General features: G+C 38.7%; 8 protein-coding genes across 10 annotated transcripts in view; 3 read left to right on the top strand and 5 right to left on the bottom strand.

The window, feature by feature from the left end:
• The window catches only part of LOC140951521 (ubiquitin carboxyl-terminal hydrolase 32-like), a 34,553-nt gene extending 29,173 nt beyond the window's left edge, over positions 1 to 5,380 (bottom strand). For all 3 annotated transcript variants that reach the window (XM_073400782.1, XM_073400783.1, XM_073400784.1), the window contains exons 1-7: positions 5,164 to 5,380; positions 4,915 to 5,042; positions 4,712 to 4,817; positions 4,474 to 4,589; positions 2,627 to 2,792; positions 1,922 to 2,053; positions 1,041 to 1,148 (exon numbers count right to left, since the gene is read on the bottom strand). In XM_073400782.1, coding sequence (XP_073256883.1) covers positions 1,041 to 1,148; positions 1,922 to 2,053; positions 2,627 to 2,792; positions 4,474 to 4,589; positions 4,712 to 4,817; positions 4,915 to 5,042; positions 5,164 to 5,221 — 814 coding nt within the window. In that variant the 5' untranslated portion in view covers positions 5,222 to 5,380. The remainder of the gene's footprint in view (positions 1 to 1,040; positions 1,149 to 1,921; positions 2,054 to 2,626; positions 2,793 to 4,473; positions 4,590 to 4,711; positions 4,818 to 4,914; positions 5,043 to 5,163) is intronic.
• A 3,235-nt stretch (positions 5,381 to 8,615) lies between these two features.
• Positions 8,616 to 24,389, bottom strand: LOC140951896 (uncharacterized). Its single transcript, XM_073401270.1, has 15 exons — positions 24,371 to 24,389; positions 23,503 to 23,621; positions 22,574 to 22,636; positions 21,270 to 21,425; positions 20,238 to 20,358; positions 18,684 to 18,868; positions 17,068 to 17,286; positions 16,085 to 16,252; positions 15,166 to 15,345; positions 14,614 to 14,757; positions 13,821 to 14,077; positions 12,071 to 12,335; positions 11,642 to 11,782; positions 10,367 to 10,632; positions 8,616 to 8,801 (listed from the first exon to the last, which is right to left on the bottom strand). Exons 2-15 carry the CDS (start codon positions 23,579 to 23,581, stop codon positions 8,718 to 8,720), a joined length of 2,328 nt encoding a protein of 775 aa, XP_073257371.1. The 5' UTR covers positions 23,582 to 23,621; positions 24,371 to 24,389; the 3' UTR covers positions 8,616 to 8,717.
• A 29,026-nt stretch (positions 24,390 to 53,415) lies between these two features.
• LOC140951740 (uncharacterized) lies at positions 53,416 to 63,154 on the bottom strand. The gene is made up of 13 exons (XM_073401066.1): positions 62,995 to 63,154; positions 62,773 to 62,884; positions 62,189 to 62,282; positions 60,924 to 60,978; positions 60,353 to 60,493; positions 59,463 to 59,540; positions 59,130 to 59,212; positions 58,092 to 58,193; positions 57,246 to 57,391; positions 56,414 to 56,585; positions 55,985 to 56,097; positions 54,662 to 54,746; positions 53,416 to 54,507 (listed from the first exon to the last, which is right to left on the bottom strand). The coding sequence occupies exons 1-13, from the start codon at positions 63,104 to 63,106 to the stop codon at positions 54,439 to 54,441; spliced, it is 1,362 nt and encodes a 453-aa protein (XP_073257167.1). The 5' UTR covers positions 63,107 to 63,154; the 3' UTR covers positions 53,416 to 54,438.
• Positions 63,155 to 66,554: 3,400 nt separating this feature from the next.
• On the top strand, positions 66,555 to 71,117 carry LOC140952453 (uncharacterized). The gene is made up of 7 exons (XM_073401878.1): positions 66,555 to 66,630; positions 66,932 to 66,993; positions 67,347 to 67,480; positions 68,841 to 69,356; positions 70,196 to 70,304; positions 70,431 to 70,504; positions 70,917 to 71,117. The coding sequence occupies exons 2-7, from the start codon at positions 66,939 to 66,941 to the stop codon at positions 71,115 to 71,117; spliced, it is 1,089 nt and encodes a 362-aa protein (XP_073257979.1). The 5' UTR covers positions 66,555 to 66,630; positions 66,932 to 66,938.
• Positions 71,118 to 78,805: 7,688 nt separating this feature from the next.
• On the bottom strand, positions 78,806 to 83,393 carry LOC140952155 (peptidyl-tRNA hydrolase 2, mitochondrial-like). Its single transcript, XM_073401582.1, has 6 exons — positions 83,193 to 83,393; positions 81,189 to 81,284; positions 80,418 to 80,471; positions 80,241 to 80,308; positions 79,600 to 79,712; positions 78,806 to 79,449 (listed from the first exon to the last, which is right to left on the bottom strand). Exons 1-6 carry the CDS (start codon positions 83,334 to 83,336, stop codon positions 79,400 to 79,402), a joined length of 525 nt encoding a protein of 174 aa, XP_073257683.1. The 5' UTR covers positions 83,337 to 83,393; the 3' UTR covers positions 78,806 to 79,399.
• A 145-nt stretch (positions 83,394 to 83,538) lies between these two features.
• On the top strand, positions 83,539 to 95,980 carry LOC140951791 (anaphase-promoting complex subunit 7-like). The gene is made up of 21 exons (XM_073401140.1): positions 83,539 to 83,705; positions 84,890 to 85,024; positions 86,005 to 86,076; positions 86,201 to 86,284; positions 86,901 to 86,983; positions 87,134 to 87,166; positions 87,793 to 87,897; positions 88,121 to 88,173; positions 88,541 to 88,575; positions 89,440 to 89,532; positions 90,206 to 90,300; positions 90,799 to 90,913; positions 91,195 to 91,240; positions 91,537 to 91,632; positions 92,151 to 92,251; positions 92,444 to 92,488; positions 93,385 to 93,497; positions 93,641 to 93,757; positions 94,583 to 94,712; positions 95,178 to 95,228; positions 95,528 to 95,980. Exons 1-21 carry the CDS (start codon positions 83,637 to 83,639, stop codon positions 95,534 to 95,536), a joined length of 1,680 nt encoding a protein of 559 aa, XP_073257241.1. The 5' UTR covers positions 83,539 to 83,636; the 3' UTR covers positions 95,537 to 95,980.
• A 6,179-nt stretch (positions 95,981 to 102,159) lies between these two features.
• Positions 102,160 to 124,017, top strand: LOC140952847 (uncharacterized). Its single transcript, XM_073402300.1, has 4 exons — positions 102,160 to 102,284; positions 121,171 to 121,288; positions 122,850 to 122,978; positions 123,346 to 124,017. The coding sequence occupies exons 2-4, from the start codon at positions 121,184 to 121,186 to the stop codon at positions 123,490 to 123,492; spliced, it is 381 nt and encodes a 126-aa protein (XP_073258401.1). The 5' UTR covers positions 102,160 to 102,284; positions 121,171 to 121,183; the 3' UTR covers positions 123,493 to 124,017.
• A 3,345-nt stretch (positions 124,018 to 127,362) lies between these two features.
• The window catches only part of LOC140952266 (tubulin-specific chaperone E-like), an 18,296-nt gene continuing 2,354 nt past the window's right edge, over positions 127,363 to 143,304 (bottom strand). Inside the window, exons 3-17 of the mRNA XM_073401698.1 lie at positions 143,015 to 143,206; positions 142,327 to 142,415; positions 139,744 to 139,843; positions 138,981 to 139,083; positions 138,821 to 138,894; positions 138,546 to 138,662; positions 137,394 to 137,458; positions 136,697 to 136,767; positions 135,274 to 135,349; positions 134,905 to 134,978; positions 134,297 to 134,453; positions 132,847 to 132,915; positions 130,783 to 130,842; positions 129,425 to 129,516; positions 127,363 to 128,694 (exon numbers count right to left, since the gene is read on the bottom strand). Of these exons, the coding sequence (XP_073257799.1) occupies positions 128,605 to 128,694; positions 129,425 to 129,516; positions 130,783 to 130,842; positions 132,847 to 132,915; positions 134,297 to 134,453; positions 134,905 to 134,978; positions 135,274 to 135,349; positions 136,697 to 136,767; positions 137,394 to 137,458; positions 138,546 to 138,662; positions 138,821 to 138,894; positions 138,981 to 139,083; positions 139,744 to 139,843; positions 142,327 to 142,415; positions 143,015 to 143,206 (1,429 nt within the window). The 3' untranslated portion in view covers positions 127,363 to 128,604. The remainder of the gene's footprint in view (positions 128,695 to 129,424; positions 129,517 to 130,782; positions 130,843 to 132,846; positions 132,916 to 134,296; positions 134,454 to 134,904; positions 134,979 to 135,273; positions 135,350 to 136,696; positions 136,768 to 137,393; positions 137,459 to 138,545; positions 138,663 to 138,820; positions 138,895 to 138,980; positions 139,084 to 139,743; positions 139,844 to 142,326; positions 142,416 to 143,014; positions 143,207 to 143,304) is intronic.

The following is a 143,304-nucleotide window of genomic DNA, read 5'->3' as shown; positions in this document are numbered from 1 at the left end:
AACAGCATCATGACAGTAGTTAATCCTTGTTCTAAAATCATAAGAGTAGAATCTTATTGATGTCCCAGAAAAAATAAAGGGTTAAGGATAAGCAATACAAAAATTAATTGAACTGAAAGCTGGTTGGTTAGGGTACTTATTATACATCAGGGATGTAGCCGAAGAAACGTTTTATTAGTCAAGATGGCTTTTTCAGTCAACTACCCCTTCAAAATTACCCCTTGTTTTTGTTTCTCAGAGTAATTTCAGCTAGTGGTACGCTTTATTTTAGCTGGTAAAAAAAAGGCTATTTCCAAGTTCCAAAAACTCTCACTTTCAAAATAAGGCTAACTGAAAACCCTTTCTTGTGAAAATGAAGGGTTTTTTGCATGAAAATAAAAATATCATTTTCATATCAATGGTTTCCCGCTTAGCCTCACTTTGGATCAGAAGCTTGGGGCATCTCAGAAATGGCCTATTAGCCAGTGGCCATCTCCTGGAGACATTCCTTAATGTTATGCACGTACAGCCCAATAGGTGAACAAATTGTTGGTTTTTAATTGAGTTAGTCCATTGATGTCAGTTTTGCTTGATTTGTCGATATTAAGTGCTTTGTAAGGAAGAACCAGCAGCAGCATTTAATAAGCTAATCAACCAGTGAGTCATTGGTAGTATTCTGTAGAATACACAATGCATTCAGCAGAGTTGAGCAGTTAATGCATTGGTTTCTCAGTAAGTGGTGTTCAGTGGTGGGATTGATCACATCACCATTTCTTGTTGCTTATTTGTGCTCAGTCATTAGTGTGCTGAGGTTTATACCATTCTCACAAATATAAGTACCCTGGTGCGCCATAGTCACTTAGCCCAGTTGTCGGTGTGTGGGTTTGTGTTTGTCCTTAAATGATCGTTCACAGCTGTCATAAAGTGGCAATCCTTTTGTGGTGGTGTATGTCCGTCTAAGGCTTTAGGATACATGTGATAGTTCAGAGGTGCCTGTCTGTTTATATATTTTTGTATAATGTTAGACAGTATAAAGTGCTATGGAAAGAAACTTTACTCACATTTTTGCCTTTCAGCATTGGATCCCCTGCAGCACTTAGAGATCCCACAAGCTAACTCACGGAAATCTATGTGACCATCACAGTTTTCATCAAAGGCTTTAAAGAGACCTGTAGATTAATGGCAAGTAAATAAACAAACCTACTAAAAATGGTAGTTTCAAAGGATCAAACCTTAGCAAGAAGTGAACAGGAATATCGAAAGGATGAATACATAGAGGATATTACACAGTGCCACGAAGATGTGAATTTTATTTTCGAGCGGCAAAACAACGTAAAATATTGTTTTTGCCACAAGAAAATAAAATTCATACCTTCAACCCGCCGTGTAATTTTTATTAACTTTGTAACTTTTTATTACATACACAAAAAGACATTGATAAAATAATAGAGGGAAATTCCCGAAATTATGTCATTGATAAACTCACGTGTGAGATTATGGAAAATATACCACTCGGGCCCAGGATGTAGTTTTTATGAATTTTATGAGTGGCATATTTTCTAGTAAAACACTTGTGTCTATATAATAAATAAATGTACAGGTTAAAAAAACTTTATGTATTACCAAAACACCCAGTGTAGGACATTACTCTCAGAGCACCTAATGTCCAATGGCTGACCTTGAATTCTAGTTTTTTTAACACAAAATGTCATAAAGTTTTCCTTGGCTTTTATTGAGAAAAAAGAGCAGGAAACAAGACCGATTTTTTCAGCCTCATTATTTAATACCCAGAACACCAAGGCTGAACCAAGGTGAACCAAGGCTGAAAGAACTATACTGTTTTGGTAAAGACTGCAGTTACTCATGAACACTGTTGCACATTATAAAGGTCAATGTAAGACTCAAATTTACCAACTTTAACAGACAGCAGTACATTACATACCTGGACAGAGACACTTTGGTATAGGTGGTGACACAAGTGGAGTGAACGTCTCCAGGTCAAATTTGCCAGTTTTTGTCCCAGACTTCAACGTCCAGTACCTCTTTTCAAGTTCCATGACATCTATTTCTTGTACTACAGCACCCAAATAAAAAACACAATGATTAAATTACAAGTTTCTATCATTAGAACTTTACCTTGTCCTGAGCACAATTCATTTCAAAAAGGACATTTTTTTAACCCATTTGCTCCCGGGATTTTTGCCGAAGAATGAACACATAATACCTTTTGTAAGCGATCACGACCACTTCTTGGGGTGATGGTTTTAGAATTCTTTTATAGTTTTTATCCCCCTGTAGGCGGCCACTTGAGGCATGTTTTACAAGACACCATGAAATTACATATTGTAAATTTGTGTATTCTATTCAATGATTATTCTCCTACATAAATTGTGGTTTGAATCTCGTAAGTGACCACAAAATCTTTGCAGTTTGGGTGGTCACATGACTTTGTGGTCACTTACGGAATTCAAACCACAGGAGTCTCTTCCAACAAGATGTCCACACCCATCAACACAATATACAAATATAATACAATATACAAATTCCCCCCACTACAATTTAAGAAACGTATAGGGACAACAAATGAGAATCTGAATTTTGATATTAGGATTTACAGGGGTAGATAGCCAATTTCAAAAGGACTTACAGTGAGTGACACTGGCAAGTGTTTGGTAAAAGGTTGGTGTTTCACTACTGTCTGTCAGCTGAATGCTGCAGCCATTACTGATAATCAGTAACCACCTTGTTACTGTGGTCACATCAGGGTTTCTCAGCAACCAACTGGAAAAGTCCTCAAATGACAGTCGATCACACTGAAAAATATAATGCGGACAGTAATATGTCAGGTATAGGTCAAAATGAAACTCAGGTTAAAATGGTTTCAACCTAGATTGATTCTCGGTTTCCTTTGTTTACTAACTATTTACTAGGAGACAAAGGAAACTGAGAATCAAACTAAGTTGCAACCTTTTTAACTGTGGAAGTCGTCTGCCTCGCCGATTGCAGAGCGGTGCTCCCCCCTTTACGCAATATGTCTACTTCCTGTGTTTTTACTTAACCCTATATTTTAATTGTAGCTAAGGAACCTCGACATTAACCTATGATAAATCCATAGTAATACAGTGAAACCTCTATTAAGCGGACAGCCTCTATTAAGTGGACACTAAGCCGGGTCTCGAAATTAATGTGTTTTATTTCCCTTTATAACGAACCCCTATTCAGCGGACACCTCTATTAAGCCGATGCGGACACTAAAATAAGTTGCATTTGGCTAATTTCTATTGTCAAAAACCTCTACTTAGCGGACACCGGACTGGATTGAAAATAGTAGTATTGGATTACGTCCTTGAAATACGTACTGAAGTCAATTAATGTTTTTGGATTTACAAACAAATTAAAGTTGGTACTGAAAGGTAATGAACTTGAACTTTGGATAGCTTCTTTAACAACATGCAACTTTATCACAGTACAGAGTAACTGTTGAATGTTGATCGTTAATAAACGTTGTACAATTTTTACAACCTCTATTAAACGTGCACCCTCTTGAATGCTTCCATGGGTAACACTAATACATTTATGAAAATGAACATGATCTTTGCAGTAGAATGGATAAGCTATAGAGTTCATATCTTTATTTGCAGTTCAAATGATGATTCATTTCATATATTTCAATTCACTAATAAGTTTGTTCCTTGATTCAAACATAAGAACATCACACTTCATGACAGCCTTTGACAGGGAAACATTGGAAGTGTTTCAAAGATTTTAGTGGGATTTGAACATCACTCGCACATTTACAAGAGTTATAACTGTAGGAACTAACCAAAGTAACATATGTAAATGCACAGTAGAGGGCTTCGAACCCACAGTGCTCATGTGCAACAGAATCAACTTCCCTTTTCCCGGTCACACACTGTAATTTGTCCTCACATTTTTTAAACTTTATAACAAACCAATATTATTTTCAATTCCCCAGAAAGTTCAAAGCATGAGGATCTTCTACACAATCTTTCTGTGCAAAACTATATATGCGAGTAACTGCTATGCTTGTATTGAAATTATGGCTAAGCATACCATACAAGGAAACCACAGTTTCTATTGGCGCGTTACATGTGCAAGAAAACAAGTCTATTAGAAAATTGTAAGTCTTATATAAGCTTCAGCTAAGTATTTCCAAGTATATATGCTTCAGTGCGTTTTAAAACTCACAACAAAACGTTAAATTGATGACTTCACTTTTTCGAAATAACTTAATGCTACTGAGGGAAAATTCCTGGTTTTGAATGAAAATATAAGTCTCAAACGCAAAATGTAAAACTTAGCTGGAGATCAATTCTACGCTAAAAGCATTAACCCAAGAATAAACATGGTTACAATGGAGTTAATACGAAATATAAAGTCACGTATTTGAGAGACAGTTGCGTAGAACAAAAGGACAGCTAAGGAGATTATGATTGCCAGTTAATGTTGAAAACAAGAGAAACAAGGTATTACCTCGTAGAAGCAATCGATCACTGCTTGAGGAATATTACCACCATCACAAGCTAGAATAAGACTCTCCATGCTATCTTTGTACACGAATACTCCGTCAGAATAAATATTGAAAATAACTAGGAAAAAAACAAGAATCATAAAATGAAAAAGTAAGATTACATTTGTCAGTGGATTATCTCACAAGACAAAGTGAATCATGATTAATTCAAGCCCTGAAGGTCTCGGAAACCAAACTTACATTTTATCTTTTCTTCACGAGTTCCCCGAGTTAAAAGTACAAGACCACACAGCAAATCCCGAAATGTTATTCCCTTGTTTGTGCCACCAAATCCTGAGTAAATTAGCTGAAAGACAACCGAGATTGTTGTTGGGATCAACTACACAAGGCAAAGAGATGAACCGAAGCAATCACACAGCTTACAACGCACTACTTTTCCTTACCTCAGCGACTTTGCTCGGAACACCATCACCAACTACTTCTCGGGCAAAAACCGTCTGGGGCATGAATCCACTCACACCACAACACCGCTTGAACGCCAGCCGTAGGCGTTGCATTTCATCATCAGTAACTGAAACAATTCCCAAACAAACAAAGGGAAAAATCAGCTGGAATAAACACCGAAAACTTATTCTGTTGACCTGATCGACAGACGGAACAGGTCTTTCAATCGTGACCAGCTGAATACCTACCTCGTTTTGTCGCTTCCTCATAGGAGAGGAAGCACAGTTTTGACTCCCTTAGACCCATAATTGACTAGTCTGGTAGTTCCTACATATTGTGGAGGCTGTCGTTGTCCCGATAAAAATTATTAGCGATAAACATTGCACCTTGCAATGTCTTGATCTTAGGCAAAACACACCTTCCTTGATTCCTGCTCGTGACGTTCTCAACTCTGAAGCCTCGTTTCGACGTTTCGCTGTTTCCCTTTTCGCTTGCATTGTGGGTAACAACGGTGCGCGGGAAATGACGCTACAGGTTTTCGAAATTCGGTTTCCTTGGTAATTAATGAACACGATAAAACATACTCTGCTTATTTCTTTTTTATGTTCGATTTCTATCGTAAGATTGTTTTATTTATTTATTCTGTATTTATTTTTATTATTTTATTTTTCAAATTACTTATTTTCTGACACGTAGATGTCTGGCGAGCTAAGTATCGTCAAGAGAGGATAAAGCTATCCTCTCTTGGTATTGTACTTTTCCAATTACGGAAGACTGAAATTTTCCAAGCACCTAATTGACTATCAGCTGCGAGTAAAATTCCATTATATTTTTTTCTCTTGTTTTAGCTAGTATGAACAGCTTTTTCGGTCTCTGACGTATTTTTGGACTTGGTGAAACAAAGGCATTGCGTTCGCAAATGTATTTCGTTATCAACCGCTAGACTACCTGATCGGGAAATAGTCATGCATGATTAGCGAAAGTGAAATCAATGTCTCGTTTGATTATCTTTGATATTGTTGCTCAAGCAAATACAGTATAGCGCCCTTGACGCAAACAGTGCTTTCGAAACAAAACATGCCAAGTGAGAGGATGCTTTTATCCTCTCTTGATTCCAGACGAAGATGAGGAAATAATCAGAACCTATAGAACCAGAGTAGCAGTGAAACGAAATTTTGCCAAATTCAGCTACTGGAAAATGGCTGTCAGATGAAGCAAAACACAGAAAGTAATGGCCCTAAACAATGAAGGAAGGCTTAATCAACACAACAAATACAAACGACGGCACGCTGATGGACAAGTCTGAGATCAATTCTTAATTACAATTAGGACCGCATGCACGTTCGTAGAAAAACGAAAAGGAAGTCGTCGTCGTGTGCTTACGTCTTCAATTAATACATAAAACGAGGGAGTGAATTATAAATTTCTCGCCATAATCGTGCAGCCAGGCGCGTATCGTAAATTCGCATGTGCGTACTTTTAAAAATGTCCAAGACTAATACAACGAAGCAAAAAAAAAACCAGGAAAGAAATAACCCAGAAAGGAAATATTAGCGACAGTCTTAAAAGACAATGAGATTGGTTGACTAAATTTGATGAGAGGGCTGAAAAGGCTGGAAAATCGCGAGTGGGATGAGTGTTGCATCATTCAAGAGAGAACTTTATACGCATTATTTTTTTATCAGTCGCGAGATGAAGAGGCCCAGTTTTGAAAGGATCATCTGCGACAGCAGCAAGTCTAGCGTCGGAAAGGATCTAGAATTGTGTTACCTATCGTAACACAAACTTCACCAATTGTCAATGAAGAGAAGGCTAACCAGCGCGTGGCAGGCATTTGAAGGAGAAGGCAAGGTGAAAGTTTTTTTGAAAAGCGTTCTGCGCCACGCACCCTATCAGGAAGCTAACTAATTGATGCTCTAGTACTCAATAGTATTTTAAAGTACCAAAAAGAAAAGAAATAAAAAAGGGAATATAATTAAGAAACGCATGTGGAGACGATTATTTCAAGAGGGAGAAGGGTGACTCTTAAAAAACTTTGCGTGACCCTATTAGCTAAGTAGGGAAAAGGACGAGGGCCATACACACAGTCCCAAAGACTCTTACTATAGTGGCCACTCTCATCAAGGACTCCCTTAGTATTCTGTCGGATAAATAGAACTGTCCAATCCACTTACAAATTACTGAATGGAATAAGCAATTTTTTTATCAAAGGACTTTTGATCAACGCCCTGCCTTTCTCTATTGTTCAAAAAGGTTGAGAAATACTACTGAGTTAAATACGAAAAACGTCAGCTGTGCCTAGACGTTTGCGTGCAGCATTATTTGGAACACAAGCAGTTTTAAACCGTGGTGACTCCTACAGCACTACGAAGGCTACCAGTCGGGAAAAAGTTACACAAGGGAGCTAAAGCAGAGGCGTTTTTAGAAGGGGGGCATTTTCCTTTTAAAAAGTCTTGACGGAACTAAATTCATATTTTGAAAAATCTTAAGTCTTAGAAAGACGATTTGGTTGTAAAAAGGGTAAATTCACTGCCCAAGAAAGCAAAAAGCGCACTTCCGGTAGATATGCGTCGCATTGACATGCGTCTTTGCATAAGCTACTACCTTGATGACCGGGCGTTGGCGGAAAACTTTATCCTCTCACTTCATCCCAAGTTCTAGCATTACTAAATGAACAACAAGGAGCTCCAAAATGTTACAGTTCCCCGCCCCTATTTAGAGCTGCCACAGGGCAAAGAACTTCCTATCATAGAACTGTTAACGGATCATGTGCTGGCGAATCAAAACCGATTCTAAATAAAATCGGTGTCAGGTTTGTAAATGGGTCCAAGTTTTAGAGAAACTATTTATAGGTGATAAATAGTCCACAGTCTCGCCCGCTGAGACACCTCTCACTGAGACCATGGCCAACCAATTAAAAAACTGTCCACTAAGTCGCCCGAAACAAATCGGTCACCAGGTGATAAGTATATATTAAGTGGTAAAATGCAATGCTGGCACCCCTCCCTTGGCGCTTGTGTAGCGCTCCACACACGCCTTGTACTGGCTTTTCTTCCCTCTCCCAAAAAATGCCCGAAATACACTTATTCCGCAGGCTACATAAAATTCCGCCGTGGCTTTGGGTTATATGATTGGACGAAACGTTTCCTTGTGTTATCCAGTCGTAATTTAGCTGAAAAGGTTTGTTGATTAGAGACATAATAGAAGAGAAAAATCATCAAACGCATCTGTTTGAGTTTCAGGAATGATTTTCTCAGACAATGCGCGCATTCAACAGTAACGTACCATTTAAGCCATAAGATCAAAGTTAATTTTCATTTGTTTTCCCTATTTTTTTCTATTGAAGTAGTGGGGAGAAGTTGATAACATATCAAATAAATATAACTTTTGAGAGCATGTCGTTGGCTAATGACCAATGTACTTTACAAAGCTCTGATATTACAGGGAAAAAATTGATATTGATCACTCTTAGGGTTTAAGGGGATAAACGGTATATATACAGGTATTACATGACTAGCCTGTGGCGGGCGTTGAAAGGGGAGGGAGGAGAAGAGAAACGGGAGAGGGGATTTGAGAAGGAAGGAAAGCTCCCCCCCCCCCCTCCCCAACTCCCCTTCCATTTTTTGCGCCTGCCATGCAGGCTATAAATGACCACCACACCGTTCTTGTCTCGTGATTCAAGCTTTGTCAGGAGCCTGTAATCGGCTACTGGTTTTTATTTATTATAGCTTTTCTTCGTTACATAAAGACAATGGTTATTTCAGACACGCTGTTTTGTCACCGCGTTGCTTTGACGAACGCTTCAGCATGGTCCCTCAACAAGTTTTACATCATCCAATGCAATGTCGCCCTGCGCATTAACTCCACGAGTACCCTCAAATATGAGCTGCAACAGAATATAAGCAAATGGAAAGTATATTCTAAAAGAGCGATAATAATAGAAGCCAGAGAAAATAGCCCACATTTCGCGTCGCTACCACTGGTTTTCCTGCGAAATGACGTCTGAGAAACGAACGCAGAAATTCCATACTGATGAGGCATCACTACCCAGATCTAGGTAGTGCTTCTGATTGGTCGTGTCGCGGGAGAAATTTGCTTCAGCCAATCAGAAGCACTACCCTGGTCTGGGTACTGAATGACGCGTCATCAGTATGGAATTTCTGTGCTCGTTTCTTAGACGTCATTTAGCAGGGAAACCAGTGGTGGCGTCGCGAAATGTCGGCTGTTTTCTCAATCAAGGTATATCTGTTACGAGCCGATTTCCTTGAAAACTCCATTCAAACCCTTCTAATTTTCTGGGTGTCGACCCAAAAAAATTTAGAAGGGTTTGTATGGAGTTTTCTAAGCATAACCGGGCTACGATCTCAGAGACAATTTGCCCCGAAATGCTCATTTTTGGCAAGTAGGCCTCTTGGACATTGTTCTTTCACAATATCCTGACAAATCCCATGTTTTCAGAAATTTCATTTGTATGACGTCACACTTTAGTACTCTATTGGACTGAGCCTAAATGTGTCGCGCAATTGTTTCTGGGATAGTTGCTTGGGACGCCGGTCAGTTATTGGTCAATATTTTTTTTTCATGTGTCTGGTAACAGTCCCACAATTCTTTGTGAAAGTTAACTCTGCAGAGTTTCCTTCTAGTTTCTAAATTTGCGAATTAAGGCCAATAGGATAGTGGGATTTAGTCTATAGCCTTCTAAGATAGCTGCCAATGCAAATAAGTCCCTTGGTCTTATTAGAAGATCAATGAAACCATGCAGCGCAGAGGGTAACGAGACAGCTTATATGACACTGGTTAGACCTACGCTTGAATATGCATCCTCTTCGTGGAATCCTTACCCTGACACTGACATAAAGCGTCTTGAGCAAATTCAGAAGAAAGCGGTTTGCTTTTTATGCAACGACTATGACATTGCAACAAGTACTTCTAGCCTTGTTAAGCCCTTGGGCTGGGATACTCTCGAACACGGGCGTTTGTTCAACCAATCAGTGCTTATTTATAAGTTTCATAATAATTTAGTAAACTGTCAAACTCCTAGTCCATGTATGTTAAATCTACCAACAAAATCAAGTCTACTAGATTTCACCAACTTACCTATTGCCAAGGCGAACGTCTCAGCTTTCAATTATTCATTTTTCCCAAGGGTTATTAGAGTCTGGAGTCTGCTTCCTTATGGAGTTACGTCATCTTCTACATTAAGCTGTTTTAGGCAGTCTGCTTTGCCTGCCATTAGATCACTTAAGGTGCCTTCACATCTGCACAGGCTGTAACCGCTGATCTCTATCTTTTTTGGGACTATTTATTCTATGTTCTAAGTTCTAAGTTCTAAGGTTGCAAATACAGGCAAAAAATGGTAATGGTATGGGCTACGGTATGTGTTAGCTTCAGCAAAACTCCTTCTCTCAAAAATGCAGAGTTAAACCCGCCCGAATCTGGAAACGTTCTTACCTTGAAAGGCTTGTTGCGCTTGTGTTTCTTCACATTAACCCCTTTGTATTGCCAGTTATTTCCTCTGTTGCCTACTTTTCTAAAAAGCTCCCATCGTCTACCTTTTTTTCCTCTTGTAATAAAAACACGGAATGATCCCATTCCATTACCATACATATGAAACCAGAATTGAAGGCATTTCGGCGTGTCACCAGGAAACTGTTTGCTTATCAGCTCGCCTCGATGGCCGCTTAGCTGATTGGCGGCGTTCAAGTAAATGTAACTTCCTAGAAATGGTATCATAAAGGCAAATCAAAATAGGCTTTAATTTGAACAAATAAGAGGATTTGGTCCCCATGTGCAGAGTATAGCAAGTAAAGAATAGGTAGATTTATCATTTTGTGAAAGACAACGCAACGTCAAATAAGAACGCGAAAAAGGGCGAAAAGGATTGAACGTGACTTCTCAGTACTCAATTTGCCGATCCTCTCTTTGCAATTCACCGCTGTCAAACGAGAGAAATTTTTGCAAACGCTAAGAAAATTATTCAAAGTTAAGGTTGTTACTATAATTGTTCAAAGCCTGAAATTTTACTGTCGATATGCTGTTAATTTCAGAACTAAAAAATTGCTTTAAATGTTCAGATTACAGTGTATCTAAAAACTGAAACTGGTGTTACGATCGGGGCAACTTTGCCAGCGTTTTCAACGAAACCAAGCTCAATATTTTCATAAAAATGAAAAGACGGTTATAATAACAATCACTTTAAACATCCTTGCCCATGTTTGTTCTTGCTGGTTGACTGAATTCTAGAGAATAAAACAAGAAAACTGACGCCTTGGAATTTTTCTACCATTGGTCAAAACGGGTTTTAGTTGTTATTAAGTCACCACTTACGGCCAGTTTTTTTGGCAGAGAGTCTACACATTGACTCTTGTTAAACCTCTCTACAACGGCCACTTTCCTCTGTCCCAAAGGTGGCCGTTGTGGAGAGGTTCAACTGCATTGGATCAATTTAGGTTTCTGAGAAACTGCCCACCTACCCCTCCCCTAAGTTAACATTAACACTTACTTATCACTTAGGGCCAAATGATGGCCTAGGGGAGGGGTAGGTGGGCAGTTTCCCAGAAACCTAAATCCGTTAAATCTACCTAACAGAGAAAACCCCCAACTACACTAATGTCGGCGACGCGAACGACTTCGTTCATGCTAAAAACTTTCCCGGAAAGAAGTCAGTGGTAGCAAGGTAAAATATTTGGAAATGTTGCTATTAGAACCTAGTGCCCTCTTCTTTACCTTGACCGCTAGTATGGTCGTTGGCGGGTCCCGTGTTAGAAGAAAGAGTAGCCCCCTTGTTCAGCTGCCAGTCATAATTGTTACTGGGACGGTTAGTCCAGTCGCACATACTACTACCTTCGAAGTCACAGGAATCTAGAACTGAAATAGTAACATCTTTTATAAAATTCTTCTTTTACACACAACTCTCCATTAACTCAAAGCGCGTCAATGAACTCACATATTGATATCTCAACAAACACTGTGGAAATACGCACATAAGAACCACTGATTTTTGGTGGCCCTCTCAAGATCGTCGGGAGAATTGGTCTTGGCCCCAAGCCTCCTCCATTTACCCACATAGCGCCTTAGGGGCCTAAGAAGGAGGATTAGGCTCTTGGTCATTTGGCTAAAATCAACCAATCGCGAATAACAGAGAAAATTATTTACCTACAGATGATGTTGTCGGGAGTAATGTTGATGTGGGCGTTTGTGTAGTTGTCGGTTGTTTTGTTGTTGTGGGAGCTTGTGTAGTTGTTGGTTGTTTTGTTGTTGTGGGAGCTTGTGTAGTTGTTGGTTGTTTTGTTGTTGTAGGCGCCTGTGTAGTTGTTGGTTGTTGGGTTGCTTGTGTAGGCTCAGGACACTTCTTAAATGCTATGTCATCGACAGAAATGTCGCCTCTGAAGTCTCCACCACGTTCACCTTCGAAATAAACCTGAAAAAAAAAAGAAGAAAAATTTACTGTCTTAAACTATCTCATTGACCATATCACTACTCTGAGTTCTGGATCATTTTTCATTTCAAACTTACGTTTGAACGTAACTTGTAAAAGAAATACAAACTACGAAACAACCCTAGGTGCTGCATGCGATCATGATCATCATTCCGCGTCAGAATCATCATCATTATCGCTATCACCACTGACGAAATCTGTATCTCATCATCATAAACATCACCGCTGTCACTGAAAAATTTTGATGGGATCATATGTCAAAACAAACTAACTGTTTTGTTTTTCATTTGACATGATAAACAGAGAGCTCTATAGTGCGTCCGACAGATCGTCCAGTGTGCGTTCACGCAATTAAACGGTAGACGCATTTTTCACGTGAACGGATTATGTGTATTGAGGATAAAAAACTACCATAGTCAAAATAAGTATCATCATTTTCGTTATGATTATAAGGCAATGTCGACATTATAGCAGGTAGCTCTTGCGCTGGCACAAAACCATACAGTGATAACGAATAGTTCACACATAAGAACAATGAACAGTGTGAACAGGTATGGACTGGAATCTACTAAGACGGAAGTAAATATTCAGAAATGAGGACTGGGATTTAGTTTTCCAAACCCTCTCGGCCAACTGCTCCGGCACGATGATCAATGTGTGTGAACGACTTGCTTCAGCTCTGTGTTGTTGCGGTTCATACTATACCGGATATAGCGATTCCCGTATGACCTTTAAATAAAAAAGCGCGAACAGAACAGAAACAACAAACAAACGGAAATAGAGCGATTTGATTGGTTTATTTACCGGATACAAACGCGCTTGGCTTTTAATTGGTTAAGCGAACGCTTGGGTGAAAAAACTTCACGCCCGAGAACTTTCTCGAAATCAATCGATACTTCACTTTGACGCCATACTGCAACACGATTGGCCAATCGGACAATGCCTTCTCCATACTAGGGAGTCTATGTTTTCATGTTTTCATCCACTGGCTGATAACAAATAACGAGCACTTACCGATACCATTTTTCAAGGTCATACGAAAATCGCTCTAGCTTTTTGTGAAGGCACGAAAGGAAGTGTATATGGTGTGAACATAGCCCTAACACTTTAAGCCCCAATATCCACATGTAAATTCTCGAAACTGATCTCCATTCGTTTACTTTAAGAATTAGTTGAGAGAATTTGATAAAAAATCATGGCATTTTCTCATTGATGATCATTTTATTAATTTTCATAACTTTACCTCTTAACAATGTATGGATATCTTTAGGGGAAAATTTGTGTTGGCCACTACTGGGACTTAAAGGGCGGAAGTCATTATATAAGTTTCTGGGAAACTGCCCACCTACCCCTCCCTTAAGCCAACATTTTGCCTTAAGTGAGAAGTGAGTGTTGATGTTGGCTTAAGGGAGGGGTAGGTGGACAGTTTCCCGGAAACGTATAAAATAACGATGACAATTTCTCTACCTTATACTGTGAGTCTTCTTTGATCTCCACACTGGCTTGGATCCATTGATTTCCCTGTTCACCTTTCTTTTCCCAAACAGTGCTCATTGTGCCATCACTGAACTGCAACTTGACCCTAAGTGCACCGATTCCTGACCCAAGCATATGGTACCAGAATGTAAGGCTTCGACATGATTCCACAGGAAGGTCCTGACTGTAAAAGCAATTCGTTTGCCCTTGCTGGGCGGGCGATGAAGCCTCGAAATACATATAATTTCCTGATAGTGGTGATAAAAGAACAGTGGTACCATGTTTTATTTTTACGTAATATATAATGGCCATAAGATAAATTTAAATGTTATTGTTGCTTTTTGTATGTAGCCTGCATGGCAGGCGTTCGAAAAGGAAGGGGGAATAGGGAATTCGAGCGCGCGAGAACGTGAAGGGCACCCTCGCGTACACGCGAGCTTTATTTTCCCCTTGGAACGTCTGCCACGCATGTTAAGCTTTAGATGCTCATTGTTAAACCATTGCTATAGATACAAGTAGAGTTGAAGGGTAAAATATGAGAAATTCGTAAACGGCAGATTGTAGGTTAGCTAGAGTATATTCTACACCTTCTCCTCTTTCCAGCCTGTTTTCAAATCATAGATGACTTCATGAGCAAAAATGCCAAGCGCTAGCTCGAAAGCAACCAAAAGTGCTTAAAATAAATAAACTTGACTGATGGGAAATCAATTCACAGCGTGACTAACGCAGTGCTTTCTAGTCCATTCTTCCATGCGATATTAGGAGACGACTTGAGTTAAGTTACCTGAGCCGGAAGTATGGTCACCATTGGGTCCTGTGCCTGAACTTCCGGTTGGGCCACTGTGATAATACCAGAGAGGGTAAGTACTTGGATTACATATAGTCCAGTGGCACAATCCACCTGCCTCAAACTCACAATCTAAAGGACCTGCCGAATGAAATCACAAATGCACTGGGAGGACATATGAATAGGCCGCAGCTTTATGGTGTTCTAACGTAGCAAAGAGTCTCTGTTCTTTTGCATGTGCTATTCATTTGAAGAACTTTCAGCAAAAGAAAGGCTCATTCTGAAACCGGCTTCAAGAACGAGTCAGAACGACCTAACCATCAAGACGTAGTTAATAGATAAAAATCGATATCGGAAATCACGCGTATCATCGATATTAATCATCTTATTCCGCCGACTAATATCGATTGATATGGGAAATCGGTAGAAAACGAAATTACAGAAAAAATAATTTATCGATTATTATCGATAAACAAAATCGATAACCGTAATCTTGCAGACTAAATGCAAACGTACTATATAACAACAACAAGAAGACCCATGTCTTACCCAATCCGCATCGCTGCATGACACATTGACCGACTTGCTGACTTTGGCCTTCACAGTCCTTCCCATTATTCTTGGGTTCTGGATCATCACATTTTCTCGTCCTTTTATATGTTCCTGTGTCACATGTCACGCTACAGGAAGACCACGAAGACCACCTTCCCCAGTGTCCATCTAATGGTGCTACGATGCATTCAAACACCAAATTTATTATTCATTCACTATTAATTATTTACTTTTACGCTTAGCTGGCGACTGATGATTGGCTTTTACTTTTGACTGTTAGTAGCTTGCGTGAGAACGGCTAACTAAGGGCAAGGACGAAGATAAGACAAACTTAAAGCAAGGGGCACACATACAGTACCTCACCAGTACCCCACGCATGCGCACTGATGATAACATCATTGATAATTATAACTCTAATGATGATGATGATGATGATGATGATGATTGAGAATGGTAAAAAGGGTTATGCTTACTAGATCCACCAGGATAAAAACCTTTGTTTTGTAAATTCGCCCTTATCACATGCACGTATACGTAAAACAAGATAATAACGGCTTGCAAAGCGCGACCAAATTTTCATAGAATCTGCAATAGATTAGAGTGCCCTTGTGATCAGTCAAACCATCAAACAATGAAACTTATTATCACTTTCCAGCACTCTGAAAGTGTACTGCTTGATTTCGCTCAGTCCGAACCTGTCCCAAACCGATAAAATGAAACACTGAAGTTTTTTTAATTGCAATAACAACATCAAAATACCAGAATACCAGAACAGCATAACACGCTCGATATTCGATATTCCTCTATTGAATTGTGTTTGTGTGTTTTTGGCTTTAATTAATTTTTTTTGAGTTTTGTTTTATGAATTTTTAGCTTGATTTTTATTCAATGAGAAGAACTAAGCGTATTTAGTTACCATAGCACTTTTCATCCGGGCACTTTTCAGTCTTAGTTTCAACACCATAATAGTCGGCCCCGGGGCAGTTGGCAAGGTCATGTGACGCGCAAAAGCGTTGACGACTATGATAGCATTGACTATCGCACGGACCGAACTCTGTCCAACCGCTCCAACCACCGCTGGGACCTGAGAATGAGAGCAACTCACGTGACGATTATCTTACAAAACTATGCTCAATGACTGATAGCATCAGACATTCTGAATTTTTCTACATAAGTCTTAAAGTTTAATTTGCCTGTTGTTCTCTTGATCTGAAACACTACAGCCAGAAAACTCCCAGTGCAGTTTCTTTTGACAGGTTACTCCATAGGATTTCATCCATAAACTCAAAAGTTAGAACCACATTCTAAATAAACAGTAAGGATTTCGGAAAAGTACTGCCAAAGAGGTTTAAGACGGAATCCACCAGGACATTGCGAGTAATTTTGATTTTCAGTGGACAAAAATCTTGAACCAGAATAATAGAAAGAACATTGCATTGTTTCTTAGATTTTTTAAGGGCTAAAGATGTAATAAATCATCTGTAGTACACCAAAAAAAATTTCTTATGGGAAACCCAGAAAATGAATGTCAAACTTCACAAAATTACGTCTTACACAAAATTTTAGATTTTTACCTGTATAATCACAATTCTTGTGAAATTTGACATTTATTTTCTCGGACTTGCATAAGAAATTTTCTTTGGTGTTACTACAGATTGAAAAATGTAAAAACGAATGCAATATTCTTTCAATTATTCTGGTACAAAATTTTTGTCCACTGAAAATTAAAACTATTCAATTTCCTGATGGATTCCATCGTAATTTCACTTGAATGGTAACAACAACATAGGACTCCACAGACTCAAAGGTTGTTACCACGTACTAAAATAAACACTACCGTGTTAAAAGCTGTCAGACTGAAGTTTCATATGACTTGGAGTGAAACTCAATTGATATTACCTGAACAGTCGTACAACGCATTAAGCTGCGCAATGTCTGTTTTGCTGAAACCGTTCCGCTGACCAAGCTGTTGGTCAGGGTTGCCGAGAGCTTGAATCGTTGGTTGATTATTCGTTGAAAAGCTGGTTTTCCCATAATGCATTATGCTGCCTGTATCATAAACTTCACTTAAGTAGTCAATTTCTTGGAGATTGTACTTGTCGAAATTGTGTTCTTTACCTGAAAGACAATTTGTTGAGGTTAGAGAGTTTCGATGGATCTGAATACTACCTTCCCATGACAACAAACATCTATCATCTGTGTCCTATCACGACATAAAGTTGGTGTCAACTGGAAAAAAGTCTTTTAATCGGAATAGTATCCTTATTTGACCCCCTATCTCTGTCAACTCGACGTCTGGGATATCGAGTTAAAAGAGGGCAAGTGCCTTAATCCTTTAAACCCTAAGATCAAAATTAAAATTCTCATTTGTCGCCTCTATTCATTCACTACAGAAGTAGCGGGGAGAAGTTGATAAAATATCAGGCAAATATCTTGTGTGATCATGTCCTTAATTCTTATGACCACTTTGTTGTACAAAGCATTGATTTTACAAGGAGAAATTTGATGCTGATCACACTTATAAAGGTTTAAGCTGCGTTTACACTTGGTACCCAGGCACGGTGCCCGAGTACGGTACTCGCTGAGCACTAACGTGAACACACCCTTTTTTCGAGTACCCACTCTAGAATTCGGGCACGGTGCGGCCGGTTTGTACTCGGACACAATGGGGAGCTTAAGCAACGAGGACGGCGAAAAAGCAATAGGTTTATATTAGCAAAACAACAACTAAGCATCTGCATGGTGCTTTTTTGTACATTTCTTAGCCGTCGTTGCACGACTACAACGTGAAAGTGCCTCATTTCACGTTTTGTCGAGAACGGGAACACAAGACAACAACTTTCTTTTTCTTTTCTTGAACTTTGATAAAGTCAGGACTTTAGAATTCAACTCAAAAAAAAAAATTGCCAACATTTGACGAATGAAACCAGATGGAATAAGCGCGATAAAGTTTGAGGCAGCGCGAATTCACTTTTTAAGTGACGTTTTCGTAGGCGTCGCCGTCGCCTTTGCTTAAGCTCCCTAATAGTGGGCACCGGGTCCCTGTGTGCACACCGTTTAATGTTAGTTCTGGGGTATGTACTTCACTGCTTTGCACTCCTACTATGGCCATGTTTCAAAATGGCGTCTGATAGGATGAAATGGAGTACTTATGTAGACTGTCACATATCGGGTACTCAAGGTGTGAACACAACACCATTTTGTGCGTGGGTACCCAGGCACTGGTTCCCGGGAACAACGTGAGGACAGCACCCCGATTTAGTAACCAACCGCCGTTGCACTGAAAACAAGGTTTTGGTCGGGGTGCTTTTTCTCGCAAGTTGACTAATCTGGTTGTGACAATATAACATCGACCCAGGGGGGGTTTTGTGTCTAGCGGTTTTATTGAAAACAAGGGTTTGTGGGGGTTGCTCAGTCTCGCAGGCTCACAAAACCTTCCTTAGGTCGATCTTATCAGTTTATATTTGCCCACAAATCTGGTTTCAGTCGATCTTATCAAGTGTTTTTCTCGTTACCAGGCTGAATATTCTCCCACATTATTTCGACGTACTGGTCACGATCATAGCGTGACTGCTCGTGCCAGAAACCAGCGGCGTGCATCATTTCATGCATGATGACACCCTGATGGTTACAGCCGTTTCCTAGGGAAATATCCTGGGACCCAGTCTTCCAATAATGTACTCCGACTGAAGAGTAGCACCTGGAGTGGAGATGAAGCAAAGAAAATGTCACCTTCATGAACTATTTCAATTTACAATCCAGACCTTGAGATAAGGAGGGCCCGGTCATCCAGACCCTGAGATGGGGAGGGAGGAGGGGTGGTATTCAAAAACGTGTTTTAGGCTTGGTCTATAAATAAGGGGGAGCGCCCCCCCCCCCCCCCCCCGGGCCCCTCCCCTGGATCCGCCACTGTATTTTGCTACAAGTAACAGGAAGCAAACTCATGCTTGGAATGAAACGTCTACACCAGAAAGAAATAAAGACTGTGAATTTGCGTTTGTTACGATGTGTGATTATGAACTTTGTCAAGAATCGATATCAGCTTGTAGGCCAAATTATTTTAAGGAAACAATGTGCATTCCGTAAAAAATTTGACTGAAACTCGGCTCAGCCTTCTGGTTCTCTCTGGTTTTCAAGCAAAGAACGAATCGATTTCCTACCATGCTTGTTTAAAGTACCAAGAGTGTTCGGATCTCAAGTTCGGATCATATTAGGTTTCTGAGAAACTGCCCACCTACCCCTCCCCTAAGCCAACATTTTGCCCGAAGTGTGAAGTAAGTGTTATGTTAGCTTAGGGGTGGCACAGAATGGACACGTCAGTCATTTGCTAGCTCAAAGTAAACTTACTGGCGCCGCGATTGTAAGACAAAGTAAGTAACTTATTTGACAATACATATAAAAAGAAAAGAAAGGGCAAAGAAGGGAGTATTGACAGAATTGGACATGAATAGACCTTATTCACGATACCCGCCATCTTTGCACGCGCTTAGGACTGATGGGATAGAAGTGATGTCACGTGGTTTCTCCGGGGGCAAACATGTGATAAATTTTTCCAATACAAGAAATCGCGGTCGAATTTGTTTTTTCTCCACAACAGAAAATGAACAACTTTTTACGTTAAAGACGATATGGCAAATTATGGGTGGAAGTGACCATTTTTACTTTTTTGGATACAGCAGCGACCGTAGATGTCCTCGCAGCAAGCTGTAATGACGTTAATTTTGTCGAAACTCAAACCGTACATTTTTCATGACTATTAACTTGTCGTTTTGTGTTTAGAGAATAAATAAAGTCGACCGTGATCTCACGCATTGGCAAATTTCATCTTTTGTTTGTTCCCTGAAATACCACGTAACATTGGCGGTTTTGGTCAAGCAGGCTCATACCTACACTCCCCTAAGCTAACATTAACACTTACTTCTCAGTTAGGGCAAAATGATAGGTTAGGGGAGGGGTAGGTGGGTAGTTTCCCAGAAACCTAAATTGCTACACTGGATAGTGGTTTGTCCGTTGGATAGCGCTATACAACTTTAGAACACCTGAGGCCAAGCAATACTGGTTATACACACCCCGATTTCTTCACAAAGGTTACCCATCTCTCTTCATTTTCACGAGGCTTCCATGTAATACAGGTATGTTGAGCGAACTGATCAACTGCAGCTTGGATTGTTGAACCATATCCCTCATTCACTGTAATCGGAGAAAAATATTGAAAAACAACTCCAATGAACAAACTAACGGACACATTGATAATGATAATAAAGAGAAAAAAGTAACGAGTTTGCTTTGGAGTGATGTTATATAGCATCATGCGAAGCCTACCACTCCCCACAACGGTAAGACGTTTGTGGCGTTCAAACAGTCAAATTAACTGTCTCTTCATCTATCACAAAATAACGCGATTTTTTTTATATTGGCAAATGGCGATGGTAGTTCCCCAGTTTCGCTCATCTGGGAAGCTGGCTGTTTTGTTCGTGGGGTAGGAGCGAAAGCCGAGAGGAAAATGAGGCCCTCAATTGCGCAACTCTCCAGTTAAAACTGCTAGCTACTCAGGCTAGTTTAGCGATTAAAACACTTGTTGACCTGACCTGAGATAAGGCTCTATTTTCATTTCGCTTTGAAAAAAACATTCCGGCGGGTAAGGCGAAACGAAAACCAATTTTAGCGATAGCCGTTAGAGAGAATGTATAAGAACAGCTAAAATTGGGCCTGATCTCAGGTTATTCTTGACCGCGACTTTGGGATTTGGTGGTCTTGGCTGTCTCCTCGTTGGAGAGGACTCTGGGGAGAGGGGAATCTTCTCGCCGCGCACTTTCCATTTTTTAAAATTCTAATTGAAATACCAGCGGGAACCTCTGTAGCCTGTTCCAGGCTCCGAGATAGTTGGGTCCGCTGAATTGAGAAATCACGAACACGAAAATCCCCGATCATATCCTCATATTTGCGCGCACCTTTCACTTACGCTTCATCCCTACCATATGACAGCCTGGAACAGGTTAAAACCACTATACTAGGAGAGAAAGAGCAATAACTGGCACGCAAGTTACACTAAGCATTACTCAAGACTCTCTCGTAGCAAAAATTTTAAGAAAACGAATTACCAAGTTGGCTGTCGATCACGTAAGGAATTATCTTCTTCTTCCAAATGTAGTGTCTGCGTCTTCTCGCATTTCTCCTTTGTCGTAAATCATCATCACTTGGCCTGTCTTTATCCAGAAGAATGTCGCCCTCGTATAGTCCTGGCTCAACATCCACGACTTCGAAATATTAAGATATCATAAATTATTAACGTTTATTTCATGATACCTCATTGGATACGAGGTGGTAAATAACCGACGAGGCGCGAAGAGCGGAATTGGTTATAACCAATCTTGTATCCAAAAAGGGTGAATATAACAGTTGTTTTGTTAAATTGTCGACCTTTCCTTTCAAAAAATTCTATTTAATTTTATAAAACGTCTACTGTAATTGTTAAGGATTCATGTAGTCGGCCAGTACGAGCTCGCATCACCGTCGCACCCATTTTCCATATACGGTCATGATCATCCTTTGGCATAATGGCCGTTTGTATACTAGAGACGTTGAAGTTTACTAAGATAGACGTTAAAGTCGTCCTGTCTAGTATAAAAACGGTAAATAAGGCAGAGGTATTTAACATCTGACAACTTTAACGTCGTGTTTTAAGTGCGTCGTTCAGAGGCACTCAACTGATGACTTTAACGACTCAGACGTTTAATGCGTCTAGTATAAAAACGGGACACCGTAAACAGGGATGCACGCGCATTTATGCCCAACTCGTCCAGAAACGGACTTGGTAGAGTCAGTGTTTTGTCTCTTTTCAAAGAAAATGTTTTTTTTTTCACTGTTTTGTCTAATTTTACGCGTCCCGTTTCTACGCCAGTCGATTTTAACCTTTGCAGATGATTAAAATGGCCATTGGCTGCTAACCGAGCCGTGACCAGTACATGTAAACCAATGAGAAAGCAGGAAAATCTTATTCTCATTCACTAATTTATTGTTAATTATCATGGTGATGATGACACAAAGATATTACTGCAATTTACAAAAAATTATGTTTTATAATTATAAAATCACCAAAATATACAGCTTTTAAAAACTAGTTTACGCATGCGGTGCTAATGCAAAAGCCATCTTGCAGATCTCGATTTTTACTTTCCCGTGAAAACGATTTAGTTACACAGGCACAATCATAAGTTAGAATCCAAATTTTCCCTTCCCTTAAGTACACTAACGTCGACGTTGATTTTTATTGGACACAAAGATTTTATGCTTACGTTTGTGCGGATACACTCACCAGTGTGAAAAAAGCCTTGAATCAATATTTGACATTTTGCTCGTGCGAACAACAGCATCTGAGTCAGTAATGTAAAATGCATTGATTTACCTTCATTGATCTTGTCAATAATTTCCGTTGCTGAAAGGGTGGGATCATCTTGAACGGTCAGAGCTTTAATACAGAAAAAAACCAAAATCATAAGCACATGTCCTATTTTTATATACATTTCAGTCTACTCTTTTAAAGGACACCTCTCTAAGACAGACACTTCGGTAAAACGGACACCTATATAGAGTCGGTCCCTGCCTTTTTTTACTCCTTTTAGTTTACTGTCTATAAAACGGACACCTAGAGTTGGTCCCTGCCTTTTTAATCCCTCATTTTCGACTCTCTATAAGACGAACATCACTCTTAGATAAGACGGACAGTTAGTGCGGGTTCCAAACTGAAAGGACAATGATAGGACGTACACATAACATAGGATCAATCATAGTTAGGCAAACAGAACTTGTAGAAATACAGTGAAGATGGTTTAGGCCCCGTCAATACTAATCCGGACAATAGGGAGCTTAAGCAATGACCACGGCGACGACAACGAAAACGGCAAAAAAAACCAATTGGCAAAACAACAACTTTGCACGTGTATCACGCTTTTTTGTACATTTCTTTGCCGAGAGAGAACTTCTTCCTTTTGCAGTTGTTCAAAAGGTGGATAGCGCTATCCGGTGGATAAATCTCTATCCAGTCGATAACGCAATTGGTTTCCCAAATACATATCCGCTGGATGGTGATTTATCCGGTGGATAACGCTATCCACCGGATAAATCTCCATGCATCCAGCGCATAGAGCAATTGGTTTCCCTAATAATGCCTATCCGCTAGGTAGTGATTTATCCGTTGGATAGCGGTTTCCAAAGTTTGAACAACCCGGGCTGATGTACAAACTAACTAATGCAGATGATTTCTTTTCGTTCTCTTCTTTTTTTTTATGCAAACAAATACAAAAAGACGATATTATTTAAAGTGAGATACTATACCTGACTGTTGCTTGGAAATAGGAGTTCCATGAGTTGATTGAATAAGGAACATCGAAAAGAATACGAATGACATCAGCATTTTGAAGGACTTCCTTGTGCTCTTTCCACTTCGACTTCACCTAAATGAGATCAACATAACGCATGCGTTGGTTTATACAAATCCTTTAAAGTAAAAACATATGACATTTCGCATGTTTGTTGATACAGTGTAGCATAATATAACAAAGAAGTGTTTCTTGTAATATGAATCTTTCTTATTTGTAAAGCTTGCTCTAATGTAAATAGAAGAATTAAAGTCATACACTTTTCTTGAAACACTTTCAATCGGTGCAAAACTTCAATAACTCGAAACATTCTCGAGTCAGGTTGCATAAAGCAACTTAAACTTAATTAAGTAAGAATTTTTCTCCATCTATCCTCTTTGTTCCGGATTTATTTTCCTAATCTTTCTTCATTTTTTCCGATGTCATTTTTTGCACCACAAACCACTGACAATGCGTGAACTAGTAACGTGAAACGTCAACATTACAAAGCATTACAACATCTCTACAAAAATGAGATTCAACAATGGAGTTTCCATTCGAGAAGGATTTGTTGGAGTTTTAACCGTGCGATAATTCGTTCGTATATAGGCGGATTAAGGATATAGGGAATACGAATAAAGCCTTGACTAAAACATAAACTGGAAAATCTTCACAGGATCTTTCGCTGCAAATATTAACTTGCTTTATGCGACCTTTGCATGATTTCTACACAACCTTTTCAGGTAAAAATGTCAGTTAAACCTGGGTGTTTAAAGAACAATATTAATAAAAAAAACTTCTTTAGACATAAACAAGTGTTCGAGACCGATCTCAATACCACTTACGTTTTTTGGCAGTCAGGGTATTTCGAAAAAGGGGCTCTGACAATGGTTCCACAGTCTAGCTCCGTAACTTGGTAATAAAATAATATTTTATGAAACTTTGTCGCGTCAAAAGCTTAATTGTTTTCAGCCTTAACACGTCGAAAGCCTTAATATTTCGCAAGCGATGTTAGAGTGTCAATTAAGACAAACATAGTGGCTTGCTCATTACTACAGTCTTAAAGAACAAGTGCTTCCTTCTCACGATGTTAAGTGTATACTGTGTAAATGTTCCATGTTGTTACTTTATAATTCTGTTTTTCAGTCACTTTATTTTGTTTTGGTATTGTTTACTATGAGCTTACTTTACAAATATAATATGCATGCATTTCACCCCCCCGGGGGGGAGTACACCCTAATATAAGGCATATACGTATGTGCCACCCTAAAGGGTATGGTTTTTGGGCCTATTTGCTCTGAAAATGGGTATACACTTTGCACATTTTGGTCTGAAATCGGGTATGGTTTTCGAGAGAACTACGGGAGCATATGAACGTAGTTATCATTTTAATTCAAAATGAATAAGACGAAATAGAAATAATAATAATGATCTCACGGAAAAATAAGGGACAGTGAACAGTCTAGTCTGAAAAAGGGTGTTGAAAATGACATTTTTTTGGTCTGAAATAGGGTCAGGATTTGGAGAACCGGGCGGCACATCCCCACCAAGAATTCTCAGGAGTACACCCCCCTCCCGGGCATTTCACCTACTGCCCTTAAACACTCTCACCGTAACCAGGAGACAAGGCTAGTGCTATCGGCGACTTTTGAAAAAATGTCTATTGTTCGATGGAATATTTTAACGGTACACAACCTGTGAAATAAGTGTGATAGCGAAAAGAACAGTGAAATAATGACTAAAACATTATTGTAATAATAACGATTAGCAGAAAAATATAGCGTTTTATTGTCACATCCGCCTAAAGGGTAAATGCCCTCTATATATTCAATTATGATAAGACAGTCCATCTCGACGCATTCGAGAAAAAAATGGTCCGAACTCGTGGCGAAACAAAGAAGGTCATGCCGCATTCGTAAGGGTACACTGACAATTAAAAAGATCTGTTTCAGCCTTAAAGCGTCAATTCAGCCTTGCAGGCCAAACTCTGATTCAGCCCCTCTTGGAGCCATTTGAGTACAATTTAAACACTAAAAGCAGGTAAAAGCATCTCCGCATCAGGGAACGAGATTGGTTCGCTGGTGGTGACGTGTTAACGGCGCATGCGGGAATATAAGTTGACGCCGGTCCTTTCATGACTTTTGTTCTCTACTGTCAGTAGACTCAGGAACAAATGTCGATTTTTTTTTTCGTGAAACGGTGACCAACAGCAAAAAAGCGACCACCGCGCACAAACCAGATTCAACAACGACCCCCGCACCTCAATAAACATTCAACAACCCCTTTGGGCACTCATCCGCACCACCTGACACGCAAAAGACTGAAATTCAGGCCAAATGTCGAACTTACTATGTGACGAATCTTATGCTAATTAGGAAAATGTATTGTTCTCTTTTGTGTTCTCTTTATTGTTTGTCCTATGTAAAGTTCGACGTTCGACCCTGACCTAAGGTGATAAGATATATAAATTCATGGAATTTATACATTTATTTAAGCAAAAGACCACAGTTTCTAGACCTTTCTATGGGTTTACCGGCGTGATAACCCACTCGGGATGTTGGGAGAACACGAAAAAAGCTTGTAAATCACGAGCCGCAAGCTTTTCGTCATTTCCATGGTCTTTAGCTCTCATAGACCATAGCTCTTGACCAATCAGAACGCTCGCACTATCTTAGTTGTTTTATAAACATTTATAAATCATGAAGCATTTATGCCACATATCCACGTTACAGCCAAATTAACCGAAAAACGTGTTTAGCATTATGATATGAACAATGACTAACGAACCGACAATCGTATACATTTCTACCAAATTCAATAAGTGGCATAGAGAACTAACTGCAACGATTTAAATGAGCTATATATGCGTTGGAGTCCGTTAGACCGAATTACCAGCACGAAATAAAGAAATAATGCAAATTTTCAAACCAAGTGATAATTGTTCTTTATAGGTTTCTTTCTCGCAATGTCATTTAACAAATCAGATCATAGAAATGACGTCATAAAATGTTCAAAACTCAAGTTAAACCAAAGGACCACCGGCGAGTGGTTTCACTTGAAAGTTTTGAACATTTTATGGCGTCATTTCTATGGTCTATGAGAGTGTAGACCATGGAAAATTGTGGTCGATTTGTTTTTTACAATAACATTTCTTTTTAGTTTCCTGCATAGTTTCTCGGAAAATCACGCGTGACATGTTACGTCATTTCCATGGTCTACTTAACAATTAGTCGCCGAAGGCGACTTGAATATCGGCGAGTAGTCACCGAGACGAAGTCGAGGTGACTATTCGCCGATAATCACGTCGCCTTCGGCGACTAATTGTTTTAGTATAATTACATTGACGATTACTCGAGGAAACAAAATTGTTGATCAATTTCCGACTGCGAAACTTAAAAAAATCTGGCTGCCATTTTGAAAACTGTTAGCCTTCAATGTTATAATCACTGCGTGGTGATTATAGCGGGATAAAGCGAAGCTGCTAGCCAATCATAGCGCTCTATTTTCGATAATCATCAATGTAATTATACTAAACTCTCATAGACCATAGCTCTCGACCAATCAGCGCGCGAAGATTCGCTCAGTTATTGTAAAATGTACTTTTTCCCTCACGCGTCCGGCATTGAAGATATCAGAGCATTTTTTGGACATCGCTGGGGCATAATTGTCGATTGGACTAAACCATGAAATAAAAGTCAAAACAATCTATAAAAACAACAGCAAAAAACTAGCTACAAATAGCAAATTATAGCTACTAAAAAGGAAACGGAAATTTCCAAACACTTAGCGAACAATTCTTGCAACGACCACTTAGACAAACAGCAGCGAGGGAAAGCCGGATCTTGTTGTAGATCAGGATCAGCAATACAAAATAACACTTAAAATTGAAGGTAAGGCTGATTGGACGGCTAACGGACCGTTCATTATTTATCGCCGGAGGGGCGGGGAGAGGATTTGAGGCTAAACAAGGTGGAATTTAGCCGATCCCCCCTTTGAATGTTACTTCACTGAAGTGATCCCCCCTAATAAAATTTGATGACTTTTGCCATCCCCCTTTCCCCCAATGTCTTGATTTTCCAAGCAAATTTGAGTGGTCCCCCTCTGAATCCTTCCAAAGTTTTCAGTGATCCCCCCTTTTGGTTTCTCAGTTACGACTGATCCCTCCTTTTGTTCTCCTAAAAATCAATTGATCCGCCCCCCAAATTCTCCCCCCCCCCCCCCCAGGCGATAAATAATGACCGGTCACTAAGGGTTACAAATTTATTTGCCAAATATTTCGACCAGACAAAACTTGTCTTCATCAGAGGCTAGAATAGCTAAGTTTCCAAACACTAACTGTTGTTTTTCCTAAGTACAACTGGACAAAACAAATCAAATTGCAGTCGAACCTGAGAACAGAGCTAAATTTCCACTACAGAGGCCCGAATGAATGAATGAATGAATCAGCTAGCCGACGCGGAAAAAAGTGGCCCTTTAATTATAAAAGGACACTGAAAGGAGCTGTGTCACGAAATTTAACACACTTTAAACACTAAGAACAGCCACCAAACTCGGAAAGAAACATAAAAATAACTTCTCCGCAAAACATGAAAAGAAGGTATAAATAACACAGCGAATACAAAAAAAGGGAACGAATGGAAAAACTTCAAGAAGATTGAAGCGGATTCCAATTGTCGTTTTGAAAAATTTGTGAACCTGACAGTTGTTCAAAATTCTTTTTTGTGGTTTGCAACGTTTGACTCATGTATAGCTTGGGACGCATATTTGTTTGACAAGAAGCTGTGATTCACGAATAATTTCTTAAGTTAGGCATAGCAAATGCAGGCGTGCAATTGGCATTATTAACAAGAAATTAAGAATGAATTAGAAAAACGGGGCACAGCCCTTTAAAGGTTTGACTGTTAGTCATTGACGGTATAACTCTTACCTGAAGAGAAGTCTTGTTCCACACCAACTGTTAGTAAGTTCTGCCTGCGTAGGTCGAAGGGAAAACAAAGAATACTTCCAAAGAAAAGAGGATCAAAGCTGAGCGCTGGGTGGACTAAACAAATACAGAAATCACTGTCAGTACGTGGACAAAGGGTACTAATGAACAAGTGAAAAACTTGCAAACAGGTGTCTTGCAAACAGAAATGGTAACATTCAAAAGTTCATTGTGGAAAACAAAACAAAAAGAGCACGGAAAGCATGTAAACCAGAGAAAAATAGCAGCATGCTTAGATCCGTATATCATTTACAGTTGAACCTCGTCTTACGGACACCCCCTTAATTCGGCCACCTCGTTATTACGGACAATTTTCCTTGTCCCTAGAGAAAGCACGCCCTCTCATTTTCACTAAATTCTACCCGCTTAATACAGACATTTTTATGGCCCCTCAGTGTCCTTATTTACGAGGTTTGACTGTTAGTACTTGTGAAGATTACTGACTTACCTGTGTGAGACTAACTGAGGCAGTTTGGAATCGTTCTGGTGATTAGTCTATATTGTTTGGTACATCATTTCGCTCAAAGGATCCTCAGCCTTTCTACGCTATAGAATTATATTCTCATCTAAGACCCTTACAATGGCCAGTTAGAGATAGGGCTGCTGTGTTTATTTATGTTTTAGTTAGATCCTGTTCATTCAATAGAACAGTCTTTGCCGCAGAAGGTTACTGTGTATCTAGCTGTTGGGCGTGCTGAATAGATCCACGCTATCCTTTTGTTGAATTGCTTACGAAGAAACTGACTTTGCATCAAATCAAAATTTTTGAAATTTACGACGAAGATAATTCAAATTTCAATTATATCAATTCTGAAGTTCTTGTTTATCAAGTTGTTCAAGTTTATTTTAGAATTAAAATGAAAATTTACATTTTAGAAGTATAAATTTGTTTGTTAAAATCTCGGCTGTTCCTTCGAATATTGCGAAATATTTTACGCCAGGTAACACCAGTTTAATTACCTTGAAAATATTTCCATTTAATGCAAGAATTGACCCATATTTTCGTTATCTACAACTGTTCAATGAGCAATTTTGAATGAAAGATTAAGAACTAAATTGCACGTAAAGGCAAATAACTGCATCGAGATACATTCTTTAGTGACAATGAACCTAAAGCCTTTCTCTGGAACAACAAGAAAACTGAAATGCCAATAACGCAAACTACTGATGCGAAACACCAGAAGGAAAACGTGATTCTTATAAAGAAAAAAAAGGGTCATTGTGCTGCGTACTGATCGACTCTTCCTAACAGAGACAACTTTTGGACGGGCACTAAGTGTTCGTCTAAGAGTGATGTCCAGCTTGTAGAGAGTCAAATAAAGGGAGTAAAAAAGGGCAGAGACCAAATCTAGGTGTCCGTTTTAGCGAGGCATCCGTCTTCATAATAGAGAGTCGTCTATATTGGAAAACTTACTTTGTGATTTCATGCCACTCAAATTAAAATCGCTGGCTAACGTTAACTTTAACTACGTATCCTTCCCTGGCTGTTCCTGTGTTATAAGCCTTGCATTAAATTAACATCTCAATACAGCGTACCGTTTTTCTACATTTCTGCCAAAACGAAAAAAATCTTAAGGCACCTACTTCAGGCATATGACACCCTCTGTTCCCATTCTTGATTCTCAGTTGCCTCGTATTTCTAGATCTAAATTTTCCTCTGTCAAGCCGGCTTGAAACCACTGGAAACATCTTCTCTGAAAAAAAAAAAGAAACAAACAAATTGCGTTTGGAACAATCAGCATGTACGACTCTTAGACCCGACTAGTTCAATCGATAAAAGCCGATATCGGAAAACCGTTCGATAAATCGATAACTATCGATAATTCAAATTTAAACGTTATCGATTTTATCGATCAATCGATAGAAATCGATACTCACAACCATCGCTACTCTTTTAAGGTATTGAATTTATCGATTTATCGTTTTCATTAAGGTGTTTCGATACAGTTTTTCAGAGGCCATACCGATATTTTTCAATCGCCTTAGTACGCACGTCTTTCCCGAGTACACCATAACCTCAGTTCTCCGATGTCGTTTTCACATGATTTTATTAAGATTGATTCACTGCAACACCTTGAAATTTCAAGACAAACCTATCCTACGAACCGGTCAAAAATCTGCGTTACAACATTTACTGTTTTGATGTTATGCTAATTTTTCCAAAATAATGCGCACTATACATACCTCCATGACTAGTACATTTTATGTTGAATTTATCGCATCTTTTGAAAGTAAAACATTGACAATACTCACCCTGAAATGTACTAGTCATGGATATATGTATTGTCCGCATTAATTTGGAAAAATTAGCATAACGTCAAAACAGTGAATGTTGTAACGCAGATTTTTGACCGGTTCGTAGCATAAGTTTGTCTTGAAATTTTAAGGCGTTGCAGTGAATCAATCTTAATGAAAGTTTCAGACATTTTTATATACATTATGAAGATTATGCAAAGAGATTTTAAAAAAAATTCGTTCGAGTCGTTTCAGAGATATACAAGAAAGCGCTAAAAGTCCAAATTCTGAATGAAGTTGCACTTATACAGGTGGTGAGGAAACGGGTTAGATTTTAAGATCGCATGAAGGAAAGTACACCAAAATTTCCTAGCATATAAATATGATATTAAGTATCATTCTTACGCTACTTAAGAATAATTTGAGTCATTTATAACGTTTTTATTAAATAACCTATCACGGCTATTGAAAATTTAAGGTTTAATATATATTTTCGTTTTAGTTGAATTCAAACATACAGAATTTTTTGCTTCTTACAGAGATTGTTTGCTAAACACCAAACTTTAAGTTCGTAGTGTTGGATTTTCAGTAGCAGGTCTAGATCACACAAAATTCGGCTTTTATCAATTTCAAAGTTTTTTGTTTATTGTTGTCATAGTAATATCGATTTTACTTAAAAGTACATTTTCGCAAATTTCAATCTATAGCCAATTACTGGTGAAATTTTTATAGCGATCGGACAAGGAAAAAATCACTTTTAAGGCGATTGAAAAATATCGGTATGGCCTTTGAAAAACTGTATCGAAGCACCTTAAGGACCGTGTATTGTTGACACTTTTAAATGAAAATACCGGTTCTTCCGAGAAGGCGTTTAAAAAACAAGCTGTGTTTTTGCCGATGCGTTTAATAAGGGGCTTACATCTGTTTTATCTGGGCGTCTTAAGACCTTCTCGCTCGCTCAATAATTCTAATGTCTATTTTATTGGCATTTTCACATATGTTTTCTGCACTTTTAAATGTCGAGTTCCTCTCACATTTATATCAGTTATTTTTGGTACATTACTTCTGTTTTGGTTTAGCTGCGGAGTTCATCATGTACTTTGTTGTCATTATTTATTGGAACTCTGCTATGCAATATGATTTTTGCTGCAGGAAGGGTTTTTCTAATAAAATGTCTACTGGAGATTATGTCTAGAATTGTAACTACAATGTAGTTTCGGTACTTGAAATGACAGCTACAGTGGAACCTCGATTTAACGAACCTCTATATAACAAAGTCCGCGGTCTAACGAACGATATTCTTCGCCCCAGTAATGGTAAGATATATGAAAAAAGAACCTCGATATGACGAAACCTCTACATAGCGAACATATTTTGTCAGTCCCTTGGCCCTTCGTTGTATCGCGTCCACTATAATACCGTCGTACAATGTCTAACGGTGTTTAACTTGAATAGTTTCCAAGTAAAATGCAAGAAGAAGTTATTACGTTTTGTTTCTCCGCTGAATCATGTTAAGTATAATACCGATCATGTTACGTATTTGTTCAATATTTTATTTGTGAAATAAGTCTTTAAACTTATCCTACGAGAGTAACTTATTGTTAGACTGGTTTTCGGGAAGTTCTGATGCTTCGCTGCCCTTAAATACGTGGAAACGTATTGGGCCGATAAATTTGATAAGTTCGATAAAATCGATAACAATACTTTAAAAATCGATAATTATCGACTACTCACAAAGTATCCCTTTATCGATTTTTATCGATTTCCGCTACAATTAACTAATTTTTATCGATTTTATCAATTGTTATCGATTATCGGTTTTATCGATTGAACTTGTCAGGTCTTAGAGCGCTTTCCAAAAGTCAGAACTGGCAGGCCGGACCCTTTCGTTTACTTCAACGAGTAAAATCAATACCCTTTCATATACCTGAAGCCTGAAAAAGATACCCCTTTCGGGCGGAGCCTCCCTGTATAGGCCATCATAGGGAGTAACCCCCGAGGTCACATTGTATACATTTCACCCTAAAACAACAATGCCATTTGAATTTTAGTTTTGGGCTTGAATTGGTATTGCCTGCGGCAAAAAGAACGTCTCTACCGCAGGATGTATGCGGCGAGGATGAACGTGTAAAGGTGAATCCAATGACTTCTCCTCCATACGAATGCATTTGTTTTCTGACGATTGAAAATAGCAGTGGTGGTGTTTTTATGGAAGTGGATTCAATATCCATCCTCCTAACGCAAATTTTACTGCCATTGTCACAGCCGGCCACTGAACCTATGATGCAGAATACGGTTGGGCTTCCAAGATCACAGTTAGCTTCCCCGGAGAGGCACCGATTTATGTTCAGTGGATACAACCTGTATGCAGCACCCCAGTATGTGACGTCCGGAAATCCAGACTACGACTATGGCCTCAAACTTCTTCCCAGAACTGGTACCCCTGACAAGGGCTTCGGTTGGTCGGTGATCGTTGACGATGAAGAACTAAACGACCGCATTGTAACCAACTGTGGTTACCCAGGTAATAAACCCCCTGGAACCATGGGGATCACAGGTGGAAAGATCAGCAGCTACACAGCCAACAGGATATCTTACATGAATGATACGATGGGTGGACAAAGAGGGAGCCCTGTGTACACGTGGTATGGTGGCTACTGGACCGTGATTGGCGTTTACAGCTATGGAGGTTGTCCTAACTCTGATACACAAATTACCACCGAGATGATTTGCCGTTTGCTGAAATTCATGAATTTGCTCGAAATAAAATCGCTGAGATCTTTGGCATTCCCCAATGTTTATCTTCGCTGCAATGGCGCTGGAGTGACATCACATACGGGACCCGGAGGTCAACAACAACGGGTTCAGAGTGATCGGAGATGGTAAATTTCACTGTAACCTTACTATATATGAACAGTCTAGAGCATAATTGTAGGGAAGCGTTACATTTGTAAACAAAGTCCTACAGAACAACATTAATTGTTATTTACAATTTTCATAACATTTACGTCCCAAAACCATCCCATGTAAAATGTAATATGTAACGCCTTAGACATAAAACACAGCTGTGTCTTTTAAGTGAAAACTTATTATTGCTTGCCTTCCATTTCGATTCTGTTATTCAAAAGGAACATCTGTCTTTCAGATCTCCTCAGAATATTAGTGTGTGATGACATGGTTGCCGTACGACTTCATTGTTTCCTAATATCAAAAATTCTTTGGTACATGTATATTCACAAAAGTTGAACATGTTTTATTGGAAGAATTTTTTTTCAAGAACTGGAAATTCAACAGCAAGCTGATGAAGGGTTTCCTGTAAAATTACTCCATTCTGTACTTTACATTAGGACAAATTCATGTAATTAGTGGGTGAAAGGATGCCTGTGATGGGAGGTTGGAGGCCATTATCAGGACAAATTGTCAATTCAATTAGTCAGAGAAAGTGTACATTTGAGTGGTAAGCTTACATATGTTGAGAACTGAGAAACTGTTTTGCTGTACGCTCGCTAATCACACAAGTACGAATTTGAAAAAGTTTTTGAGTTGAAAACTCGAAAAAATTACTTTATTTACCCATTTCCTCGTCGGCTGAAACTTGGAAGATCTTTACAAACATGCAGAGTCAATTTTTTTTGCTTAAGCTGACATTTTAAGCGAAAAAAAATTCCGTATTTTGGAAAGCATCTTATTTGCAAGAACTGATTACGAGTACAAAACTTCTTGTACAACACTTTGGGAATGGTAAGAAGTTCTCTTTTAATCAGTGAGTAAACAAAGAGCTTTGCTTTTTTCATTGGGAAAGTTATTTTATGAAAGCAATAGAAAACCTTTTTTACCATGTACGTATAGCCTGATCATATAAACACTCTAGGGGTTGGGAGAATTATCGACAGTTGCAAACCCTCAACTTCGTCTCCGGCGGGTTTGCATAACTGTCTAGATTTCTCCCAACACCCTCTCGTGTTTATATCAGGGTATGCAAACACGGAAAACGTTTTCTATTGTTTGACTAGCGCACATTAGCAACATCTTAACTAGCGTTTATGTTTTTAAATGATAAATGACACAGACTGAGGCGATTGTTAAAATATACTCATAGAATCGAAAAAGTTCATTTCACCTTCCGTTGACTAAAGTGAGAAGGAATTGTAAACTGGAACGTATAGATTATATGCTAAATCGCGTGGCTTTCGTCAGTCGAAAGTGAGTGCATCTATGACGGATGGAATTCTTCTGTCACCTGACCGTCCTTTGGTCACGTGACTGCCATATAACGATGCACTCACTTTTCAGGTTTTTAAAGGACACTTAAGTGAGGCTGAAAGAACAGTAAGTACCAACTAAAAGAACTGGAAAGGCTAAACAATTGTAACGTCTCATAGAAGCTAGGAGAAAGGAAGAAGGATTAGCGCGAAGGATTAGGAGCAAGGATCAACGCAGTTGGTTAGTACGCGGCCTTCTGTGCGGAGGGTTTCGAGTTCGATTCCCAGGTGTGACCTCAAATCCTTCTTTCGACCTTTTTCCTTTCCGTGTAGCTTTAAGTAGCTATAAATACCGGTTAAACGGAGCACGATGGCTTTTTCTTAAAATCATGCACAGATGGCTTTTAATAGGCACTAAAAATAAATACCCCCGACTCTAAAAATACTCAAGATCGCCCATCCTTTTCTTGCGGTCTCCATTATGTGTAAGGGCCCTCACTGGGTGACCAATGCTAAGCAACGCCGGGAGTAGGTTTGAAAATTTAACCTGATGTTCTGAACTGGACTCGATCTTTACCGCAGTTGAGTTACTTTTGACTAATATCAAACAAAAACTATAATTCTCTGATACGATATCAATGATTTGGCAAAGACTGCCTTCTCATCTTAAATCCATTTTACAGTGCGCTAGGATCAAAGATGGTTTTTTCATGCAAATGTCAACAGAAAGAATGATCTAGCGGGTGAAGGGTTCATTACCTCACGATTGGAAAAGTGTCAAAATGTCGAGATTTCACGGTTCTATGACTCGTACAGAAAATTGACCATTGATTAGAGCTAACAAGCAGCATAACTTTCATTTGACTGCTAGTTGCGTCAAAGAGAACAATACCTCGCAGTTTCCGTGGTAAGTACGCTGCTTCCTTTTCAGTTACATAATCAATTACTTCTATTTTCTAGAGTTTATCTTAGTGTTCGTGGCTGAAGCAGCAGTCGGTTAATTGGTGATTAGGCTAGTGTTCTGAGCTCGTCTTTCACATAGCCATAGGATAAGTTCGAGTTTTCGGTCCCAGAAGCTCATATGTAAGTTGCGTTTGCGTTTGCGTTTGCTGATGATTCTCGTCCCTGCAAGCGATTGTCTACAGCATAAGTTTGGGGCTAACTGCTTGAACGGCAGAAATCTTAATGTGAGAACAGTTGAGGTTCAACTTGATTCTGTAGCCGATACTAAACTACTTGGCATAAAGATAGACAACTGTTTTAAACAACCGTATCGAATATAGGAAAGCGACGTGGCCTTTTGAAAAGAACAGATAAATTTCTGTGATTGAAAGCTGAGAACTTTGTTTTACAACTCACTTATCCAGCTAATACTTGACTACGGGGGTTATTGTCTGGGGGACATGAAGCAAACAAGCCGCACGTCCAAGACGTAATCAATTTACAGAAACGATGCGCCAACAAAGCATATCTCTTTAATAGAAGCTCAGGATGGAACAAGAGGCAACCTTATATTCTAATCCACTACCCCGCTCAAACGAATATAAAACATTTATCATGTAATACGCAACCACATTTAGGGTGTGTCAACACGAGCCGTGGGCGACACTCTTTATTATGCCTTCATCAACAAAATGGATGGGAATGATACAACAACTGCAGAATGAAAACTCGGAAATGTAAAAAATACAGCAAGAAAACCACCCTAGAAAACGATCTAAACTATGCTCGTACAATAATGATACCTTAAACGTGCTAAACCTTTCATATAGCAGCATGCAAAACGGATACGTCTAAGAGAAACTGATAATCCCTGAAAGCTCATTTTTAGTTCCCTCTGAAACACCTGGAGAATATAATTCTCACAGAGCCACAGCCTAAAAACGCTTAGCTGCTATGTTGCATCAGGAAGGCCAAACATGCTAAACAGGGGTTCAAACAGTATCTGAAAGCTTATTTTTAGTTCGCTCTCAAACACCTGGAGAATTAGAATTCTCACAGAGCCACAGCCTAAAAAGGCTAAGCTGCTCTGCTGAATCAGGAAGGCCAAACTGTTTTACTTAATGCTTGACATTGACAATCATCAATGTTTCCTTTAGGATTAGTTTTGTTTGTAAAATTAAAGGCTGGTCATCACCATCTTCTCTCAACAACACTAAAATGCATTCAAGGAAGTTCTTAACAATTATACCATTTATTATTGATCACAAGTTATGAATAACTTCAATTACCTTTAAATCATGGCATAAGAAAAAAAAAATCGATTTCAATTGAAGCACAAATTCTCATCCTTACACTTAAAAAAAAAAAACAAATCCAAACAAAAACAAAAACAAATACAGGCATTTCAAATTGAGATTCGAGTCACTGCAAAAACACAAACAAGATAGTCTAAACATCAATCCTAAAACTCACAACCACCTCAGTGGATTTGACCAAAGCTCAAAAGTGCAATTACTTTGTCGACTTAAAATCTCTGATTCATGTGGTTACACTCCTCATACCCTTAAAAACAAACAGATTTAATCAGTGTAAAATTAAAGAAAGCTTTAATGTGTAAATCAATTTTCTGGTTTATGGTCTTTATGAAATCTTACCCACTTTTACAGACATTTGATAGCCACTGGCTTTGGCAAAATGAAATGGCAAGTCGTTCTGTAAACATATACTTGGGACTTTTCGGCCTAGCGATATGATTGTTTCCACGAAGGAAGTTTATTCCTACAAAACACCTGCGTCATTCGGGTCCATTTCCAGTTCAGGGAACATGAATGACGTGTCTTTTTCTAAACTGATTATGCGAATGTGACGTCTGGTCTAAAATTCTAAATCCTGCCGTTCATCGTCAGTTAATTCATTTCCAAACTATTTTAATGATAACAGTTTTTTGAAAAAATCATAAACGATGTCTTTTTCTTAAAATCATGCACACTCTATCATGTAAACGTGATCAAATTAAAATGAGAGATCATATGGACAGGTGTTTCACTGTAGGACACAGAATGCGGAATTCACTGGAAACTCAAAAGTGGTCGACAGGGAGATTTTGATTAGTAATTCACTGGAGGTACAATCATTCAAGTGTAGCGAGGATCGTTAAATGCTATCTCACTTGGGGATTAAAATCAACATTCATTAATATAACTGGCGCTACCGGTCATTAAAGAAGCCATCAAGGGGAATGAAAAGTAAGGATATGATAATTTGGGCCTGTTATGTCTTCCGCTTTATATTGACTCAGAGGACTTATATGTTATCTTTGTCATTAGTGAGTCAGGAAAACACAATGGCCAACACGGAATATATAAATTCCAAGAATATTTTTGTCTGGAAACTCCATATATAAAATAGTAGACCACTGACAGTCAGTAAAGTTCAGCTCAGTTCTTCGTCACCATTTAAACGCGCAGTCTATTCGCTATTAGCCCGGCAGCCGGGTAAATCCTTCGATACAGAACAGGTAAGAACCAGAACTCTATCTAGAAGACGTTTTTTTTTATATAAACATGTCAGTATCTCGTAGTTTCTGATCTGACTCGTCTTAGCAAACTTTAAAGAGTTACTACTGGCTGAATTTATTCATATTGGATTGAAGTTTACTTTCTAACTTGAGTAATGCATAATGTTGGGGGAAGTTGTATCTCTTAGCTTTATCATTAATAGTCTGACACCCCTTAACTTGTGACGAGTAGATAGCAGACACTTCTTCAGAGTATTACACTCTTATTGTAATGCCATGGTGTTCTAAACTCCTAAGTGCGATTTTTAAAGCAACAGAAACACTAGGTGGCGCGCCCGTGATTCTGTGAGTTAGACACCAAGGTATTATGAAATCACTTGCGCAATAACTGGAAAATTAAGGGGTTTACAAGCTACAAAAGCTATATGTGTGACTTAGAGTGTTTTTTAATAGGAGATTTTTCTTGTAGGAGACCCTCCGCCAGTTATATTTTTCGGCATTTATTAGAAAAGAGGGGGACATTGGGGGGGTCTGAACACCGCAACACCGCAAAAAATTTTGCCGAACACCGCATCACCGCAAGAAAAGTCGGTGGATCACCGTCACCACAATATCTATTTTCAGTCTGATGATTTTAGCGTCAGTACAAGATAAAGCTTTCAAGATTTTGCCTTTGACCTTAAGAAAATCTCTGAAACAACACATAACGAGGCCAAAGCTGTAGTTACTCTGCCTATGCCTCTCGATCTTGGTTGTTACGTACACTTTGACTCTAGAATCCTAGAAGATCTATGAACTTGAGCGAAAAAATAACCGCTGCCTCGTGCTACAAGAATATTTCCGGAGAGTCGCTTGTCCTGAAATTAATTAACATTGTCACAGTAAAATACTCCCAGTCTCATTTCTTGAATATTTAAGTTTCAGGCTTTGAAACCTTTTAACTGTGGGTACTCAGGCAAAAGACCGTATGCATGATGACGTAACACGCCCGAAAGGCAGTATGGTAGTTGCAGTCACGCTCAAATCCAAGATGGCGGCCAGTTGTGCTAGTAGTGGGGGAAATAGGAAAAGTACGTAGTATTTGACGTATCTGAAGGCTCAAACAAATACCCCGAGCCGCTACTTGACCGCCCGGCCACACCAGAACACTTGTCAGCATTTCTGCCATTTAAATCTCCTCTTCGGGGAAATACAACGCCATATTGGATTCGTGCGTGACTACAACTACCACAATGCACGTTCAAGCCGCAAAAGAATACACCTTACCCCTCCCCCTTATCCCTCCCCCCTAGTCTGCCGCGGCCCGTTCACGGGCTTGATATCAATGGCTATTTGACCCATTTGAGAAAGTAGACAAAAATAGGTCAAAATTAATAGTGATCCAAACAGCGTCTTAAAGGTCCCAGAAGATCGAACGACCTTGGAGTGGGTTTAGACAGATATCAGATTGACCTCCGTACGACCTTATACAGTTAAGACTAGCTACGATATTCAGATACAGAGACAATGCGTGTTACTTACCAAATGCATTCTACAAACTTCGCGAGTCTCTTTTCCTCCTTATTTATGGAGCATCGAAATTTGTTTTTCCACCTATAGTATTCTCCACCTTTGCCCTCCTCGTAAAAAAAAGCTACGCAATGAACTACGCATTCAGGATCGACAGGATCAGCTGCGTCAGTCGCAAGGTTTTCGCTCATCTTGCCTGACGGACGTACATGTGGCGATGAAAAACAGGCTTAGGATTGGTGACGGGCAGCGTATTTGATATTAACTAGAGAGTATTAGAGGACCCTTAGAGTGTATTTTATTTCAAATCAAACATGATGGAGGCTAAATTTAGCACTGACAAGCTTCAAAATGGAAACTGCGACACCGCAGATAACTTCGTTTCACCGAACACCGCAGACTTTAAGACGCAAACATCGCACACCGTGAGGTTTAAGAACACCGCAACACCGCAAGCTGAGATTTTATTCACCGCAACACCGCAAGCTGAGATTTTATTCACCGCAACACCGCATGAAAAAATGCCCAACACCGCAACACCGCAAATCCCCAATGTCCCCCTCAGTAAAAGATTTGTTTTCTCGTTACAACTAAAACACGCGTGGCAAAATTCTCATTTCCGGCACTTTTAGTACGTCCTAGAAATTGGAAAGCACAGTAAGTAACCGTTTATTCGGAAGAAGGCTTTTCTTTTCCTTTTTAATATTTATTTAGAACAATACTGTTGCGATCCGTTCGCGGAGAATCTCTGCTAATGCGTTTACATTTCGAAAACAATAGTTTTGTGGTCTCGCGTTCTCCTCGCGCGCGTCCTTTTGCTTTTAATCACCTGGAAACTTTGGTTTTACGTGGTAGTTACAAAGAATCGTTTCGGCGCGGCCCGCACAATGTAAATAAATTTGAGTAAAGTGGCCGAGTTTTCTGAAGTTGCTCTCTTTGAAAATTTTTAAAATAGAATCGAAGATGTATTTACTGTGAGGTTCCGGTTATCGTTTGGGGACAGATGTACAGTACCGCAAATGATCCCCAACCGCAAATGATCCCGAGACCGCAAATGATCCCCAAAATGGACCGCAAATGATCCTCGACCGCAAGTGATCCGTAAAGTCGACCGCAAATGATCCCGTGAAAACTTGAGGAATGGAATGGATTTTATGGGACTGATTACAAAAAAGGACTGATTATAAAAAAGAAACCTTTTTCTCTCGCCTTTTAAAGAAAAAGGAAAGGAGGACGCTACATCTCAGGTCAATTTATACAAGGCGAAAAAAAAAAATGGAATAAATCTGAAAAGGTATGGTATTAACCGTATACTTCTTCCTTTGTCGATTGCTTCAATTTTCTTTCTCAAACTCATTAATAATTCATTAAGAAAATACAAAGGAAATTAATGTTTAATGAGTGTTTGGAAATCGGATGAAACACTGCTTAGTATTTGCATCCTTAATTTCTCCTTCAAAAATGATTTTGTTTGAGAAGAAATATCAAACATTCGACACAGTGTTTCATCACCAGATGAAACACCTCGAAGTTCGTCAAAAATACTCCGCTGCGCGTCGTATTTTCAACTCTCTTCTCGGTGTTTCATCTGAAACACTGCATCTCATGTTTGATATATTACTTCAAGAATGTTTCGTCTTTTGAAGAATTTAAGACAGGCGGGACGTTACGCAGAAAAAACTCTATTATTTTAACGCCTAGAAACTCAACTTTTCTACTGAGGAATACAAAGCCGGGCACCCTCTACATGACAAGAGCTTTATTGACTTCACTGATCTTTTTGAAAGCGTGAAATTAATCAGCCAGAATATTTCATTTTGATTTTCCTCTGAAGTGTTAATTTTACGTGATAAACAGTAAGACATTTGTTCGTAACCTAGGTCAAGACATGATTTAACATAAACGCAAGTCAAAATGCCCCCGAACTTATCAATGTCCACAGGTTTCGGTTTATTTCGAAATAGCAACTTTCTTACAGCTCATGAACGTGTTGTGAATAGTTATATTGGCGCTCGTATGTATATTCATTTGTTGTGCTTTTCTGAAGACAGTTACCAGGAATCTACACCTGGTAATGAGAAACGCAAAGCCAGGTAAGCGATAGTTATCGCGTGACAAAACATCGTAGGAAACCGTCACATTCACGGACTAAAAGAAAATCGCTTATGATTATTCGGATCCAGGAGGCACTTTGGAGAAAATTAAACAACCTAAAACCCTTATTTAGCGGCAATGAAGAGCACTGCATTTCAAAAGAGTTCAAAGGAAATGCTCTTGCATCAAAGGGTAAATCATGTCGACCAGAAACAACAATAACCGCAGAGAATGCGTGTCATGACCTTTCAGTATGAAATAAGCGGTAAAAACCACATTTGCTCAGTCAAAACGTTTTCTTCAGAGGTATAATCTACCCGCCAGTGCCGGAAAAAAGTCAGTGGAACAAGCAGCATTTTACCATGAGGTAAAAGTCGTGTGTTGCCTATCGACTTCGTTTTTACACTTGAATGATTTTTTCATTTAGTTTTTATTCATATATTTATTTGAAAAGTAAAATTTAGCTTTTAATCTGACTTATTGTAATAATATCGACAGGATGATCCGCTAACTTGAGTCCAAGTCATTCCTATTTTTCTTTCGGGATCATTTGCGGTCGAATTTGGGGATCACTTGCGGTCGAGGATCATTTGCGGTCCATTTTGGGGATCATTTGCGGTCTCGGTATCATTTGCGGTTGGGGATCATTTGCGGTACTGTACAGGGACAAAAGCATATTTTGATTGTGTTAATTGCTCCTGTCGGATGAAATGTCACATGAATTAGCAAGATGACGTGCGAGTAATAAGTTCCAGGGGTTTCCCATGGTTTCCGATCTTCGGTCCTGCACTATGTTGTCAACACTTCCTTTGTTTTATATTGCGCAATCGGTCAATTCAGATGACCGTCGTACACGTATCCAAGGCTTGCGGGTCATCATGATGGCTTTTAATAGGCACTAAAAATAAATACCCCCGACTCTAAAAATACTCAAGATCGCCCATCCTTTTCTTGCGGTCTCCATTATGTGTAAGGGCCCTCACTGGGTGACCAATGCTAAGCAACGCCGGGAGTAGGTTTGAAAATTTAACCTGATGTTCTGAACTGGACTCGATCTTTACCGCAGTTGAGTTACTTTTGACTAATATCAAACAAAAACTGTAATTCTCTGATACGATATCAATGATTTGGCAAAGGCTGCCTTCTCATCTTAAATCCATTTTACAGTGCGCTAGGATCAAAGATGGTTTTTTCATGCAAATGTCAACAGAAAGAATGATCTAGCGGGTGAAGGGTTCATTACCTCACGATTGGAAAAGTGTCAAAATGTCGAGATTTCACGGTTCTATGACTCGTACAGAAAATTGACCATTGATTAGAGCTAACAAGCAGCATAACTTTCATTTGACTGCTAGTTGCGTCAAAGAGAACAATACCTCGCAGTTTCCGTGGTAAGTACGCTGCTTCCTTTTCAGTTACATAATCAAATACTTCTATTTTCTAAAGTGTATCTCAGTGTTCGTGGCTGAAGCAGCAGTCGGTTAATTGGTGATAAGGCTAGTGCTCTGAGCTCGTCTTTCACATAGCCATAGGGTAAGTTCGAGTTTTCGGTCCCAGAAGCTCATATGTAAGTTGCGTTTGCGTTTGCGTTTGCTGATGATTCTCGTCCCTGCAAGCGATTGTCTACAGCATAAGTTTGGGGCTAACTGCTTGAACGGCAGAAATCTTAATGTGAGAACAGTTGAGGTTCAACTTGATTCTGTAGCCGATACTAAACTACTTGGCATAAAGATAGACAACTGTTTTAAACAACCGTATCGAATATAGGAAAGCGACGTGGCCTTTTGAAAAGAACAGATAAATTTCTGTGATTGAAAGCTGAGAACTTTGTTTTACAACTCACTTATCCAGCTAATACTTGACTACGGGGGTTATTGTCTGGGGGACATGAAGCAAACAAGCCGCACGTCCAAGACGTAATCAATTTACAGAAACGATGCGCCAACAAAGCATATCTCTTTAATAGAAGCTCAGGATGGAACAAGAGGCAACCTTATATTCTAATCCACTACCCCGCTCAAACGAATATAAAACATTTATCATGTAATACGCAACCACATTTAGGGTGTGTCAACACGAGCCGTGGGCGACACTCTTTATTATGCCTTCATCAACAAAATGGATGGGAATGATACAACAACTGCAGAATGAAAACTCGGAAATGTAAAAAATACAGCAAGAAAACCACCCTAGAAAACGATCTAAACTATGCTCGTACAATAATGATACCTTAAACGCGCTAAACCTTTCATATAGCAGCATGCAAAACGGCTACGTCTAAGAGAAACTGATAACCCCTAGTCACTGGGTATTTAATTTTGTAGGCCTAGCTACGGTGGTAAGACGTGAATGAATATAAATGACAACAACTCAAATATATAAAGCCTACCGCTAATGAAGGAATTATAACAGCATACCATGTAACACTCCAAAGAAAGGGTTTCATAACCCATAATAAATACAGTTGTAAAGGTTTTTCTGAATAAGCAAAGCATATCTTTCGGAATGAAAGCTGATGTAACAAGAAGCAACCTTCTAAAGGTTTTTCTGAATAAAAAAAGCATATCTTTTTCTGATGAAACGAGAGTCAACCTTGTAAAAATTTTTCTTAATATAATAAACAAAACATATCTTCCCAACAGAAGCTGATCTAGAGCGATTTTACTTAACCCGTGAATTAGGTAGTAACATACCGCGCACTAGTATTATGCACTAATTCCATTGCCTTCCTTTGTTTACTTGTGGCTATTTTGCACTTGTTATTAGTATCTGTTTCTTGGGTCAAGTAAAATCACTCTTAACGGAAGCAACCTCGTAAGGGTTTTTCTGGATAAAAAAAGCATATCTTTCCAACTTTTCACACGTACTTTCTATTATTTGTTGATCATGGGCGCGGTTTCTGTCACTCCCACCTCGAAAGCCATTGGCTTTAACAAACCAAATGACGTGAAAAGTCACATATAAATTTCACGCTGAAACAGCGCACTGCCATTTGTCTTTCAGCACCAAGCTAGAGATGGCGCTGGCTGCAGTAAAAGGTTCGTCTCTTCCTGAGAGTGTATGTGGAAAGGATGAACGTGTGAGAGTGGATCCAATGACTTCTCCTCCATACAAATGGATCTGTTTTCTGTCGATAGAAAGTGCCAATGGTACGCACTACGTTGCAAGTGGATTCAAGATCCACCTTCCCGGCGTAAATCGTACTGCCATAGTCACAAGCGGCCACTGCACCTACATAGAAGGAGCGTACGCTGCAAAGATCACAGTGTATTCCCCCGGACAGGCAGCAACTGACGTTGGTCCTAACGACCTGTTTGCAGCACCCGAGTATATAAACTCCAGCAGCCCAGACCACGACTATGGCCTCATACTTCTTCCAGGACCTGGTACCTCTGACGATGGCTTCGGTTGGTCGGCTATCGTCGCAGATGAAGAACTGAATGACCGCATTGTAACCAACTGTGGGTATCCAGGTGACAAGCCACGAGGAACCATGTGGATCACAGGGGGAAAGATCAGCAGCTCCACGGCCAACAGGATATTTTACATGAACGATACGATGGGTGGACAAAGTGGGAGCCCTGTGTACACGTGGTATGATGGCTACTGGACCGTGATTGGCGTTCACAGCTATGGCGGTTGTCCTAACTCTGCTCCACGATTTACAACCCAGATGATTTACCGTTTTCTGGAATTCATGAATTCCCTGAAGGTAAAATCACTGAGATCGTTTGCATTCCCCAATGTTTATGTTCGGTGCGATGGCTCTGGAGTAACAGAAGTTATGCCATCCGGAGGTGGAACAGTGAACTGTCAAAATAAACCACCAGGCTCATATGAGAAATTTTACATCTGTCCCGTAGAAGTGACTCCCTCTTTGGCTCCTGTAAGTCACTGCAAAGTGGAGATAAGAAGTACAAACTTCGACAACATTTTCATTCGCTTGGACAGCCAAGGAATGAGCCAAACGGAAGCAGCAGGAGGAGGCGTGGTGAATTGTCAGTATACTGCAGGCACCTTTGAAAGATTCTACCTCCAAGAGGGCAATGGTTGGTACTCATTTCGAAGCGTTCAATTCCCCCATTGCTACATCCGCTTGGAAGCGTTATACGTTGATTCACATTCAGCGAGTGGTGGAGGTACAGTCAACTGCCAGTGGTATGATACGTCCTCGCCACCAGGATCATATGAAAAGTTTTACGTGGAGGAACACTGAACTCAGACAGTAATGGCCGTGCCATATTTGTTAAAGCTATTCTGCGAACTTAAGCATCGGAGTGATTAACGTTGGCGTAATCCTTTGTTAATACCCTCAGAAAACCTATAATTATACTTTTCATTTGTAACGGTACTGTATATGTTTACTGATTTTTAGAAACTGTAAGAATAGGTTATGTATTCCCATGGACATTATCAACATTGTAACTAGAGAGTAGTTTTTAATGATACATGACAACATAGGCTAACATGGATATACAGTTTTCCACGTAGTATTGTCTTCATTGGATTTTCGGCAAAACGTACCCGGTCTGAATTATTTTCTATTCAGTTTTATGTTTTGCATTGGTATCCTGTAAGTTGTAGTCAGAAACATCACTGGTTTAACCTTACACGTATGTTATGACTTTAACAGTTAACGTTTCATATGGTTGTGTAGATTGTCAGTATTTAACCTTAAATCATTTCAAAAGGGTTGATTCCGTGATAGACACATAGTATATTCTTAAACTGTCCGTTTATTTTATCCCCAAAAGTTTTGATTGACTATGTCTGCAATTCTAGTCTGGCTGGAATGTCATAGCTTAAATAGTTTTTAGCCTTTAAAATTGTTATATTTGTAGTTTAGTTTAAGCATTTGCAGTTCTTTACGATCCCTATACAGGGTATACAGAGAATTTAAAAAAGCCAACGGTAGCTCTGCAAAGTACAACGATAAAGTACAACAGTAAGACTAAAGGTATGGCCTTAGCTTTTTTTAATCATTTATTTTCATCATTATTAACTCAGTAAAAACTGTTAAATCTAATCGACTTTTTGTGCTGTCGATTCTGACGTTGGATGATCGATTTTAGTAAGTTATCGAACTCTTTCTTTTCGTGATTCTTTAAATTCTATTTTGTTGTCAAATTGGTTCAGGGCTTTTTAAGGGCACTTAAAGGAGGCTGTTGTTAGTGTCACTTGCTAAGTCTACCAGGGTTCCCACCGATTTTTGGATCCAAAATTCAAGACTTTTTCCAGACTTTTTTCCAAAACAATAATGTTTTTTTTTTTTCCAGACTCTAGGTTATCAAATACGTGATCAATATATAGAGGCCTTAAAAGACGCAGGAACAAACCTTTTTTCATGGTGCGCTGCAAACATACGGACGAGCTTGAATAAGATTTGACCAAAACGTAAAAAATTTCACCTCTAAAGCAGTTGTTGTAGTTTTGAAAAAACTCTCAAGACTTTTTGCCATTTTTCCAGACTTTATCTCTATTTTCTAGACTTTTTCCAGGTCTGGAAACTTGCTGGGCAAATTTCAAACTTTCTTCAAGAATTCAAGACTCTGTACGAACCCTGTATACGCAACAAAGTTCAAACAACTGTGATGCCTTATACATGTTATAGAAGCTGATGTAAAAGCAAGTAACTTTGTAAAGGTTTTTCTGAATAAACAAAATACTGTTGAAATCAAGGATTAGGTTCTAGTTACTCAATGTGACTTCAGCTGGCCCCGAAAAGGGGCCTTCTTAGTAATAGGCTACAGGGATATGCCGCTGCATGAATGAGTTCGCATTTTCACCACTGGATTAACTATAATAGGGTTGCATTTTCAAGGGATTTACTAGAACGGGTTCGCATATTTTCGGGATTTTGGGGGTAAGAAAATACTGATAAGTAGGGATTTAAAAATGGGAAGATTCGTGGTTAAAAAGCTGTTTGGATGACCTAGTTCAAATGACATGGTCTGCGCGTACCAGGGTCAAAACAGCAGTTTTCAACAACTTAAAAAAGGGACGGGGGGGGGGGGGGGGAATGTGTGGCGAAAGTAATTTCGCGTTTACATTTGATTTGACATCCATTCTAATTGAATGAAAAGCCTCGTGCCACTTTTTAGACTTGCTGGCTCCCGTTTCCCACGCTTGGTGTACATAACATTGATTTAAGATGTTCTTTGATTGGTTGGAAAATCTCGTGCCATATAGACTTCCGTTTCTCCGGCTTGCATGGAGCCCGCTACGTGTAACTGCTCCCGCTCAGTTCTCATTGGTTCATGAATTTGATTGTCTCCGTATTTCATGATTCGCCAAAGAAAATAGGTTATTTTTTTGATTTTACAACCTTTATCTAACATTCTGAGGTGTAATTCAAATATAGAACAACACAGTATAAGCAACTTAATTTTGATGCAACGAAAGAGCGATATGAAGTACCCCTGTACCCAAACGTTTGGCTCTTCTCACGGCTGGAAGACCACTTTTTCGGTAGTCTAGCCGTATTACTTGCTTTAAAACATCCCAATTATTTCTTAATTTAAGGGGAACTTGACATGTCATTTTGGAACTGCATGGTTTAAAAACAAAGCTGCAAAAAAAAAAAACTGTTCAAATTGAAAATTTCTAAAAGACAAGTTACTTAAAATCAAAGCAACAAAGTACAAGACATCATACTTGCACCATTACCGCCATCAATGTTCTTTCTATTACTTCTGTCGAGGCTTAGAAGTTTTGTCCAATGGGAGGAAGGACTTATCTCAGATCGCTTATATTTTGCGCTTGGATCTTTTGCCTTGACTTCGCAGAGGTTCAGTCCAGTCTACAGAGGGAAGAGGAATAACAGACATGATGAGATCTTTCACTAGTCGATCGACTAGTGAAAGTCCCCCACAAAATATTTCGTAGACATAAGCTGATGGACACAAACTTTTAACGACGTAAAATTTTATGTTTAGGAAAGCTTGTTTCTGGAAATACCCACTGTGTGTAAGTGAATGTTATTACAAGATGTTGTTGTTGTTGTTGTTTTCAATGTGGGTCGCGTCCTTGCAGACTGTTCGTCCTTGCAAATGACTTAATGGCTATTGTAATTACCAGGGCCCTTTCTTCAATGGCCAAGCAGCAGACTGTGTGCCCCGAGTTTTACTCAAGCTAACAACACAATGAGCGACCTTTTGTTGGAAAACGAAAATAACCACTAGGGAAGACGAGCAAGAGTCGCAAATTGTGTGAATTCTTCTTAGGGTCAATGTATACTCCTAAGGCAATATCGTTGCCATAGAAAAATAAAGAAAAAGGAAATTGCAAAAAGCAAAATAGGAATAGATTGTGCACGCTCACTAAAATCAGGAATACGTTCTGATGAAAGAATTAAGACAAAAACATCTTTAGAGTTTCCAGTTTACCTTGTCTCATCTCAACGATGTCAAAATGAAATTGTATTATGTTACTCTGCATGCAAGGGTGTGTTCAGGATTATCAAAATATCAAAACTTAACTTGCATGGCTGATTAATTCCTATATGCCCTCTTTTGCCTTTTGTTTATGATTTTCTGTATGACAACGTTTTTGCATATGTAGTTATAATTGGTGTATGGTATTTTAAGAACAAGCGGTGTTGATGTATCAGAAATAGAACGAGTGAGCGCGGCGAACGAGTGAGACTTCAGATGCAAACACGAGACCATAACTGGATACGTAAATAAAAGTTCAACTCAAGCTAACTTGTTTTCCCTTCCTACCTCGTTTTCCAACTCTCTACGATTTTCTTCCGTGCAATGAAATATACGAAGCTATTCTGTTCATATTGCCGGACTGTTCTTCACTTTTCTACGCTGAGAAAAAATCTCCTTTTAATATGTGGACTCAACAAATTTCCTTGTTGTTAACAACAAGAAGCAACTCGCGAAGCTAGGGTGCTGCAAGTGCCGGAAAAAGGCGGGAAATTTGGCGCGAAACTCACGCACCGCTGTGGCTTTTGATTGGACCTACCCGTGAAAAACATCTTTCGCTCCCATAATTGGCTAGAACTCATTTGATTTTTAAAAAAAGGTGAAAGAGTTCAAAGTGATTTTTAAAAGACAAAATAGCCGAATTTTTTACTAAAGCTGAACAGAAGAAATGCAAGAATACGTAAAAAATATTGTCGATGGGCGTCACCTACTTTTTGAGCCGTATCTGCGAGAAAGAAACATCTGTGCATATTCTGCAACCGAGCCCGGAAACTAAAGAAAGTCTAAGAACTTTGAAATATATGGAATAAATAATAAAATAAGTGTTGAATGCGGCTTTCGTACATGACATGAAGAAGCATACAGATCGAGGAGGCTGTTCATATCATATTCAGTCACATTTAATAAGAGGTAAATATCTAGTTTAAAGAGTTTTCTTACAATCTTACCTCAATGTGTCTAGCTATAACCAAGCCGGTGGCCATTGTCAGACTTTTCAGCCACCTACCTTGCTTTCTCGCAGATTCTGAACGCTAGCTCTTCGTCAACCATCATATTACAGCGTAACTTCGCCACTTTCTTCTTCTTGTCTTCTTGCACTTCTTCTTGTCGGATTAGCTCAGTCGGTAGAAGTCACTCATCCAACTCCATATTAACAGCGTTCTTCACGTTTTTGTTGATGTTGTTGTTGTTGCGAAATGTTTTTTTTCGCTTAGTTAGGGGCCTTTACTGGCCATTTTCTGGTATCTAGCAACTTGCCTTTCCTGAAAACTTTCCTTAACTCCGCTACAAGTAGACGTGTTTTCTTTTCTTCGATTCTCTTTTGCATCTCAGTTCTCGGCTTCGTTTGTACTCATTTCGTTAGTGGCTTGTCCTAAGTCATGCGGGTTTCGCTTTGTAATGATAGCATGGAAAATGAAAATGCAGGAGGTAATTTTTACGAAAGTGGTAAGAAATGGAGCCGGGTCACCTCAATCAAGAGCCATAATGGGCTCTTGCCTTAATCCATTGTTCGTAGTCTGCCTCACACATTTTTGTTTTGGTTCGTGTGGAGAGCTAAAACTGATGAAACGCAACATGTTGTGGTTCAATTTTATCCTTGGTGTGTATTTTATTTCCCTTTGTTTTGGGGTATGTCAATCATGTATGATAATGAGTTAAAAATTGTAGCCAAGGATAAAATTGAACCACAACACATACACAATCGAATCCCGCTTTACGGACACCCGCGCTTAATACGGACACCTCTTTACTACGGATAATTTTCGTTGTTCCTGGGGAAAGGAAGCCATTACATGTAAATTTTCCCTAGAATTCACCCAGCTAATACGGACACTTTCTATCTGTTCTATGGCTCCCTCAATGTCCGTATAAACGGTGTTTGATTGTATTAAGAAGAAGGTTTGTAGAAATTGACAAAAGATGGGTTCACGGAGCATCTGCTTTTCTGCTTCAATCCGACACTAATCAGGGGCAATCTCGGCCGCAGCATGTCTTACCCACAAACTTTTCAGAAATCCCAATCCTTTACTCTTTTTATGAACTGTCATTTAACTTCAAACGATAGTAAGTAGGGGAGACTGGTTAGGAAAGCCGGCAAACATCAAAGTTGAAAACAATGGTGCTGTGGGTTATATTGGAAGCTGCCTGACCGTGCACAATCCTTTGTGACTGAATAAATTAATGCAATGTTTCTATTGGTCAGTAAGTTCAAAATGATAGGAATGCTATTGAACGTTGTGCACGGTCAGGTCCAACAAAGCCAACAAATACCTATAACAAAGGGTTTCCCAACCATTCCACTTAATTAACTATGTTCCAACCAACAACAAACTGTCAAACAAGTAAGAACCCCGCCAAGGTTCGAAAACATCCAAGTTACTTACAAGAATAGTGAAGTGTGTGTTTTAACGGAAGCAGTTGTGAGAACTGTACATTTTCAGTCGCGAACATCTCCTTTGTTTTCAGTGAAGATCTGCTCTTTTCTGGCAAGATTACCTCGGTGAACGCAAACACGTTTGACTCAGCGATAGTATAGATGTCTCCCACCCAGAAGACCAGGTTTCTGGATGAACTCTCCTCCAAATAAGTCTAACATCAGGCGACAGACGATGGCTTCGAAATGACACTAAACTCACTCAACACCACACTGCGCACAAGTACATTGAACCTAGGCCTCAGTTATTCAAAAGGTGGATATCTCTATCCAGTGGATAGCGCAATTGGCTTCCCTAGTACTTATCCGCTAGACAGTGATTTATCCGGTGGATAGCGTCATTTAGTTTGAACTGGGGCCAGAAGGCTAGCCTCAATTCTTTTCGGTCCGTGATAAGGCTAACTAAGGGCCTTTTACACGGAGGTAGGGGACCCCAGGTAGGAGAGGTAACCCATTTAGGTGGGGTAACTGGTCTGTCCATAATATCTCTCACTTTAATTTGATCAAGTTTACGTGATAGGTGGGGTGACCATATGAAAGATTATTTGGACAGGCTGGTTACCCCACCTAAGAGGTTTAACTCGCCTACATGGTGTCCCCAACCTCCATGTAAACAGGGCCGAACCGCTAAAAGTAACCTGCTAAATTTTTACCCATATAGGGAAATTCTAACTACAGGAGCCTTTATAACTGAATTATTTATAGACGACTTTTAATACAGATACGCAACTGAGTCATAACAAAAATGCAAAGAAGATCAGCCTCGCAGTCATGTCACAGTTGGTGAGAATAATTCAATACTTAGTCTTCAGCTATTCCATTCGCCGGCAATTGCAAAATAAGATCGACCTAGCGGAGGTTTTGTGAGTCCGCGAGACTGAGCAAACCCCACAAACCCTTGTTTTCACTAAAACCGCTGGACACAAAACCTCCCCTGGGTCGTTGTTACATTGTCACAACCCCATTCGCCACTTTAGAAACGAGAAGGAAATTAGGCCGAGTTAACTTTCGCAAAGACTTCTGGGACTATTATGGGGACAGGGCAAACAAATTGGCTAATAGCTGGATGGCGCGTTCCCAATAACGACCCCAGAAGTCTTTGCGAAAGGTAACTCGGCCAAGTTGAATTCTCGTTTTTAAGGTGGCGAATTCAAAGTTAAACAAACTCTTTAAACTATTCGACCCTGTATTTCCCGTGAGGCTGAATTCAAATTCCTTCCCTAACCTTTCAGTCAGGTATTAAGGTCCTTGCAGGTGATTAAATCCGTGCGTACAATTCAACCACATTCCTTCTGAATAATTACGAGTAAAAGAAGTAAAATGAAAACCTGAAATAACATAGCCCGACTTATAACGATTTTTCCAGTCCCTTTTGCACCGAGTCATTTTAAAATTTCACTTCGCCAATTACATTTCAAGATTCAAGATTCATGAATTCATTGAATCAAGCATTATTTGAGCTTCTTGCTTAGTTAGGAAAGGCAAATCCAAAGCTACTGGATAAAAATTAAATTATGACAGGAAAGAACAAAAATAGTGTTTAATTATAAAGAATTTTATTTCAATTTGGATATCCGTCTAAAATAACATAGTATTTTCTTAAATTAGATGGCGTTTCCCCACGTTCTTACTAATGTTATTAGAGAGGTTAAGCATCACGTTTACGTCAAACGGCAAACGCGAATTTGTACCACGTGACCAAGTCTCATCTTTACTTATCGTTTACTGTTCATTATTTCAACACATAAATTAGTAGTTTCACGCAATTTTTTATCCATAAGAATTGTTTTGAGCTGTTTTTATCTGCTCATTTTCTTTTTGAGAAATTCTCAACTAATCTTAATTAAATTTATGCGTGCTTCTATTGTTTTCAAAGCTTTAAATAGTCTTTCGTAAAGTTATATAACAGACTTGATATTACCTTTCAGTAAAGTACATAACATCGATACGCGTGGAGCCAGGCGGAACTTAAAACTTCCGAAAGCCAACACTAACTCCGGCAAACGTACTTTTGCCTTCCTCGCTTCAAGTGAATGGAACTAGCTACCGGATAGTGATAAACCTTCAACGCCTCTTTCCTCGTTCAAAAGAAGTTATTTGAAGACAGCCTTCTCCAATCTCAAGGAAGGTTGATTTTTTATATATTTACTCGTACTTCATGTCCATAATTAGTCATTCTTACGTAGAGGCGCCTCTGTTGTATTCCCTTATTGATCAACTTTTATATTATTTATATTATGTATATAAATAAATATATTTTTTTATTGGCATGATTTTTTATCCTTCATTAGTATTGAAATCTGTATAAATTAGTACTGAAATCTTCATGTCGAAGATAGTCAATAAAGTTGTTGTTATAGTATTAGATTATAAGTGTTATTATTGTAATTATTTCCTTTTCTTTCCTTTTTTAATTTAAAGGGGCCCAGATAAAGAATTACTTGTGTAATTCTGGTTTCACCTTGGCTAAATAAAGTCTTGTTGTTGTTGAATCTGACGTTTGCCGTTTGCAGTATACGTGATGCTTTAACTCTCTATTTATACATGAACGAAGGACGAGATTCAGAACTTGACGCTGTCAAAGTCATGTGATCCAACACTTTGCTGGAGATATTCCCGGTAAAGTCGCTCCTGTGATTGAAAATACAAAAGCCACATCAAAAGCTGCCTCTCTTTTCTTTTCAATGAAATTTAAAAAAAATGGATGGATGGAAGGAAGGATAAACGAATGAATGAATGAACAGAAAATAAATTACAAAACAAAGTGATATGGGGATAAGTATACCTTGTGTCCCTTAACGTATCCTTGAACGTACGATCTCTGTTCTAAAAGAAGTTTTTTCTGTTTTCTTGTCAGAGTGGGTCTTAATCTGGAGGACAAGAGAGACACATCAAAAAAAGTACTCCCGGTCTTCTTGTATAAAAAGCAAGCCAGCTATCGTCCCCACTGTCTGAAAGCCACGCGTAAAGCTTGGAACGGGCCGTGTTGTGAAGGCGGCTAACGGCTACTAAAACACAAACTGGCGCTTTTTACAATAATTTATTTTTTAGAATTGTACATACCGTCTAACACTCTTACTTCCAACTATTTCTTCCAGAGACAAGGTTAATAAAATCACGGGGAAAGAGTGTGCGGGCAGACGACAGACAGTCTTTTAAATCAGGGCTGTCATTAACGGCTGGGAGCCGTGGGTTTCCCCCAGCTACTATGAACGTGACTCCGCGCTACTTTTATGAGAAATAGAAGAAAAGGAGAACCAGAAGAGATCCTTAGCTGTTTGATCCCCCACCTACTTGTCGTATTTACCCAGCAACTTGAAATCTCAGTGACAGCCCTGATGGTAATACATCTATTTCAGTTTCAGATAATGGAGCTTTGTTTGCAACGTCAATATACCTTTCTGGGAAACTGCCCACCTACTCCTTCCCTAAGCCAACATTTTGCCCTAAGTGAGAAGTAAGGTTTAATGTTGGCTTAGGGGAGGGGTAGGTCGGCAGTTTCCCAGAAACGTATAATGATCCGAAACTTCCTACTAATCCGCTTTCAAATTTAAACCTGAACGAATTACCCACTGTGAGCCAGTTAACCTTAGTGCTAGCAGTCTTGATAGACTTTGGGATGGATGTGTTCATAATTCACCAGTACAGAGAGTAAATCCGCGTTTTGTCTAAATAAACAGTAGCCTCCTACGCAAGGGTTTTTCGGGGAGCTCGTATTTCGTCCCTCCCCTTAAAACGCCTACGTGGGAGGCCAAATAAACAGTGCCCTAAGAAAACAGCCGATATTTTTCGACGCCACCACTGGTTTCCCCGCGAAATGACGTCTAAGAAACGAGCGCAGAAATTCCATACTGATGAGGTGTCACTACTCAGATCTGGGTAGTGCTGATTGGTCAAGCCGCGAGGGAAATGTGCTTCAACCAATCGGAAGCACTACCCGGATCTGGGTAGTAACACGTCATCAGTATGGCATTTCAGCAGTCGTTCCTCAGACGTCATTTTACGGGAAAAACCGTGGTGGCGTCGTGAAATGTCGGCTGTTTTCTCAGGCTAAATAAACAGTACAATGTATAATTATGGGACAAAACATGAATGGCCAGATGTTTACCTTGAGAATAGTTTTGCAACAATTAAAAGTACAAAGGAAAACACTAGCATTCCAATAAGGGCGTGGTTATGGTACTGTGTAGGAATAGACATCCACATCTTCTCAACAGGCGCCTAGCAATGCAAAATAGAGAAAAGTTAGACAAATGAAATATTAAACAAGGCATCAATTCAAATAAAATTTATTCGCTCCCCTCTTTAATCTTCCCACTGACATTTTGCTCAGTGGCGTCGGTTTTGAGGGATGCCCTAATTAATCTTTAAAGATATCATTAACAAATGAAGCCCCCAAAATATCATCAGTGCTAGCACGCCAACAAGGTTTAACAGTGCATTTAATTATCGGTCACGCCAAAGAATTATCGACCTCAGATGCACGAGTTCAGAACACACTTTAACATTGTCTAGTTGAAAATAATATTGCCCTTACCGTATAAACATGGAGTTTTTCTGAAACATTTTTCCCAACAAAATTGTCCAAGGTTCCTTTAGCACTGCTGCTGGCAAGAAAGTTGACCAACAAGACAAAAGGAAGAAGGATACCCAAGAAACCAAAAAACAGGCCTCTGATTCTTGCACGCAGATTATGTGAACATGCCTCTCTGAAAAAAAAAAACAAACAAAAGTAAAAACCAACATCACGCTTTCAGAAAACAGAACTTGACAAGTTGTTCCACCATGATAGCCTGCAGTGGCGGTCCAGATAAGGGGGGGGCCGGTCATCCAGGCCCTGAGATAAGGGGGGGGCAGTCTCAAAAAAATTTTTTTCTGCCCTTCGGGCCTCAGTTTGGTCTAAAAATAGGGAGGGCAGTCTGGAATCTGGTCAATGAGCACTGATTGATCGTTGTAGTTATTCTATTTTTTCAGCTGTTAATGACGGACAAAATTTGACAAAAGGTCACAGAGATAAAATTAATGCAAACTCCATGAATCTACCAAAAAACATCAAGAGCCATACATGTAATGTGAAAACATTCATTATTTGTGGATTACAGACCTCTTTACATTAAGCATTTAAGTTTTGCTGTTGATCATTCACAGAACTCAAAACAACTTTTCGAACAACTTTAGATGTGGAACCCCATGACTACCACATTAATTGAGAAAACATTGATTCACTTCATCAGCATGGAATTTGTGAGGCTGAATAACAGACCTCTCTCCTGTGAAACACCTTCAGTAACAAGGAATAGGGGGTGGTGGCTGTATTGAGGCTACCACCATGGTGAATACAGTGATAAAGTACGTTATATACTACTCACGAATCATTCTTTAGCTTTTCATCCACCAAGTCAGCAATTTTCTCACAGTCCTTTTCAAGCGTGTTAAGAGTATTTTGTATTGTCTGGTTAATTGTTTTCTCAATCTCCTTGCACACCTCTTCAATTTGATTAGCACATCTTGCAGGCTGTAAAGAAAAATTCTTTCAACATAGATATTCTGTGTGTATTACAGTGCTATTGTAACATCCCTGACAGAATAGTACCGTACTGTACCTTAATGTGAAATTTGAGGCCTAAAAGGTCTTATAAAAAAGACTACAATGTAGACAACCTGACTGTTCATGGTCCCATATTTTTTTGTAAGATTGTTGAGATTGAGCGCTCACTGATATACAGTTGGCCATTTTGGTTTCAAATGCACTAAGGGGACAGGCCACGGGGTTTATAGCCCTGGGTGGGAGAGTGCTTCTTGCCTTCCCACAAACCATCCCCACCCTGCCAAGTACATTTGATATTCATTTTTAGCCTAGACTCGATACATTTGAAGTGTAAAAGTCGGTGCACGATTCCAACAATCCTATGAAAAAATAAAGGGGCCATAAACAGACAAGATTAGAGTGTGGGATAGTCAAGTAGTACATGTACAGTAGAACCTCAATATAACGAACCTTTATAAAACGAAAACTTCGATAAAACGAATGATTTTCTTTACCCAGTAATACTGTAAGATATAATATGGAAAAGGACCTCGATATAACAAAACTTCATTATAACTATAGTGAACAAATTTCGCCAGTCCCTTGGCTCTTCATTATATTTCGAGGTTCCACTGCAGTACAGTGTGTGGCAACACACTAGTGAGTGCTGTTTATTCACTTTACATACCTTGTCCAGCAGTGTTGGAATAAAAATAGTTGGCATTTCAAATCCTGCTTTATTGAGTCCTGGTCTTTTACAGAGTTCCTGGGTTATCTGCATCAAAACTTTCTAAAAAACAGCAAAATGATGGGTTCAGCATTAATTCTTCAGAGCATTAATTTTGTGACATTTGAGAGATTTAGCGGCATTTTTATGGCAAGTGGCAGACTCAAGTTGAGAATTTCTCTAAATAGAAAATGATCAGATAAAAACATTGTGAGACTACTATGAAGTAAAGAACAGCTAAAGGCAAGTGAATGGAAAAACTTGGTCACTTGGCAAAAAGTCACGTTTGCCATTTGCAGTAAACATGACTCTATATCTCTTCATTATCACATGGGATTAAATTTTATTAATTTACTTTTGCTTGAAGTTTTATCAAACCAAGGGTCAGTTGAATAAGAAATAACATTTCGTACACTTTTAAGTAGACGTAACACGTAATTGTGCTCAAAACTACAAAAAAAAATACAAACAAATACAAGTCTTACATGTACTACACTGTGTACCAATGTAAATGGTATTTGAGTGTGCATTTGTTGACTACAAGGGTTTTTTGTTTTCATTCTATGCTCTACTTCTGGATGTATTAATAATTCCAATAGATGAGCAAAGGAGTCTACAGGGAGATGAAACTTCTACCATGATAACAATGGATTTTTAATGTTTTGTCACTAGAGTGTGGTTATTGTAATTAATGTTTCCACAGTCCAGCAACTGTGCTATTATAGCCTTCCATAAACTGTTCACAGTCCCCTGTTTTCCCGTAACACTGCAGAGATCAAGCACCTTTGCCTCTGCATTACTGACAGGCAGCCATCTTGGATCCAAATTTTATCACTACACACCCATCCCCTGGCTGGACTTGGAACATTTTGAAACAAAGATGGCTGCACATAATACAAAGTGCTCAATCCCAACAATCTTACGGACTGGCAACAGTCTTGCCTTTGATAAACTGTGTGGTCTAACTCATTGAAGAAGTATTCAATTACAAAAATGTACCTGTCTGTCACTTTCATGCCCTGCTGAATCAGCTTTGCTCAGAAAAAACCTGATTCGGTCAGCGTGTCTCTCATTTAGTTTCTCTGCATGGAAGAATGAACAAAAAGGGTCAGAAGTCAACTACAAATAAATAGACATCACTATTATCGTCCGAAGATATTGATGCAATAATGAAATATTACAATATTCAAATTCTAATCTGAACTGTATGGTGTTTAATTCCATGGACCAGACACCAGTTGCTCAAAAGGTAGATAACGCTATCCTCTGAATAAATCTATCCAGACAATTGATTTCACTATAATACCTATCTCTTGAAAAAGCTACACTTACCAACTAAATTTAGAGTCCGTTTACACAGTGCTTGTCCAATAGGATCAAAGAAGACAAAGATAAGATCAGCCAGATTACCTGGAAATAAAACAGATGACTATTAATTAAAGGTATAACATTACCTAGTAGTAATTTCAAAGTACAGATGATCATTTTGGTTAATTTTCACTACCTTTTCCCTTAAGAATGTATTGACATGGTTAGGAGAAAATTGATGTTGGTCACTCTTGGCTTAGCCCCTGTTTACATGGAGGCAGGGGACCCCAAGTAGGTGAGGTAATGTGCCTACCGTGTGGCACAAAACTTTTGCGGGAGTTTATTTTTGTGGATTGGCAATATTTGTGTTTTGCGGAAAAAAAATTTTGCGATTAGGACAGATTGGTTTTTCTTACTGGGAATGAATTTTTGCAATTTTCAGAAAGTAAAAGTACCTAGCATTGATAATGTTTTTGTTTTTATTGTGCACATGTGATAGAAATAGAGATTTTTCAAGCAATCCTACAGTGTGCATACCCTATGCATCAACCATTATTTCACTGTATACCCCTTTTTTTTTTCTGAACGAAAGACACAAGTTGTAATTGAACAGACACGATTTCTTACTACTGTATTTTTGTGTAGAAAATTTAAGTTTTCTCTGGAGTAAATTATTGCGGGAAAAATGTTTGCAGTAATTTTTATTTGCAGGAACTTATTTTTGCAGATCGCTGGAAAAACCGCAAAAATTAGAATCCGTAAAAATTTTGTGCCACACAGTAAGTGGGGTAACCTGCCTGTCCATGTAATCTCTCATTTTAATTTGATCACGTTTACATGACAGGTGTGGTGACCTGCCACATGTTACCTCAGCTATCTGGGGTCCCCCACTTCCATGTAAACAATTTACTCACCCAACCAAAGAATAGAATCATCCACATCAAATGCATATTTCATATCTCCATCAACAAGCCCCGGCGTGTCAACAAATGTCACCAAACTGAACTTTTTTTGCTTTGATGTTGAAATTTCAGTTGTCAAGTAGTCAACAACACCTACAAAGGTAGCATAAATAAATTACAATTAACATACAGTAGCATCTAAATTAAAAATAAAGGAGATTTAGTCAAAAGAATAGCACCAGATTAACATGAGTCATATGTAGCTATATCATTGTACAATTTTGGAATGCACTAATGTCAGCATCCTCAAAAATACTTCAAAAAGCCCTTTGCAACAAATATTGTGAATACAAAATGTATAAACAACCCACTACATGGCTGCTACAAGAGAAAAAACAACATTTTCTCTTTTCATTTACATTTATTTATTATTCAAATATTGAGAATTTTAACGAAATGATAACAAGATTGTTTTTCCAAGTTACACAAACATGTATTCTAACAGCCAAGTTTAGCCCAGCTTAAACATACATGTATACCAGCAGCAGATACAATTTTATTACAAGAAATTATCATTCCCTACCTTTGAGATCTTGTAATGATTTGAAATGCGGGTAAAGATGTAATGTAGCATTTCCCTGTTAGAAATTGATAAAATTAAGATACCATAAAGTTCCCAAAGTAACAACCCCCCAAAAGTAGAAACTCTTCAACAGTAGTGATAAAATTTCACAGGTGTTAACGAATGCCAAAAGTAGTGACCTTCCGAAAATAACAACCCTACGGAAGTAGCGACTTCAAAAGTGATTTCCCTTCTTGCTACAATGGAAATGAATGTTACAACAAGCTTACCAAACTGATCCGAGATTTATTTTTTAATGGTTATAATGATCTTTGACAGCCTTTATGTAACTCAAAAGGTACATCACATCTTTTTTTTTGTCAAAAAGTCTTCCTTTGATCTGTGAAAACCAACACCGTAATGAAACAATTCTTTTGAATATTTATTTAAAAAGCAATAACATGTAATATGTTTGGACCCCAATTTAAAAGTGTGGATGTTTTCACAATTGTCACGATATTAACTTAACTTTGCATGGCCCATATACGATACAAGTTTTAACTGCCCGAAAGTAGCAACCTCCTGAAAGTAGCGACCCTCCGAAAGAAGTGATAGGAAAAGGCTGTTAAGTCTGAAAGCAACGTCGGGTTTTTACTTTCGGAACCTTACGGTAAATTTACAAAATAAGGTCATATTATTGCTCACACTTTGTTCAACCAACTTAAATCATCTCTTTCAGGCCCTTCGTTTAGTAACTATGTGAAAGAATTTCTTTAATTTTTAATCAACTACAAAAATTTAATAGTAAGGTGTTTGCATGTTTATTGAAATAAGGGAATAATTTCACGCGCATTTTGTCCATATTATTCTCCTAATTATTTCCTGAGCCTTTTGGACAAATTTCACAAGTAAACCATTTTGATTACCTATTAATATCATGGATGGCAAATTACGTTCACAATCATAATGTTTTTGACATTTTATCAAACTAATTATCGATCGAAAACTTTAGCACTTTGCTGCCATCTTGGAACTGAGATGTATGGAACTTTGAACCTTCACATGTGAAATTTTGTTCCAAAATATTAATAGGAAAATGCCTATCTTATGGAGAGGCAACTAAACATAGCAGTAAAAAATGGCGGGGCTAACTCTAAATGACCATTTTAGCCGGGTGTCTGTATTTTAGAGTTGGTTGTACTATGTACAGCTAAGTATTTCAAAACGTTTCTTTTCTTTGGGCCTACACAATCACTACTAATCTACACTACACTAATCAGTCTTACCGTCAAAGATTCTCGCTTCTTTCCACTGGTGACAAAAGTAAATCCTTGAGTTTCAATGGCAACCCCAGTCTTCTGCACATGTTCTTCCACATACCTGTTAAACAAAGTATCAGAGCTACATTAACTCTTTAAGCCCTAGGAGTGATCAGCGTCAAATTTCTCCTTGTAATATCACTGCTTTATAAAACAGAGTGGTCATGAGAATTAAGGACATGATCACACAAGATGAATCTAATTGATACTTGAACAAATTCTCCCCACTAAAAGGGTTAATCAATGTCACAGCCTCTTTTCAAACTACTCCTCAGGTTTTTGCATTTTAGAAAGAAATGACTGTGTTTCATTTTTGCATGAGACCGTACCTCTGGGTAACCTGTGATAAGAAACCGATCTTCGACCTTCTTAAAGAAAATCGAAGGGTCACAGCTGGCAACAGCTGTAGGATTAAAATTTAATTTGCGGGGTAATATGTTGCTCATGCGGTTTCTACAACGCTTCACTCTAAAATAAATATTGTCCATGGCTAATACTTTGGAAAAATAAAAACTCAATAAGCTAATCTACTGTTGCAGTATGCGGCTTACCAGTTTATAAATGAACTTTTCCCTGCAGAATGGTTTCCAAGTAGTAAAATTGTGATCTTTTTTCTTGGAGCAAGTAAATTTAATCCCAGACCACTTGCAATAGTGATAAGACCTAAATATTTCAAGATTTTTAACGATCAAAGAACATATAAAACAAGGTAAAATTGTGAGAGTTCCAAAATCCACGTCACACGAGTAAACAGAGAGCAGTTTTAAAAATACCTTTCTCCTTCTCTATATATAAATCGTGGCATTCCTTGAGAATTTTCTCATTCAAGGACACTGTTGATGTGTCGGGGGCATTAGCTGATGCCCTCTGTCGAGCGGAAGGCATTTTCTATAACAGAAAAAAACCGGAGGAATCTGTGATTTCTTGTAATTTTGCAAAAAGCACCGCTCACCGATTGAACTGCATCATGGGTTATTTGACCCCGCTGACCGTTATCGGACACACACTCTCGTCTCAAGCTGCACACCGCTCAGGGCGTTACGAGAAAAAGTAATGAAAAGGTAAATAGACCTTATAAAAACTTAGTTAGGTATTGGTTAGTCCACCCCACGTCGTCTTAATACCTCCTATTCAGGCATACCCGCTATGATGACGGGCTTGTCTTCCAACCAATAATCAAACCCCATAAGGGACCGGTCATTATTTATCGCCTGGGGGGGGGGGGGGGGGGGGGTCGGAGGATTTTGGGCTAAACACGATGAAATTTAGCCGACCCCCCCTTTAAATGGTATTTTATTGAAGTGATCCCCCTTCATAACTATATATAACTTTCGTGATCCCCCCCTCCATGTCTTTGTACCCATATTCACCTTTCGACGTGTATATTTAGTGTTTTAAACGTTCATATACAGGTAGTATTTCTAACTATGATGTACTTACAGCATAATAAAGCCGTTATCGCGCAGTCTTTTTTTAAAAGTGTCTCTTGATCCGTGTCTTTTTCTAGTCTGGATCCAGACATCTGAATTCAGTTGACATACAAGCAATCTTGCTTAAAACTGCAAAGTGCTTGAAACTGCAATCAGTGCTTGAAACTGCAAAGTTACTTTTTTTAGAGTGCCAAATAGCAGTCCGCCAGCAGCAGGTCATATTTAGCGACAATTCGGCCATCTGGAAGGGCTAGGATCGGCCACTGTTCCTGTCTCCTTTTTTATTTTCATCTATAGTGTAATAGATCAGCCTTTGTAGCTTTGCTCACATTTTTATAATTTTTTTTGTTCGTTTTTTTGTTTGTTTTCTTTTTGTTTTCCTTTTTTTTTTTTTCATCCAGTGTTTGCTTGTACAGTAACTTCAGCTATTTGGTCATCTGGTACAAAAGTTAAAACTGGCATACGAACAGTTGACTGTTCATCGAGATCAGCAATGACAAGATCATCTTCGCTATCCTCGTCATCATCTAACTCCGTATCTGATTCTTCACTCTCTTCCTCACTGCTGGACAACTCATTCCCGTTGCCTGGACTTCTCTGTCGATAGTAATGGTAGCGAATTGCCTTTATCTTGTCCAGCTTTATACCAACAGTGGTCAGGCCATGTTCCTTAAGGTACAGGTCGAGCTGTCTCACCTTCAGCTTTTCAACTTTGCCATTCTCAATAAGTATGCCCCACTGGTAGTCCTTGTATGTTAGTTCCTCTTGTAACCTTTTTTTCTCCTTAGCCTCTCTTGTTCTAATATCCTTCCTGATGTTGATATCATTTAGATGGCCTAGGTATTCAATGACATGCTTTTCCTCGACACTATAGGTTGCACAGAAAGTAGCGATGGTATTTGGATTGCCCGCAGAGATGGCGTTTTGTTCGTACAAGTCCTTCAGACATTTCCTCGGTTGATAATCGTCTGGAGCATGACCTGTTGTCGGCGTTTCGTACACATCCATAAAGTGCCCGGGATTTTGCTTGTCTGGCACAGGCTGAGGGATTCTTTCTGTTACTGGTCCCACCCATCTGTTGTTGGTACACCAGGAACAGAGTGTGGAGCTTGCATCGCTTTGCTTATTGCAGGCATCCCGACAAAAGAAGTTGAGAAGGACATTGGATTAACTGAGATAGAAATCCGCCGTCTCAATGAATGATAGAGTTACTCCTGTAGATAGCATAAATGCTGACTTTGCTAAGAAACTAACAAGGCGTTTGCATCTAGACCCCTTGCTATGGCTACTAGAAAAGGGTATTTTTAGCACGACCCTAGCAAAAAATCTAGAGCAAGTAGCGGCCATTTTAAGGGCACAAAGTCCAGGGTCAACCTGCCGAAGGGGACTAAATGTTGCTGTTGAATCGGATGACGAGGCTCAAGAGGCAAATGAAGTTGTTGAATGGGATGATGAGGCTCAAGATGAGGCAGATGAAGCAGTTGAATCGAATTTAGTATAGAGCTGACACAGGACACCCATTCCTGGAGAGGCGATAAATGATTTATGTTTAAACAAACACACTTTTTACAATGTTTCAGTTATCAGAAGTTTATATAGTTCACAATTTAGAATTCACCTGTCATGTTTAAAGATGAATATTAGCTAAGTCATGAGCACGTTATAAAAGGAAAAATATAAAAGCGTTAAAACAAAGCTTTCTCGGTATAAATTGAAATGCACACATTCGCCAGTGTGACAGACTTCCGTTTGTTAAATAAAGTTGTGTTAGAACAAATTGAGATTGCAAATGCTATCATCTCCCAGCAGAATGGGTACATTTATGCTGTATGGTTTCAAACTGGCATTGTTCAAGCAGATTTGAGTGGTCCCCCCTCTGAATCCTTCCAAAATTTTCAGTGATCTCCCCCTTTTGGGCTCTCAGTTACGACTGATCCCCCCCTCTGTTCTCCTAAAAATCAAGTGATCCCCCCCAAAATCCTCCGACCCCCCCCCCCCAGGTGATAAATAATGACCGGTCCCTAAAATGGGCAGTCACCATTCCGTCCCCAGGGCTTTTCCCTTAGACCCCTTCGACCCTTCCTCCAATTTTCTAGGGGAAATGTTCAGTTTTCTTAGAGAAGAGTACGAGGTTGCAAAATGGGCAGTCACCACCTCGTCCCCAGGGTTTTTGCAATGAAAAATGGGAGCATTCCATCTGCTTGCGCCACTCAATTGTCAGAATTTGTTAGTTTGCGCGCGCTCTTTAACAGTCGTTGTCCTTACCGACAAACCAATTCTAAATACTTATCTTGTGACTTCTACTGCAGCTATACTTGAAATGGCAAGGCTACTCCAAACACACCAAGGGGGTCATTAACAGTCTTCTCCTCTGTACAGTGTATTCTGCGACACCTTTTTGTTTTCATCTCAGACTGTCTTCAGCTCTAATGGAAACTCTGCGAATGACGCACTGGGGTGCTGTGTTAACGTCCGCAGCGCCGGGAATTAAGGAGCGCCCGCCTCCTTCAAAAGTGGGACCTGCTAGCCCCTTGGACCAGTGCAGACTCTTGTCCGAAATCAAACTTCCACGGAATGAAAAGAATGACGATATTGACCAAAAAAATGTACACTCGAGTGCTCGTACGAAAGGTACAGTTAAAAAAAAAATGTTTTTTCCCTCGTACCCAAAAAAGTGCGTCAATGTCCTTGATAGGATATCAAGACAGCGTCAGTTATTGATTAAGAAAATGACGTTTATAACGCAAAGAAAGTAACAAAAAAACGGAGTTTATTAATTTAATAGTACCAAACTAAAATGATTCCGTTAATATTTGCGCGCGCGCTCATGACACGCAATCATGACGAAACATTGTAGAACTGAAGCATCACTATGGTAACTGAAAGTGTTTATTCTCTAGATAAGAGTTGTCACAAAACTGAGTTGCACTTTTGCGAGAGTTAAGCTAAGTTTTTCTTGTGCGGAATTTTAATAGATAGGTAAGTAACTATTTAGGAACTCGCGGTGAGATTATTTTGGCCGGAACACTTTAAAGTTTTATCGGAAAAAAGAAAAAAAAGGAAAAACAATAAGTTTTCGCTTTTTCGCGCTTTTTCGTCTCAAATGCATTCGAAGAGCCCATTCTGTTATTTATTTTTTTACCCTTTCCGCAATATTTTTCAACATTTTTTTGTAAAATAACATTCAAATTGAGTCTTTTTACATTGGTTATGATAAGTCTTAGAAGTAATGAGAGTTATTTTTTTTATTTTTGTTGTTTTCTCTTGTATTTTCTTTTAGCGAAAACATGGCATCGTGGAACCCTTTTGGCCAAAGCTACAGTATCTTTCCCCATCAGACTGGTAAGCACTCTTGCATTTTTATAATAGAGAAAGAAAAATTTCTTATTTTGCTGCATTGCTATTTTTGGCGATACGAATTTTTCTTTTAGTTGGCAGTTTTTCTTTTACGAATAGGCAGATCGCTAGTCAGTTTAGTCTAAGTGCATTATTTTATAAGTACATGTGTATGGGGGTGTCTTGGGCTCTATACAACAGCCGCTTTCCTCAAACAGAATCTTTTCCTGATTAGGAGAGAAAGAAGCTTGGAGCAAGTGAAGTTTGTCTTTTAGTTTACTAATTTAGAGTTGCGCAGAACTCAGGCATTGTTTTAAAAAGTCTAATGTAGAAAAACTGTATTTTATTCTTCAATAAAGCTTCTAATGATGATGATGGCGATTCTTGGAAGATTGAGTTGCCCGGCGGAGGATTTATTCAGAAACCTGGGAGCGAGTTAAATCCATTTACTGATGAGCCCCAAATGGCGAATGAGGACTTTGAGTCACCCGAGGTAAGCATGCCAGGAACGTTCTCATCTACCTCTAGGGTCACCAGTAGATTTTTCGGGATGCGGGATTGCTTTTTTGAAGGTCGGGATCCGAGATTTAAAGCAAAATGAGGACGTGATTTGAGATTGAAAATATGCTCGGGACAGACACGAGATGCCGAAAATAACAATAGGATTGAGCGAAAATTTGGGTCGGGAAGAACCCTAAGACCCTTTTTAGTCAAGTCTCTCTTGGGGGGCGGGGGGGGGAGCAGTCAAAAAGACCCTGAGATAAGGGGGGCCGGTCTCAAAATTGTTTTTTCGACCCTTTGGGCCTCGGTTTGGTCTAAAAATAAGGGAGAGCAGGGCCCCCCTAGGCCCCTCCCCTGGATCCGTCACAGACCACGGACCAAGAGTGGTTCCTGCCTTTCTTTTACTCCTTTTAGGCTACTCTTTATAAGACCGACATCTCTATGAGACGGACACATAGCGCATGTCCCAAAGGTGTACTCCTTAGAGAAAGTTGACTGTACATCGGAAAACGAGAGATATTTTAGTTATAACTGCAGATCATGGAGACAGCATCTTGTGTTATTTAGAATGACACATTTTACATGGATCAGAGTCAGTGGCAGATCCAGACCTTCAGATAAGGGGGTGGGGGCGGTTATCCAGACCCTGAGATAAGACGGGAGGGCCGGTCTCAAAAAAATGTTTTCGGCCCTCAAGGCCTCAGTTTGGTCTTAAAATAAGGAGGGAGGGTGGGTGGGGGATCTTCCCTGGATCCGCCAGTGAGAGTTGCTTAATGTTTTCTAAATTTCTACTTAAGGCAGAGTACACGCCCATGTCGTTACATATTTATTGGCTTTCCCTTTAAACTGAACGGAATAAAATTGCGAACGCCCGTTTAAGTTGTTCGTAAATTAACTAAATTAACATTCAAAAAGACGCTTTCAAATTGTTCGCACTCTTAAGGAGGCAACAAATGACAGCAATATTACTTCTGATTAGTTTAGTCTTCACTTAAAAACAACATTTGCTTCATATATCTGAAGCCCGAAAGGTACCTCCCCGTATAGGCCATTGTAGGGAGTGCACTCCAGAACAAAATAAGATACCCAGAGATTGCAAGTTCAAATTAGAAAAATAATCAAGGCAGAGACTGATAAATGTGATTTGATTTAAATTGAGTAAACTGTTATCTACACCTCATATCTTAAAATAAAAGTTTGTTAAAACTTAAATTGTCTAAAAATAACTTTGGTGAAATTCACAGACCCCAAGGGGCTGAACTGGACGTTTTCCTCTTTGTCTCATTATTCTCTATTGATTTCATCCTTTCGATTCCTTCCTGACTCCTTCCTGACTGATAAATGTTTTACAGGAAAGAGAGGCTCTAATGGTAGAGCTGGACGAACTGTTGGAAGAGCGAGCAACGAAGGAGAAAACCCTTCGCGAACTGCAGGACAAAGAAGTTACCTTAAGAAGAGACCTTAACGATTTAAACAGAGAACTGGACTTACAATCTACAGAGCTCCACACACTCATGGAAACCGTGTGCGCGAAAAGAACTGCGATGGAAAAGAGAGTTAGAGAAAAGCAAAAACGCGTGGAAGAGCTCCGAGAAGAATACTCCGTTGTGGTGAGAGATGAACGGCGAAATGCCAGCTACAGGATAATAGCAAATGAGAGCCGCTTCCTGAAAAGGAGAATTTCCCAGCAGAAAGAAGTGAGGAATTCTCTTCGAAAGCAGGTGGACGAAATTCGCGATCATAAGAAAATGGTGAAGATAAGATGCAAAATGATGGTTAGCGAAGAGCGGGCATTGTGGATGAGCATCAGCGAGAGAGTGAAGAGGATGGCTGAAAATGGTCACCCACTTGACGTTGGAAACACTATGGTTAGTACTAGTAATAACCAAAGGCTACGGAGTGCGGGCGACAACGATCAAAGGTCAAAACGTTTTTGCTAAAGCACTGTGCTTTGCGTAAGTTTCACGCGACAGATGGTCCAAACACGCGCGATCAGATCACAAGTGCAATAAGGTCCAAACGCGCGTGATCAAATTGGGTTCTGCACATTCCATTCTTTCTTTCTAGCGGAAGTCCAAACGAATAATGGCTACATGCATGCGACGCATGCGTTATAACAACCTGGAGATTAGGATTGCAGGCTCCTTGACGCCCGCAACAAAAGCTTCATAATAATAATAATAATAATAATAATATAAATAATGATGACTATAATGACAATGACAATAATGGTGATGGTGATGATGTTGATGTTGACGATGATGATGATGATGATGATGATGATAGCCACTTCTCTGCAACAGCTATTTCTCCTGTTCCCAAGGTGACCGTTAGTTGTAGAGAGGTTCAACTGTACCTTTCTAGCTTGTAGGTTTTATTTTCCCATTGCAGACCACGTGATGTTACCCCAGAAAATTGTTTCTTTCAAGTGTCCTTTGCACGTGCATGCATTTGCATTTGCGTGCATGACTGATGAAAAGACAAAAGTCAAATTCCCTAGAGAACATCACGTGGTCGCCGCCTGAATTGGGAAAACAAAGTATACAAGCTAAAAAGGTCTATTAACCCACATTTTCCCAGACGTTTCATCGACACTGACACCCCACTGATGAATTTTTTTCTTTTTGCAAAGCCAACTTCGCCTGATGGGCACCTTTGTCAAGTTATGTAAACAAAATTTAGATGCGATAATTCCTTGTCTTTATAGGCTAGCAGTACCAGCACTAAGAATAAAAAATCAAACGAGGGGAGTTCTTCCAACACCTCGAACCTCCAGGGAGCCAACAAAGAGGATACTGTAGGTGATGCAAGTACAGGTAAATCTAGAGATTTATGTGGGACCGTAGAACGTTTTGCGTTTATATTTTTTATTTCAATTGGTTTATATTGCACGCATACTGATTCAAAGATGGAAAAGTTAACGTTCTTGTTCATTTTTTCAGGAGATGAAACCAAGACATCTAGCAACACTAGTTCCCAATCCGCAGCAACTTGCGTGGAAATAACCAAACATGAAGTAAGTAATCATTTCGCTTTTTCTACGTAATTTTTTGCCTGTAAGTAGAATACTTCAAAATCTAAATGCTGAAAGCCATTCTTTTGTATCTTTCTGGCAAAGTCTTTTTACCTCCCTCGGTGATCCACATTAGTTATGGCATTCACGGACAAATGCACAGTAATGGCCCCATAAGAGAGAACAATATTGGCCAATATTTTCTCCATGGGATGTACGCCCCTTTGTACAGCTATTTTCCTGTGCTCATAGCTGAGAAAATGCCATTATTTTGCTTCACTCGGATGACAAACAAGAATAGCAACGATCAAATTCACATGCAAACGTTTGCCAAAAAGTTTTTAAGTCACGTGCGGTTAATTGACGTAAGGTAACTTGTTTGCATATTAATCAATTATTTTTCTTTTCTTTGTAGGCCAGAAGCTGTTCCGAAATTAAAGCAGAAATTTCTCCTACAAAAGCTGAGCAGTCCGCACAGACGAATTCTTCACCAAGTGCTAGAGATCAGACAAATCCTAAAGGAAGCGTCAAAGAAGAACTTGATGATACTAAACTTAGAGGCAAATATGGTATTGTTTTTACTGTGATTCAGTTAGTATTGTATTTCCTTGAATAAGCGCCCGCGAATAACGGCTAGAAAGGGGGCGCCTATTGGAAGGAGGGCGTTAAAAGAAGAGGGGCGCTTCTTTAGTTTTCCTTTCAACGAAGTGTAACTTTGTTTCGGAAAATTAATAGGTTTTCGTTTGCTAAAACAGTAGTTGTAATCAAGTGTAAAGTAGTCCCATTAAACACCTCATTCTGACAAACAAACGTATCGCTATACATGTCTACAAAATATAATATTATCTCATCATCATCAAGATCATCCTCGTTAATGATATGCAAATCTTCGCTTTCTCCTTGTATTCCTACTATTTAAGAAAGTGATGGGGAAGGAGGGTGGGGTGCTTGTTTGACACTCGTAAGACAGCCCCTTTAATGCGGGACTCAAGTGTCCAGTGTCCGAGTAAGAAAGTCTCACAAGCCCACTAAGTCCTAGACAAAAGATTTCTCTTCATTCTTTTTAGCGCTTTCACGCTGGCGATAGAGTAGGGAACTTAAGCAACGACGACGGCGACGTCAACACGAAAGGCAAAAAAAGCAATAGGTTTAGCTGGCAAAACAACATCCCTGCACGTGAATCACGCTGTTTTGTACGTTCTTTGCCGTCCGAAAACGCCTAATTTCACGTCTTGTGGAGGACGGGAACTCAAGACAAAGCCACTTTCTTTTTTTCCTGAACTTCGATTCAGTCTTTTGGAATTCAACTCCAGAGAAAATTGCCAACATTTGATCAATTAAAAAAGATGAAATAAGCGCGATAAAATTTGAAGCAGTGCGACTTCTCTTTTTAAGTGACGTTTTTGTAGCCGTTGAAGTTCCCTATTGGCCTAAGGGGTGGAGCGCTTATTCGAGGGAGGCCGTTTATTAGAGCGTGGGCGCTTGTTTAAGGAAATACCTAGCTAGTCTTTTCTACAGTTGTTAAACATGATTTTTTTCCTTCAAGACAGTGAGACCTAGTGTTCTAAATAAAAATGCTTGCGTGGGATTATTTTGCAACGGTGCTGAGGAAAGTTTATTTTGTTCTAGACTACAAGGAAGGCCTACTGTACCGTGAATCTTTGCGGATGGATTTACCCGGAGGGCCCTGGACAGAGTCGTGTTCAACAACAAGTGCGTGCAGCAGTGAGTCTGAGGACGGTGGTAAACAAGTAAGATGACTGAAAGAAAACTTCTTGTCATTATAGTCATTATCAAACTTTAAATTACAATTGCCCAGTGTCACCACGGTATTGCTGAATAAGGTCAATTTTGTGCTGAAAACAGTCATTACTTAGGGCCTTTACAATAGTCCTGAAGGGTTAAGCTCCGGGCAAACGGACGCAACACTGTTGGCCAACAACCCCCAACTTAACATTGTTGGATGTTACATGTTTCCTCCGTTTGCTCACCCTGGTGCATGTTGTTGCGTGTTGTCGGTAGTTGCTGCGGAAAGTTTGAAACCGGTCAAACTTTTATGCCACTTTCAAACGGTTGCAAAAATGTTGCGTTATGAAGTTATGAATTTCATCATCGAGCACTAACTACAATAACTTTGTGCGCGTTTCTTACAGGTCAAATTTGAAGGCATAGAATTAATAATTGAAATAGTTGGTTTCAATCCATGTCCATCCTTGCCATCCTTTCCAAAGGCCACAGGAAACAAATTCAATGCCTAAATATAGCCTTGAATAACAAAACTAAACCATTATTTTGGAATCTAACTGACGATAAAAAAGTTTAAACTTCTTAAAAATATAGTAATCAGCGTGTTATAGCCCCTTTAAGTCAACTACAGATCGGAGCTACCTCGTCCCCAGGGTCTTCTCTTTTTCAAATCCTAGGCATGATCCTGGGGGCTACTTAAGCTACGTGTAAACGGACGAAAAAAATTAACTTCCAACATTGTTGGCTCAACAATGTTGGAAGTTGTTGCGTCCGTTTACACGTAGCTTTACGTTTGACAGCAGTTTTAAACTCTGAGCAACAACTCCCAACAACATGCACCAGGGTGTGCAAACGGACGGCGCAACATTTAACATCCAACAATGTTGGGAGTTCTTGGCCAAAAATGTTGCGTCCGTTTGCAAGGGTCTTTACTTGTCAAATTCAAAATGAGACAAGGCGCCTCAAAGTAGTTTACACCTGAGGTAGATTTAAAAAGTGTTGCGATTACTGTATCAAATGACGCTATACAAGAGACAGAAAGCACTGAGCAATACACAGCAGCTAACACACACTGTTTCTGCGACATCAACTAACACCCAAAACATAAATATGATCTGGCCCAGTGTTAATTGCACTCGCTAAACAAACCCTATAATTTGTACTGCAGATTACCGTGAAAGTTGACGTCCATCGTCCATTTAAAAAGAGAAAAATTACACTTGGCTTCTTAAAGCAACTACCCCTACAACGACAACAGACTACCGAAGAAGCAGAGAAAATCGAGGTTGCTCCGGTAGAAGAAACTAACAGAACTTGCAATGTCAAAGAAAGCCGCCAAAAGGTACTGTATGACAAAATATACATTTAGTGTTTTTTTAATTGATTAAAATACGCGAATCTGGATACTTTTGAAACCGAATACTTTTTTTACAGCTATTTCGAGAAAGGTTGTCGGAAAAATGTGCACGCGACAATCCCGAAATGTAATATGGGATATGATCAACAACCGTACCTGAAACTGTAGCTGTCGAACTCAATTTTGTTACTTTCCTTTAGCAAGCGCAAACGTAAGTCCATGGTCTGTCGTGCGATTCTTGCAAATTTCTTTGAAGAACAGTGAACTTAAAACCACACATAATACCTTTCGGGATTGTGACGTGCACTTTTTCCGACAATCTTTCTTGAAATAGCTGTACAGATATAAAACGGCCAACAAGTGAAGCTGCAAGGAACACATCACATTAGAAGATTGATTCGTTAGCTCAAATTTCATTGTCTACTTTAGAACGGAGTTTGAAGGTTTCTAAATTTTTACTCCCCCTACAGTTGGATCTTCATGATATTTAACACTAAAAAGGCGTTTTATGTGTTTTCTTTCAGGGAGGATTCTTTGGCAGGCTCTGGCGAAGACTAAAGAAGAGTTCTAACACGAAATGATTTATTTTGATTTAATTTTTTAAATATATTTTCAAGTTATTTTATTCTTAGTCAACTATTAACTTGGGCGCATTTGAAAATCGATCTTTAACCGTTTTAATCTCTTTTGTCACTTTCGTTTTTTCTAATATGAAGATGAAATGATTTTCGTTCACTCTGTACTACTCTGCTTTCACTCCTACTTCGGTGAGGACACTCTCTCTTGACATCAGACGTTTTTTCACTCTCGCGCACGCCAGTAAATCTTCGGGATCGGTCGCAGGCCGAGACAACTTCGGGCGAAGCCTGAAGCCACGAACGACATTGAGATGTGCGTCACAGGAGTAAAATAGAAAGACAGAGTAGTAGTCAGGTTTCGATTATGTCAAAAAAAAACCACTTCCGGTTATTATTGGTTCGTAACGTCCGGGAGGTTAAGGCCAGTTCAGACGCCGTCCCACTCATGTGCCGAACCTAACTGATGAATTAAGTACAGCAAAAAAGCGGCGTCTGAATCAATTTGGTACGCAGTTTTGGTCAGTTGCGACAAAAGCGTTTGGTGCTCTGTCGAACTTTTGCCGAATTTAACTTAGGCTCGACACACGGTGCGCCGTCTGAATCAGATGTCGCGCCAGTGTCGCTACAAAGTCGAACTTATTCAGTTAGGTTCGGCACATGAAAAGTACGGCGTCTGAGCCAGGCCTTTCCGATGAAGTAGTATTTTTTTTGTCAAAACTTCTGAAGATTATTTTAACGTCCTTGCGCCAGTTTCAACAATTTATTTATTAACAAAAAATAATTAGTTAATTTTAAGTAGTAATAGTTAAATAAAAAATGAAACCCTATAAATTGTGCAAGTTTTCATGAAATTACATTATAAAAGATTGTTTACTAAATGAAATACAATCTTGATTTAAGTCTGAATAAACAACAAGAATTAACAGATCCACATTCCACGTCCAAGAGTGCATCAATCGCCGCTTCGGTTGCGGAACAAAGAGTTCTGTATGTCATAAAGATACTTATGGCGGTTTTATTACGTACTTTTTGATATTCTGACCAGAAAGCTGTATTATCTTAGTACAGAATCCTTTGTTCCCACTCCTCCGGCCAAAAAGGAAGTTAGCAAAATCCGCGACACAAACAGATGGGGGAAAGCCTGTGGAACAATTAAAATGCGTGGACTTCATCGTTCCACTGATTGCAATTCTTAGTTTTGTCCGTAAATGGACGGTCGCCTTCTAATCATGGGGGGGGATACTGGATACTGGAAAGAGGAGGGGACTTGCTATAAATTTCAACTTCGCGATGTACGTGACAACAACAGAATAAAAAAGTAGCCCGGATGGTAAGAAGACCTCATGGAGTACTATACAAACGACTCTTCAATTTAACGTTCTCGGTTGTCATAAACCGATGATCACACGAAATGTGATTCCTCAGCTCTAGGGAATTTTGCCAAAAAAGGCTTTTTGAAGCTACAATCAGGGACAAAAGTAGTTGACACACTTGTTAAAAACGGGTGCTTTTAACAAACATTTAATTCATTTATTATTTCATTCTTTTTTTTTCTTTTAACCACGTTTCGGCAAACGGAAAGTAACATTAGTCTGTTATGACCTCTTCATAACGATATGTATTCTCGTGGTTAACCGTTGAAACTGCTTATTTGCACCACATCGCTGGAATTTTTCTCGCCAAGAATACGTATTGCGAAGCACTTTCTACATAGCGGAATCTTCTTTTGCCTTTTGTGAGGAATTAGCGCATAAAAAAGGAAGATTTTCCAGCGCACGGCCGTCATCGATCAAGTGTTATCCCGCTTTCCTTGTCATCAAGTGAACTTCTGGGTCAAAGTAATTGCTGTTTTGGCGATGATACAAACTGGTGTGTCTATCTTGAAAACAATTTCTTTGGCATTCTGTGATTTACGAGCAGGGAAATGAAATAGTTGTCCATCCAACATCAATAAAAAATCATGCCACTGAATAAATGGCAGGCGGTCATCTAAATCATTACAACTAAAGTACATTCCTAACCTGGTCTAACCTGTTCGACGGCTACCTACGCTAAAGGTTTGGATCAGTTAGGTTTGAAAAGGTCTCAAAAAAAAAAAAAAAAAAATCTCATATATATATAGGGCATAGCACAAACGGCTGGCTCATCATTTCACGTCCTTTCACTAATGGCACAAGTCAATGTCAAAAATAATGCATGTCCCCTCCGTTACTTTGCAGCACTTCATTCGCTTAAGTTAACCATTTACCAGAACAATTTTCATTGTACCCTAGTGTTTCCATCCTTTTTCCACTATTGATAATACTTGCGAGGACATAACATCCGCAGCAACGGCGTTGATCACAACACAAATGATTTCCTCTCGACCCGACAGGGTATCAGGAACGCGTGCGGGAGTGCAAGATTAAGTAATGACATACGCTTCGTACATTTTACTTAACGTATACTACAAATCAGGACGAAACTTTACAAATTGTTGTTTATAAACAAACAATTTCGCCCATAGAGTAACGTCATCGCACAAAAATTCAGCAGCGTCAAAACTCTAGCCGGAAAACACAGATACATGTTTCAGACAATCAGGGACAAAAGTAGTTGACACACTTGTTTAAAACGGGTGCTTTTAACAAACATTTAATTCATTTATTATTTCATTCTTTTTAAACGCCGTAAATCCCCTCACCCCCCGAATCAATGTTGTCTGAAGTAAAAAAAAGACTTGAGGGTCCAAAGTTCAACATTGATTTTGCGGGGAAGGGGTTGGGGTAGACAGGGGAAGGGGATAAGTATATCCACTATGCAAAAAGGGGCCATTTTATGGAAGTGTGTCAACACTTTTGTCCCTCATTGTAGTTTGGACCATGCCGTTTACAGGACGATCACTTTGCGGCCTTCCCCGTTAAGTTTCAGACGCAAAACATCAGCATAAGAAGTTCAGGCATGCGCAAAAAGCAAGATTTCAAGAGTGGCTTTTTGAGTGACACAGCAGTTCTGACTTTTACTTTTGCTTTCTCGCCTCCCCTGACCTTTCGATTTTCAAGCCCTTTTTTCTTTTGCTGGGTATTGACTAGGGGTTCAATCCTCCTGTCTCTCGTACCTTGAATTCCCGGCTCCTACCCATTCATTCTTGGCTTTCTTTTCAATTGCATATTTCCCGCTAACCATCCTTTTAGAACCCCCATCTCCCGCTTTTTCCCTGCTCCCTCTCCCCATACCCTTCTTACCCTACTCCCCTGGGATCCCACCACCTGCTCCCCTACAATGGGAGCAAGATGTCGCTATCAGTGATTACTTGCTCATACTGATTGAAGTGACGTTTTTGCCTAGTCCCTAGGACTTGTTATTCGGCGTAGTCAAAGCGTTTCGGGTCACGTGATCCCGCCCTTTCGCCTCGGATACGTCACCGAAGTGAATTGACCGAGAAGGCCTGGGAAAAGTCCGTACAGGGACTAGACAATTACTAGGCAAGGGAAGTTTGTTTTCCACCTTTTAGTGCGAGCAGCAGTGCGTCTAAGGACGTCGATAAACAAGTAAGATGACTGAAATAAAACTTCATGTCATAATCAAACTTTAAGTCACATTTGCGTAACTTGCTGTTCAGTCAGCTATAGACCAGGGCTTCTACATTAGGTGTCATTTCAAAAAAAAAAGCAGGGCTATATGTATTTGGTCAAATTAAAAATGAGATAAGGCGCCTCCAAATAGTTTGTGACTATGGCAGATGAAATTAGGTTAGTGGTGACTGCGATTATAAGAAATTCTCTATTTAGCCCCTCTTGTGATAAGCGCCCCCTTTTCATAGAAAGAACTATGTTTACCCCCCTCTTATTTAAGCTTCCCTTCACCCTTCCCCCCCCCCCATATCTTAAATGATAGACTTAATCAATTAATCATGGCTGTAGCACTGCATATGGACTGATCTGGTTTCTTTTATTCATGTGGATTTTCAGCCTTTATTTTCACCCTTAAAAGAACAAATCTGACCTAGTGATATAGGTGATAGACCACAGATTCTTCGCTCTGAGTTCAATACCCACTCACACTCTAGAGAATTTTTTTCCTTAATAATTATTACAATTGAAGAGACTTAAACTTTCATGAACATTTGCAGAGCAAAATTTTCAAGGGACATAGAGACTCTGTGTAGGAAAAGGAAAATGTCTTGTGAGAGCCACTGAGAGGATTTACCATCAGTTTGGAGTATCATACTTCGATACTCTTTTGCGTTACGTGTTATTAGTGACCCAAAAGACACTCGTTAAGTGTGGATGAAGTCATAAGGTGCATATAACTGGGTATATATAAACACTTGGAGAGGTTGCTATACACGAGTTTATTATTCACAAATCTTTGATTGGAAACAATTTACCAGACAATCTTTCTCCCTTTTTGGAGGAATAAGACCCAGTTTACAAATAAGTAAGACGAGTGAATCAACGGCTAGCTTATCTATCCACTTTCAGGGCAGTCATTAAGGATTAGGGGCTAGAGATTTTGCCCGAATACTATGTAATGGTGGATCCAGGGGAGAGGCCTGGCCCCCACCCCGCCTTACTTTCAGAGCAAACTGAGGCCCAAAGGGCTGAAAAAAAAAAACATTTTAGACCGCTCCCCCCCACTTATCTCAGGGTCTGGTTGACCGCTCCCAAACCCTCACACCCACCCCCTCATCTGAAGGTCTGGATCTGCCACTGCTATGCGCGTGGTCCAGGGCTACTATAGGACCAAACAATATTCCCAACCTTTCTATTCCCCACCTACTAACTAAGTATATATATAACCTGGAAAACTTGAAATCTTGGTGACAGATCTGTCACTTACAAAGCTACTTTCTTTGAAAGAGACATTTGCAACAAGATGATAAAAGTCCAGAAAAGTTGTATTTCCAAAACTATGTACACCAGCGCATGTACAGTAATGAGTATTATTAGAGAGATTTAGACTTACATTCATGCAAATGTATCATGTGACTAAAAATAATTCTCTTTGCTGGTCATTATTTTTACATAAAAATAAGTAGTTTTATGCCAGTTCATCCTTAAGAACTTTTTTGGACAATTTTTATCTTCTCATTTCCCAATTTGATAAATTGTCAAATTGTGTCTGATGTTGATGACATTTGCTGTAAATGAGATTCCGAATCTCTGTATTGACAGAGAATTCAACATTAAGATTTGCTGGGTATGAAACATGGCTTAGGTTCAATATCAGTGGTTGTTAATAGAGTTTTAGATGACCTGTTACCTGATCCACCTTATCAACAGGACCTGTATGTAAAAAAATGAATAGACAACTTTAGTTAGAGTGCTTTTAAAGTTGGTGACTGGATGTTCAAGTTAGCCCTGCTCCGTAATAGATAATGAAAGGTTAGGGGTAGTGATTAAAAACAAGTCCATTAAATGAAATTAAAAAATTACCAGGTCCTACACCAAGCACAGTCTTTGATCCAGGTGCTATTTGTGTCCTTCCTGCATCTCTTATGAGGCACACCTCTAAGCCTATAGATCGACCTTTCCTGGCAAGTTCAACCCTACAATGAACAAAAAACAATGATCTCATGACTATGCAATTAACAGCGTTCCTACACTTTTTCAGGGCGAAAATTCAACGATTTTTCAAGAACTTTCCATGACCCTACTTTGAAATTTCAAGGACTTTTTTTTAGTAAGAATTTACCACAAACCAAGCATAATGTTTGTGTTTAAACCTATGTTTTGGGCATGTACTTTCAAACCTTAAAGCATTAATATTTTTTGATCTTCTTCAATAAAAAATCAAGGACTTTCAAGGACCAAAAATCAATTTCAAGTACTTTCAAGGCCTTAAAATCGGACTTCTGAAATTTAGGGGGTTTTCAAGATGTGTATGAACCCTGAATTAATGTATTTAGGAAATAAGTTGAACTCAAGTTTGTCTCCATTTTCTGATTTGGATTAAAAATGACATTGGGTGTGTCTTAAAATGACATAACCACTGCTTCTAGTGAATTATAGCTAGGTGGGGGTTGGGGTTTAAAAGTACATACAGATCTAGACCATTTCTACTTTTTGTTACTTACAGAGATGCTTCATCTGGGGCTTTAACAACTACTTTAGCACATGCTGTTGACTCCCACTGATGTAAAAGCTTTTAAATAGAAAGAAACAGAAGCTGTTAGTGGTCACTTAGTGAGCTTATAAATCAGAAGTTGCATAAAGCAATAAACTAAACTATTCTTTTATTCACATTTCTCTACCTTTGGATTACTTCTTTCAAGTTGCTTACAAAGGCCAACAGCTGCATGACAACACTATAAAATAGAAATAAGCACAGGAAACTTAGTTGATAAATGATGACAGGAGAGTAATGGACAAAGATGATCTCTTTCCTTGCAATCACTAAGTGTTGATTATTGGTTATTTTTATTCTTGGAATTTAGGGATATCCAGATGATGAAATAAAAACTGGGCTATGTATAGCTTTCAGTTTCTCTAAGATAAAGTCCTGAAATCGCTCCATTCATTTGGATCACCTTACACATCATCAGAGGCATTTCAGTTCTGATTCAATTTTACCCTTAGTTTAAATTTCATTTTCTGTTGTTTCAATCTCATTATGTTACCAAGGCACTAACTTTTGCTACCAGGTGACTAGAAAATCTTATTCATAGAAATCATATGCTGGGCAACTTGGATTTCACAGGTTCAGAGCACTGGGCTCCTTTCAGGTTTTCTTAAGACACAGCCTTGTTGTTCCATTCCCAAAACAAGGGGAAATAAGTTTTAAAGCAAGGTAATTAAAATATAGAATTATAACATTTCCATACGACCATCTTGATCTGACAAGTTAACACATTTTGAGACAACTTGGGTGTTCAATGCAATGTGGATAATATGAGAACCAAGCTTTAGTTCTTGTGTGCGGGATGCACTGTTACATGTATCTGGCATAGAAATTAATATTTTGATTACATCCTGTACCATCAGCTAAGGTAAGGATTTCAACCTGTTGGTTTCAGTTTACCTACTTGTGCAGCTATTTTTCCTTTGCCCATTCCAAGATCTTGCCTGACAACTAAAACCATTTTAAATTCTCCAAATCCATCTGACACTGAGGTTACAGACTAGAACAACAAGAAAGATAATAATGTAAAAAGCATGTTTCTTGTACAGACTGAGATGTCAGCAATCTCTTTGCCCACCCTCTCCCTGAATGCCTTTCTGCCAATTGGGGTTATGGGGCAAAGACATTACGGAACAGCGCCTGTAAATCCGTGTCGCCAGCAAAATCGAGGGTCCCATGACTATTTGCACGCTCACAAAGGAAGCCGACCCATGTCACGTCCTTTGATTCAAGACTCAAGTGTTAGCGTATTATTTCCACGATACAAAGGTAATTTACTTAAGAAAATTAATAGATCAAAGCTTTTGCACTACTCTCTGGTTTATAAGGAAATGTAAACGCTCAACTTGTTAAATATTTTGAGTTCATAAGATATTTCAACGATTTAGGCCAACAGAATGTATAGAATCCCAGGGAAACAATCAGGAAGTCAAACGGTTTTGAACTGCGCTAGAAGTTGCTTTTATCAGTATGCAAATCACCTACCCAATCACTTACTTTCCATCGAACTGAAATATCCTGACTTTTTTTTACCACTTTTCGATTTGTTTCATTTCATTTTATATTATTTTGCGCAAGCTGAGATCTTTCATGTGAATTTACGCTTTCAAAAAGAAAAAAACTTCGAGGAAACGTCGTGTTTACAACCACGGTAATTCGTATCTATTTCACTTCACTTACACTTACATGCAAATTACTCTTCATCCGCCAGATTTCGCTGGAGACAAAAATGTTGATTTTGAATTCCCAGATGCTTGCTTTTTTGGGCAGCCTTTTTATTTTGGCTATCAAGATTTTATACGCTAAGCTTCAGACTTTTCATTCCAACGTTTTAATGTGGGAAACTTATGAGAAATGCTGCAACTGATTAAAGTCACGAAACGTGCTTTAAGACTGCATAACTGGATCTTTCTGATATCTTTTGTTCTTCTATTGTCTTCAAAACAATAACGATGTTTCACCAATTTCCACCTACAAATAATAGAGGAGACATTTGATTGACAAAAACTTGCATTTACTAGCGACGCGTTTCCACAGGCGCAATTCCGTAATGAGATGGCTGGCAGTTTAGACAAAACTAATGGTTGTATTGCAATCACTTTGAGCTTTGTGGGTTAGTTTACTTATATTATTTGCTTAACCTGACAAAACAGATGACACTTTTTGATGCCACCAGTGGTTTCCCTGGTGGCGTTGTGAAATTTCTGTTTTCTCAGGCTATTATTTGCTTTGCATGTCAGAAATGAGTTTCACTTCAGATTTTTTTCATCTGAACCTTGCTCATGTCCTGGAAACATATCTTTGAATTCCTGTTACGATGAGTCTGAGTAGGTCTGAGTAGGTGGGGGCAGACATGGGGGGGAGGGGGGGGGTAGTGTGGGGGTCCGGGAGGGTAAGTGCTGAAAAAAGAAAGCCTCCAAAGTGCAAATCAACAAAGGATGGCACCTCAAGCAGGGATATTTTGCAGAACGCAGAATGCAGAATGGGATTGTTCTCAAAGGGTTAAAAAACAAAGCTTAATTGTTTTCTTGCCTCATTTGCATATTGAGAACAATGCCATTCTGCATTCTGCGTTCTGCAAAATACCCCTGCATTGCATCTCTGCTCCATTTAAGGTACAGCTTAAAACTATGATGGCTAAAAAGAATGAAAATCACAGCATTTATCCCAATTTCATTTTCAAACAATAATGTATTTATATTACAGTATTGTGTTACTGAACAATTAATTAATATACCTGGGATGCCTGTGGTGCAATAAAAAGTTTTAAAACAAGTTTTGTACAGTAATAAAGGATATGTTAACTTATAAAAGAATAATCATGAAACACACAGTGTCGCTAAGAGTTTGGATTAACTCAAATCATCAACAATGAAATTATTAAAGTTTAGGCCATTTTATAGCATACCTCTTGATCATTGTTCCCTTTTGACCTTAGTCGTCCTCTGAGAAACCATCCAAGGCAAACTCCTACAAAAACCGCTAATATTAATATAAACGAACCACTTAGATCTTCAATGTTCTTCATGAAATATTCTTTTTTGTCCATCATTATGAAATTTTAACGCTTATTTTGTTCACACTTTCTGCTCTTGCGCGCTCTTTTCATTTTAACAATATGCGCCGACTATCCACAGTGGCAGCAGTTTTATCAATGAGAAAAAGCGTGCGCATAAGAAATAACAGAATGCTGCTGACAGTCTGCGTCCCGCGCAGTTCAAATGTTCGAAAGTGTGTATCTCAATCTTTGAAAGTCGGAGGAGATTTCTTTCAAAAGCTAGTATTTCTGGCCTGTTTAAGCAAGTGGTGTTGTAGTTAGCTCTTCAGTTATCTCCTTAAAGAAAAGTTAGCAATGGCAACTGGTGTTGATCAGGTGAAAGCTTTACATGAAGCCGGTTTATTTGCAAGCTCCAAGCTTCTGGTAAGATGGAGCGTTCTTACTTGCAATGTTGTTATTTTCCCTCGCGATCCACAGCTCATCCAGGAAAAACGCCTCAAAATCTTCAGGGTATTATATTGTCGTTCATTGGGCTACCGTTGACTGCCGCTTAAAACCCCCTCACTGCCTCTTTGAGATAAGGGGGGAGGGCGGTCATCCAGACCCCAATAGTTAAGACGAGGGGGCGGTCTCCAAAAGATTTTTTTTTGGCCTTTCGGGCCTCAGTTTGGTCTAAAAATAAGGGGGGGCCCTCCCCTGGATTCGCCACTGTATTAGCGGCAGTTTCGCGTATTTACTTCAATATTATTACCCCCGGGTTTGGTTGGTGCAAAGTATACCAAGTGAATAGCAAGTCTTGAGTAACGTCACAAGGAACTCAACAATGATCCCTAGTCCTTATACAATAACATAATAAACTTCACACAATAGAACGAGACAATAATGCATATATTGACTTGGTATATCGAGCATCACCCCCAGGTTGAGGAGCAATGGAATTCATCAGGGGTAAGTAATCAAAGTGGGGTGAGTGCAATCCCATTGAATTCTTCAAGGGTTTAACTGGAAACAGACAAGTCCTCATTAACCGAAGGAGGTGTGGATATTACAATGTTTATACTACTACATGAGAAATTTCTGCAATTTGATTAGCTTAGAGCAGTGGTATTTCAGCTTTTATACCACTACATGAGAAATTTCTACAATTTGATTGGCTTAGAGCAGTGGTATTTCAGCTTAATTTGAAATACCTGTATGTGAAAATTACAAACCTTTTGTGGATAGTAGTATAAACAAAAAATAGGATGATTTGTGCGTGACATTCAGCATAAATACCACTTGTGATATTTCAAAATTGTCTCAAATTTCACTCGCCTAACAGCTCATGAAATTACATAACATAACAATTTTGAAATATCACTTGTGGTATTATGCCAATTAATATCGCTACAAATCATGCTATTACCTATACATATGCAATAGCCCATTTTATTACCATATAATTTATTGTAAAAAAAAAAGGAAAGTAAAAAACAAAACATACGAAACCAGACTTGCAAGGTATACAATATTATCATAATGTCACACACAGATTGAATTGTTTTCAAAAAGGTTTGCTTTGGATGTACTGTAATCTCTTATTATTTTTTCCCTAATTTTAATTTCAGGCTAGTTTTTTGTTGTCAGCAAATGAACATGGCAACCAGGATAAATATGATCTCAGCACCATGGTTACCAAATATCAACTATTTGTGTATTTAGCTGACTCCTTATTTGATGATGAACAGTATAAAAGAGCAGAGGTCAGTAAAATAGACCTACATGTATACTTAAGTGGTACCGTAAAATTCGGAAAATAAGCCCGGCCCGGGTGGTTATATTTTTCAAAAGTCCTTTTTGAGGGGTTTATTTTTGGAGGGGCTTATATTTGGAGGGGCTTATGTATGGAGGGAAATTTGTGTTTCAAAATCGATTGAGCTAGCTTATAGTTGGAAGGTATTTTACCGTTTTTGCTTTGTTTTACTTTGTATTTGAGGGCAAATTCCAAGTACAAGCCACCCAGGGCGCTTATATTTGGCGGGGGGATTTAATGGAGCGTTTTTTGTGTTACGAGCTTGGGGAGCTTATATTTAGAGGGGCTTATACATGGAGGGGCTTACTTTTGGAATTTTCCAGTATGTACAGTTTGGCTAGAGGATGAAAAAATGGCAAATGATCATTGATCAATTCCATCCATCTATCATCCTGTCATTACAATGAATGCTGGACCAAGGTTTCAGTATACCTGCTGTAGAGTAGGATGTAGATTTTACATAAGGCATTCTTAACTCATTCACCCCTGAACAACCCATCCGTAATCGCCCATGCAGATTCATGTACCATTTTGGGATGTAAACAGTTTTCACAGTCAAGGACAATTTTGTTAGCTAACTTCTGCAGGAGGAAGAGATCTTTCAAACCATACACATGTACCAGAATGAGCACAATTCAGTCAAGAAGGCTGGATGAAAAGGCCTAAAAAATGTTGAGTTGACCTAAAAAATTCCAATAGAAATGTTGTTTGATTACCCATTTGCACTTCCATGTAATCCTGCAATCCTAAAATATTTCCCCAAAAAATGCCCAGTAAAAGGAAAAAAAACTGGAAAAAAAAGGGAAAGAGGGGTGGTCAGAGGAGGGAAGGCAAAAGGTAAAAGTCAAGAGTGCTGCGTCACTTTTAAACCCACATTAAAGATATTTTTGAAGTGACAAAAATTTACCTCAATGTTTATATTCAAAATAGCATTTTTACACAAGAGCTATCCAACTGAGGAAAACCATTATCAAGCACAAGCCAAAGTCTAGTCCACCACTGGTATGCAAATTATGTTTCTTTTCATACAATAAATAATTATTATTGAGAGTTACAATGGTCAAGTGCCTTGGAGGCATTAACTGTTTTTGTTTGTAGACATTTTGACAAAATTTTCTATATCCAGGGTTTACTGTCAGAGGTTGAGGTGAAGTACAAGATGTCAGAATGCTATCTTCACATGAAGGAGTATAGAGAAGCTACAACAATAGTAAGTGAAAAAATAATTAATATCCTTTTTTTGTAACAGTTCCAAACTGTCACAAAGTGTCGTCTCTTTTTGTCCCTCTCCAACTGTTTATCCTATTGGATGTCGCATCTTTGACTGCAGAGGGGAAACAATCTCTATCAAGTGCCAATCTTCCAACTTCTGTTAGTTACATGTCAAAAACATCTGATATGTCCATTTCCCATTGCCTTCTTAGTCTTCGTCTTTCTCTCTTCCCCTCTTTCCTTCCCAAGCCTTCACTTCTTTTCCAATGGCCAAAATACTTTCATTTCTTTATAAAGATCTCTAACCATTGATCTTCCACTTTAATGTACAGTTACAGTGTATCTAGTGGGTATTTATATTGCTTCAGCTACTCAGTCCACAGTGGTATGGTAACTACATTTTGCCAAAAAAGGGTGTTTGTTCGACCCACTTTGTTCTCATCTTCAGGACAAAATGAAACAAAGCTACCTGAATTGTTGTTTAGGAGCTATCATTAATTTTTTTAAAAATGTAGAAAAGCGTATTAGTGTTTAAAAAAATGTACAAGTAAAGATTTAGTATTCATATTGTTGTTATTATAATACTGTTATGTTTTGTATCAATTGTATTGTAGCTTGAAGGTGTATCACAGAAACAGAGGTCTCCAAAAATCAATATGTCCCTGGCTAAACTGTATCAACGGCAAGGCATGGAAAGGTACTAGTCAAGAAGATTCATTTATTTGTTTTCCTAAATGCAAGCAATGTAAATGTGTGTGCTCATTTTCCCAAATGACAGCTGGGAATCGAGCCTACTTCTTTTGTGGGCTTATTTAAGGTTCTATAACAACATTCACTTTGCCTTTAGGTCAGCTATTTCCTGTTACAAAGAGGTTTTAAGGTAAGAAAAGACTATTACGATTCTATGTACCTTATGTTTCCTTGACTTTGTAATTCGGCTGTGGTTCAGAACAGTATTAATGAATCTTTGTCTTTCTTTAACTTAAGATTATGATAATTCATCCCCCCCTCCCAAAAAAAAAAATAAAATAAAAATGATGCTGGTTTAAACATTTCAAACCAAAGCACCTCTAGCCCTCAGGTCTGTTTTCTTTTTCTTTTTGGCCCTGTCCATCCCTCAGCTTTTTGTTCATCCAGGAAATAAATATACCTTCCACATTAAAACACCCCCCCCCCCCCACCCTCCCCCAAATTAATCCTCCAGGAAATTCTGGAATGACATCATTGACTATCATACACTATACCACAAAAAATATGACTCTGAGTCCCAGTATATGCCCTTTGAAAGAGGGGGACAGCAGTGCATTTTTATATAAGCAATAACATTTTCTTATCAAATATTATTTTGATACCCTCCCTTCCAAGCAAAAAAAATTGGCCATTTCCAGCTGGGCGCTTTAAGCTGCTAAGTAGTTAACAAGGTTTAAAGGAGGGAGTATTCTCTTAAAATTTAAAAATGTATGTTGCAGTTCTTTGCCATTGAGTGTGTTGTTGTGTATTTTTTAGGGTATGCCCTCTAGCTTTGGAAGCTGTGATTGGTTTGTTGTCACTTGGTGTTCCTGGCAGTGAAGTAACCTCACTGACTTCTCCATCAACTTCAGGAATGGAATGGTAAAACTTGGATCATTGTACGTTTCTGGGAAACTGTGCACCTACCCCACCTCTAAGCCAACATTTTGCCCTAAGTGAGAAGTAAGTGTTAATGTTGGCTTACGGAAGAGTAGGTGGGCAGTTTCCCAGAAACGTAAAATGATCCTAAAACTTTAGCTACAATTTATTCAATAATTTAAAAATTAGCTGACTAGTTCAGTGAACTTATTTGTTTACTTATCAGGCTAGGATCGTGGATAAAAGCACAAGTTTTGGCAGCAACAGGAAAGCACACAAGTAAGAGAATTTAATACCATGTTCATGTACCTTTCTATGAAGGTTTTTTTTTTCCTGAGAAACTATTTTGTAAACTAGAAATGCATGTCCCACATATCCTCACAAAACTCAGTTTAAATATATAAATATTTTGTAAATAATTACCAGTCTGGGGTTTGGGCAGATGTTTCTTATCTGTGATGGTAATAAATTAATGTACAGTGTATGAGCAGGTTCACTGAATTTTTAAAAGATCATCACCATCATAGTAATAATAATAATAATAATAATCTATTATTATTAATAATAATAATAATAATAATTATAAGTAACAGTCATGAATGTCATGTAGGTTCTGTACTATAAACAAAGTCTTGTCTTTTTCTAGAGGGTGGACAAGCACTAAAAACATTGGAAGCACAGGTTTGAGGGAGTCAAAATAAAAGTTATTTTACATTGTATACATCACGCCAGTTAAGTCTTTGAGTCCAGAAGATTGGAGTGTATGGAGAGTGCATAGTCCCAGCTCACAGATCCGAGCATTACATACTATTCATTAATCGCGAGTGAGGTCATTATAGAGAAATCTCAGACTACATCAAGGCCAAGGTCTGAGATTTCCTTGTAATGACCAAACAGATGAGGTTAATAAGTATTGTGGTCTTTTCATTATGGACCTGAGCCTGCAATCAACAACCAACAACTGGTCAGTGGATAACTTTAAAAAAACAATGAGTTGTACACTTGAGGCTGCAATACAATCAGGTGACACTGGTCCACAGATGCCCTTTTTGACAGTTATCAGTTGACCATGGATGTCCATAAGGATGCCCACTATCAAGTTAAATACAGATTGTATATGCCTTGGACACCTACACTGTAGCTAGTAATAGCCAGTCATTAGAGAACCAAAACAGCCAATCAGAGCGCATATACTATTGTAGCCATATAATAAAATTAATTAAATAATATTTATTGTAGTTGTTTAAGGCGACCTCAAGATCTACCGCTCAGCCATGCTTAAAAATAGTTTTGTTGCTGGATGTACAGGCCAATTCTCAATATCATTATCTTCCTCTACTAACTTACAATGTCTTTTCCAATGATCAAAATCTATTATACATGGCTGCACTAAGATTTTCAAAAGGAATGTCTCTGTTATTTAGACCCTGTATAAATACATGTTATTTACCTTAAGCAATAATATTTTAGGAAATTAAAGAGCAAGATAATTTGTATTTATAAAAACATAGAACAATGAGAAACATTGTATGTAATTTATTTCAGTGTTTACGAGATAATGTGGAATTGCTGTGTAATGCTGCTGAGATGTTTTACAATTCTGGAGATTACAACAGTGCGAAGTCTTTCTTTCAAAGGGTAAAATCAACAATCTTGGACAAAAAGTGTTAAGAATTTCACAGTTTCTATCCCACAGGGTCCCCATGACTGCTCCCCCCTCCCCACCTTGATCAATGTTGTTCAGCCAGAGGCAGAAATGATGCAGTCAGACTTCAACATGGTTTTTTAGAGGAAGGTTGGAGGGGAGTACTGGTATTTGTAACTGCCACTGTTTAAAGAACTTTATTTGAAGCTAGACATATCTTAACATGTTTTGTGCAAGATATTTGTAGCTTCCCTTACACTAGAATTATTTTGAATTGTATGGTCCAAGAGTGAGATTAAGTAAGTCATTTCAGTCTAAAGAGTTTTCCAGAGTGAGTAGTTTTTGTTGTCGTTGTGGTTGATGAGTTAGACCCTGCATCTATTTGTCACTTATTTGAGAATACATATCCACTGTAGGTCCCTCTGAATCAAAATCATTGTGTTGTTTCTTTTTTCAAGGCAAACCCCCACCTACCCCCAATCCTGAGGGAAACAGAAAATTTAAGTTGCTTCAAGTTAATGTCAAGTGAAGAAGGCACCCAGTGGTACTTGTGTACATGTATCTTTGTTGTGCTGGCAGTGCATACCCACTTTCTATACTTTTGATACTATCAACGTCCTTGATTACAGTTTCTAAATGTGTCCTATATTATTTTTGTTGTTACAGGCCCATTCTCTGGACCCATGTGTTCTGCAGGGGATGGACATTTATGCCTTCCTGTTGTCACAAGGCAGGCATGGCAATAATGAAGGACTAGAAAAGTTAGTTTCAACGATTTCTCATGAATCACATGAGAAATTTTCAGCTTTCATATACCTGTAGGTCTTGCTATTTTTTTCTTTTTTTTTTCACTTCAACATGGAGAAAGAGAATTCATTTTGGGTTCATGAACAGTTTTCTTTTTCTACCTCTCCTATAATCACATGAGCACTTCTGTGTTCATGGTAAATCATTTTTACTCCTGTATGCAGGTCATATCATACAAGCTGTTCATTTATATCAGCTTCTAGACTCCCCTAGAGTAGGAAACTCTCTCAGGAGGAGAAAATAATAACAGGCAATAATATTGAAACTGAACAAAGGCTGGATAGAGTAAGTAGATAAGAATAATAAGACAGTGCATGGGAAATGAAAACTTGTTCAACTTGTCCCCTGCCATTTTGTCTCTGTAGTTTTTTCTAGAATATTAATTTTTCTAGAAAATCATTATCAAGGAAGATAGCTTGTCTCTTATGCAACTCACCGCTCATTTCTCACAGGTTAGCCAAGGACCTTATTCAAGTCACACAGCTTAAACCAGAACCTTGGATTGCCATGGGTCACTTCTGCAATTTAACCAATAGAAAACCCAGAGCTGTTTACTTTGCTCAAAAGGTACAGTATTGTTGTAATGAATCACAAAGCTATAATAGAAGAAAGTTAATCTTGTTAAAGGGCCATAATTAGTTTTACTATACTGTGCCCTTCTCCATTCTAAATTTCCTTGCTAACCTTATGTACAACTAATTTAAACAACCCTCTGTTAATTTATAATGTACAACTGATGAATTATTTATAGAATGGAGTAAATAAAATACAAATACAAAAGGTGAAAAGGGTGTGGCACTTTGTGGGGCCATGGCTCTTTGTAAGGTGTCATTTTATTGTATTTTCAGGCCCATACTATCGACAGTCGCAATGTCCAGGCACTAGTTTTAAAAGGTAAGAAATAAAATAATGTACTTTTGATTTACACAAAGTGAAAAAGTTTTAAACCGACTGTGTTTTTCCCTCGACAAAGAAAGGTTTACTCCACATTGTCTTATAAACAGTTACATGTACAATGTTAGACATAAGGCTTATGACCAAATGACTATAAACTCCGTTCTCTATATTCCTGCAAAAGAAATACCTCATTTTTCTATTGTAACGGGGCTCCACTTTTTGCACTCCTATGCAATGGAGGGCCCCTGGTTGACAAGGTCAGTTAATGCAAACATTACTTGTTATCATTTCAGCGAGCTTGCTGCAAGCTTTAGAGAAGCAACAGGAAGCTTTGTTGCATTTTCGTGAAGCAGTGAAGTTGGCTCCATGCAACTTTGAAGCTCAAAAAGGTACTTAAATCAATAAAAAAAAGTTTTGCAGGTTGAAACGCTTCAAGTAAAACAGACACCCCCAAATACCATATTTAATGCAGGTTCCTTTTTTTGCTACCTACCCCTGGACAAGCAGGCAGGTCACAGGCAGACCAGAATCCAAGTATCTATCTCTTAGTACTTAAAAGAGTTTATATGGGTAAACATTACAGCATTTCCAGTTTACTCCAAAAATAAATATTAATGTGAATGTAAGTGTTTGACAAGAAGTTCAAATGCAATGTTAGCTGAGCCATGTCTCATATTTTTGCCGTTCAAAGCTGTTTAAGATGTCATCTTGAATGTTCTTTTTTTCTGCTGTCAGCTAGACAGTAACAAGGATCCAGAGAAGGAAAATAAAATTTTCACAAATGCAATCGTATTATTATTATTATTATTATTATTATTATTATTATTATTATTATTATTATTATTATCATCACCATTGTTAACTGGCTAGTATCAACATGCTAATGTATATTTTTCTAACTGGATAGGTCTTGTTGAATGTTATATGGCCGCAAAAAGACACAAAGAAGCTCTTGCAGTGGCAAAGAATGCACACAAAACACTAGGAGCCAATCCACGGACGCTTACAGTAAGATTACAGCCATTCAGGTTGTTTTTTTCCTTGAAACTGTCCTTAACTTTTATCATTTTATTATTAATAATCATTATTATGTATCATCATTATTTTTTCTTTCATGATGCCAGTTCATATTGATAGATTAATTTTTAGATTTGAGTATGTCTAACCTCAAGACTCGGCTTTATTTTTTCATTCTCTTAGCTATGCGCCTCGGTTATGGCCCATGAACCATCATCGTATGACAGGGTAAGTACAGGGAAAAAGTAACAGGTACTGCGTGTAAACCCTTCCGCAACAGGCGCCAGTAAATGATGGCAGTTAGTTTTACCCAGTTGATTTAATTGGCACAAGTCCATTGGATAGTGATTTATCAGTGCATAGTGCATCTAACTTCTCGAAAGACGGGCCCGGAAAGCTTTTGTTGTTTGCATTCAAGATCAAGGTTTCGATGTTTTTGCAGATAACAAAACAAAATGGACTGGTTGTTAGCTAGGACTTCGCTCTGTATATAACAGCCCTGTATATGGCGGTCACCCTGTACATTACGGTCATCGGACAACTTCCCAAAATTTTCACTTGCCTTATATTTTTGCAAAGTTGACCTGTATATACGGTCAGCTTGTGTATTTTGGTCACTTTGCCATTTCCCAAGGGCTGTTCGTTGTACACAGGTTTGAATATATTTTTAGAATTTGGTTTGAATATTTTATTTCAGGCCCGGAAAGTTATTGGGACTTTCGAGAAAGTGAGCCCTACTTAACAACCCTCAGAATGTCAACAGCCTGGCACCAACATTTGGGGAGCAAGGGTGGCATAGTGGTGAGAACAGTCTCCTCCCACCATTGTGGCCCAGCCCAGGTTCAAATCCTGGTGTCAACACTACATGTTGTTGGTTCTCTCCTTTGCTCCGAGAGGTTTTTCTCCGGGTACTCCGGTTTTCCCCTCTCCTCACAAACCAACATTTCCACATTCTAATTCGACCAGGAATTGTAGGCGCAGAACCTCAACATAGATGTGTTAACACAAGTTTTTGGGACAAAGAAGAAATCCGCCATCCTGACAGGACTCGAACCCATTTTTTCGCAAACACCAGTCAAGCGTTCTTAACACTGAGCATTAAGATATCTCCTTTTTGTTTGTAGGCTACAAGTATGCTAGAAAAGAGCCTGGCTCAGGACGAAACTTACACTGACGCTGTTTGTCTGCTGGCGGAAATAATGGGAAAGAAGCAGGAATACGATAAAGCAATAGCACTGTACGTTTGCGCACGTAACAATTTATGAATGAGTATGAAGTGGCTTTAATTTTGCAAAAGCAGTTAACTTGATTGAAACCTTGTACTTGCGGTCGATACCTTTGTCGATATCTAGATTATCAACGTTTAATTTTGTTTTGCAGTTTGCGGAAACACATGAATCATGACCGCACACCCCGTCTGCATCAGCTACTGGGGGATTATTTAGCGCTAACAAGTGATTACCAAGAAGCACTTGATCATTACACACAGGCACTGAGGTGAGAGTGATCTTTACTAATATTCTCCTTGAAATATCAAACAATCACTGATCATGAGGTATTGAGAACTGAGAGAATGAACAACTCAGATGAATTCTCCTGTCAAGGAGAGTCAAGATGGTAGGTGCAGTAACTATTAGTGTTTGAAAGTCATTAAAATACTTTCACGGCAGTTGACTGTCAAAATTATCTTCTTGATTCAGATTACTTTCGTTAAACATTGCTGTACGTTTTGAATGGTTGAAAAACTCACACCATTCTCCCTGAGAATTGAGAACCGAGAGAATGAACAGCTCAGATGAATTTTCCCGATAAGAAGGGAGTCAAGGTGGGATTGTGATTATTGTCGTTGCAGTATTAGTGTTTGAAAGAGTCATCAAAATACTTCCCTGTCAGAGCGGCTTTCACGGCAGTTGAATGTCGAAAGTAATTTCTTGATTGCTTTGGTTTAGTTTTGCTGTACCTTTTGAAGGCTAAACAACTTTCACTCGACCAATCAGAAATACGACCTAGACTGACGATGAATTGGTTCCGCGCTTTTTCCCTTGGTCGACACCATGCAATCTCATTTATTTCTTCGGGATCTTAATGGTTTCTATAACTGGCTTGGCATATTTTCAGTGACCGATTAAACGATAAATAAAACGATTAATAACTTTGATTACACCACACTCAAATAATAACCACTGTATGGTTAAAGGGGTATCAAGTCGTCTCTTTCTCGTGTAAACCCGAGTAACACTCTGGCAGGAGAAAGGCCATAACATCAATGAGTAATTTAAAATACTAGTGTAAACAAGGCTGCCTTGATGTTTTTGTTTGTAGTATGAACCCGGATGACAGCAAAGCCAGGGAAGGAATACAAAATGTAGAAAGAGCGAATGGAGGAGAAATGGAACACGATAGTGAAGAGGACGTTGAAGAACCCAACGGCGAAGGTGTCAGTTTAGAAGAGGTAATTATTCACTGTAAAAGCTCAGAACCCAGGAGTCATTTCATAGGTAGGTGGAGCGTGATCGTCGGGATGAGCGTAGCCCTGAATAGGACTGTTCTTGACAGTGACTGATGTTTCGATAACCTGTGCGGTAGTCATCTTCAAAGTCAAAGTGAGTTATAGCACGTCACTTAATGGTATTAAACTCTGGTTATCAACCTGATTAGTCAATTAAGTCGCGATGTTATGGTTTGTCTGTCGGTTATTCTTTTTCACTCTCACAAAGGGATGTGTCTCTTGCAGAGGAAGGAACACATCCACCGCCTAAAAGCGATATCAAGATGAAAAAAAAAAACATCAACAACAACAACAACAACAACAACAACAGAAAAAAACAATAAATGACAAGTAACTTTAATCTTACTGTAGTTTCCACAGTAAAGGTATTTATTTCTTTTGTGAAAAATCTTCTTTTTTTTTTTGCAGGACGGCATTGAAGACGATGAGCCCTGGGAATCACAAGACATCCGTGGAGCGGTGAGAAAATCGATTTGTTTCATTTTTCTGTCTTTCGAGAAGTTTAAATAATAATAATAATAATAATAATAATAATAATAATAATAATAATAATAATGACGATGATAGTAATATTTTTTGTTGATCTTGTGCATATTCCATAAAATAATCAAATGTGCATTACAATCTTACAAAGAAAAAAAATATATGTTAAAATGACTAATTCATTGCAGTGATGTATGATTATGTTCTAAAAATTTTTAAAAACTTATCCTATGTATAAAAATATGTATTGTTGTCTTGTTTTGTTAATTTCGCAGCTTTTCTGACGAATGTTTATTTCTGAGCAAAGCTGAGGGATACACTTCGATACACGGAAACCATCCTCTGTTTGAGTGGTGTCCTGTGCTCTCACCGTTTCTGTATCAGTTATTAAACACTCCATTTTAAATAAACTTGAAGTTTTTTGCTCTTTTTGAAAATGATAACAATAATTGAGTCGAACTTTCAGTATGCAATGTGCAAGTCTTGATGAATAGCCAAAAAAATTAAACAATGTGGTTAGAATTTCAACCGATGCAAGAGAGAACACAGTACAGAAACAGGACAAAGGCTATTAGAAAAAGATCTGTAATTTTTATCATATCGGATCTTGGCTAGAAAGCTCGTTGGAATCCGAAGACTTTTTCAGCAACGTATGTCTTATTAACTTAGTACCTATGAAAGTGTAAATAGAAGAAATAAATAAAAACTTGTATATTTGTATCTCTAAATGTCTTTCTTAATATTTTCATATATTTTTTTTATTAAAGGACAGGAATTTCTCTTCACTCCCGTCCCTAATATTATACTTTTAATTCTGATTAAATCAGTCAGGGGTGACACTGTTACCTCGAGAAATCCCTCATTTGGTTCAGAAGACAACTGTAACCAGCTAGAGTTAAAGGAACTGTTGAATTGAGAATTTAAAAAATGTGGTACTGCGTCGCTTATGGAGTGAAACACAAAACGTTGGATTTGTCAACTGCAATTTTAAACTGCGAGCACTCGCTTTTCAGTCTTTCGAGTCAAGGCTTGGTAGGACGCGAGAGAACGAACAAGAAGAGTGCTCTGTCGTGCGTTTGCCTGCTTTGCTGCCCCGCTGCAATTCCCGAGGGACTGGTAGTACTACCGAGATTCATAAGCCTTCGTTTCGAGTGCTTGCCTTTCTTCAGAGCGAATCTGATTCTCTTTCGGTGGCAAATTTACTTTGTCAATTTAGTTGATGAGACCAATTTTTTTTGCTGAGGAAAAACTTCAGTTGGTGTTTGAAATTCAGCAGAATTGAATCCTGTGATTAAGAATAATAAAGTTTCAAAATTATAGTGGTTATCGTTTGGTAACAAATAGAGCCAATAAAGATCACTACCTGCGAATTTGGCTCTGAGACTTTTTTAAAATTTTATTTGTCTTTTTTGGGGGGCAAAAAAGGGATTAAAAGAAAACAAAATCTGAAGAAAAAAAATAAACTAGTAAATTTTTCAACCTTAATTTAAGACCCAAGCGGTTAAAAACAGGCCGTCAGACGCTGAAGAAAGTAAATAAGATACCTTTCTTATGTTATGGCAGGTGTTTCTAAGCTTATTTTACAATTCAAATCAACCTTCTACGTTGGGTTGTCTTGGTTTCTTCAAACAACCTGTATGAATATTTAATAACGAAGCGTCCAGATCTGCAAGAATAAAAACCTTGCAGTCGTATAAATTTCCCTCTTGAGAAACTATATTCTTCGATTCGAGGCGAATCCAGTTTAACACAAAGCCAGCTCAAGTCGAAGAAAGTCCATTGAGTTCTACGAAAACCCATTTGTCGTTGCTATAAACTCCACCGAAAATCTGATCCTGATAATTTTCGCAATTTTTGTCGAACAATCTCTGCAACATGGGCAAAGATATCGTCCTTGGTGAAGACTGGCTTATTACTCTGTCAGTTATTTACGGCCTGGGTGCTGTACTATCAGTTTGGGCTACTCTTCTTTCGCCGATGATCTTAGATATCTGGGACACTCCGGCTGGGCAGAAAAAGAAAGGTGATCGCGATTGGTCGACAATATTTCTGGTTCTTCTTCTACTTCAACCGCTTACGTTCGCAGGTTCTGCAGTGGGAATGTGGTGGATCACTGCATTTGCGTTTGTACCTCCGGGACATTTTGTACTCACATTCATCTCTTTCTTGGCTATTGATTTTTTTCGCCCCGACGACGATGTGTTCAGCAAATACAAATATTCTGTTCTCAGCTGAACGTTGGACCCCCGGAATAATGTATTCGTGATGAGTAATTATGCATGCAGTATCCTAAAATAGAACTTGAATAGATGTCCTCGAAGAGGGCTTTAACAATTCACTGCAAAAACTGTAAGAACTTTAGAAGAATTTATTTACTTAGCAATTTTTTCTTCATTTAGTTTAATTTTGTTGTTACATCATGTTTAATTGTCATTTGCTACGGAGTAAAAAAAAGTACCGCTTTAAAATAACTTTTCTGTTTGAAACACAGGGTTCTTTAGACTGACTTCTTGACTTATAACCAAGTTATGTTGAAACCTTATTATTTTATGTTATTATCATCATCATCATCATCATTATTATCATTAAATTTGTATTCTGTACTTTGGTAGCGGGGTCGATTGCAAAATTCAATTTGCCATATTGAAAATTGATACTGAGTTACTTAGTGTTTTTTTCAGTACTTCAGTGTATAGTGCAGTGAAAATTTAACTTATTTTCAGAAACAGTTGCATGATTGGGCAGGTTTTATGCTATAACGTGATCTGTTCGTTCGTTGCCCCAATTACAATCAAATTGATGTAGTGTTCGAGTAGCCTGAATTTCGTCCGATTACTTCGAGTCGTTATTACTCCCTCAGCTGAGAGGAGAAAACGACTCGAAGCATTCGGATGAAATTCAGGCTAGCGTTCGAGTTACCGGGGTAAATTTCAGTGAATTTTTGATCAAGGGAAATAAAATTTAGTTCGAGTTAAGCGGGGAGTTTGAGGGAGTTAACCGAGTTAATGACTGAAAAGTGGAGTGAAATGCGAGAGAAACTGGACTTAGTTCCAGTTAGCGGGGTTCAATTACCTGGGCGGAAATAGAATGCAGGGCTACCTCTCTACTCCCCCCTCGCCTTACCCGTTCGAAAGGTGGATAACGTACGCACTGACCAGCGTTATTTAAGGGAAAAGTGGTGAAAAACACAGGCAGACCACCTCCTGTCCTTGTGGGGGAGCCTGAATCCCGAAAAACGACTTCATTTTTGTTTCCCCAGTTATCCAAAGAAGCGCCAAATCTTACAATCTTTCTTCAAAGTTTTCTTCAAAGTTTTTTGAGAGTTTCTGAAAGAGTTCTGTGCCACCTTAAGAGGTGGTGGCTTTAAAGGCCCAAAAATGAGCAGCTCAAAGAAACAAACTGTCAAACATTGACTGGAACGACGAGCAATTCGCTGACGGGAAGTCAGTTAAGACTGTACATAAAGCAGCGCCATTAACGAATCAGTACAGGAAAAGAGTGCAGTAGTAGCTCACGTTCTGAGTTACGTTCGTGCTAGTCATGACTCCGGCAACCAGAAATCGAAGGTAGTGATGCAAGTGACTTAGGACGATTCAGAAGACGATGCGAAGACGGACTGTTCTGAAATGGTCGGCTTTGTCAAACTTAGTTTAGAGGTAATGTTCTAGCCGTTGAAAAACGTTACAGGGCCAAAGGAGTGAATTCATGGAAATGTAAGTCGAGGGGGGAGGGGGGATTGGTCATAAGTTTTAAGTGAACAGGAGGGGCCAGAGCTAACCTGGCTTTATTGGCAGGGGGGACGACGTGGTATTACTCTATGCCAGGCTAATTTTTCAGGCTCCCCCTCCTGATAATTATTGCACGGTCCCTAAGACAAAGGAGAACTACCCAGCCACACCTCTGGCGGTAAGCGAATGCAAAGGGTTACAACAGAGATATAAGTTTACCGTATTCGTGACTTTTTCTACCACAGCGGTGAGGAAGAAGTAGTCTTGAGTAAAGCCTTTAAAAAAAGGATCTGTCATCCAGGGAAACAAATGGGAAATGAGACAAAATAAAGATAACATAGCTTCATGATTTCTACGTGCAGTGTAGACAAGTCAAGCTCAGTAATAATTCATTTCGGAAACTCATGCTCTGAGAAAGTACAAACGGCAATGAACAGGAATGAATCCGTCAAAGGAAAAGAAAAGCATTAACCGCATTCAGTAGAATAACAAAAAGTAGTAGTTTTCCCGAGATAAAAAAGGGAGGTGGACCAAAAGGGCCGAACAGTGATGATCACGAAGTTTAACTGAGTACTGGTATCATGTCCCTGAATATCGCGTGCTATATCTTTGGTTCTACGGACAACATCTGAACGCAACCACCGTTAACACCAGTTTCCCCTTGATTAATTATCTCGATCATTTCTTACCGCAGATTTTCTTGTGGCCGATCGAATAACAAGTGTCCGTTACTATTTTGCGGATTACGAGCGCTTTCTTGAATCTGCAGGGCCCAGTTGTTTGAAGGTCGATTAGCGCCAACGTGGGGTTAAATTTTCTCTAGGTTTCTTTTTCTTTTGTTCAAGAGCATTTTATCCGATAATTTTCTAGACCTTCCACTGTCAAGTTTTAGACAAAAAATTAAACTGAGTTGGCTTTTTGTGCTTTCATCTCTGAATTCAAATTTTACACTAGCCCTGGGTTATCTTAACCCAGCTTTGAACAACCCAGCCCAGGTGTTAATGTCCATAGTTACTTACGCTATGGCTCAGCTATAGCGGAAGATCTGTCTTGCTTATACAACATTAACTTTATATAAATGCCCTTGGTACTCCCAATGGGCTCCGCAGCCTTGATTCTATGACTCGGTCCGAGATCGATCGCTATATTAAAAGAGAGCAAGGAATTTGAGGAGATTGGGGCGGGAGCAACTTTAAAAACCGCCTGCACGGACGCGGGGCTTTTTGGAGTCGGTTTTTATTTTTCTCGCGGCTTCGCCGCTCAGTCGTGCTCCCGACAAAACCTCCATGCTACGCAGACGAACCAGCAGGCTACATATCCAATCAACTAAGACTAACTTAAAACCAATTGCCTCATGGCAAGTGACCACAAACCAATTACTAATTATAGACGTTAGTGGGAACTAGACGTGCCGGGGAAAGTAGACATAATCCTTTGATATTTCCTTTCTTTATATTTTTCTCTTTTAACCTCTTGACAAAAATTTATTGGTAGGCAATTTTTATATTCACCACAGTTAATTGTATTGAAACAATAAAATAATTGTAGATAGAAGATATACACTTTCGCTATCACTGATTCTTTGTTTTGAAATTCTACCTTATATGCTGTCGAGTATATTTAGATCCCAACGAAAAGACATTATGGCAGTTCATTGGTAACGAGAAACAGCTGAATTAGCACATTATTTTTGTCGATTGCTAACCTGAATCAACGAAAACTGCAATTCTTCCAGTAAGCCCAATATTTATATTGACAAGGACATAAAATGGCAAATGTTTAATATAGTCATGAATTCACAATTTTCTGGCCTGATAAATGCGGTACAGTAGAAACTCCACTGACGGTCTCATCTCCACAGCGGCCATCTCTCTACTCTTCTCTCCCCAAGGTTGCCGTTGTAGAGAGGTTAAATTTTATTTCTATGCAAGTTTTTTTGTTTGTTTCTTATCCGTCAGAATTCGAGATGATCAAACTAGAAGAATGGTCTTGAAGAATGCTGATAATTTGATTGCAAAATTTTTAAAAATGTCTCTGATAGGCCAATTTTCTATAATATTTCTATTCAGTGTCTACTGGTAGACTAAAAACGGCGATTATTTTCACGCCTTATCTTTTCACCTACAGCAGAACACCGGTAACTCGAACTCTGAAGGGAGACAAAAAACAGTTCGATTTTGCGGGGGATTCGAGTTACCAGGATAAATTTTAGTGAAATTTTGATCAAGGGAAAGGAGTTCGAGTTATCGAGGTTCTACTGCATTTCTTAAATGAGCGCTTTCGAGTTAAAAGCATATAAATTAAGTTAAAACTGTATGTCTGAAATGGTACGTGATTTTTCATTCATTTTCCGGGACAACAAGTATTCTTATCTTCTCTTTCCATTCTTTATTAAGCTCTTCCCTGTTTAAACTATTTTTAAGGAACTCAAAGCAAAATTATTTCTAAAAACAATTTACCTTTTCAGCGCGTTTTTTCCCTTTTTTTTTACATTTTCCGAAACAACATCTGACTTGTGGCTTCGACCCGAGTTCCGGGTTAAAATCAATTCATTTCGCCGAGGATTTTGTATCCTTGCGGTTCTACAATAACCTCTTTTTTGTTTTCCGAAGAATCATTAAGGTGACCCAATCAATCTTCTAAAAGGCCGTCGGGGTGTAAGTGGTTTTTAATACATCCGAGTCATTTGTCCGCCATTTGTGTTTACATACTATTAATCACCACTGTACATAAAAAGCCTGGAAAGGCCCAGTGTGGTGAAAATGACTGGCTCAACGCCCGCGTTTTAAACGATTGATTGCTATTTAAAGAACTTTTAATTTTCTGTTACTGAGTTGGCAATTATCAGGGCGACCCCTGCGGAAATCGTTGTTAAGATTTATTTGTTAGGCAATTCACCTTTTGTTTTTGTTTTTTGTTAATCCCTTTAATATTTTTGCCTTTTCTCTACTTCACATTATCGATAAAGAATGCCGGACCTTTAAGAAACATCTGCATGCAGCGTTTTTGATTTCTCCATCGGAGGGATCAATTTGTTGGCAGACAAGCTTAGTTGAGCTTTTACTAGAAGATAATGCTGATAAAGTGCCAAAAATATTTAAGTTCATTCACAGTAGGTATGTTTATAAATATCACTGACATCTGACAAATGAGCCACTAAAAAAACAATTGACATTGACATTAATTTATTAAGGGTTCGGTTTTGTTCTCAGTCGGAAAACCTGCCTTTTAAAAATACAGCGCGTCGCCCATTCACTGAACGAAGTCTTCTTTGGAAAGCAGAGCAAGTGAAAGCTAGCGAATGGTAAGGGAAATCTTAGATTATTGTTTACAATTATATTCGACATTTTATTCTTGAATTCCAAAAAAGTTTCGTGTCAGTATAGCAAAAGAACAATGATAATGCAATTGTTAAACCATTTGAATCCGAGACTTATATAGTCCTAGATACGGGCAGGTTTGATTCAGTTTTTCCTACTTCACGTGGAAAAGGCATCAACTGTGGTTATGGTCGAACAATTCAAGCCGGAACAATTGAGATATTTTTCGTTAGTATTTCTCGCTAAACTGAACACAAAGTGTTTTGGCAACATGTACTGGGAAGTTATAGTTTTATGTACAAGCATTATTTACGTCGAGTGAGAAATTGAGAGAGTGATTTCCATTGATTCGATTTAGACTTGGTGATCATTTTTGTCCGCAGAGCGACGCTGCGCTGTAATAAATTATGAAGACAAAAAAGGAAGTTGAAAATAGAATGGGAGCGTTTCTCCATTACAATAGGTCACATGGGTGTGACCGCAAAGGCTGACTGGAGTAAAAAATGTTGTACATATACGGAGGTTTTTTTCCATATGTTTTACTATTTCTAGAGCGTTGAAATCGGGCGTCCACTTTATTCATTTTGAGTAACCTTATCAAGGTTTTATGGCGAGCCATTTACATTATTCAAAAGTGTAATTCAGTAATAACTAGGCTTCCCCAACACTCCAATACTAACAACACTCGAATTTGACAGTTTCCTGCCGTTTCTTCCGTGAAAACAAAGGACGCCAATGCTTAGCCACATTTGGCGTCTTCACAACCACTTCAGGAACGAAATGTGTGTTTTCAGTATTAATCCAATTCAAGAATTTACTGAGGATAAAAGATAAATTAATATTCTAACATATGCAATTTAAATGACGTCAAATGAAAATAACAAAAACGGCTGAATCCTATATTTCCGGATATGAAACTTTGCAAAAACACTTCAAATGAAGATAATTTATGTTTTGTTTTTTCATATTGTAGAGTTTTCCTGAAAGTAAAAGAGAAACTTAAGGGTAAAATCCTGTAATCTTTGCAACATTCCTCCTTTATTTGACGTCTAAGAGTTCTAGTATCAGAGCTGTTTTCCCTCTTGAAAAAAGAAGGAAGGGTTTTTTCTCTTTACCGAATGAGAGATTCCGGAATTAATTGGAAAAACAGACTGGTTTCACTCTAATTATCCCTTAGAATGCTATACTGAGTCTCACAATTTAAATCGCAATCTATTTGGCAGCACTTTTGCTTAGTAATCTTACTGATAAAATTTTTATCACTTGGAATTCGGGTTTTTTGAAATTTTGATTTGATCATTTAGCGCACATCTTTGGGGTTATTAGGGTTAAAGGGTTATTATTATAATAATAATAAATTACGAATTTATATATCGCGGCTGGTGCTTGCCAAAGAGGAAATCCGACAAAATAGTCCTTAATTCTCGCGGTCAGCGAGATTCGTCAACGAAAGGAATTCAACAGAGTAAGCAGTTACAGAAGTAGTAGTTGGTTTCGAACTCTGCAGTGCGTCGGTGAGGGAAAAAAACAGACATAGTTTTTTTATCGTCTGAGTTGATATCGTCACTTTATCACGGTAAAAATATTGAAATGTTGACGTTTCTAGCACTAGTCCCCGCAACTACTAGGCCAAGATTATATTCACTTTGTTTTGGTTTACTACGGCGCCTTTTTGAAATAAACGGAAGTTGGATGATTCAAGGCAACTTTGCTCAATGGTTACTTTAAAACCAGCTTGAAGCTTTCCGATCTGAGGTCTTTTGGACAGCAAATTTCCAAAACCGTCTGAAATATTGGTTGCGTCGGTAAAGAGAAAAGAATCACAATTTATTGTTTAAGAAAGGCCGCAAGGCTTGATTTTTAGGAAAATACTTCAGTCTGTCTTTTAACAGTTTAGCGACCATAATTATGAATGACGGAATATTTTTCGAAGATTAGAAAACAATGAAACTAGCGACGAAGCAAAGAGATAAATTCCCATTAATATTGTGACTTTTCTTTAGGCAAACCGCGGTACAAATGGATACGGATGTCTTGCAAATTTATTGTTTTCAGACTTTTCAGGAAACGTTTTTTCCGAGGGGGTCGGGAAATCACACAAAATTTTCTTTAACCCCACAGAGCTGAAGCTAAAAGATATAAGTAACGAGAGAAAAACAAAAGAAATGACAATAGAGATGATAGATTAAAGAAGATGTTTAGGCAAATTTAACTAATAATGTCGGCAAAGCGCCATGCTTTTGCGTTAGCAAGAGGACTTTACATTTTTTCCTATTGTTACATTGGTCGACTTAGCCTGCCAAAAGAAACGCCGACTATAAACTACGAATGATAAGCAGGAATCTTAATAAGTATCACGCTGTGTAATTTTGTGAATTTTTTTGTTTTGATTTTTAAAGGGGTTATAAATGACCAAGGCAAAGCATAAGCGGAGGTAATTTCCGCTCTCAGAAAGAACTTGGCATGCATATGGCGATCATTTTCTTTAAACAACACGATAAAAACACCATAAAATATAAATTACAACAACAACATAAGAGCCCTGAAGCGGTATACTGGAAACTGTGATTTGCCTATTTTTGCTCTAGGAAAACGGGATTTGAGGTACTGGGAAAAAGGGTTAGTCTGAATTTTTTTTCCTGCTGGAAATCAGTCTCATACCCAGAGTCCTCTGCGGGATTGTTGGCCTGTGAGCAGTTGCCATGGGAAAGTGAGTCCGCTGGTCAATAAGTCAGGGGACTCTCGGTTCTATGGCAGCCGTCTCCTCCCCCTAACCCCTTGGAGGCGGGGGCTAGGGGGGAGAGACAGCTGATATTTCAGACTACTCTGGGTGCGTGAATGACTTTGAATAGTATTTTCGCACCCTTGAATCAAAAAACGTTGGGCATGAAAAATGATATTTGTACCACAACCTCTTCATGAACAAGTTAAATGGTAGGTCTACCCTCGAAATGTTAGCAATAGCTGAGAACCTGGTCTTACAAAGCTGAGAAATGAGGCGTTTTCAACTGAAGAATACTATTAATATTTATTATCTTGTGTTAGGTTTTTTGCCTTATAATGGGAACTTAGGTTTCCCGCCCTGCGGTCATCCCGCCTGCCAAGTAAATTTATTATATATTATTGTAGGGAATGGTGTTCCCATTTTTAATTAATTATATATTTTTAGTAGTTGTGGCTAGCAAACTGTTTTATTTTGTCGTGCAAAGCTAGGAGCTCCTGGTAGAGTCTCAGTAAGTAACTATCTCAAACCCAAGAGAGCTGGTTGCTTAGAATAATAACTGTCGCCAAGTAAGACACCGGATGGTGACATAAGAAAAGATATCACTAAGCAGTTTATCGTAAGCCTGAAATGAATCTTTAAAAGATATGAAAATTCTCCCTGCTGCGCTGTATTTTATAACTCTTCTTTAAATGGATAGATAAGTTAGTATACGACGGACAGAAATTCACAAGGACGTCAGTAGTAGATCGCTATTTTTTTTTCCCAATAAATGTGACAGTACAGTGTACAAACTCTGGGCCGGAATTTGTCTAGTCTCTGTACGGCTCCCAGGCTAGCCTGTTCCAGGCTCCGAGATAGTGGTGGAAAGTCGTTCAGTAAAAAGAAATGCGAAAAACGCGCGGGGGCTGGGGAGAGACGGGGCGGCCACCGCCCCCTTTCCCAAGTCGTGCACGTCCTGTTTTCGCTTTGCTCGTTTTAATATGTTCCCACTATACTATCTGAGAGCCTGGCACAGGCTACTTCCAGGCCTTCTCGGTCAACACATTTCGGTGACGTATCCGAGACGAACGGCAAGAAACTTTCTCGAACCACGTGACCCGGAACGCATCAGCCGTGCCAAATGAGACCATAGTTAATTGAGTGGAATGGTTATGAAACCCGTCAAACTCCTTTGTTATATGTTTTTGTGGACCTGAAAGTGCACAACGTTCAAAAGAATTCCTTTCATTTTGATTGTATTGACCAATAAAAACGTTGCATTAATTTATTCCGTAACAATTTGCGAACAGAAAACAAAGGATTGTGCACTTTCAGGGTGCTTCCAACATAAACTGCAGCACTGTTGTTTTTATCATTGATGTTTGCCGCTTTTCATAACCAGTCTCCTCTAAAAACTATGATGAGACCTAGGGACTAGGCAAGGCCGGAATAAGGTTGCCTAGCCCCTAGGCCTCATTATCCCGCGCCGCCCATACCTGTCGGCCTAGAGACGCCGTATAGGGACTAGTCAAGGAATAACAGTCAAATGACTTGTCGACTGAGAAAGGATAAAAAATCATGGAATTACTGTCCACATAGGGCATATAATTTGCATACATTTGATAGTGGTAATATTTTCCTTCAGTTCCTTCTTTTGACTTCGGATCAGTAATCAATGAAAATCGATTGCAATTACGGAGATCGTTTGGATCCCTGCAATCGATCCACTGCATTGTTTTTATGCTATATTAAGGGAGTCTTTGCATTCAAAATGGCTTCAGTTTACAACAGTACGTACCTTATTCTAACTTCTAGCTTCTAGATTTATATTAAAACTAAGATCAAGATAAATGTTTAATTAGGAGGAATCTCGATATTTTTGTGTACAGTAAAAGATTTAGCAGCCCTCAAAACACCGTAGCTCAAAATTAATTAGTTTTTCTCGGCCGCGAAGACAAAAGGAAATCTTTGGCCACGTAATTTACGGTAAATGACGTCAGCACGTAATTGTTTTGACGTAGACACCTTTACAAATCGTTTTCCACAATATAGGATAAATTCCTAATTGATTTCCATGCTTGTTATACTGCATTATTTCACATTTTAATCTCATCATTTTCACCACTTTCTTATCATGTTATAGATAGGAGGCAGACAACGACTTGCATTTTTACATACAGTTATAGCCAGACTGGATGTTTAATTTAAAACCTTTTCTTTCCCATTAATAGGTTATTTTTCAGCTCTTTGTTATTGTTAATAAGTTCTAACCCACACAACCCTTTTGACTATATAAAATTGCGGTAAACTAAGTCAATAACAAATGTTTTTCATTGGGGATTTTCTTGCCCGAGGAGATCCTAAATGATCTAGAAAAGACATTTGTCCCGCCCAGTCAGCGACTGACTGATGAGTCTGAGAATCGTTTAAGAAGTTTGTTTTGACGAACCATCTTTGTATTGACCTCGGCTATCAACAAACCGTAAGGCGTTCGCTGAAAATAGTCTTACTAAGTGCCCAAAACTCGATGGACGGCCCGGAAAACTCGGCACGGTCTACGTCATTGCGTGGGACTGCTGCTGCCGTTATAAATCAAATCACCGGTTTACGTTAGTAGGGAAAAGGCGGTCGGATGATAAGGCAGTCTGTTCGCATTTGAAAGACACTTAAAGAAACCACAGTAAAAGATATCACCTTTGTTTCTCATTCAAGCGTCAGGAACGTTACAACTTGTTGGTATGCTCTTTATCTTTAACATAATTTCTTTCGCATTAATTCGTGACTTTTTAATCGCCGATCAACCATGGGAAGGTATATTATCCCTTAACTTGTACATTCGAATGGTTTAACTTCTTTGGGGAATTGTTCTTCTTTACGTTGAAACTTTTTTCTGACTGTGGTTTTCTCTGCCCACAAAATAGTGATTAATAAACATAAAAAACGCATTCAAGTTTTTGTCGCCTCGACACCGTTAAATGCAAAAAATACCTCTGAACGGCTACTTGTTTTGCAAAAGTTTGCAATTTCAATTATCAGCACAGTACGTGTGAAGTTTTCCAAATTCTCATAAGTTTTTACCTTCATTTAGCAATGACATTGAAAGGAGCCGAAATCAGTTACTGATCTGTACTACTATAGCCTTCGAGGCTAATTGAACAGCTTTTCTCGTTTTGTAAAAGTTTCAGTCGTGCTAGCCAATTTTTTATTTCATAAAATCAAGGTAAGCTATCCTAGAACAACATTGCATCATGCGAATGGCCCTTAACTTGAGTCTGTGGAACAAATCTTTAGAGTGTGGCCATGTAACGTTTTTAAAGCTCTAAGATGAAACCGATGTTCTCTACACTCTCTGTCCTAATTCGACCCATGTACGGTAATCCGGATTCTGGAATCCTAAAAGTTCTTGCTTGTAGAATCCGGAAAGCGGGCTTTGGAATCCGGACTTCAGATCAAGAAATCCAGAATCCCGTTAAAGATTGGACACTGTCTTGGATTACCTTTAATACATGGGCGAACTGTCTCGTTCTACAAGATTTTTCCTTGTACTCACGACAGAGGTTTTTTCAACTATCAGCACAGAATTTTGCCACTTAACAGCAGTTTCGTTCGATTGTTTTTATCAGTTACGACGATTATTTGATTCCTTGGATAAAATCCTACATCTTGCATTCATTATTTAAGTAAGTCAATCCAAAACATTCTTGGATTCTGGATTCCACGCCATGGATTCCGGATTCTGGATTATTTTCCGTTTCTGTGAAACTGCCCACCTACCCCTCCCCTAAACCAATATTAATACTTAGTTCTTACTTAGGGCAAAATGTTGGCTTAAAGGAGGGGTAAGTGGGCAGTTTCCCAGAAACGTAAAGGGATCCCGGATTCTTTGTCAGTGGAACTTGGATTCCGGATTGCAGTCGTTAGTGGGATTCTATGTTCATTGCGCTTTATTCCGGATTCCAACCGATAAGATTCCCGGATTCCGGATTCTATAGGCAAAAATGTCGGGTATTTCCTTACAAAGGGCTAATTGTTGAAGTTTCAAGGAAAAAAATCCAATCAAAAAGCTCATAAACACGCCTAACGAAATCACTTTTTTTGAAGAAGTGAAAAACCACATCGATTTCTAACTCAACTGTACTGAGGGCTATCACTTTTACCCCAGAAAATGTATTTATTCACTTCACCGTGGGGTAGGAGCCACAGCTAACCAGGGAAATATGTTGGGAAAACAAGGCGATTTGGATTGGTTTCTCTGCCCTTTGGGAGAGAAGAATAGGTGACATTGTTTTGACTTCAAAGGAAAGGAGTGGAGGAAGATATCGGGATTTTTCATTGAAAAACACTCGAACAAGGGGACTTTGTCTAGACTTGTTAAATTCCCCCACCACTGGGGGAAATTGATTCTCCGCCCATTCTACAATCCCCCCTGGTTGGCCCGGGGTCCTATCTCTAGGGGAAGCCAATGATATTTACATTATGCGCAAATATAAACAATACGTTCACCTATTCACCTGACAAACATGCGCAAAAGGCGTGAATAAGAATCGGTAATCTAAGTCCATTCAGGAGCCGACACTCGGTCTATTTGTAAAGACAAAAGTTTCAAAGACCACGTGATCAAAGAGAAGCTAGTCTCTAAGGCCTAGCCTGAATTTCATCCGATTGCTTCGATTCGTTTTCTCCTCTGAGTTACTGAGGGAGTAATAACGACTCGAAGTAAGCGGATGAGATTCAGGGTATCTTAGGCCGAGAATGGCTGCGTTTGTGAACGTACTAGAGAAAAGTATAGGCAAAGTGAGGATTGTTGTACTAGAAACAATAGAGTATTGATTAAAGAGCGTGGTGGGTGGAGAAGAACTTATTTCGCGCATAAAATACAGTCAAGTAAGAGCGTGTTTAAAGAGGCTGTCCGCGTCACGATGAAATTGCCATTTTAGGTCAATTCTCAGATCTGTGCCGAAGTCATTACTAAGTTATGAAGGAGATATCAAACAAATTCCCCCCCACCCCTAAGCTTACATTAACATTTACTTTTCACTTTTCACTTTTCACCTGCTTTTCACTCAGGTGGGCAGTTTCTCACAAACCTAAATTGATCCCAAATTTCATCAGGGAGCACTAACAAAATAATTGTTCTGGCGATTTTTGCGGGCATAGCATTAAGATTTGAAAAAGTTGGAACATTTTTTTTCATGTTTGGATCATGTCCATTCTTGCCATCGGTAGCAACAGACGACAGTGTTTCGATGTCTAAACATTAAAATCGTCATAAAGAACAAAACTGGACTATTTTGGAATTCAATTGATGCGAAGACACGTTTGACGCGTGACAATTTTAAAGAACGAAATGCGCTTTCGGTGCATCGATTCGACCATTGAGTGAGTAATTCAGAACAGTTACTGTAGGAGGTTTTCAAAAGCCATCCTTAAATGACCTTTTTCTTTAATAATTAAGTCACCCTAGGAAGAAAGACAGGTTAGTTTGGCCTAAGCTGTCTACATGGCGTCAGGTGCAATTCGTTTTCAGTTTGAACATCAGCTTTGAATTAAAAGAGTACACTAAGAATTATAATCAACTCCTTCATCTTCTTCAAGGTCCAAGGTGTTTTAGTGCTGTATGTGTAAAAAAAGTCTTGCGATCTGACGGTGTTTTTCTCGGAGCCGTAAATTACGGATTTCCGAGAGAGGCTGCAATGTTTTCGGCAAAAGTCCTTTAATAGCGAACTAAATTAATCTCTATGCATGCAAATGACTTTTTTATTTAACTTAAAAATATTTTAATGCCAGCGTTATACTTCTACAGTTCATGTATCTAACTTCCGACCCCCGAATAAAAAAAATATCGTTGTTTAACGCTGAATGAAATTGATTGCTTTTTACTTAAAGCACAAGCTGTCATAGCCTAGCAAAAATTATCATGATCAAAAATTTCTTTCTACCGAAACTAACAAAAACAAAAAGGAAAAAAGTCACCCGAAACTCCTTAAGTGCTTTCAGAGGGCGTTTTAAAGTAAATATGTAGACAACAACTAATCTCGTTTCCCACGATATCGATTTATTTAAAATAAATTTATCGAGAGGCATGCTTTCTATGTTTTTTTAAAACTTTTGGAAACACAGTTATGTAAATACATTTTGTTGCGGCAGAGTAACAGGCGGCAGCGTAACTCTTCATTTTTTTTCGTATAACACACTTTATGGTTTAGAACAAGGCGGCTACTAAGTTACTGATTCCTAAAACATGAGTCAGGTATATCATATTAACCCTTTCACTGTCAGAGTGCTTGATGTAGTTTTGTAAGGTGACTCTAACTTTTGAGTCCATGGACGAGTGGTGTTACCATTCAAATGAAAGCTCTCTGCCTATTCTCTGTGCTATGCTTTTCAATTGGGTTGAAATTTGCTTTCGGCTAAATTTGGCAGTGAAAGGGTTAAATGTTCTTTCCAGTTTATTCTGAACAAATTCGCCCGCAGGCGTTTCTTGTTCTTTTTCGAGAAGTTTCATCTGGTTCATTGCGTTGGTCCCAGAGGATTCTCTTGAAATTTTTCTTCGCGAAAACCTCTCTCAAGGAAAAACCTCTCGGACCAGGGTACTGGTGCATGGTTTCCTTTGTAAAACGCGAGAAGCAATGAAAGGTGATTTGGACCTGACCAGGTCTTGTAGTTCCTATCACATCTTGTCAATTTGTAGAGTCGTTTGTATCTTTAAAAGATAGAACAACCTGAACAACTAAGTTTTGTAAGTAAGCGCCTTCGGGGACTATTATAGCGTCATCGAGTTCAAGTTCTTAAATCGGGCCGGGTTAATCGCTCAGTCTTAACTTCCGTGGCGCGGTTCGAGATTGTTCAAATCCATTCGAAATTGAGCTGAAATTTCATCTGGGACTCATCAATCGATAGCTTTCAAGAATTACGCAGCCGTTTAAAATAATTTGTCGAAAATAAGATTTGTTTTCGTACAATGTACATGTGGCTCTGTTAGCTCTCTCCTATTAATGACGTTTAAAACGATTTAATGTGAACTAGAACATCACACTTCCAAAATCGGCGATTACGTACAGGCTATTATTTGAAATCTACCTTGTCAATTAATGGTTTATTCCAATAAATGAAAACGAAGGTGTACTTAAAGGGGATTTTCTTTCAATGGGCATTGACACTAAGCAGATTTGCGGGAAGGAAATTTTTTCCGTGAACCTTCAGCATAAAGGCCTGGCATAAAGGCGTGGGTTAAATCTTGGTCAAGTTTATTCTAGAACGGCTTTGAAAAAGCCTTATTTGGGAATACTGTGAGATAAAGCCACCGATTTTTCAGAAACGTGATTCTGTTAGTCTCTCGTTTAAATTTTTAATAGTCCACTTTTTTAATAAAGCCGAAAATAAACAATTTTCGTGAGGCGTTATAAAAATTATGGTAACTTAAGACCCTACACCTGGCTTGCTAATGGCAACTTTACATTATAATTGATGGTAAACTGACAAACAGTTCCGACGGTCACGCTATAAAACTAGAGTCGTTCAGTAAAGACGGCAACTGAACAATCGCACTGTCATTGCTGACAGAAGTAAGGATAAACTTGAAGTGTGTAAGCTGTGCTAAAGGTGAGTTTTATATTCAAAACAGAGAAACGAAAAGACAAAAAGACTCAAAGGAACTGCGCGCTTTTTTAAGTTATTCACCGCGAAAGAATCACAGTAAAATGTTTTTTGAATGTTTAACTTTATTTCGAATCAAGACTGGGGACTTTTCGTCTATATATCTATCCTTTCTTTATAGTTTTCGCTCTGTACATGGCAGAGTATCTTAATCTAGCCTTTTATTAGCTGTTAAGTTCTTAGCATTGTTTCAAGTGATACTATTAAAAAGAGAGTATTGTCTTTGCAAAAATGGAATAATTTCAGCAGTACTTTGCGTGTTTCACTTCTTCAAAGTGGACAACTTGTTGCTAAATGTTACCAAGAATTTGAAAGAACTTGATATTTCTCAGTCCAATAGATTCTCGAAAAGGAATCTCTCAATCGAAAACAATTAAAAACACAAGACTAAGAAACGTTTTGCGGAACTAAGAACTCCCCCACTAGTGAAAAAGGAGGTAGTTTGCCTAAGGCTTCCAAATATTACTATGATCATCTCACTGTTAAGTAAAGCTTACTTCACCGAGATCTGCTCGGGTTATTAAACGTAGGGGATAAAATGGAACAAAGTAAGTAGGGGAACTCCGGGGGGGGTACTCAACAAATGTTTACACGGGGAGGGTCCGCACCGAGGTCCAACCCCTTAGCCTTTTATATACCATTTTTCACAAAAAGGTACCCTATTCCTATACCTTCTATTGACAAATGGTACCCCTTTCACATACCTTGTTTAGAACTTTACATCCCTTTTAACTGCTGTAATTGCACTGCCTTTTAAATAGGAATCAATCACAGAAATAGAATGTTTTCTCGACTTTTTAAAGACATAAAATTCATCTGTTATCTCTTTTGGACCCTTTCACAGACTCAAATGACAGATTTTCCTACCCTTTTATATACTTCAACAAGTGAAATCCCTACCCTTTCATATACCTGAAGCCTGAAAAAGGTACCCCTTTCGTGCGGAGCCTCCCCGTATGGGCCGTTATAGGGAGTATCCCCCTCCCCGGGAGGGGAACAACTGCCGCGTAGTTTTCGGTATGGTAGGCTGAAATTCAACAGCCTCAGACGAAAACGAACAAATTGGGAAAAATTCGAGCGTTTTACTTGAGCAGGATAACAACCGCTGAGCAGTTTGGTTCGTGTCAGAATTGCTGAACAACCCTTTCTTAACGATACATAAAGGAGAAAAAAACTGGATACAAATAGCATTCTGTAGACGCAAAAAGGTTCCTACTTTTAACAGCTAAAAATTGTCGCCAATTTTTGCCGAGACCATCCGGCGTAGAGAGATGGCAAACAACTGCCGAATTAACAGCGATACAGTTTTCAAACAGCTTTAATGCGCATGCTGACAACAATGAATATTGCCGATGAGGGAATAAAAGTGTAAAGTGATAAAATTTTTCAACCAATAAGCCGTCGGTATGCGAAAATGGCTGTGACGTTTTTCTCTTAGTCAAATGACTGATCTCAAAGTTTAGATGATTACTTATCGGGGGGCTTAAAATGCCAAGATAGGTTTTAGGGATTTACTTAAAATTACCAAAAACCGAGGAAATTGTATGCTTGACAGACATCCACATCTACATAACAGTTCGCATTCTCTTGTAAACACTAGTATATTTTAAGCAACGCAATTCAAAACAAGTATTTATAGACAGAAAATTCCAAAAATAACAGCGCCAATTATGCAATGTTACTCTAAATAGACAAAAAGGAATTTCTACTAGGGAAATTGAGAAAACAACAGATTTGAATTAATGGCAAAGACATTTAAGGCAGAACATGTTTCAAGCATAAAATAGTGTCGAGGACATTATTACATGTGGATTGGGGAGCTCGCTAAACAGCTACTGATACAAATGGCAGAAGCGGTTACTACTTGTCCCGCTGTTTTTAATTTCTAGAACTGACGTTAACAAAACGTACAACAGGTGACAAAATATCCCGTAAGAAACCGTCAATTCACGAGAAAAGTAATTGCTTTTAATTTCTTGACGATTTAAAGCAGCTCATATTGGATACAGATCTGGCTGCTTCAAAGAAAGTGTGCGAATTCAAAGTGGCAGTGCCTGGCAGTACTGAATCCCACCACACTATTATTGGCTTGAAATTTGCCCAATTACACCGAGTCTATTCCGTTGTCCTTTTTCTCCCCGAAATCTCCTCCGGCGATATTCGGAATTAGGAGCTATATGTATTGAAAATCGACACTGGATTCAGAACGCAATCAGACTGTTAAAAAAAGAGGCGTCTCAATCTTATTCTCGCCCTTTCTTAATGACGGTGAATGTCAACCTTTCCATTGTATTCCATTCTCCTGTTTTCCATTATGTTCCGCCTCCACCGTGAACTCAAAGAAGTTAAAAACCTAAAAATATGGCAACAAGAGAACTAATGAACGAAGCCCACCTATTGACGTCCTCATAACAAATACCTTTTGTTTTCAAAATTTGTTAGGCACAACTTGAGACTACTGCTAACACATTTGTGAGGAAACTTTAAGTTCTTGAAAACTAAGGCCGAATCCGGCGGATTGATTGCTTTGGAGACCTCAGCGTAATACATATTTCACATACCTACATGGAATTTTATTTTCATTCATATTACATATAACATTCAAATATATTTCATTAGAGAGCTACTCTGAAAAACATTCATCATCAAAACCGCTAGCTATTATTATTTTTATTAAATTCCTTACCACTTTGTTGCTGTTTGAAAAGAAAAGATTAAAGTATATTAAGTGATTTCGTTTTGTCTACCGAGTTTGCATTCAATCAGTTTTAAAATTTACAAAGCCAACAGTTCATAAAGAGCACCGTGAGATCACGCCTGTTGCTCTTAAAGCCCAAACAGTTCACATACTAGCCATAATATGGAGAATGTAATTGCTATTGAAACAGACTGTTTAATTCTATTTTGCAGTTTCTAGTGTAAGAAACTTGACAAACGATTTAAAAGCTTGGTTGAGAATATATCGAAAAGGGCGTTTTTTTAAAATGTGCACCATAACAGTAAATACAAAAGTCGCTTTTTAATTTCACAGCTAGCCACAAGGAAATAATAATCGCCTTGAGCAACGGATGGAAAAAGTCTGCCTTTCAAAGCGATGGAAATAATGTAGTCGATGCTCGCAGGGTATAATCAAATTGGATTGGATAAAACATTCAAGTCTTTTCGCTAACAATAGATATTACAACAAGGATTTAGTTAAAAACACTTTTAAAGATGATAAAATATCTTGGTATAACCTATTTAAGCCTGTCGTTTTGCTGACAATAAATTTTGCAATACTTTAAAACAAATATCGCCACTTTATCTCGATAATCCTCTTAGAATGTGCCCTGTTAGCTTTGATTCTTTGAATCGACGGCTGAGCTATATTGACGGTGTCTTTCCCATTCGCTTTTCATTTTATCATATCGTCATCTTGCCTTGAAGTAAAATACCCAGATTACGTTTAAAATATAAGATAAGGCTGTCTACAGTACTGTATTAAAATTTTCTTATATACCGTAAATTGTTTTGGCAAAAAAGAAAAAAAGCAGATTTTCAGTGTTAAATAAAAGAAAGTAGTTGACTTTGGTAAATGGCTGAGAAAATTTACCCCCTTACACTTAGAAAATTCAGACAAATTATTTTATTATTGAAGCTCCCTGCGTACAGCAGGGAAGATTTCAGTGACTTTTCTTTGTTTTAAACTTTGAAAAGATTAGGAACTTAATCTGGGGGTCGGCGAGGTTCAATGGCACCTATTCACTACCGCCGGTGACGTTCGGTTCATCTAAATAATAATTTCAATTAAAGTAAATCAAACCCCCTTGTTTGTCACTTAGTCCTAAAACTAGCAACATTCATGTCTCTTGAAACATTTGCTTGCAACTTTATATTCACCAGAAGACTGAGTCTTTTAAAAACATTTGGGGTTGGTTCGTGTTTATTCTGTATTAGGAAAAGGTAACTCTTCTTAGTTGATCTGAGTCCATAAAAAACAAATGAGGTTTAAGTCTTCCAATTTAAGCGAAAGGAAACACCATGGAAACTTCTTGGAAAGGAAGAAAACATGTAACATGTAAGACTTTTCTGTTTCCTTGAGGATGCTTAGTTTAAAACCAGTCTGAAACCGAGATAAATTTGTTCTGAAACAAATCTTAATCCAAATCTCGCTCACCACTAGGAGATGCGAAATATTTCCTCGTTACAAAATAACTATGTTAGGAAGGATGATTTTTCAAATTCTTTACAACATTGTAAAAAAAAGTACCAAATCCTATAATATAATAATGATATTAGCCCTACTTTGGAGTCATTCATTGTCGGATCGCTCGATAACAAAGTTATTTCCTTTGAATCAATTTGCCTTTTATGAGCTCTTGCGTAAAACTATAGATGAAATAAATACGTTGTTGACGGAAAGTAATTGTAAAAACATGTCGTTATATGGTCATGCAGTGGGCTGCTTTATCTTTATCTAAACATAAACATCGCGAAATAGTGTTTTTAAAGTCGGCTGCACTCTAAACAAAGCTTCATTCACAGAGAGAAAGAACAAAACTCTAAGCCTTGACAAGCTGAGGTAGGTTCTGATAATCTAGCTTTTTTACTCCTAGACTCGATAGTGAAGACGTGAATGTGGTTTTAACTTTTGATTCTTTGAGGAAAATCTTATAGTGTTACCATTTTAAATGAAACCTCTTCAGCGGTACTTTGACATGATACAGCTGACGGTCTATTTAGTAAGTGTTTGGTTCTCACATTTACGGCATTTTATGTGGATAAAATCCTCTGGTGTTACCATTTAAATGAAACCTCTTCAGCAGTACTTTCACATGGTACAATTTGTTTTTCTGCATGTCAGTATCTTCCAAAAAAAAAAATAGGCTAGTTTTGAGTTTTGGTACCCTTGGAGGCCGTGACGACGCAATGTTTAACTCTTTTTGCCGCACATTAACTTACAAAACCGACATGTTTCAAAGCGGAAGATAAAAAAAGAAATTATATCAATAAACTATTGACGTTCAAAGGTGATTCAACTTAGCAATAAATTATCACTTGAACGAATTATCCCGATATTGACGTTTTTCTCCATAAAATAGGTCTGTCGTCGCAGAGAAAAAAACATAGCGCCCAGCCTTTGACATAAATCGTCAAATATCAAGACCCATGAAGCCATTTAAAATCCCGGCAAGCAAACTATTTAATGGCTAGAAACCATTCAAAGCTATTAAGATTGACACAACATTGGTCCCAGCGCTATCGAGTTGAGTCTGCCGTTACGCTGGCCACTTTCTCTACCCAGGAAATATATTTCTGTTTTAATTTTGAAAAAAAAGAAAAACCCTGAAGAAAAGGGCCTTTAAAAGCATCAAGTAAATTAATTTGGTCTTTAGGTATTATACTAGCGCAGTTCTACCAAATGCACCTATATCTTATAGTTTTAACTGAAGCTAAAACAACAAACCGTTGTAATTGCCGGCTTTAATACGGGCAATGTACAATTTACAGATGGTTAGGGAATTTATCTTTTTAAGGCGTCTTCCTCGAACAAGCGCTGACATTATTAAACAGTTGTTTGTGAAATGGAACCAGAAAAGACAAATAAGCACCGGCCGAAAGAGCCATAACAGCTTTTCAGTGACGCGCAGTAATATCTAATCTTTGCTTTTTATTTTATTTTATTTTTTTGAACTAGGTGTAGGTACACGATAACTCTCATTAGTTTATAACAAACAACAGTTTTTTTTTAATTAGAAAGAGCCTTACGGCGCCGTAAGTTGCTTGCCTTAGAAACTTCGAATTTTTCATTTCCTGTCATGGTGAATAGATTTCTTTGATTTTTTTGTGGCGTGTTCTTTGGGTGGAATTTAAATCGGTTCCGACTTGTTTGTTTGCTAATGAATTGAGCACATGAAACAAGAACTAGTCAGCAAGAAGAAGTAAGTAACGCTTGCATGAGATGCTATAATTATAAAACGCGGCGAAAGTAATTTCGTCGTATGCAGAGATTATTAACATACCGAACAGCTGCGCGGCTGCTTTAAGTGTTCAAATAAGCCATCTCTTTTTTTGTTCCTGAGTTTGTTTTTCAAATGGAAAAGGGTTACTGCTCACCAATTAATCAGCTGGCGCTTGACACGATTTTAAAAGTCAATGACTTTAGAGTGCTTTTAGTTTACGATAAGCAGGGCGTATGCCTTAGGATCATTATAAATGATGGGATTACTTGCGATATAAGGTACAGATAGGTATCCATTAGTTGCCACATGATAACAATCTGTTAAAATTTATTTAAAGACGAGGGCGGGAAAACTCTGGATAAGATAAACCTTTCAGAATAATTCTTGAAAGCGAGCTGAGGATGAATTTGAAAAATGGTTTAAAGTTGATAAAGCATGTCAGAATCTTGAATTGTCGACGAAAGTTCCGCTTGTCTTCATTCAAAAAAACTTAGCCAAATCAAAAGCACTTAAGAAGGGTAAAGTAAAATGAAGGTAATAACAGTCCACCTAAGCAGCGGCAAGTCAATTTAAATTACAGTTCAAACTGCGCAGGCAATTATGCTTATTTTTAGCTATAGAATGTTTATTTTTATGGTAATATTTTGGCAAACTAAAACAGATTTGTCAATGCGAACTCTCCGGATAAACTCTTACAGTCACTTTTTGCCATTAAGTTTAAGACTACTTTTAGTAGATCAGTTGTTAAGTTAACGTTCTGACAGATACATGACAACATGTTAAACTACAGTCTAAACACACTCTATAGACTACTAATGTTTGAATAAGTGAACGACTTATAGAACGTCAGGGAACCATTTGGGTAGTTCAGTATACTAGACCATCTTTAAATTATCCCTGGAAACCCAACTTGCCATAAGCTGATCCCCCTTTAATATCAATATGTAGAAAAACCTGATTCTCGGATCTTCTTTCTATTGTTCCACTAACAATGCAGAGAATTTATTTTTTGAGACAAAGCAGGGGTCATCACGCAAGGACAACATGGTTCTTCTAGAAAAGTGAAAGAATCTCTTCCTTTAGGATTAGTTCAATCGGCAGGAGTTTCAGGCACGAAATGAGTGCTATATTAATTTAAAATGTGCTGACCGATTATTTCTTTATAATAAACTTTGCCAGAGAGCTTTCAGAACCTTTTAAGCTGATTGAAGCAACACACTTTACTAGTTCACTTTGACGGTAAGGATTCATTATCATCCTTCGTGTCGATCACCAGTTAAAAGCAATAGAATAGCATCAGACAACCAGACTGAGCTTTATATATACATATCGACTATCACTGTTTGCGTAAAGAAATATAGGCGCTGCTAAGCTAAAATCTGCCAGGAAATGATAACAGAGCTAGTGCACTCACGCAAACACGAGATTGGCCATTTCGGAGTTGCGTAGGGAACTGGGGCGAGTTTCAAATTTAAGCTTATCGAGGGCTTATCGATAAACTGACACCACCATATAAAAAGTCATGTTGAGATTGGTTTTTGACCAAGTTTGGTGCTCTAAAGTTGAACAGAAATCAAGTTATGATTCTTGAAACATGGTTAAAGATCCCGTACAAACGTCTGCAATTGTGTGACAGCCTCCCCCAAAACCATATAAACTCTAAATTTTTTCACGACTTCCGTGATATTCCTGAAAATGGGCAAACATAGTGATTTTCGAATTAGTTCCTTCCAAGTTGAAGATGCATGGCGAATTTTACAGTTTAACAGAAAAACTGAAAAATATTTTAAAGAGTTAATGAGAATTGAAAGATGAATTTGTAAAATCGCCTTAGACCCAAGGCATTTGTTGTTGTTGTTGTTGTTGTTTCTTCATTGAAGACGGATTGGAAACGACTGAAGATTGAAACTGACCAACGGTGATAACAGCGATAGTAAACTTCTAGACTTCTTGGATCAAAATGAAAAAATATTCAAACTACATTGTAAAAAAGGGAAATAGAGGATATTACACGGTGGCGCGAAGATATGAATTTTATTTTCGAGTAGCAAAACAATATTTTACTCACTCGCTGCGCTCGTTCGTAAAATATTGTTTTTGCGACGAGAAAATAAAATTTATATCTTCAAGCCGCCGTGTAATGTTCTTTTTATTGTATAGACAAAATGACATCGATAAAATAATAGAGGGAAATGACCAAAATTACGTCATCGATAAACTCACGTGTGAGATTATGGAAAATAAACCACTCAGGTCCCGGATGTAGTGTTTATGAATTTTACGAGTGGTACATTTTCCAGTAAAACACTCGTGTCTATATAATAAACGGAAAATAATCACGGGCGGTTCTACGGGAGAGTCCTGGGCCCCCATCCAGTGTGTCTCAAGGTGCCCTTAACGGGTATTAGACTGACTGATATTTAATTTAGCGAGGCAGTTGCATATTACTTTGTGTTTTGCTATATAACCTTGCAAGAATCTTATTTGAAAGTATGCCGGTTCAAGTTCCTATGTCTTATCTCTAGTACTCAGCAACTTTGCTGATTGGTTTCCTTTTCTTCCTTTTAGGTTAAATTTCAACATGATGGCCAAAATCGTTATCGTACTGACGCTTTTTGTAGTTATCACAGAAGCAAGGTTTTTGGATCGAGAGCGGGATTTCTTTCAAGATACAATTAAACGTAGTGTAAGAGTACAAAGCCTAGTTAACCTTGTTTACTATGCAGATGCAATTTTATTTTGCTATAGTTGGTCTACCTATGCGTAATAGAGAAAACAAACGTTATCTCGTTATTGTGTTGCTACGAAAACTGTTGTATTGTGCTCGCGAGCAGTTTGCTTTCTTTCTGCAGGGCTGTGCCTAGTCCCTTTCGTGAACGGTCGTTGGCATTTTTAAGGCTCGATACCACCATTGGTAACCAGGCCTTTAGTCATGATAGATGTAATATTAACCTCGTTTCCAGGGGTCCTCTCGTAGAGAGAGCACCTGGCCTGGTCTGGTCACGTGTCGATTGAGCGAGTAGGAGAGGACCCTGGGAACGAGATTAATGTGATATAATAGGGCCATTTATACGAGGAAAAATAAGACGCCTCTTACATAAGACGCGAACTGGACCATTTATACGAGCATGTCTTATGCAAGTGTTCAAGGTACTTGAAATTACTTTTAAAGTGTAAGTTTATAATACGAAGATAGCAGTTTGATTAGTAAATATAAATTGTGATAGTTTAAAAAAGGTGGAGTTAAAAGGGTCTACTTTCACCAGCAGACGTCACGCATTTGTCCAGGAGGTCTGTTATCGCCTTCTCCTTACATAATAGCAAAAAATATTTTTCCTCCGCGATGGACTAAGTGTTCTTTTTTTACCTTTAACGGCGCGCTCATTGCATTTGAGCGAAGAAAAAATAAAGCGGAATAGACAAGGAAACGAAAACGCGTTGTAATTTGTAAACAATTCTTCCCCGCCAGTGGCCTGCCGATCCACCGGGGGGCAAGCGATAATTTTCACGCCAAAAATTAACGCATGCGTACTATGCGTTCGCGTCTTATGTAAGACGCAAAGGTCATTTATACGAAGTTTTTCTCGTCTTAGCTAAGATGCGTCTTATCTAAGAACAGGTGTTAAGGGCTGTTCTAAAATGAGACGCGTCTTAGCTAAGTCGCGTCTTATTTTAGACAAAATGTGCCGTTTATACGGAAAGTTCGTGTCTTATGTAAGACACGTCTTATATTTCCTCGTATAAATGGCCCTTTTATATTCCCTGGATTAAGCTGGATCAAGTTACAATAAGGCACATAACACGATTTTGAATAGCCCTAGGAATGAACGACGTTGAAGCCCAAGTTAATTTTTTCGTTAAGAGTTCTGGGAAGGGTTAGGGTCAGCTGTTATTGATGTGTCGTTTAAAGATGACATTGTGTGCGAGTTTATGTACTTAGTATTTTCGGAATTTTGGCCGGCCGGTGTGGTAGTGTAGTGGTAAGGGAGAGGTTTTGGGGTCCGAGTACGACCCTGGGTTGCGATGTTTTTTTTTCCTTTAATAGAACACTCTCAATGGCAGTGACGGTTTACGAAAGGGAAACTCCCGGCGGGCCCTTTTCTGCAGCTGTGCAGATCAACTGCAGGTAGAGGTTCGAGAAATTAGAGGGTTGTGGACAATCTAAATCATCCTTAGCTGTAATCCATCCTAGCTATCTACTGTTTAAGGCATCTAATTAAGAGTGTGGAATTTGTGTTTGTTTTTAGTGCAGTTTAGGTGAGACAAAGTGCTTACGCGATAGTGAATGTCAGTCATGTGGAGAAACTGTTATCTGCAATTTTCTAAAGCGATGTAACTATTCAAGCATTATTGACATTACAACCAGGAATAAACCGGTAAGAATAAGTCTCAATTCATGCCCAACATAAACAATATAGCCGTGAGAAACTCTCAAATCTTCGTTGTGTTTGGCTCATGCAATCTAAGACAATCCAACACATAATACGCAGTTTTTGCTGCCTCGTACCCAGACGTCCCTTGCGCTTCATCACCCGTCACTCGCGCTTGCCATTGTGCGAAAACGAAGCGCTTGAGGAGGAGGCAGCAATTTTTGATTACTTCGTCAGCTTTGTCCAGGATTTTTAGCACCCACAATTGCGAACGCTTAGAAGACCCTAGGACGAAGTTGAGATTAAGTTCATTAACCTTCTCTTAATTTCCAACTTGTAACTTATGCTTTGCAATACTTTTCCTTTCTTACAGTGCTACTCTATCGGACTGTTTAAGAAGCGTTGTCAGTCGAATGACGAGTGCCTGTGCAATGAAGGCAACGGACTGGTGTGTGAGGATAATGAATGTGTTCAGCCACCAAGAACTGACAAGATGACCGTATGGAGGCACCGTCTTTAACAAGTCGTTGATCTCCTCCTATTCTTTACCCTAACTGTCTAGCTTTCGGTACTGTCTGCATGAGAACAAATTTTTCGCCATGGAATTTCGAATACGAACCGCACGCAGAGAGACTTAAAAACATTTCAGTCCTCATCCCAGGCCTTTTCGTTACACACTTCTTCGACTGAGTTTCACCCACCACTCTCGCAACTTCGTTTCTACCGCCGTACCCTGGGTATTCTCGCGTGCGGTTGGATGCTTCGGTGTTGGCCGCAGTCCGACAGATCTTCGGCCGAAGTGACGAGCGGCGAAGCCGGTAACTATAACGACTTGGCCAAAACCGGACCCGCGAAGTCTCTGGCACCCAGGGTACTACCGCCACGAAACCATTGGCAAATTTTTGTTCTCGTGTGAAAAGTGTCGCCAGTTACATAGGTTATACGTACGAAAAAAAGTTCTCCTGTACTGATTCATATGGCGCAGCTAAACACGATGTAAATTTATTGAGATTATCCTAAAGGGTTCGTAATAAATTTAACTAATGCTAGTGTTGTTCCTTCAATTTGTGTTCATGCGACATGCGCAGAAGGCAATGCTCATAATAGGCCATTTCCTAGTTCCACAAACTCTCACTTTCAAAACGAGGCTAAGTGCAAAACCTTTGTTGTGAAAATGAGTTCTGTTTGCGTGAGAACAAAAAAAATCATTTTCATATCAAAGCCTTTGCAATTAGCCTTGCTTTGAAACAGAGACTTGAGGCAACTTGGAAATGGCCTCTTGGCCAGGGATTAAACACTGGCAGATTTTTTTCTTGTGGTACACATGCGCAGTAAAGGTAAAAATACAACGGCAAAGGACCTTAGGTCCTTATTTTACGTCTGTAACTCGTAACAGTACTTAAACTGACAAGCCGTAGGCCGACGGTACACTCAGTTTACCCCCCTCTCTCTAGCAATCGGATCCGTTTTATGGGTATTTGAGCTACTGCACGGAAAGGAAAAAAGTCAAAATAAGGATACGAGGTCAAACCTGAGTATGGAACTCGGAACCTTCCGCACAGAAGACCACGCAAAAGGTTGCCCGATTCGTGGCTGCGCTATTCTGATCGGGCTTAAAAGGGCTCAGTATGTCACGAGGATAACACTGTTTGAAGGCAATTCTGGGCTGAAGTCATTAATTACTGCCTTTACCCCATACATCTACCTGGCGAAATATCCAGCCTTGACTCTATGTCAAATTTTAAATGCCATGTGAAAGCATATCTTTGTAAACAAGCTTTTAATTCGTAGTAGAGTATTTACTTCGTTTATTTTATTATTTATCATTTATTATCATTTTATTTCATTTCTACCTCCTTGTAAATTTCACTCATTTTTAGTCTTTCTTTTTAACTTATTGTAAAGCGCATTTGATCATGTGCCATGGAAAGTTGCGCTGTATAAGTTTTAATTATTATCATTATATACATAACCCTCCTCTAGAGGTATGAAGAAGATATCAAACTAATTTCATCAGAGAACAATAACCTCAATATTTTGGGTGATTTTTGCAGGCATAGCCTTAAATTTCGAGAAAGTTGGCCCAATTTTTTTCAAGTTTGAATCCATTTCCGTCCTTGCCATCCGTTACAACTAGACTGTAAAACAGTCCGTATTTTTGCGTATTAAAGTACGCGCGAACAGTCAAACAAAAAGTCTGGAACGAGGCTGAAAAACAGAGAGCGAGACTGGGGAGAGACGCTAAAAGTCTCCTCTCGCCCCACAGCGAGAGTGGCTCTCACAACCAAACACGTCTTAAGATTAAACTTTTTATTATAAGGAGACTTACTCTTTCACTTCACAGTTCTTCACAACTTCCTCAACAACTTCTTTCTAACAACGTCTTTCTTCAACTAATCTTGTGTCCTCTGCACTTTACTTTCGTTCTCTCTCTCTAAAATCTACTCCTTCGCATCTCGCTATTTATTTGTTTGTTGAACTTTGACCATATGTTTACGTTGATAATATATTTATGTTGTTATTATTATATCAGCGTGCAAAGAAAGTACTTTCCGATAGCCCGGGGCTAGTGGATTTTGCTATCGGGCTAGTGAATACTGTTTTTAACTTGCCCGACGGGCAAGTGATGTTTTATGAGGAATTGCATAACAGAAGAACAAAAAGTTTTGGGGGCTAGTTGAAATGACGTCTTGGCTAGTAAATGCTAGCTTCAGCTTGCCCGAATGGCAAGTTGTAAAACTGATTTTCTTTGCACCCTGTATATATTAACTTGTTAAGCTTTGTTACGCAAAATTCCTTTTAAAAGCCTTTCTTTGGTTCTGAAGGAGAATAACCAGTAAAGGAAACTAACTAAGCAAAGTTCAGTAGAAGGAACACACTTTTACGCAACTACTTTTAAGTTACTTGGTTCTTTGAAGCTAAAAAACCAAAAGTGCAAACTTCGTTAATGACAAACAAAGGACAACTCCCATATTAATAAATGTGAGAACAAGATAAATAGAGGAAAAACTTTACCAATAAAATCGAGCCGCAAAACCTTAACTAGCTAAGTCAGTTACTAAAAATGTGGAAATGTCCACTTAAAGGATAAGCACCTTCGAAGGGACGTCAAGTTCGGAGACAAGATGTCCCGCTCAAAAACCTCATTCCTTGAACACACGAAAGGAGAAATTCTTAACTTAGTCAGAACATTCCTAAAGAGTCATAGAATGCACAAAGAAAAACCTGAAAATACATGATGGTACAGATGGGGGTTGTCTTTGGTCAATAACCAACTAAGAAGTGATGCACGTGATCTGATTTCGTGCATGGTGCAAGAAGGCACACTTTTAATCTTTAATCTTTTAGATAAGAAGTTCATTAGCAAATGTTATTTATCTCCTCTGATACTAATTAATAAAGAGTCAAAATGTTCCAGAACCTAGCAAGCTTTCTACAACGATATATATCAGTATTTATGTCGAATCAATCAGATACAATTGTCAGAAATCAATCAGATTTCATGCTTCATGCTTTATCTTTTCACATTTTAAACATTATTTATTGGCGTCACATTTTACTTATTCCGCAAAGGACATATTTAGCTAAATCAAGTCAAACATCGGTTTCATTTTAAAGATCATTGGAAAGATATACAGAACTTCCATCAAGTTATAATATTTTTCATAAATCGGGGAGATACGTCCCGTGACAAGATATAGAAGTTAAAGTTCGATGAGAATGAACCGTTGCATTTAAGACTAGAAGCACAATTGTCAACTCTCCCTTATTTGTGTGAATATCAGTTAATTAAATATTTGTAATTCTCTCGACTAATTATAGTGGCTTCTCTACCTATCTTCAAATAATACATTGATTTCACGGTTATTTGAACGGATTCACCGAGGAAAAATTAAATAGGCAAAAACAAACGTACTATCATGTAAAAGTTACACTCCTGGGCCGAGTTGTTCAGAGCTGGATTAAGATAACCCCAAGATTAGTGCGAGATTTGAATTAACATGTGAAATGAGTAATGAGAGCCTCCCGTGCATAACTGGGCTGGGGTAAAGACGTACCCCTTACTGCAGGCAGAGACATTTGTAGCTTAAGGTGTATCGATACAAACCGATATTTTTCAATCGCCTTAAAAATGATTTTATTCTTAACCGCCGAACCGCCATAAAATTTTCACCGTTAACTGACCTTGAATTGGAGTTTGTCAAAATATTATTTTAAGTAAAATCGATATTACCATGACAACGATAAAAAAAAAATACTGAAATCAGTTAACGTCAAAAATCCAACACCAGGAACTTGAAGTGCGGTGTTTGGCAAACAACCTCAGTGAAAATACGTACGTTTGAATTCAAATAAAACGCAAATATATTTTAAGCCATATATTTTCAATAGCCGTTATAAATGAACGAATAAGCAAATTCCAAATACCTCAAATTGCTCCAAAGCATCATCATAATGCTGCTTAATAGCATATTTTCATGATAAGAAATTTTGGTGTATTTCCTTTCTTGCGATCTTGGAAACTAACTTTCTTTCTAAACACCGTTCCAAGTGTAAAATCTGGATTCTTTTAACTCTTTTTCATATATCTCAGGAACGGCTGGATAGAAATCTTTAACCAACTCACTGACCGTAATCTTTAAGCTGTGTTTATTAATGTGTCAAACTTTCATCAACTTTGATTCCCTGCAACACTTTCAAATTCAAAGCCGAACCAAACCTACGAAAAGGTCAAAAATCTGCGTTGGGATGATCATCGTTTTGACGTTGGGCTCATTCTTTCAAATTAAGCATAAATGTTGCTAGTCTCCCTCGCAGCCCTTTTTTGGATGTCACGCAACGCTCCCCCAAAAGGTGGGAGGGGGGCGTTGCATGACATCCAAAAAACGGCTGCGGGGGAGACTAAGATGTTGCACACCATAGTGCTAAAAGACAAAAGGCAGTTTGTTGTTTTGGGCCTAAAAATATATACAATGGCTAATATCACCCTACAGTGTTAAATTGCGATTTAAACTACAAATCGCTGTTTCGACAATAACTGTAAATACTGCTGCATGTCGATAAAAGTATTCATCAACAAGCTAGTTTTGCGACCTATACAGTAAACACCCTGCATATAAGAAGAAGTGGATTAAGAACATCAGGCTGAAAGTTGACCAATAAAGCACCATATATATAACAACCAATGCAGCCTGATAAATAAAACATGTTCTTATATAAAAAAAAGAGGATGCCAGAATACGAAACCAATACAGTACAGTATGCTTTACTTATATTAGAAATTACAGTATGTATTTATTTTTAATTAAATTTTAAAATTATTTTTAGTAGATAAAACATTGTATGTATATTAATTACACCTCTAATAATCTATTTTTCAGGAAGATTTCTCACTAAGCACCCAGTGAATAAGAACTTCATCAGCCTGAAACCCAAAATCATAGGTTCTTATATGTGGCTGTTTACTGTACAGCAGACGGCCGACAGTTTCGTATCCCACTTTTCCCCATTTATAAGCGGGTGCGCATGCACTGATAAGACCTCTACCAAACACCGCTGTGAATGGCGGGAAACGAGGACCTTCTTTGGAACGCTGGTTGTGCATTGTTTAACAAAGAAAGTTCGAGACTCGTCACCATCTTAGGTAAATAGTGTCTCCACTTTGTACAGAATAAAATGTGAGTTGTCGTAAGTCATCATCCAATTCAACTTCTCTACCAAGCTGTAAACAAAAAGAAAATACAAACCGAAACTCAAAGGGCCGGTTATTGAAACGAAGTTTTGCCGCTAGTTATTTATCTGATTAAAAAACGTTATAAGCCATTTTTATTTGGCCAACTCTACTATCTGAACAGTTATTTTATACTATGACTAGAGTGCAGACTAACGAAAGATTTATCTCCCTAAAATCATAATCCGCTTATTAACAGTCAGTCAGATCTGGAGTTCTTGTCCAATGTTTGCCTTTTTAGATAAGTGACCGGCCCAAAGGCTCTAAAGTTTTTCTGTCTGTTAAATATTGTGAAGATTAATTACAAATGATTCCCAATAACGGAAACAAGAAATTCATGATCTCTTATAAACAGACTTTTCCGTTGGCGAGGTGAAGAATACAAACTTAAGTGCTTGGCTCGAAATTAAGTATTCGGTGCAACTACAGAGATTTCAGCATCAAACAAATAAGAAAACAAGCAAAAAAACGTTCGAAAGTGAACAACAAGACTGACAAGAGGATATGGACTGTAGAAGGCGGGAGGGGCATAAGGGGACAAGCCAAAGAACTAACTAAGAGCTTTAGGTATTATGCAAGACAGGATGACAGTTGAATATTAATACACAGTTACATTAAAGCTCTTTAATTGGCTGAACGGCGATATATCAAAGGAAACTGAATATCGGCGTTCATCACCAACAACTCGTTTACTGTAGTACCATGTGTATGACGTCCTCACCTTGTTGTCTACAGACGATAATCTTTGGTCGGAACTGTCAACTTTAAACAATCGATAGAGTAACCCTTTAAGCTTCCCTATTGTCATAGTTCCTGCAAAAGACCACCCGACCAGTTTATTGACGAAGAAAAAAAATCAAACATTTGTTTTCTACGCTTGTAAGTCTCATGTTAGCTACAAACTTTCCATTTCTAACGAAAAAAAGTGGTTTTAAAGCTTTAAAGATGTCTAAGAGAGGTGATACGTAACACAATGTTGCAATCTTTCAGTGTAAAAAGAAGCTCAGGTTTTTACCTTCAATTGGCTTCTTTGTCCCTCGCTCGCTCCTCTTGGGAAAGATTAAATTTTTATATAGTTTCTTTACGACAGGACATACAAATAGATCTTTGGGCTTAAAGAAGGATTCAAAATATCAAAAGAAATCATGCACGCTACGTTGTTTGCGAACGTGAAAACTGCCTCTTCACGTTCACGTTCATTCAAACTGCAAATGGCGGATGGCAAGCGGCGGCAAGCGTCAAAAATGGCGGGAAAATTATGATCACGTGGTAGTTTTCCCTGCCCTTCACGGTTGGCTGGCTGTTAGGGAATCAAGAAATCTCCCATATTTCCGATTTCTTCGAATTTGTGTTCTAAGCTTCTTCACCTGGTAATATCTTCGAGACAGTTTTCTTGTCTGCGGCATCAGGACACGTGTTAAGGAATGAGGAAAATCATACCCCAGGGGAGATATTACCTATTTGAACCTATCAGAAGCCAAATCAGTCCTGTGGCGTAAATAGACCTTTTTACCGATACGGCGGCCATATTGAATTAATTCCATTTGAGGAGTATTATGGGATGCCCAGGGGGCATGAGCACATTTCGTCTGTATTTTCGAGCGCTTTTCGAGACATTTTTTCTTAAAATTTTCGAATAACATTGTAATGGGGAAAAAGATCCTTGTGCCGTGTTTCGATGTAATAATGATCGTCTTTTTCCCGAACAATATACAGTGAAAGACCATATTTCTAATACTAAACTAGAAAAAGGAGATCATTATTACATCCAAACACGGCACAAGGAGCTTTTTTCCCTTTACAATCTTATTCTAAGAAAACTTTAAGAAAAAATGTCCCGAAAAGCGCTCGAAAATACAGACGAAATGTGCTGTTGCCCCCTGGGTATCCTATAATACTCCTTAAATCGAATTAATTCAATATGGCCGCCGTATCGGTAAAAAGGTCTATTGGCATTAAATGTGTGCTAAGCTCCTTCCCTGCTAGCAGAGTTGCTTCGACCTTTCCTAGATAAGTCGGGAATGAGGACTTATCTAGGAAAGATCGAAGTGACTTTGCTAGCAGGGTACTTCTGTTCACCTGGTAATTTCTTCGTGACAGATTTCTTGTCTGGGGCATCCGGACACGTGATCGTCACAGCTGTACAGGTGTTGTTAAGGATTGAGAAAAATTTACAATTTATTTGAACTTATCAGAAGCCACATCAGCGCTAACAGTACTTGCCCATGTGGGCTTTCCTACGCTGATTGTCAACTCTGTGTTATTATGACCTCGGCATCCGAACGGTATCCAGGAACACTTTAAAACAGTTGTGTAATGCCAGGAAATATCCATTTCCCCACCCCCAAACTAAAGGAGGGAACTTTTGCTTCAGACCCGCATTTCGTAGAATCTTGTCATACCCCCCATCCCCTGGAATTTCACACAAACACGATCAGGGGTCAATGGCGGATCCAGGGGAAGGGCCTGGGGGGCCCACCTCTCCTTACTTTTAGACCAAAATGAGGCCCGAAGGGCCGAAAAATTTTTTTTTGAGCCCCCCCCCCCCCTCTTATCTCAGGGTCTGGATGACCGCTCCGCCCCCCACCCCCCTTATCTGAAGGTCTGGATCTGCCACTGGGGCTTTCAATAAGCACCGACGGCCGACGAAACACGTCGGCTACTTTGCTCACAGAAGTCGATTAATTTTTCCTAGAAAGAAGAAGCAACTAGTTTGAATAACGTTGTAACCAAAAACTATATCATAAGATCTGAATGAAAACGTAATTATGAGTGGTTTCATAAAAGCCCAATGGTTATACGTTGTGCTTTAATAATGTGAACACTACATTTCAGTCAATTTTTCACAAGTTTCTTTATAGGTTTCCGCAGAATTTCTTTACGACCAAAAGTACGTAATTTTAGTTTCATCATTTGTTCATTGCTGGTAGGAATTGATTGAGTGACTGATAAATCGAAAGATGCATAAAAGCTACATTTTCTTGAATGAAAAACGCACTCTCTTGTCCTCAATTTAGCCCCTAGAACGCTGAAAACTGCGGCCTTGAAATTTCAAAGCGCGCCCCAGACCCCCTCCCCATACAAATTCCTTAAACTGACCTCCATACATTTCCCTAAAGAATTAGTTGAGAGAATTATTTGAAAAAACAAAGCATTTACCCTTAGGTGACCATTAGATTGACTCTTATAATCTTTTCCCTTGATGACATGCTGGTATTGTTGGGAGAACATTAAAGTTGGTCACTTTCCATACCACCGTTCGAAAAGAGTAGGGGAGTTTGCTAGGTAGTGTGGACTATCATAAATATCACGGATTGGGGTGGTAAGCTTATAAATGGACCAACAGGGGCAGTCAGTGGCAACTTGTATGCTGATGTCTGAGCTTAAGCAAAGGCCGGGCGTTTCCGAGTGACACACGTCTACAGGAAGTTAGTTTTTTCCCCTTAAAATTATGTATTGATGTTATCAAATTTGCATTGCTTAGCGTTTGTGCTCTTAAAGAGATCATTTGCTCCGAAAATTTGGTCAAACCACTGCCCAAGAGTACAAAAAGTCAACTTCCGGTTGACGTACGTCGCTCAAAAACGTCCTTGCATTAACTCCTCAATAACGGTCCATTTTTAGGTCGTACGAGAGGCTGGGTCGGGGTTGTGTCGAACAGGCCACTTCCGAGTTCCAAAAACCCTCACTTTCAAAATGAGGCTAGGTGCACAACCTTTCTTGTGAAAATGAGTTTTATTTGCACGAAAATAAAAAGTTATTTCCATATCAACGGCTGAGCATCTACCCTCGTTTTGAAACAGAGGCCCGGGGGAACTCGGAAATGGCCTATTACACTTTGAGACTTTTTAGGGGATTAATTTTGACCCAGTTTCCTGCGCAATCTCCTAACAGCCAATGAAAGAAGCGTTAACGTCCCAAAACGGTCCCATAGTGCACTTCGAGACAACACCGACCCAGTCTCACGCACAAACTTAAAATGTTCAATTATGTAAAGAGGACAAGTACTGTTGTTCCTCTTGACCGGGACTTTGCAAAGAAAGAAGTAAGAGAAGTATGGGACTTACAGAGGATAGTGACTGTGCATTAAAGAAGTCTACTTGATATTTAATAGAATTTGTATCAATACATCATCAAGGATACAAATCAAAGAATCTTTTAACGTTTTGGAGCTACTTTGGCTGCGTTCAGCTTCAATGGGAACTCCATGAACTGAAAGACACAAAAGGCTTACTCCTACAAATAATTGGAAACTTTTACATGGCTGAATCTGCCAGTGGGCAAGATGAAGCGAATCCTGTGTAACGATAGGCTACCCGAGCGGGCCCATCTTGCCCGGTCGGGATTTCCCACGGGTGTCCCGCAAGAAAAAGCCATCTTTTCGACCCTGTAATGGCTGCGGCCGCACTTGAGGACTTAACCGAGTTTTTTTCCAATTAACTAATTAATGTTTAAACTTTATTAAGAGAGGGCAGACTCGTCAAACAGAAGGGGGCGACCCCCCTCCCACCGACACCCCCTCCCATACTAACCCCCAATAGCCGAAACCAACTGTTGATTCTAAAACATATGGGCACTTGGACTGGATTTGGAGAAGAAGATTTGGGCCCAGTTGTTCGAAGGCCGATTAGCGCTTAACCTTCGGGTTTCTCTTTCTTGTGTTCAAAAGCATTTTCTCGGATAATTTTCTCTGTTATATTTAGAGCTTTCAATCATCAACTTGTGGACAAAAAGAATTAAAACTGAAATGCTTTTTAAGCTTTCAAATTTGAATTCAAATCTCGCACTAACCCTGGGTTATCTTAACCCGGCTTTGAAAAACTCGGCCCTAGACGATAACTTTCACCAGTTATTATTGAGAGATTCAGAAAACCATTTAAATCGGCTGTTCTGATATATGATTTATTCATGACTACATCCTCATCCTTTCACGGGTTTATGACGAACCAATTCAATGACCTGCTCCCAGTTGGCTTGTTAGCTTAATTGGTAAGAGCGCTGCACCGGTATCACAGAGGTTAAGGGTTCGAATCCCTTACAAGCTTGAATTTTTTCAGGCTTTCTTTTCGCAACTGCAAAAAGCTGCGTCTATAACTGCGACGATCATCTTTCAGTAAAATTAAAGTTGACTCGTTGAAAAAACTGCGACTGCAGTTTACCTGGCCCCCGTTGTTCAAAAGAAGGATACCGTTATCCACCGGATAAATTTCTATCTACTGGATATCGCAATTGGTTTCCCTAATACTGACGTATCCACTGGACAGTGATTTATCTGGCCTCAGTTGTTCAAAAGTTGGATAGCGCTATCCAACGGATAAATCATTATCCCACGGATAAAAGTAGGGAAACTAATTGCGCTATCCAGTGGATAGTGATTTATCTGATGGATAGCGTTATCTACCTTTTGAACAACTGGGGCAGTGTTATCCAGTTTTTGAACAACCCGGGGCCAGAACCTTAAACTGAACTGGCACCCAAATCACGCTTCTCCAACTGGAAGGTACAGAAAAGTGGACAAAAATTGAGAAAATAATACAAGTAGAGATGCAGCATAGAAACAGAAATGACTGATACAACTATCAGCTTGTTGTACCTTTGATGAGTTCCTCGTATCTCGGGTGTAACTCTACAAATGCAGGATTCAGTGAACTGGCTTGCCCATCAGCAGTATTTCCACCAGCATTAATCCAACACTTGGCATACTTCTTTAGGTAAGCCCGCTCTGCAGTCTCTCTCTCTTTTAAACTGACCTGAGAAAAAGGAATAATACAAGTAAGTAGCCTAAAAATCGTTCCACGTAAGGGAAACCGGATTTGGAATACAGGATCCTTATATTTAACATTTTGCTTGTGGAATCCGGAATCCTGGGCTTTAAAATCCGGAATACAGCTCAAGGGATCGGAAATCCCACGAACAATTGGAATCTGGAATCCAAGTTCCACTGACAAAGACTAGCATTTAGTACCTGGATTCTGGAATCCACAGCGTGGAATCCAGAATCCAAAACTGCCTTGGGTTCCCTTACATGGAGCAATAAGAAAACAACCACCACTTTCCTGATGCCACCACTTGTTTCCTCATGAAATGACATCTGAGGAACAAGCGAAGAAATTCCATACCGATGACGTGTCACAACCCAGATCTGGGTACAGTGTAGTGCTCAGCACCTGAACAAAAAAATACAACATCCTCAAAACTCACCAAACTGCCATTGAGAGAGGTTAATGACGGCACGCGAGCAAGCAGCTCTTGACGACTGTCAAAAGTAGTCTCCCCTGCAAAATCAAAATTACTTCATTATACAGACACAGTTGAAACAATAGGGGCGTTTATACGAGGAAAAATAAGACGCATTTTAAATAAGACGCGAACTGTACCATTTATAAGAGCATGTCTTATCTAATAAGACGCGTCTTAGCTAAGCAGTGTCTTGTTTTAGACGCGTCTTATGTAAGAGGCGTCTTATTTTTCCTCGTATAAATGGCCCTAATAACACATTTTGTTAGCAACTCCAATAAATAACAAAGTTTGATAACACATAGAAAGGGCAATTATTTTCTTGGCTTTTACCTTGAAAAAGAAGATTTCCCTTGAAGCGCAACTCACTTAATTTTGGTAGATGGTTTAACTCATTAATGCTCTGAATCTAGAACGAATTTGAAAACAAGGTTAAATACACTGTATGACGGATCATTATACATTTTTGGGAAACTACCCCCTACCCCTCCCCTAAGCCAACATTTTGCACTAGGTGAGAAGCGTTAATTTTGGCTTAGGGGAGGGGTAGGTGGGCAGTTTCCTAGAAACGTATAATGATCCATGACTACAGTTACCTCCAACTAATTGCCAACCCTCTGATCCCCAATATCCACATACAAATTCTCCAAACTGGTGTCTATACATTTCCATAAAGAAATTTGATAAAAGATTAAAGCATTTTCTCCCAGCTGATTACTTTATCAATTCTCACAACCTCTTCATTTGATTGTGCATTGATATTGTTTAGGAGAAAATTGATTGTCATTCTTAAGACTTCAGAGACTGTTAACTGCAAGTAGATAAAGTGCTACACTAACTTTTAACTGTGGATGTTATTCTATGGTGTTACCATTCAAATGAATCCCCTATAGCAGACTTTTTTTTATAGTACCATTAATTTCTTAAGGTTTTACAAAAAAGAATTTTGAAATTATTTGGGAGAAGTTTTGCTTTGGTTTCTTTTTGATGGATAGAAATACCACTCATGTTTTACAAAGTCTCATGAGTTCATCTGACTTAAGAGTCAGATTTTTTCTACAAGTCAAATGCTCACAACACAACAAATAAAATTTTAACAGCTTTCCACATGTTATTCACTGAGCCTAATGTTACCATCTTCAATAAATTAATTCCACACAGTAAGCATTCAACACTGCTAATAATAGCAGTGTGCAGGCCTTGATCATTTTGTAATGGATAGCTTTGCTTATCATGAGCACCCCAGCAGTTTTTTGAGAGGTTGTAAGTAACTTCAATTGACAAGACAGTTATTTCATCTCTTTTATGACTGTAAATAGAAATCTGCTTTTCAACAGCCCTTATGCATGTTTATGTTAGACAAGATAATTTCACCACCAATCCTCTTTTTTTTTTAATGGAATTCTTTGCTTTTGTTCTTGTTGGTCACCCTGAATTTTTGTCATTCATGCCTTTGGGATTCAAAGTATTTTTGTAAGAGCCACCCTTACATACAGTGGAACTTCGATATAACAAGCTTCTATAATTATAGCAAAGTCCTCAGTATAACAAACGATTTTCTTCACCCCAGAAATAGTAAAATATATGGAAAAGAACCTGGACATAGCCAAACCTTGTAAAAGTGAACAAATAATTTTGCCAGTCTTTTGGCCCTTTGTTATATAGAGCTTCCACTGTATTTCCAAAAATATTGCATTAGTCAGGAACACAATTTAATGATGAACCAGAACAGAAAGAACAATTTGCATTTTCCTACCTGACTAATTTTGTTTCTGCTTAGGGAGAGTGATTGTAAAACTGGGAACAGAAGCTTGTCAACTTGTCCATCTAAACACAATATCACATTTATCACATTAAATGCAGTGTTAATAGAGCAAATTTATTGGAACAAAAGAAAGTTTTGAAGTCGCTTTCAATAATAATAAGTAATGGTAACAGGACTGAGTGGAGTCCAATTCGGTCTGTAATCATACGAGTGATTAACAAAATCGGACGACCGAGTAGCGGGAGTCCGATTTGTTTAATCACGAGTATGATTACAGACTGAATTGGACGACACAAAGTTCTGTTACCAATTAATCATAACTTTAACAAAATTTGTGATATATTAGGCTCTTTTTTTAAATCAAAACACAAGAAATTGTGAGATTTTTTTGCTGGCAGTGAAAAAAAAAAGCCATTTAAGCGCGCGCGTGATGGCGCGTACTGTCCAATTACTTAGGCATGACGCGTACTGTTCTATTAAACTGTCCAATTAAGGCTGAAATCAGGGCAGTTGATAGCCAATCAGATTTGACAATTTTGTTATAGTTATGATTATAATAATAAATTATAATAATAATAACAATAAGAAGAAGAAGAAGACGACGACGACGAAGAAGAAGAAGAAGAAGAAGAAAGAAGAAAATGAAGAAAATGAAGAAAATGAAGAGAGGTATAAAATTGAAACGAACCTTGTACTTTGTTTCCTAATTCAATACTCTCTATGCCATTGTCATTCAATATAAGACAACTGAGTCTAAAAGAAAAATTAATGTGGTATAAATACATGCATTACTGAAGGGAAATGATCAATATAAAATGTAACTTTAAATTATGCAGCTCAGTCTGTTGTGCATAGAAAAGTAGTCTCGTGTATAGCTCATTGACGAAGTTAACATACAGCTATTTCAAGAAAGGTTGTCACAAGAGAAATGTGCACACAACAATCCCAAAACGTAATATGGGATATAATCAATACACTGTTTCTGACACTGTCGCTGTTGAACCTACTTTTGTTGCTTTCTTTTAGCACTCACAAACACACGTCCATGGCCTCTCGTGTCATTCTTTCAAACTTCTTTGAAAAACAGTGAATTCAAAACCACCCACAATACCTTTCGGGATTGTTGCGTGCACTTTTTCCGACAACCTTTCTCGAAATAGCTGTATACAGGTTATCTATCCCTCTGTACGGCTCTGTTCAGATCATTATCATCACCACCATCATCCTTTGACTACCACAGTGGATGGGACATTCATGGAGCTGATTTCTTCCCAAACACCACGATTCGCCATTGCTGAACTCAAGTCCCTGGTATCAAGTCCTGAATCACTAGCAATTGCTTCAGGGCATGTTAGCTTAAGTAAATGCACTTTGCCTACTGGACGCCAGAGAATGAGAGATGAGATTAGGGAGCTTAAGCAATAAAGACAGCGATGGCAGCGAAAATGTCATTTACAAAGTGAATTCACGTTGCTTTATTCCATCTCGTTCAATTCATCAAATGTTGGCAAATTTTTCTTGAGTTGAATTCTAAAAGACTGTATCAAAATTCAGAGAAAGGAAGAGGAAGTTGTTGTCTTGTGTTCAGGTCCTCCACAAAGTGTGAAATTAATGTTCATTAAGTTTTGTAGAAATTTAAAGCCAAGGTAAATAGTAACCTACTCCAAACCTGATTTTGCTTCTTTTCTCTTCAAAATTATTTGTAGAAAAGGGAATTTAATAGGAAGAAAGGCATAACACAAAATGGTGAATACTGTCTGTCGGATTATTCAGAGGAAACGGACCATGCTGAACACTTAAAGAGATTACAGTTATTGCATAGATACACCTTAATCATTACCTTGGTAATTGGCCCAGTCTCAATATTGATGTCCAGTCTGACAGCTGGTTTCCCTCAAGATTGAGTAACTGTACATTCTGGAATCCTTGTAAGTCACAAAGTTGACCATCTTCTCTTCTACAGAGAATCAGAGATAACATTAAACACAATTCTTTCCAGTGATCATCACATGGTAGACAGTGGAAAGGAATATTTCATGTGCATGTCATCAGCAATAAATGTCTTCCTGCTAATTGTTAGCAGGAAGGAATTTGCCACTCTTTGGCCAAATTTACCTCAGATTTTTCAAGCAGTTGTGACAAACATGAAGCTCTTTTAGTGAAGGCATCATGCCTACTATAACCTCTACCTGATGAAAAAAATGCGACATTTTAGTGTCCTTTCTCTATAAATTAAATAATGATTTAATTTACAACAAGTTTGAGATTTTGTTACCTCTTCAAAACCAAGTTCCATCTTGTTTAAGAATAAAACTGTGACTGTAGAAAATGAAGGTAAAAGCTGTTCTGGTTCACTTGGTAATCTGAGTAAATTCTCCCTTTAAAGAAAAAAGTAGATTAATCAATTATTTATCATATGGTTGCATTACAAATGTGACTGTATAGGGGTAATGCAATAATAACTAGTATACCATTCGTTTACATTGTCACCCACACATAAGATACTAGAAAAAGAGCTCTCAAGGGAGAGCATGTGTTTACAGTTATTGTTATGTCTGTTGTGCACTTGTGATTTTATCGGCTGGCTAAGTCATAATTCATAAGCATGAAATGTAAAATGTTTTATCAAAGAAAATAGAGTGTGATTTCTTGCATTGAAGTAAAAATTTTGACATACAAGGTAACAGTTATTCATCTGATGTAACAAGTTACACTTCACCTTCATGTCAAGAAAATAAAGACTGACTTCCTACATGGTAAAAAACAATTTTTTGATGCAACAGGTCGCGCTTATTATTCAGATGCAACAGGTCACACTTCACCTTCAGGTTAGGTACATGTAGCATGCTGATGAATACCAATTAATCCTTTTTGCATGTGTTTCAGTTTATAATTTATAGAAACTGTAAACACAAAAAGTACTTGAAATCTTCATAACAAGGTAATGAATGCATGTAATGAACATCTCTATAGCAGCTGATTATGCAAAAATTATAAAAATATATAGAAGAGAAACATGACACAATATGGTTACTTACGATAAATTAAGGATCTGAAGGTGTTTAAGATTTCTTGTTATTGATGCTACGTCCATCCAAGATGACAGAAGAGTTTTAGAAAGATCAAGTTCTGAGATATCTACACTAACATTAAGAAAATCAGCATATATATAATATAATATATAGGAAGACTGTGTTTCGATTTTTCCGTAGTAGAGTGCTCAATACGTTAAAGTAGAGCGTGATATGTAATGTATATAATTTTATATATATATATACCTATCAATGTAAAGCCAGCGGGAAGGGGGGGCAGGGCATGGGGTGGGGATTTGATTGTCTTTGTTGTCCCTGGGGTAGGGCATTTGACTGATCTTGTTCTCCCGGGGGAGGGGATATTTGAATCTTTCTTCGCCCGACGCGGACATATTTGACTGCGGACTTGGACGAAAAAGACTGTGACCGAACATATGTTTCCCGCTTCCACGCTTCACGCATGCGCCATACGGTTTGAAAAGATAAGGAAGTCATGGAGGCCAATGAGAACAAGCGAAGGCTGAGTGGATTTCACTGTTTTGTCTTCAAATTTCGTTTGTTTTAGAGTGTTTTTGCTCCATTGAACCTCTTAAAATACTGTAGTATCAAAGTAAACGGAAGTAAAGAGAAACCAAGTCGATTTTTGCAAGTACAATTAATTAGTGTATGGCTCATTCGCTACAATCACTGTAAACTTATAAAACTGACGTTCTTTGTACCCTTTACTAAGAACAGTATATTTAGACTTACAAAATGTGGACTTTCTCCTAAAGGTTTATGTATTCTACGCAGTGTAACATGGATTATGGTTAAAACGTATAATTGCAGCTGTAACAGGAACATGTATGATCTTTGGGAGAGAAGGGAGTTACGGGGAGTTTCTCTCCCGTAGCGTCCGGCCTGAAGAAACCACTGCTCGCAGGGTAGTGATGCAGCAACGTTTATAAAAGATTGCAGAGTTTTATTTGGAGATATTTTTATTGCGCCTTTCTTAGGTTCTTCCTTGGGATTGACAGCAATGTGCAGCCTGGGGTGGGGAAATTTGGTTGCATTTGACTGGAATGATTTGCCCATGGGCAGGGAATTTGATTGCAAATTTTTGAAAAAAGGCAAATCCCCACCCTATGCCCTGCCTCCCCCCCCCCCCCCCCCCCCGCCGGCATAATATTGATAGGTGCATTAAAAAACCACTAATAAGAACAACTGTTCTGCTGTAAGGATATTAGGGGGCCAGGGTTTTCAAGAGGCTACCACTGGAGGCTGGCCAGACAGTCAGACTGAGTACTGCTTCCAAGGCTACAACCAGTTGCAAAACTACTTGCAAAACTGAACCTTCAAGGCTTAATAAATGGCCTGTTCAAGATCTTGTGCTTATGATTCCCCCTCCTCCCCTTCTTCAGGGGTTTCAAACATTAAAGTAGCCAGCAGGTTTGAAAAGAGTAACCCACTGTATCAACAAGGGCCCAGTAGTCCCCTTTTACGAGGGGGTGGGGGAGGGGATCTTGTGCCTCGGAAAATTTTGAAAATTCAAAGCCCTAGAATGCAATTTATAGTATTCTGGGGACTAAATTTTTGGACAAAAGAGCGTGTTTTTCATTCAAGAAAATATAGCTTTCGATTTATCAGTCACACAATCAATTCCTGTGAACAATGAATGAATGAAGAAAACCAAATTATGTTCCTTTGCACATAAACAAATTCTGCACAAACCTATAAAGAAACTTGTCAAAAAAATGACTGAGAGCATTACCTAAAACCAGTCGGCCTCTATGAATCGAAAACACAACATAATTACGTTTTTCATTCAGATTTTATGATATATTTTTTGTTTAAACGTTATTCAAACTAGTTGCTTCTACTTTCTAGAAAAAAGTACCTGACCTCTATGAGCAAAGTAGCTGACACTTTTCGTTGGCCATCAGTGCGTATTGAAACCCCTTCCTTTTTAAAGTTACTAGCAATACAAGACCATGCTGAAAATTTGGAGGAACAACTTTGAATGCAGTGGAGGGAGGGGGTTAGTGTTATATCTCACAGAAGTGTGACAAGCAGGGATTTTATTAATAAGTAAAAAAAGGCCAGTTTTTTGTCGGAGTGTCTCAACATTTTTGCAACTGGCTGTAGCAATGATCCTTGCAACCAAGCTATGCTAGTCCCCATACAAGGTATTCACAGACACCTATCACACTGTTAAGCGGTAAAAAATTATTTTTTTTAGTGACACAACAGGAGGAGATATGAAACATATCAAAACCCACACAGCACAAGATGGCCAACAAAGATGCAACCAGCCTGCTACAAACACATTGATATAAATTATGAGCAGTGTAGTTCTGTGAATAAAGTACAACCAGACTTGGCCTCAGAAATTCAGCATGGGATCTTTGGGGGGTTAAATTTTGGTCCAGGGATTTTTTGGGGGTTTTGTTGGAAGCACTAGGGATTTTAAGGGGGGGGGGGGGGGGGTTGGATTTTTGCTCCAGCCCTATTCAATTATCTCCATCACTTGAAATCCACAGTACCCCCTGGGGATTTCTTGGGGCTTTTATTTCATGCAGACCTTCATTTTTGTAGTAGTGAAAAGGATACTTGGTGCAACTTTGTAAAAGTCATTTTCTTTATCTGGTCCATTTACTGTTAGGCCTCTTAAACTAACCTCTCTTATTGTCTTGTAGTCACTGAAAATGTATAAATTATTATAGGTTTATGTAATACTGATATCATATAAGCAGGCAGTAGGCCTTACCATTTCATGCAAGGAAAAGCGAACACATACTGTAGTGTATGCATCCAGCAGAAAGCAGAAACTGGCTTGCTAACCTGTGAGCAAGATCTCAAGAGGGTTTTGGAGGGAGGACACTGTAGAAAACGAGAGCTTGCAATCATGTCCCAGAAATTTGAATTTCTGCATCAAAAAGTCGATGCAAAATGCTGATTGAACTTTGGAAATGACCTTATCATGAGAAACTGAAAGTGATGACAGGCCATTCAACTTCACTGGCATGAAAGCTTTGAACAAGTTTTACAAACTGCTCTTAGCAAGAAGATCTCTTTCAGCGATTTAACACTATAAAATAACAAAGGTTATTCTATTTGCTTATAGCTATAGCTTCTTTTTAGCAAATAAAAAATGGCTTGGTACAGTTTATATTTATCAGATGAAAAATAAGTAATATTTTAGCACTTTAAGCAACAGACAATATTAATATTATTATATTGAGTGCGAATCAGGTGTGACATAATATCAATTAAGTCCTGTCTATGCAATATCAAGTACCTCTGTTTTTGCTGAATTGAATCTGCTCCAACCATTTCCACAGCTTTCCATCTGTTGTTGCCACTCATAACATACATGTCCTCTTCATTAATGCTGTCACCACCTTGTCCATAGCGCTGTTTCAGGGCTTCAAAGATACTTATTCCAAAGTCCACCTTCTTCGGTCTTACAAAGGACCCACCCATTGGGTGTCTAGTAAAAATAAGCCCAAAATGCATTTGAGCATATATCCAGGGGCATAACCAACCTGTAGACCTGTAGGCCCGGGCCTACAAATTTTTGTTTTGATC

Source organism: Porites lutea, chromosome 11, assembly GCF_958299795.1.
Source record: "Porites lutea chromosome 11, jaPorLute2.1, whole genome shotgun sequence".
Taxonomy (NCBI): domain Eukaryota; kingdom Metazoa; phylum Cnidaria; class Anthozoa; order Scleractinia; family Poritidae; genus Porites; species Porites lutea.
This window is presented reverse-complemented; position numbering and strand designations above follow the sequence as displayed.

What these genes read in the sequence shown, in the direction of transcription:
- LOC140952155 (XM_073401582.1), bottom strand. Translation starts at nt 83,336, where the DNA reads ATGATGGACAAAAAAGAATATTTCATGAAGAACATTGAAGATCTAAGT. An exon ending in AAGGAAAAATAGCTGCACAA is followed by an intron (nt 80,472 to 81,188) that starts GTAGGTAAACTG and finishes TCTATTTTATAG; the next exon opens with TGTTGTCATGCAGCTGTTGG. An exon ending in TTGAAAGAAGTAATCCAAAG is followed by an intron (nt 80,309 to 80,417) that starts GTAGAGAAATGT and finishes TCTATTTAAAAG; the next exon opens with CTTTTACATCAGTGGGAGTC.
- LOC140951791 (XM_073401140.1), top strand. Translation starts at nt 83,637, where the DNA reads ATGGCAACTGGTGTTGATCAGGTGAAAGCTTTACATGAAGCCGGTTTA. An exon ending in TTGCAAGCTCCAAGCTTCTG is followed by an intron (nt 83,706 to 84,889) that starts GTAAGATGGAGC and finishes TTTTAATTTCAG; the next exon opens with GCTAGTTTTTTGTTGTCAGC. An exon ending in CGAAGTCTTTCTTTCAAAGG is followed by an intron (nt 89,533 to 90,205) that starts GTAAAATCAACA and finishes TTGTTGTTACAG; the next exon opens with GCCCATTCTCTGGACCCATG.
- LOC140952453 (XM_073401878.1), top strand. Translation starts at nt 66,939, where the DNA reads ATGGCATCGTGGAACCCTTTTGGCCAAAGCTACAGTATCTTTCCCCAT. An exon ending in TATCTTTCCCCATCAGACTG is followed by an intron (nt 66,994 to 67,346) that starts GTAAGCACTCTT and finishes TCTTCAATAAAG; the next exon opens with CTTCTAATGATGATGATGGC. An exon ending in TTGACGTTGGAAACACTATG is followed by an intron (nt 69,357 to 70,195) that starts GTTAGTACTAGT and finishes TTGTCTTTATAG; the next exon opens with GCTAGCAGTACCAGCACTAA.
- LOC140951896 (XM_073401270.1), bottom strand. Translation starts at nt 23,581, where the DNA reads ATGCTGATGTCATTCGTATTCTTTTCGATGTTCCTTATTCAATCAACT. An exon ending in CCCGGATGAAAAGTGCTATG is followed by an intron (nt 15,346 to 16,084) that starts GTAACTAAATAC and finishes AATGCATCGTAG; the next exon opens with CACCATTAGATGGACACTGG. An exon ending in AAGAAGACTCACAGTATAAG is followed by an intron (nt 12,336 to 13,820) that starts GTAGAGAAATTG and finishes TTTTTTTTTCAG; the next exon opens with GTTTATTTCGAAGGTGAACG.
- LOC140951740 (XM_073401066.1), bottom strand. Translation starts at nt 63,106, where the DNA reads ATGCCTTCCGCTCGACAGAGGGCATCAGCTAATGCCCCCGACACATCA. An exon ending in AAAAGTTCATTTATAAACTG is followed by an intron (nt 62,283 to 62,772) that starts GTAAGCCGCATA and finishes TTTGTTTAACAG; the next exon opens with GTATGTGGAAGAACATGTGC. An exon ending in TTCCAACACTGCTGGACAAG is followed by an intron (nt 57,392 to 58,091) that starts GTATGTAAAGTG and finishes TTTTCTTTACAG; the next exon opens with CCTGCAAGATGTGCTAATCA.
- LOC140952847 (XM_073402300.1), top strand. Translation starts at nt 121,184, where the DNA reads ATGATGGCCAAAATCGTTATCGTACTGACGCTTTTTGTAGTTATCACA. An exon ending in AAGATACAATTAAACGTAGT is followed by an intron (nt 121,289 to 122,849) that starts GTAAGAGTACAA and finishes GTTTGTTTTTAG; the next exon opens with TGCAGTTTAGGTGAGACAAA. An exon ending in TTACAACCAGGAATAAACCG is followed by an intron (nt 122,979 to 123,345) that starts GTAAGAATAAGT and finishes CCTTTCTTACAG; the next exon opens with TGCTACTCTATCGGACTGTT.